This window comes from Carassius auratus, chromosome 29 (assembly GCF_003368295.1).
Source record: "Carassius auratus strain Wakin chromosome 29, ASM336829v1, whole genome shotgun sequence".
In the NCBI taxonomy this organism is placed as follows: Eukaryota; Metazoa; Chordata; class Actinopteri; order Cypriniformes; family Cyprinidae; genus Carassius; species Carassius auratus.
In genome coordinates this window covers 6,374,128-6,518,306 of record NC_039271.1, presented here as the reverse complement: position 1 = coordinate 6,518,306, position 144,179 = coordinate 6,374,128, and the positions used below count along the sequence as shown (strand labels likewise).

The 144,179-nt window shown below is 39.2% G+C and overlaps 7 protein-coding genes, 2 long non-coding RNA genes and 1 pseudogene across 13 annotated transcripts in view; 4 read left to right on the top strand and 6 right to left on the bottom strand.

The window, feature by feature from the left end:
* Positions 1-633, bottom strand: part of LOC113047908 (sodium-coupled neutral amino acid transporter 4-like) — a 24,594-nt gene extending 23,961 nt beyond the window's left edge. The window contains exon 1 of one of the 2 annotated variants that reach the window (XM_026209282.1): positions 508-633. The gene's annotated coding sequence lies outside the window, so the exon portion shown is untranslated. The remainder of the gene's footprint in view (positions 1-507) is intronic. The other variant, XM_026209284.1, reaches the window with a different exon arrangement.
* Positions 634-1,839: 1,206 nt separating this feature from the next.
* Positions 1,840-13,103, top strand: LOC113047907 (uncharacterized). Its single transcript, XR_003276364.1, has 4 exons — positions 1,840-2,812; positions 3,306-3,354; positions 11,950-11,995; positions 13,047-13,103. It is a non-coding gene; the product is annotated as an uncharacterized LOC113047907 (long non-coding RNA).
* On the top strand, positions 5,894-10,470 carry LOC113047906 (putative SCAN domain-containing protein SCAND2P). The gene is made up of 2 exons (XM_026209280.1): positions 5,894-7,100; positions 10,413-10,470. Exons 1-2 carry the CDS (start codon positions 5,979-5,981, stop codon positions 10,413-10,415), a joined length of 1,125 nt encoding a protein of 374 aa, XP_026065065.1. The 5' UTR covers positions 5,894-5,978; the 3' UTR covers positions 10,416-10,470.
* A 2,147-nt stretch (positions 13,104-15,250) lies between the features above and the next one.
* LOC113047905 (tubby-related protein 3-like) lies at positions 15,251-28,545 on the top strand. 4 transcript variants are annotated; one of them, XM_026209275.1, is made up of 12 exons: positions 15,259-15,403; positions 19,656-19,697; positions 20,029-20,080; positions 21,965-22,127; positions 22,956-23,099; positions 23,383-23,504; positions 24,412-24,603; positions 24,690-24,802; positions 25,883-26,000; positions 26,081-26,179; positions 26,271-26,442; positions 27,464-28,545. In XM_026209275.1, exons 1-12 carry the CDS (start codon positions 15,387-15,389, stop codon positions 27,595-27,597), a joined length of 1,368 nt encoding a protein of 455 aa, XP_026065060.1. In that variant the 5' UTR covers positions 15,259-15,386; the 3' UTR covers positions 27,598-28,545. The 4 variants fall into 4 exon arrangements, with proteins under 4 accessions (XP_026065062.1, XP_026065060.1, XP_026065064.1 ...); XM_026209279.1 differs by lacking the exon at positions 15,259-15,403 and adding an exon at positions 16,721-16,894; XM_026209277.1 differs by lacking the exon at positions 22,956-23,099 and having other exon boundaries at positions 15,251-15,403.
* A 2,783-nt stretch (positions 28,546-31,328) lies between these two features.
* Positions 31,329-42,087, bottom strand: LOC113047903 (nuclear factor 7, brain-like; annotated as a pseudogene).
* Positions 39,340-40,757, bottom strand: LOC113047904 (uncharacterized). Its single transcript, XR_003276363.1, has 3 exons — positions 40,631-40,757; positions 40,427-40,543; positions 39,340-40,081 (listed from the first exon to the last, which is right to left on the bottom strand). It is a non-coding gene; the product is annotated as an uncharacterized LOC113047904 (long non-coding RNA).
* A 3,865-nt stretch (positions 42,088-45,952) lies between the features above and the next one.
* LOC113047902 (zinc-binding protein A33-like) lies at positions 45,953-49,716 on the bottom strand. Its single transcript, XM_026209274.1, has 6 exons — positions 48,001-49,716; positions 47,825-47,920; positions 47,440-47,670; positions 47,264-47,286; positions 47,061-47,176; positions 45,953-46,696 (listed from the first exon to the last, which is right to left on the bottom strand). The coding sequence occupies exons 1-6, from the start codon at positions 48,394-48,396 to the stop codon at positions 46,170-46,172; spliced, it is 1,389 nt and encodes a 462-aa protein (XP_026065059.1). The 5' UTR covers positions 48,397-49,716; the 3' UTR covers positions 45,953-46,169.
* Positions 49,717-54,903: 5,187 nt separating this feature from the next.
* On the bottom strand, positions 54,904-62,551 carry LOC113047901 (zinc-binding protein A33-like). Its single transcript, XM_026209273.1, has 6 exons — positions 61,985-62,551; positions 61,809-61,904; positions 61,424-61,654; positions 61,244-61,266; positions 61,041-61,156; positions 54,904-56,830 (listed from the first exon to the last, which is right to left on the bottom strand). The coding sequence occupies exons 1-6, from the start codon at positions 62,378-62,380 to the stop codon at positions 56,307-56,309; spliced, it is 1,386 nt and encodes a 461-aa protein (XP_026065058.1). The 5' UTR covers positions 62,381-62,551; the 3' UTR covers positions 54,904-56,306.
* Positions 62,552-70,616: 8,065 nt separating this feature from the next.
* On the top strand, positions 70,617-93,389 carry LOC113047900 (pleiotrophin-like). Its single transcript, XM_026209272.1, has 5 exons — positions 70,617-70,786; positions 86,984-87,072; positions 88,990-89,163; positions 90,440-90,598; positions 92,865-93,389. Exons 2-5 carry the CDS (start codon positions 86,985-86,987, stop codon positions 92,918-92,920), a joined length of 477 nt encoding a protein of 158 aa, XP_026065057.1. The 5' UTR covers positions 70,617-70,786; position 86,984; the 3' UTR covers positions 92,921-93,389.
* A 3,221-nt stretch (positions 93,390-96,610) lies between these two features.
* On the bottom strand, positions 96,611-140,086 carry LOC113047899 (muscarinic acetylcholine receptor M2). Its single transcript, XM_026209271.1, has 2 exons — positions 139,899-140,086; positions 96,611-99,463 (listed from the first exon to the last, which is right to left on the bottom strand). The coding sequence occupies exon 2, from the start codon at positions 99,415-99,417 to the stop codon at positions 97,939-97,941; it is 1,479 nt and encodes a 492-aa protein (XP_026065056.1). The 5' UTR covers positions 99,418-99,463; positions 139,899-140,086; the 3' UTR covers positions 96,611-97,938.
* Between the last annotated feature and the right edge of the window lie 4,093 nt (positions 140,087-144,179).

Genomic DNA, 144,179 nt, shown 5'->3' with positions numbered 1-144,179 from the left:
TTCCTAACAGCACTTCACCACAAACAAGGATGTGCATCACAAACACGCATTTCTTCCAGACATAGAGCTAAAAAGAATAATACAAATGTTGTTAAACACTTGATATGAGAGTAACTCTGCGCAACGTGTGTGTTTAAAGCCTTAAAAGCTGCAGGTTGAGTTGATTGACTGGTGCAACGAGCTCCGGCGCGCGCCAAACACAATCGCTTTGTGTGCGTGAAACCAACACAATACCGTTCACCAAAACATTACAGATGCACGCTGAAAACACCGTTTCTGGATTATATCGTTCAAATGCGCGTTATAATGTTTCAAACATGTTGCTTTAACGTTTGCACGCGCAAAAGTGTAATAACAGCAATTAGAAGTTTTCTTTTCCGTTCAGTGATGCTTCTGATGCATCGCTTCTGTCTCGCGCCAGCGTCAAACCGTGATGCTGCAGAAGCGCAACATCAATGTTTCACTTTCATTCTCTTATTAAATGAGTGTCTGTGTGTATGAACCCACCTGGATCCTTCTGAGAAGCAGCGCAGAGCTCGCAGGATGAAGAGACACTGGCGTCGCTCCTCCAGAACAGACCCGCTTTTGGGCTGGGAGGAGCGCGTGGAAATTTCCACCATGTGATGATGGCAAACCCTCCACGAGCTTCAAATTACACCAACACACACACACACACACACGGTGATGGTCGGGGGTCTTCATGAGGGGCTGCAGAAGTGTGTGTAAGATCATGTTGGTCCTCGAGGGTGTCTGGCCAGTGTGTGTTCTGTCGAGGCTTTTGCGAATTTTATTTTATTTTATTTTATTTTATTTATTTTATTTTATTTTATTTTATTTTAAACCTTCTTTATTTTAGTTTTATTTTAAACCTTCTTTATTTCATTTTGTTTTATTTTAAACATTCTTTATTTTATTTTATTTTAAACATTCTTTATTTTATTTTATTTAATTTTAAACATTCTTTATTTTATTTTATTTTATTTTATTTTATTTTATTTTATTCCCAGCCTCACATTTCAAGGGTGTTAGGCATGTTTTTATCATGGCTTTTGTTAACCATGGTTTTATTTTATTTTATTTTTATTTATTTTCTATTATGATTATCTTAAATAGCTTTATTCTATTTCATTTGAAACCTTCTTTAATTAATTAATTTTATTTTTAAATGATTTTATATATTATATTTTGCCAAGCCTCACATTTCAAGGGTATTTTATTTTCATTTATTTTTTATTGTGATTATCTTAAATTGCTTTATTTTATTTGACCCTTTTTTTTACTTTACTTTGATATATGTATTATTATTATAATTTTTATTATTTTACATTGTCTTTTTATTTCTTATTTTATTTTATACATAGCCTAACTATAATGCTGTCTTTTTTATTATTTTTATAACAATCTCTGGAAAAATCAATTGTAGAAACAGTTTTTGCTCAGAAATTTCACAAATAATTACAAAGAAATTAACACATTAAATAAAACATTGAATTAAAACTTTAATCTTGGAAGTAGTAAACACACTCCAATATTACTTTTATTAACACCTCTGAAAAATCATTACTGTCTCTGTTTTATTGTTTAGATGCTTTAGCAATATATGTAAAACTATCATGCCAATAATGAAATTGTTTGATTGGTTATTTCTTCTTCTTCTTTTAATTTTTGTGCTTTTATTTATTGAGTTTAAAATTGCACTATTGGTATTTCTTCAGGAAAACAGAAGTGCTGCATCTGGTTATAAATACTAACTTAATTCTGTTCTGTTCTGTACTTTTGTCAACCAGCTGTGAATCAGCATCAGGCCAGAATGCACTAATCCAATTTATCAATCTCCAGTCTCATCAATGTGTCATAAATCACAAGGTTTTTGCAATCTCCTTTTAATTGTTGAGCAGTGATCATGTTTAGTCTTTTAACAGAAGGACATTTACACACTGCCAAGTGGATTCAGATGACTTTGCATTTCTGTGAGTGAACCGATCTCTCCGCCAGCTTCACTCATGTGAATACATGTGCGTGTCCTTGAGCGAAATCAAGCACACTCCTCCAGACTGAAGTCCATGCGACGCTTCTGCACCCGAAACGATTGCAGAATTCAAATCATGCTGAATAGATTTCTCCGGGTGTTTTTGGAAATGCATGGTGAGACTGAGTGAGATACATATGTTTAATTCATTTTCAATGCAAGAATACGTACTGCATGAATACTAGCATGCTATTCCACAAGTAGCAGATTGCAGACTTGTGTTTCCATAGGTCTAAGAGTAAGAGTGAGCGGAAGGTCAGGAAGCGGACGCAGGTATTTTTGGATGGACGTTACATTAGTGAGTGACCCACAAAGCAGAAATAGATCTTTGTTCATCGTCGAGCACTGACAGCACATGTCTGTTAGAGATCAGATTCAGTGTCCCAAATCACCAGAATATGTTCTACGAACGTTTCCTTAACGTTCTTCCCATGAAGTTCCCATGAGTATTCCATTTCAGCGATTTGGAAACATTATTGGAACGTTACATTTGAATGTTCTCTGAACGTTCTGAAACCAGTGGCAACATTTAAAAAAACATTCCGTGTGTTTGTGCTAACGTTTTGAAGACACTTTGAACGCTAACATTAATAGAATGTTTGTTCAAAGTCATGTTTCTCAACACGATTGCACAAAATCATTAGGTGTTACGTTTCATCCTGGAGATAATGAGCACACTCTCACCATCGCTCTCGGAGTCAGTGTGAAGTTCTGGGACATTCTGTTCTTACTCCGCTGCTTTAACTGTAAAGAGCCATCGATCACGCCGCTGACAGGCTTTATGTGAGTATATACGAGTGTGAATGATCTCACCGCACAGGTATGAGCTCGCCAGACCGTCTCAACACACACGCTGCACATTTTTCTCAAGTTCTAGCAGAAAATGAGGTCTAAGCTTTGAGGGTCATTTTAGAATGGTTCTCTTATATAATAAAATCAACCTTCAACTGGAGTCCTGATGTTATTTACTGAAACTAACAGCAGACTAATGATTTACCCTTTAGATAATACATATGTCCGAGTCAAAGCAGACGCATTTGAGGAAAGCATTTCAGCACTGTTTTTTTTAAAAAACCTTTATAAATAAGCTTTCCAATGATGCACGGTTTGTTATGTCTAGCCGAGATACAACTATTTGAATATCTTGAATCTAAATATGGAGAAAATCACCTTTAAAGTTGTCCAGATTAAGTTCTTAGCAATGCATATTATTACGTTTGCAAGTTATGCAAGTTTGCAGCTGCAAGTGTTTTTTTCCTGCTTCTTGTTTTATTAGGACACTGGATAACAAGTGTGTAAAAACATCCTCCCTGTCCCGCTCACGGGTGGGTGTTGACACAGATGGATGCAAAACATGGATGTTCTGTAGCACAACATGAAGACAATCACAGATCCTGGAGCAGAACACATGCTCTTCACCTGCAGGAACATGCATGCAACTATACTGACAATATCATTTATTAACAAATGCATGCAAAAAAATGAATGTTGCAAAGATTATTAGAGCATGTTTTACAAGGTTCTACTTCAAAATGTCATTGTTAATTCATTGTGTTCCTTGCTGTTTCTTTAGTAATAATTTTTTACATTTATTAAAGCAGAAAGTAAATCCTACATCTTTTTTTTCAGTACCTCTGATAGCAGCTAGTTAACTAAAACTAAAACCATAAAAATACATTTATTAAAAATGTTATAAAAAAATACAGAATTAAAATAAACTTACAAATAAAAAATAAATAAAATAGATGCTTGAAAAATATTAAAAGAATAGTTGCCAATGCAACATCTATAAGGCAAAACTAAAATAAAATGAATAAAAAACACATAGACATATTTAAAAAAAATAAAATTAAAAAAAAACAACAAAATTACAATTTTTTTTAAACATGAATAAAAACTATACATTTATCTAAAATAACACTATGCATTTTATACAGCAATAGTTATTTTGATGTGTAATATTATAAATATAACAGACTTATCAAAAACTCATACAGAAGCGGCTAATGAAATAATGCACATGATGTGGAATGCTGTGAAAATGCAGACTTTTCTTTTCCCAGAAATCACGTGCGTGTTTGATCAGCGTTGAACTTCCCGTCAGGATTTGTTTGTCCATTTGTGAACTATCTCTCACTCAGGTGAGACGCGGTGTGTTTGTGCATCACGAGACCTGTGGCCGCTTGTATAAACTGCTGAGACTAGTCTTAAAAGTCAGACATTGATCAAATCTAAAAAAGTACTGATAAGCACTTGGTTAACTGGTTTGTAAGTCATACTCTTAACACGGGGATTATGCAACTGCAACTGAGCTTCAATGAAAATACATTCCAATTTTAATCAGATAATTACATTTTTAATTCCCAGCAACAGGAATCAGTGTAATGAAGGTCATGGATCAGATTTTCCCATATTTATGGACCATATGAAAGCGTCTCATTTTGTCTCATGATTCTTCTGCTCCACTGATGTCTTTATAGTCATTGCGTAACGGCTTATGTAACATGTTTAGGGTGTTTGATGGTGTCTTCTGAGGGGTGTTTTGGTCTGATGGTCATTAACAGAACCTCATTAACTGTCTGTGTGAAGACGCTGGCATGGGAAGCTCGTTAAGAGCACTGACGAAGCAGCTTCAGAACCGTGAACCCAACACAGGTCACGGACAACTGCAGATAACACAAAGACAATACATCATCCATGGAACGTTTTTCCTGACATGTTTTAGTTGGATGTTGGTTTGATATCAGTGAATCAGGTCTGGGATAATCAGGGATGCTGATGGATGTGTGGATGACTGAATGTCCAGTAATAATTACACTGGACAGTAAAAACAGCCGTCCCATCAGGCTCTGCACAGGGGGAATGTTGCTGTTCACATTCCATGCTGTACACACAATGGTGACGGGCACCAGAGAGAAAATAAATGTTTTCATGTTTAATGTAACAGGAGCTCATTCAAATACTGAGGAGCTAAACCATTCAGGGCTTTATAAGTAATAAGCAATATTTTAAAATCTATACGATGTTTGATAGGGAGCCAGTGTAGCGATGACAGGACCGGGCTAATATGGTCATACTTCCTGGTTCTAGTAAGAACTCTTGCTGCTGCATTTTGGACTAGCTGTAGTTTGTTTACTAAGCGTGCAGAACAACCACCCAATAAAGCATTACAGTAGTCTAACCTTGAGGTCATAAATGCATGGATTAGCATTCCTGCATTTGACAATGAGAGCATAGGCCGTAATTTAGATATATTTTTGAGATGGAAAAATGCAGTTTTACAAATGCTAGAAACGTGCTTTCTAAGGAAAGATTGCGATCAAGTAGCACACCTAGGTTCCTAACTGATGACGAAGAATTGACAGAGCAACCATCAAGTCTTAGACAATGTTCTAGGTTATTACAAGTGGAGTTTTTAGGCCCTATGATTAACACCTCTGATTTTTCTGAATTTAGCAGTAAGAAATTACTCGTCATCAAATTTTTTATATCGACTATGCATTCCATTAGTTTTTCAAATTTGTGTGTGTGGCGAGGGGGGCGTGGTTTAGCGGAATCCGCAACGGGAGAGAGACGGAGGGAGCAGAGCGAGGCGTAAGTAGGTCAAATGCAATTAACGAACACGTGTGTTTGATTGCAGTAATTGGCGTGGAGAGACCGGATATAAGCCGAGTCACCGCAGAGAGAAGGAGAGAGAGACACGCTGGGACCTTGTTCTGCACTAGGGAAGCTACAACAGTGCTTTAAAGTTATTGAAGTTATTGACCGTGTTTAAGCAATCGTTTGCTGTCTACGCCCAGAGGGCATCGTGTTTTTCTTATTTTGTATTACTGAATAAACGAGTGTCCCAGCAACAAGCCGACCCCTGCCTTCTTCCTTCCTATTGAGACTGTGTTGAACCTTGTTACAGTGGTGCCGAAACCCGGGAAGGAAGAAGAGCATCGCCGCCATGCAATCTCCGTCAGGTACGCCATTTGCGGACATCATCCAGTCGCTCGCCGGTCTTCATCAGGAACAACATCAACACATGCTGGCGATCAAGGAGGAGCAGGACAAACGCTTCGAGGCGCTCCTCCGGGCCCAGCATGAAGACCGCGAGCTATTCCGGAGCTGGGTAGACCGGGAGGCCCGGGCCACCCCTTCGTTTAAAGACCAGACATCTCCTCTGCCGCTCAACAAGATGGGGCCTCAGGATGACCCGGAGGCCTTCCTGGACCTGTTTGAAAAATCGGCAGAGGCTCGAGGGTGGCCCCCTGCGGACTGGCCCCTGCGGCTCATTCCCCTGCTGTCCGGGGAAGCGCAGGTGGCCGCTCACCAACTGCCAGTCCAAAACCTCCTGGCCTACCAGGACCTCAAGCGTGCCATCCTCCAGCGGGTCGGTCGGACTCCGGAGCAACATCGCCAGAGGTTCAGGACTCTAACCCTGGAAGAGTCTGGCCGGCCCTTCGTGATGGCACAGCAGCTCCGGGATTCCTGCCGCAAGTGGTTGATGGCCGACAGTAGCGACGTCGAGGACGTGATCGATCGTGTGGTACTGGAGCAGTTCGTGGCCAAGCTGCCAAGGAAGACAGCGCAGTGGGTCCAGTGCCACCGCCCGACGTCGCTGAACCAGGCCATCCAGCTGGCGGAAGACCAAATGGTGGCGTGTCCAGGGGTCGGCGACCCCTTACCATCTGCTTCTCTCTCTTCTTCTCTCTCCTCCCCTCCCCTCTCTCTCCCTAAATCTGTCCCTCTCCCCAGGTCCCGTGGGGGGCTTCCGTCGAAGCTAGCCCCGAGGTGGAGGACGAATTACGGGGCTGAGTCACCAGCAGGTCCCAGGGCTCCTCCCAGGGGTGGGACCTCGCCCATGGGATCCGTTCCCCAGGCCCCGGCCTCTCCGCTCTCTCCTCGCCAATCGCTTGACCTACTTCCTGCCGCCAGGGTGGCGGTAAAGTCTGGGCCGGCCTGTTGGCGTTGCGGGGACCCAGGGCATTTTATCGATAGGTGTCCGGTGATGGAAGTGGGGACGTTGATCCGGGTCCCCGACGCGCCAAAGGCTGCCCTCGATCAGGCTGGCTTATACCAAATACCAGTGAGTATCAGGGGGGGTACATATCAGGCTTTGGTGGATTCGGGATGTAACCAATCCTCCATCCATCAAAGCCTGATTCATCCGAAGGCATTGGATAATAGCCGCATGGTTAGGGTTCGGTGTGTACACGGGGAAGTGGTGAATTACCCTATTTTGCCTGTGGATATTAAATTTAGGGGAGAAAAACATAGAGTAGAGGTGGCCGTTAACCCGCACCTCAGGCATCCGATAATTTTGGGTACGAATTGGCCCGCGTTTAATGAATTATTGGGGTATTTATGTTCGGATGGCTCTTGGGGGAAACAAGGGAGGGATGGAGTAGCGGTTGCGCAGGTGGGAGAGGCTGAACCGGAACCACCGGAACCTGTTGCAGGGGAACCGAGTGCTCCCGAGCGGAACATCCTCCCGGAGCGCGATGATTTTCCCCTGGAACAGTCCCGCGATGAGACGCTAAAAAATGCTTTTGACCAGGTTCGCTCGATCGACGGACAGCTTCTCCTCCCTGACCAACCGCTCTCTTATCCTTACTTTTCAATTTTAAAAGATAGGTTGTATCGGGTGACCCAAGACGCCCAGACAAAGCAAGATACAACCCAGTTGTTGATACCTAAAAGCCGCCGGGAAATGCTTTTCCAGGCGGCTCATTGTAATCCAATGGCCGGGCATTTAGGGCAAGCGGCTACACTAAACCGTCTCATGGCCCGCTTCTTCTGGCCGGGCATTCACGAGAATGTGCGCAGATGGTGCGCGGCTTGTCGTGAATGTCAGCTGGTGAATCCACCGGCCACCCCAAAAGCACCATTGTGCCCCCTTCCATTAATGCAGGTCCCCTTCGAACGAATTGGCATGGACCTCATCGGGCCATTAGAGCGGTCAGCACGAGGACACCGCTTTGCATTAGTTCTGGTGGACTATGCAACGCGATATCCTGAGGCAGTGCCTCTCCGCTCTATTTCCGCGAAGAGTGTGGCGAGTGCACTGTTTCAATTAATCCCCCGGGTGGGGATCCCAAAGGAGATCCTCACCGATCAGGGCACGGCGTTTATGTCACGTACTATTCGCGAGCTTTATGAATTATTGGGCATTAGATCGATTCGAACAAGCGTCTATCACCCACAAACAGACGGGCTGGTCGAGCGATTTAATCGCACATTAAAATCCATGATTCGTAAGTTCGTTCAGGAAGACGCCAAAAATTGGGATAGGTGGCTAGAACCCCTCTTGTTCGCTGTACGGGAGGTCCCGCAAGCCTCCACGGGGTTTTCCCCCTTCGAGTTTCTTTATGGGCGCCAGCCCCGCGGGGTCCTTGACGTCCTTAAAGAAACTTGGGAGGACGGACCTTCTGCTAGTAAAAACGAAATTCAATATGTCATGGACCTGAGAACAAAACTCCACACGTTGGGGCGGCTATCCATGGAGAATTTGTTGCAGGCTCAAGACAAACAGAGTCGGTTGTACAACAGGGGGGCTAGGCTACGTCAATTTGCACCGGGGGATAAAGTGCTTGTATTACTCCCTACCTCTAGTTCAAAGTTACTCGCGAAGTGGCAAGGACCCTTTGAGGTCACACGGCGGGTTGGGGATCTTAACTATGAGGTAGCTCGAACGGATAGGGGCGGGGCACATCAAATATACCACCTCAACCTATTAAAAAAATGGTCTGAGGCGGAATCAGTGTTGCTGGCGACGGTAGTGAGTGGGGAGGAGGATCTCGGTCCAGAAGCGAGTTCAAAATCCCAATCTCTCGCTCTGGCCCCTGGAGGAGACCACCTCTCACCATCGCAGCTCACTGATATCAAGTCCATTCAAGCAGCCTTTGCTGATGTGTTCTCGCCCCTGCCTGGTCGAACGAATCTCATTCAGCACCATGTTGAGACCGAGCCGGGCGTGGTAGTTCGCAGCCGGCCGTATAGATTACCTGAACATAAAAAAAAGGTAGTTCAGGGGGAGTTAGAGGCAATGCTAGAGATGGGAGTAATAGAAGAATCCAACAGTGACTGGGCGAGCCCGATCGTCTTAGTACCTAAAACAGACGGCTCCGTGCGGTTCTGTGTGGATTATAGAAAGGTGAATGCTGTGTCAAAATTTGACGCATATCCAATGCCCCGGGTGGACGAATTGCTTGATCGGCTAGGCTCGGCTCGCTTTTACTCGACGCTGGATTTAACTAAAGGTTATTGGCAGATCCCCTTGTCTCCCATGACCAAAGAAAAAACAGCTTTCACCACGCCGTTCGGGTTACACCAATTTGTCACTCTTCCGTTCGGGCTATTCGGGGCTCCAGCCACGTTTCAGCGTCTCATGGACAAAATTCTCCGTCCGCATGCTGCATATGCCGCCGCCTACCTGGATGACATCATCATCTACAGTGGGGATTGGCGGCGACATATGCAGCATTTGCGAGCGGTCCTGAAGACGCTGAGGAGGGCTGGGCTCACGGCTAATCCGAGGAAGTGTGCAATTGGGCGGGTGGAAGTAAGATATCTGGGTTTCCACTTGGGTCATGGACAGGTGCGTCCCCAAATTGATAAGACGGCAGCAGTTGCAACTTGTCCAAGGCCTAAGACCAAAAAGGAGGTTAGACAGTTCCTGGGGCTGGCAGGGTATTATAGAAGGTTTGTACTTAATTTTTCGGATACTGCTAGCCCGCTGACTGATTTAACTAAAAAGGAGGCACCAGATACGGTCCAGTGGACGGAGCAGTGCCAGCAGGCTTTCACCCAGTTAAAAGCTGCCCTGTGTGGCGGACCGCTCCTGAATGCACCTAACTTTTCTCTCCCCTTTATCTTGCAGACAGACGCGTCGAGCAGAGGGTTGGGCGCAGTCCTGTCCCAGGAGGTGGAGGGGGAAGAACGGCCGGTGCTGTACATCAGTCGGAAGCTCTCTAAGAGAGAGACGATGTACAGCACCATAGAAAAAGAATGTCTAGCGATCAGGTGGGCTGTTCTTACCCTCCGCTATTACCTCCTGGGGCGGGAGTTCACCCTCTGTTCGGACCACGCTCCTCTGCAGTGGCTCCACCGCATGAAAGATACCAACGCGCGGATCACCCGGTGGTATCTGGCTTTACAACCATTCAAATTTCAGGTGATCCACAGGCCGGGTGTACAGATGGCTGTGGCTGACTTCCTCTCCAGGAGGGGGGGGGGGGAGGCTGCAGGCCGGACGGCTCCCCGGCCTGAGTCGGGCGGTGGGGGTATGTGGCGAGGGGGGCGTGGTTTAGCGGAATCCGCAACGGGAGAGAGACGGAGGGAGCAGAGCGAGGCGTAAGTAGGTCAAATGCAATTAACGAACACGTGTGTTTGATTGCAGTAATTGGCGTGGAGAGACCGGATATAAGCCGAGTCACCGCAGAGAGAAGGAGAGAGAGACACGCTGGGACCTTGTTCTGCACTAGGGAAGCTACAACAGTGCTTTAAAGTTATTGAAGTTATTGACCGTGTTTAAGCAATCGTTTGCTGTCTACGCCCAGAGGGCATCGTGTTTTTCTTATTTTGTATTACTGAATAAACGAGTGTCCCAGCAACAAGCCGACCCCTGCCTTCTTCCTTCCTATTGAGACTGTGTTGAACCTTGTTACAGTGTGTTTCACCAGGCTGCGAGGAAATATAGAGCTGCGTATCATCAGCATAACAGTGAAAGCTAACACCATGTTTCCTGATGATATCTCCCAAGGGTAACATATAAAGCGTGAAGAGTAGCGGCCGTAGTACTTAGCCTTGAGGTACTCCATACTGCACTTGTGATCGATAAGATACATCTTCATTCTTCATTCATATAAGTACGATTTAAACCATGCTAATGCACTTCCACTGATGCCAACAAAGTGTTCAAGTCTATGCAAAAGAATGTTATGTTTAATTGTGTCAAACGCAGCACTAAGATCCAATAAAACTAATAGAGAGATTCACCCACGATCAGATGATAAGAGCAGATCATTTGTAACTCTAAGGAGAGCAGTCTCGGTGGACTGGAAATCCTCACATATACCATTTTTCTTTAAGAAGGAACATAATTAGAATATAAAGAGGCACTTAAAAATATCTGAATCTCAAAATACCAAAGTAAGAAGCATTTACTATAAAGAAAACACAAACATTGTGCTTTACTCATTAGAAACTTCCTCAATTTGAACTGTATCTGAAATTGGCACACACATAAAGAAATATGTATGTTCTCATAATGCTGAGAGAAAACATCCTTATTCTCAAAACATCCTTATGATGTTATTGTTTTAAGAAATGTTTTTGTAACCTTTAAATAACGTTCTAATCACCACAAGAAAACAAGAATTTTCAAATGTTGAGAATATTAAAAATAAACGATAAAATAACATCATATTTTGGGTGAAAATAAAGTTAGTAGAATGCTGAAGAAGCATACTTGTAACTTTAAATATGGTTCTAATAAAAAAATCTGATCTGTTTATGAATGTTTCGAAGGGTTTTGGATGAATAGAGCCAAGAAGAGACTTGATTTGATGAAAAATATGTTAATTTGTGTTTATCTGTAGTGCTTTGATACATATTGTGTCAAAGTAATATATTTATATGGCAGAAATTTACATTTCTAAGATAACCATGCAGTAAGTTAACGTTAATCTGATTGTTAATCTGAAACACGTTAAATCAATATTTACATGTTGTGATAATAATAATAATAATATAAGGAAACTTTGGCAGTTTTGTCTGTTGTTTTCGAGTAGGCATCATTTTAAGTCCTCACAAGGGTTGGTCTTATCTGAAATGAGATCGTTCTCTGATAAATCTAAAAATAAACATCTTAGAATGGTCTTAAATGCAATTCATCTTGATTTACCAAGCCTAATATCTCATATTTCTCGTTTTAGGCGTTTCATTGGATTGAACCCTAAGAGAGGAACAAAGGACATTCAGGTGAAGGAGATCGCCAAGAAAACAGGGAAACTTGTCTATAAAAATGCTTCAACTGTGAATCCTCATGTAGCCACCTTCACAAAAAAAAAAATAATAATTTTTGGACTTTGAGCGGGGCTTTGTTTAGTAATGCAAAGTCAGAGCATTGTGTTCTGCAACTACACAGACGTTCATATGAAGTCACAGCATTCTGTTCTCAGTCCAGATGTTCATGTGAAGTCAGCACAGTGTTCTGCAAATTAATGTTTATGTGAAATCACAGCACTTCTGCATCTTTCTGTAAACTTTCTGCATTCTGTTCTGTAACCACATCCTCGTGTGAAATCAGAGCATTGTGTCCCGTTCAACTGCAATGGTGCATTCCAGATATAATTGGCTTTAATGTTTCAAAAACATCTATTTTCTGTGGTTTTCATTTTAGAATGTACATTTTAAAAACATAAAAATCACATTCTACTGTATTTTAATACATTTTACAGTAATAGCGTTTATGAGATTACAGTAGATATAATAAAACAGTATAAAAGCAACCAAAAACCTACAGTGTTATACTGTACATTTTATATTTTTTTTACAACACAGTACTGTAATATTTTTTACGGTAATAAACTGTTGTTGCATATTACTGTAGAATCACAGCATTATGCAGTGAAATCTAGCTGCCAGTTGTTTACTGTAAATTAATGGTATTTTTTTTTTTTTTTTTTTTTTTACAGTGAATCCACAAAATGCATTAATATTTAAGAAAAAAAAACTGAAAGGAAGGGGTTTACTACTTATTATCAACCATGAAAAACTCCTTGCTTTTTGATGAAAGATTCTGAAGAGTAACTGTTGAATCCATCACTATAACACCATGAGCAGCATAGGGTCAGTTTGATGTAATGTTGAGATAACCGCACAGTAATGAAGTGATTTAAAGCACCGCAGAAACACTAAATCACTCGGGATTCAGATTGCAGCCATCATGTGCCAGTCATTTTCCAGACGGTTCCTGATGCACAAGCCACACTCATTTGCTGTTGTTTGTGTTCCCTGTATTTTTCCACAGAGCAGCGGAGACTTCACACACCGTCCACCCACAGTGATGTCAAAAACAACTTCTGGCTCGCAGGCCGAGAATTCACTGCTTTATTTCCAGCGTATCAATCCACACTGCCCTGAATCAACAGCGGCGAGAATCAGAGCCTGATGCAAACCCACAGATCAGACGTGAGACTGAGGGACGTTTTCATTTTAAAAAACTCATGCAATATTTTTTTACAATTCTTTCTTCATTTTTTTTTTCCTATTGAAATATGCAGCTAATTAGATGCACAGTCAAAAAAGTCATTTTGCAGGGCCAGAAATTATGTTTCTGCATTTGACAAAAAAAGTTCAATCAGTGCCTTGTGCTTTGAAAAGGGTTTCTTAGTTTCTTTCTTCTGTTGTGCACAAAAGAAGATATGCTGAAGTCGCTGGTTATCAGCGTTCTTTAAAATATCTTCTTTCGTGCACAACAGAAGAAAGAAAACAAAAAGTTGTTTGGAACAACTTGAGGGTGAGTAAATGATGACAGAATTATTATTTTTGAGTGAACTATCCCTTTAAATATAAGGATGTCAGATTGACTTTAACTGAATTTAGTCAAACCTCATTTGATTAAAAAAATTAAGGGGTTAAATTATTTAATTTGAATAGTTAAAGTAATGGAAAAACATACAGTATGACTTAAATCATATCATTTTTACAGTGTGTTCAGAGCTAGACACGTCTCCTAAATGTCCAGCCATAGCACACTTGGGTTATATTTGTTTCACCATCAGAGCTATTTTTGTACTAATTATGTTTATGCATCTACAAATGTGCAATGCAAGCATTATAATGTTCCCAAAGGTTTAATTCATCTTGTTTTGTCACACACTTCCCGTCCAGAGTCAGATTGTGTTTTTCGTGTTTCATGGAGAGGATCTGTATAAATAATCTCATGTATGTAGGATGAGCAGCTGCATGTGTTTTTCTCTTGTCTTCCTTCATGTCGTCTCTCATGTTATTGTGGCAGATGAAGAACGAAGGGTTCAGAAAACACCTACGCCGTAGACTCCCAGTGTGCCACTATTTTGGGCTATTTTGCAAGCAAAATGTATACACAGGTGCAACACAGAAAATACATTTTATACAAATCGGGACTGCTTGTTAAATGCTGAACAACCACCTGACAGATTCTCACATTCACTCTTTCTCATCACTTGTTTAACAAGATTCAAAACCATCAGAACTTTGTTACAAACCTTATGAAAGCAAGTGTAGTTAATAGTTGAGATGAACAGGAAAAATACTCTACACTGCCATCTAGTAGAGATTTTAAGATATAAATTCATTAATCTGTCGTTTAAATTATCCAAAAAGTATTTTTTCGCTTCATTCACACGTATAATACGCCATGCATTTGTTAATGTGGATCTTTCTTTTCCCCGAACTAATTATTTTAACCTAATCAATAAAACTACCTCAACCAGCCCCACCAAAGGTTTTGCTGGAGACCTGCACAAGCCCAAAAATCAGTTCTAAGAATGTTTTGCTTCAAGTTATTTTTTAAATGTTTAAAAATAAAAATAAATCTAGGCTGGATGATTGTTAATGGAACATTCCATTTGATCATTTGACAAACATTATTTTAGTTTTGAGTGTTCTCTGAACGTTCTAAAACAAGAAGTAACAATTTAAAAACGTTAGAGGAACGTCCAGATAAACGTTTCAGAGAAAAACGTTCCATGATAAATTATGTTTTTGTGCTAACATTTTGAGAACATGATTAAAAAACGGATTCCTTTGAACGAATGTTCTATTAACGTTACTGGAATAATATTTGTTGATCATTTAGAACGTTTGCTGAAGTTCTGAGAACGTGATCGAAGCTCAGCAGCAAACCAAAACCACAGCAGCTGCATTAAAACCAGTCACCGATAGAGGGCGACACTTCCCACAATAATACTTGAAGAACAGGAAGAGTTTTATTTTATTATGTTCTCTTTTTTTATTAACATTTTGCTGGTAACATTTGATATCAGATTTTAAATTAAGATTATTGAGTCATCTTTAAAAAGAGATTCGAGGTTTAAATCATTTTTCCCTATCCACCAACTTGAGTCAAAACGAAATGTATTTATTTATTTATTTATTTATTTATTTAATGTTTTCTTTGTTTATATTACTCACTGTAAAATCGGCATATTGTTCATCATTAAATAAAAAAAAGAGGGTGATTTCCATTTGTATTCAAGCTCTTGCTTTTGACCGAAGGATTCGTAACCGTGTGCGCATGCGCGTTCTCGTCACTGCCGCTGCGGGTTCAGCGCACGGGGACGCGGCGCGGCAGCAGCAGAGGAATCCATAGCAACGGCGGATAAACATGAGTTACTACAGCAGGTAAGCCACCGATGGAAACACAGTTCTTAGAAATGATCAAAAAGCGACGTGCGTTTGGGGAGTGCGGTGTGCGCGTGCATGTGTGTATCTTTCCTAACTTTGCTTTGTTTTTTTCGGTGGGTCCTGTTGCGTTCCGGGCGTGGTGTAACACTCGAAACACACACACAGATCCCCGTCAGACAGCTGAATTAAGACCAGAAGAGCGGGCAAAATAAAGATTCGCGGTGATGTAATTCGTACGTAATGACTGCGTGTGCGTGACGTCATAGCGTAGCCGCAGAAAACTGGACTTTTACAAATATTTTTCAGTTTATAGTCACATCCATTTGACATTGTTTTTTTTATAACAAGCCCCCGTTCTAATTGTTGCAATGCCACAATAATAATTGATTGTTTTAATTGTGAAATATTTCTGCATTAATCAGGCATTTGTGGTAGCTAGCTACTTCTTGTACATTTTCACTGATTTAAAAACAATGATAAAATGTTAGAATAAAATTATTTTTATTCAGTATATTGGGTTTCCTTTTGATTATTTAGGTGAAATCACCAATTCGCATGTTTGTGCAAGTAGAAATAAATTTCTATGAATAAATAATACTATTAAATATGTTAGCATGAACTGATAATCTAATATAATCGTAACTTATTTATATTACATTTAAAAATTATTGCTTAAATATGTATTATTTTAAGATGATAATGTATTATTTCTAAGAGTGCATTTATTTTGTTATAATAGAAAAATTCTCTACACCTTAAAAAAACATTTGTGTGTGTGTGTGTTCTGCTGTTAATAATGTTCATATGGAGTGAGTAATTAGAGACAATCTCTCTTTGCATTGCTTCATTGGAGTGGGCGATCATTGCACAACGTTTTTCCTGTTTTCTATGGTTACAGTGACTTCTGTAATTGGTGCATTTGCTTTAAGATTAGAGGAATAGTTCATCCAAAATTGAAACATTTGCTAAAAATGTACTCATCCTCATGCCATCAAAGATTAGGGTGAGTTTGTTTCTTCCTCAGATTTGTAGATCATCAGCATCAGTGTCTCATCGGTGGATGCTCTGCAGTGGATGGGTGCCGTCAGAATGAGAGCTGATAAAAACATCACGAGTCCATCAGTTAATGTCTTGAGAAGAGAAAAGCTGTGTTTGTAAGAAATTAATCCTTAACCTGATTTTTTATTTTATTTTATGGATTATGGATTTAGCCAGAAGTGTTAGTTTAAAGTTAAAACGTCTTAATGATGGATTTGTTACAAACATGAATCTTTTGTCTTCTCCAGATGTTCACTGATGGACTGGAGTGCTGTGGATTATTGTGGTGTTTTTATCAACTTTCATTCTGACGGCACCCATTCACTGCTGAGACACTGATGCAATGCTACATTTCTCAAAACCTGATGAATCTGGGATTGCTGTTGAATAAGTATTTTAAAAATGAAGTGATCCTAAAGCGTTTATCATCATAGAACCTCAAAGCTCAAGGTAGATCTGTCTTGAATGCTTTAATTTTAGGTAAAAATAACTGGTTTTACTTCTGGACCCTGACAGTTGTGGTCTATTATAACCAACAGCACCGAGACACAGAATGCATTAGGCTTGCTGTGTATTAGCATGCATGTTAGCGTGTTTACTTGTCTATTAGCACGTGTGTCTCCTAGATCTCTTTTGATGAATGCAGCTGGCCTGGCTTCACCAATCGCAGCGTGCATTTTCAAGGAGTTCATTCACAAAGCCTGAAAACGGTCCATCCACTCGCAGACCTGAGTCTGACTTTCTAAACGTTCCTTCTTGTTAAAATAAAAGTTCAGAAACTTCCTCAAAACTTCCTCCTCGGTTCATAAAATCTTGTTTACACTGACATGTTACACATTTATTATTCACAATATGGAAAGAGGAAATGAGTCATAGCTCGGAGCATGACTCAAACATTCCATTAATGGGCTTGATTAATTTATTTTTGTTATTTTTATTCATTCCTCATCTCCCACATGTGTGTTTTAGCAAAGACGTCTGAACCCTGCCAAAGAGTTTACATTATTCTTGTCACCAATGTCAAGATCACCAAAAACTGATAAAAACAAAAACAAAACTCAAGTTCACTGAATACAGCGGTTCAGTAAGAATAAGAAACTTATTTTAAGAAACAGGACAAATATCTACAGTAGAAAAACTAAAAAAAATGCATTGTAAAAAGTAAACAAACGTATAAAAACACTGCATATTCTTCACTGTGTAAATTAAATATATATTTCTTCTTATTAAAGTTGCAAAATGGCTCACATGGTGAAATTTGTTTTTAAAATTTTGCACTGAGAATTTTGCACTCATCAGTTTTGATCAACAGGTCATTTGCATTTATGCAAAAAGAAGACAAATGCACTTTTAGGCCCAAAACAAATGCAGTCTGCTTAAATGCATAAGAAGTTTAACGCTAGCAGGAACAAGAAACGAATCGTTCAGAAATCTGAGCGTGTTGTTTCGAGAAACAATAAAATATTAGTTGAGCCAAAGCGAGGAAAACTGAGAAAACCTGTGAATGTTACTATGTATACATGCATAGATGTCCCAAATCACAGTTCAGAGAAGGTTAGGACAGTTAAAGATTGATTGAGGAATACTATAATACCAAATTACAGTTAAAAAGTTTTAGATCATGCTCTATTGCAAATGTCAAACATGCATTAATGCAGTCGTAGGCTGGTGTGTTTCATGTGAGAAGCGTTCACACTTCAGAGTGACACCAAACGCTCGACAGCGTCACCATCATCAAAGGGCGTCTCTGGGGTGTTGTCGCCATAGTAACCATCAGCCGCCCTGAGGCTCACCTGTGGCTGTCATGAGTGTGTTCCCTCATGATCTGCACAGGTAGAGAAACCCAGACACACACACACACACTCGACATGGAGACGGTGAAGAGCTCTTCTCAGACCGCTTACAGCCGCTGGTCATACAGGTACACACACACACACACACACACACACACACACACGAGATGGCTTCGTACTCAAAGCTTGTGTTTTATATAGCGGGTGTGTGGGGTTTGTTCACTCTTGTGTGTTTGCACGCATTCATTTAATTTCCTGAAAGACGCTGCTGTTGTTTCCCAATGTGGACATTACTTCCTCTATAATGAACGAAAGAACGTAGTGAATCAGAATAAATGATCGGATCAACGGATGCAGGGTTTAGTGACATTTATTGACATCATAAACATTGACGGGAAAACACGTTTAAAAAATATTACATGATAGTTGGATGGAAGGATGGATGATGGATGGATGGATGGATGGATGGATGGATGGATGATAGTTGGATGGATGATAGATGGATGGATGGATGGATGGATGATGGATGGATGGATGATGGATGGATGGATGATAGATGGATGGATGGATGGATGGATGGATGGATGGATGGATGGATGGATGGATGGATGGATGGATGGATGATGGAAGGATGATAGATGGATGATGGATGGATGATGGATGGATGGATGGATGGAATGATGGATGATGAATGATGGATGAATGATGGATGGATGATAGATGGATGGATGATAGATGGATGGATGGATGGATGATAGATGAATAGATGGATGGATGATGGAAGGATGATAGATGGATGATGGATGGATGATAGATGAATAGATGGATGGATGATGGATGGATGATAGATGGATGATGGATGGATGATAGATGGATGATGGATGGATGATGGATGGATGGATGGATGCATGGATAGATAGATGGATAGATGAAAAGAGAACACACATTCCTCACACAACACTGCATATTTACTGCTTAATTTCATCCATTTGATCTTTCTTTCTGTTTTCTTCCTGGAAAGATGTAGACAGATACAATATATTGAAGGATAGATGGATGGAGTGTGTGAGATGATGCTCAGGTTTGTGTTGGTTGATGTGTTGCTCCTCTGAGATCTTCAGATCCACTGAGAGCCGAAGTTTCCACTCAAAACATCCTCTCACGGCACTTCTTTCTTTTCTTTCTTTCTTTCTTAAGAGCATCTATCAGAGAGAGTGTGTGTGTGTGTGTGGGGGGGGGGGGGTCCCTCCGGTCTTCATGATGACACAGATATCACATCAGACAGCTTGTGTGTCACTTTACCTCCGTCAGCACGAAACATTCGTTCAGGTGTGTGTTCCTCATCTTCATCATCACTGACTCTTCCTCTCTCGTGTTTCTCTCCTCCGCATCCGTCTGCCATCGCCATGGAAACAAAGACCCTCCAGTTCCTCCAGCTTCGGGTCCATCATCACGACCAGGTACAACAAACTCTCTGCTCCACACTCTAATGTTTCTCCGGTCTGTGCGGTGTGGGTGTGTGTTTCTAGACCCGCAGTCATGTGTAGATGTGTGTACGTGAGGATGTTTGTGAGACATTGATTTCCTCTCGTTTGTCTGCCTAGCAACACAATGACTGATGGATGAGTGATGCCGGTGAAATCACTCACAGTGCATCCTTCATCTGTTCAGTCTCTCAACATGTCAAATGATGTGTTTCAGATTCAGCCATTAGTGAAAATTATGAACTTATCTACTGAATGAAATGATGTGTGTGTGTGTGTGTGTTTATTGTTGTTTGTTGTGTTTCAGCACACTGGAGGATGAAAGTCTGAACCTCAGACAGCAGAAACTGGAGAAACAGGTGAGACACATTTACACGACAAAACCATCCTGAACGCAAATACTGACATCAAAACACAAAACACATCAAAACAATAACATGCATCAAAACACAATGACACACTTCAACACAAAACACATCAAAACAATAACATGCATCAAAACACACACAAAAAAACAACAACAAAATAACACAATACATAGTAATGCATTTCAAATACATATCACAATGTGCATCAAATCACAATAACACAATAATACGCTTTAATGCACAATAACATGCTTTAAAACACAATACACAATAATAAATACCAAAAATCTTTTACTGTAAAACACAGCAATACACAAAAATGCATCATAACGATGCATATTAATGCACAAAACACAATAACATGCTTCAAAACACAATAAATACAGTACACAAAAACACACAATTGGCAATAATATACATGAAAACACATAACGCACTTTAAAACACAGTAACACAAAATAACATGTTTCAAACACAATAAAGCACAAAAGTAATAAATAAATCATAATACGACAACAAATATCGAAACACCAAAATACACACAATAACATGCGTCATAAAACACAAAAGCGCGCATCCAAACACAATACAGAATAACACACAATAAATCACATGAAAGCACTGTCTAGGTGTTACTTCCGCTGTGAAATGATTGGCTGGTTTTGTTTCCTGTGACTCCGCCCCTCGGCTCTGTCTGTCATAAGTGAAACCTTTCTTCGCTCAAACTCTCATTGTGTCATCAGCCTCTCATTTCTCTTCCTGTCTGTCGTCTGCTGATATTTCACACCACTTCTTCCTCTCTCACACACACACACACACACACACACACTGTTGGGTTCTGCTGTTGTAAGGATGATTCTAGCGACTGTGCGTCAACTTCTTTCTGTGAGTGTTACACTTATTGTAAGGTTTGTGTGTGTTTTCTGCTCATCCTCCTGACGCTTGACTGTTATCGTTCACTTCCTGTGCCGTACTGAGCTCTCGCTGTTCTTTATCTCAGATGTAGAAGGTTATCTTTGTATTACAATAGCTGCCAAATATTGGCATGCTCCTGCTTACGCTTTCGTATGACAGTTTTTCACATTTTATAATCATCAAAATAATGAAAAAACACAAATGGAAGTAAGATTTCGTAGCTTAAATTACTAATATTGTATAATAGAAAAGTGTTATTTTAGTACTATTTATGCAGTAATATGTATTAATGTTTTAGCTTTTATTTGAATGTTGTTATTATTATTTTTATGTTTCGCTTTAATTTATTTTGCTTTTAGTTTTAGTAATTTTTTACTTTTTTTATTTCAGCGAGTTGCCAGGATATTATTTGAAGTTTTTATATAATTATCTATTTATTTTAGAGTGCATTTAATTAATTTTATTTTAGAGTCCATTTATTTTATTTATTTGGTTTTATTTCAATAAAAATAAACATAAACCACATTTTTTTTTAATAGTTTAAGTTGACAATATTAACACTCTGAAAAATTTTCTTTTTTAAGTTTATGTAAATAATATTTATATTTTACTTCAGCTTCATTTTCAATTAGTGACAAATTATATTTAATATTTATTTTTAAGAATAACAACATTATTATTTTTCATTATATATTTTATTGTATATTACTTTTAGTTTTTGTTTTTCAAGACTATATACGTTTTTATATTTAATATTTAGATTTATTATATATTTAGATGGATATATAATTCTCTCAATGCATCTCATGATCTGATTGCATGTTCTCTATAAAGCCACATTAACCCATTAACTCCCTTCTTTTATATTTGCTCTAATGGTCTGATCCTCTGTTAAATGCACTGCATGCATCTAGTAAACGCTGAATAATCAACAGTGTGTTAATGGTGTTGTGTCTGTAGAGGGCGCTCCTGGAGCAGAAGCAGCGGCGAAAGCGTCAGGAACCGCTGATGGTCCAGCCGAACTCAGAGGGACGTCCCCGGCGCTCGCGTCCCCGCCGAAGTGAAGAACAAGCCCCGCTCGTGGAGACACACCTCAGCACTGCCAGCGACATCATCCTGGACGGTGAGGCTTTATTAAAGAGATACTTCACTTAAAAAAAAGATTCGTTTATCCTCGGGACATCTGAGATGCACATGACTCTTCTCTCCTTCAGTACAAATGTAAACAACCGTGGTCCTTTGTGATCGAATCAAAGACACAGAATTAATATCCGTCTTAATATCAAGGTCTTATGAAGCCAAATCATCAGTCTGTGCAAGAAACTGAATTTTATTTACATGCATTATTTACAGACAATCAAGAAAACGATCCGGAGTGATGCTCGGTTCACGAACAAATGATTCCTTTGAACCGGTTCTTTTTTGGCGAACAAGGGAACCTAAAATTAGACTGAAGCGTCTGAAACCGTTTGCGGCTGGAGCAAGTTACTCAATCAGAACTCCCTTTCAGACGCCTGACCCTCTTACTCAAAATGAGTTAAAATAGAGGTGAATCTGATCTTGTGATGAGTGAATCATTCGGCGCTTCACTTGCTGCAACAGTCACTGAACTGAGGAAACCCAAGAGCAATAAGCTTGAATGAAGAGGCCGGATTAAAGTTTTTATCGTTTCTCATTAATTATGTAAAAAGGTGAGCTGATGGAGACTAGTCCATTCACTTTATATGCTTTAGATACATAAACATCAAGTTAATCAACATCAACAAGACACGTTTCACACCAATATCAGGTGCTTTTATAAAATAATCGCGTGTATGTATATTGAAACTCTTCACTGAAACGAACCAGCTCATGGGAAAAGATTTGAATTTCCGTGTTGGCCTGGATTACAGGTAATAATATTGTAAGTGATGTGTGTGTGTGTGTGTGTGTGTGTGTGTGTGTGTGTCAGGCATCGACGGCCCCGCGGCTCTGCTGGGGTCAGAAGCTCCAGATCTGTGCTGTAAGATCCAGGTTCAGTCGGTCAGTCGACCGCAGCAGACCTCACTGCCCTCCGCAGAAGAACCAGACACACACACACTGCTGGAGACACGCGGTAAGACACACACACACACACACACACACACACACACACACACTGTAGAACTATACAGAGTTTATTACTATAAGTCATATTTCCGAATAAATGCTGGGGACATTTAAAAAATGTCAAGAATAGCACACACAGTCTGAGTGTGTGTGTGTGTCTGTAAGTGAGTGTGTCTGCGTCTGTGTCTCTGTGTGTGTGTGTGTGTGTGTGTGTCTCAGGGGTGTGTGTGTAAATGACAGTCCTCGTCTGTTGTTTCTCATCTCATCTCTTTAAACTCTGTTTCTCTCAGGACTGTCTTGCAGCATGAACTACGACGAGGCCAGTGATGATGAAGATGATGATGATGAGGATGAAGAGCCGAACACAGAGAGCACTCGTCCTGCGTCGACCTCCAGCACCAAATCCACCACGGTCAGACACACACACACACACACACACACACACACACACACACACACACACACTGCTCCATGAGAATATACTACAGTGTGTCCTACAGCAAACTCTTTCTGTCTTATTGTATAACTGTCATCTTACAAATATAGTGTATTATATATTATAGTAACTATAACAGGCGTAACATTTGAGTGTATTATATTCAACTGCAATGATTCAGTAAATTACAGAAGCTTTAAATATAAATATAAATATTAAAAAAAACATATATAAAAATGTAGGTAAATATATAAAATAAATTGATTAAAATAAATAAATAATTATAAAGTAGCTTAAAATAAATAAATAATCAAAGTAGATTAAAAATAAACAAATAATGAAAAATATCAAAATAATAAAATATTGAAAATTAAAAGAAATTACAAATAAAAATGATTTTAGATTAAGAAATATATACAGTTTAATTAATTGATTAGTAAATTATACAAATTTGTTTAAAATAATAAAACATATGAAAAAATATTTGAAAACAATTGAAATAAATAATAAATAAAAAATATAATAATATACTATTAAATTATCTCTTTTTTGAAAAATATAAATTAATTAATTTAAGTAATAAAAAAGAGATTAAGATAAATGAATAATAATTTAAATTTGGAATAAATTGAATAATAATGGCGGATCATATCAATATTGTTTTATCCTGTTGTGTAACACTGCCTCAAGGTTTAATCTTGTGCTTAATTTTCATAAACTGCTCTGCTTTGGAAGTTGCAGTGGCCTAAAAGCGGAAGAGATCGTTCATTAAACTCTGAACATTAAACTGGGATACAGAAAAGTGTTTCATTCAGTTCGTGAACCTTCCTCATGCTCGCAGAGACAGAGATGAAAATCACGTTAAATGTGTGTGTCCCGTCAGGAGTGTGTCCCGCTGGGTTCCCCGTCGCCCGAGGGCTCCTCCATAGAGGTGGATAATCTGGAGGAGTTTGTGCTCCGTCCGGCTCCGAGGGGGGTCACCGTCAAGTGTCGCATCTCACGGGACAAGAAGGGCATGGACCGCGGTCTCTATCCCACGTACTTCATGCACCTGGAGAGAGAAGACGGCAAGAAGGTGTGATCTGATCCTTCACAATCACTTCTGCTCACGGTTAAACCTCTCTCGCTCACTCCCTCTCTCTCTCTCTCTCTCTCTCTCAGGTGTTCTTACTGGCCGGACGCAAGAGGAAAAAGAGCAAAACCTCCAACTATCTGATCTCTGTGGACGCCACAGATCTGTCCCGAGAGGCGGAGAGCTTCATAGGAAAACTGAGGTTGTGCTCTCTTGTGTGTTTCGTCTCATCTCGACTCGGGAAACGATCGGATCATATTAAACGCTCCTCTGTCTATTTTAGTGTAAACTGTTGTTGCAGTACTGCATTTGCAATGGAAGCACATGAGGATGACACTTAATAAAAGGGATGTTGGGGGCGGTGAAAAAGATAGGAAAAAAAAAAAAAAAAGAAGATATTATTTACATTTAAAAAAAAAAAAAAAAAATCGAAATTAGATTAAGAAACATATTGAAAATAATTAAAAATTGTAAAAATAATTTTATTAAAATTGAGCATGAGTGTTGGGGGGCCATGAAAAAGTAAAAAAAAAAAAAATTATTTACATAAAAAAAAATTAAATTAAGATACATAAATAAAAATAGTTGAAAATAATTTAAAATTTAAAAAATACAAAATAATTTTATTAAAATTGACCATGAGTGTTGGGGGGCCTTGAAAAATTGGTGAATAAAAACAGTAAAAATATTTTAAAAATATTATATATATAAATAATAAAAAATAAAAATTTAAATACATAAATAAAAATAGTTAAAAATAATTAAAATGTTATAAATAAATAAAAAAATAATTAATATTCAAAATTGTAGAATTAGAAAAAAATTATGTAAAAATATTTATAATTAAATAAAAATAAAAATGTAACAAATAATACAAAATGTTAAAGTAAATGATAAAAAAACTTTTAAATAAAAAGCTAATAAATTATGAAAGATAGATTTCAATAAATAAAAATAAATAGGTTCAAATAAAAATGTCAGTAATACAGCTAAGTATAAAATCGGTAGTAATTTCATATAAAAGTTTTAAATAACATTTCTAATATGATTTTTTTCACAGTATAAATAATGAAAATACACAGGTGCCTTTTTATTTTTTAGGATGGCATCTAAAACATTGTGCATATATTTTTTACTGAGTAATTAATGTGTTTTATTAAAAACACAGGCTTTAGGTTTGTGCTGTTAACCCTTCGCTGCCCAGCTCCTCACATTGAGCAGATGTTGTGCCTCAGATGCTGTCCGTAGATCCTGAGCTGATGGTGTTCGGTGTTCCCCGCAGGTCGAATCTGATGGGAACCAGGTTTACGGTGTACGATAACGGCACGAACCCCTCGAAAACCCCCGGAGCGCTGCTGGAGGAGACCAACACTCGGCAGGAGCTCGCCACCATCTGCTACGTCAGTGTCTCTGTCCCTCTCTGTTTCTGACTGGTTCGTCCTCTTCTTATTATCGTGTGTGTGTGTGTGTGTGTGTTTAGGAGACCAATGTTCTGGGCTTCAAAGGGCCGCGGAAGATGACCGTCATCATTCCTGGGATGAACATGAACTTCGAGCGTGTTCCGGTTCGTCCGGCGTGTGTGAGTGTCTCCGCTCGCAGCTGTCAATCAAATCATCACCATGAGCGCAGCAGCTGATGTGTGTGTGTGTGTGTGTGTGTGTGTGTTTCAGGAGCAGGAGTCTCTGCTGAGTAAATGGCAGAATCTCTCGCTGGAGAATCTGATCGAGCTGCACAATAAAGCGCCGGTGTGGAACGACGACACACAGTCTTACGTGCTCAACTTCCACGGCAGAGTCACGCAGGCCTCCGTCAAGAACTTCCAGATCGTGCACGAGAACGACCGTAAGTCACCTCACATCTGTCACACATCAACACACATATACATATATACATACACACATACATATATATATATATATATATATATATACACCGTATTTTTCGGACTATAAGTCGCACCTAAGTATAAGTCTAAGAACTGAGCAGCATAGAGCGCCCTCTGGTGGCTGGAGACGGTAATGTTTTCTCTTGGTTCATTTCTCTTGGTTCATGTCAAATTAATTTTGATAAATAAGTTGCACCTGACTGTAAGTCGCAGGACCAGCCAAACTATGAAAAAAAGTGTGACTTATGTCCGGAAAATACGGTAATTATATATGTGTGTGTGTGTATTCTTCATGAGAAATATTTGGGTATCATATTCAAAATATAGATTTAGCTTTTTATATTTTTTATGTTTATTTTAAATTTAGTTGAAGTGTTAGTGATTTTTAATTTATTGTAGTCATTTTTTAATTGTATTTTTTAAATGTATATAATTTGTATTACTTTTTATTTTCTATTTTGTATTACATTTAGATAATATTTTGAATTGATGTTAGTCATTTTTTCATTTCCTTATATTTCAGTTTTAGTTAGTTATTTTCATAAATCACATTAAACTAAATGAAAATGAGAAATATTGCATCATTGAATATTTTATTTTCTATTTTAATTTTTATTGTCATATATTCTTTATTGATTATTTTAGTTGAAATATCTGTAATTTTAAAGTTGTATTAGAAATGTTTATTTTTTTATATACGTCTTATTTATAGTATAGTTATAGTTATTTTTGAACACATAATCTAAATAAAAATGAGAAATGTTGGTAATAAGATGAAATAAAATTAATTAATAATTAAAAAAAATATGTATTATAAGAAGTTTGTACCAAATTACATTTAAAAAGCAAAAATATTATTTATATATATATATAAATCAAATTAGATCATATATTGCACATATTATTCATGTAATGGACTTTTCCAGGTAGGTTTCTCATGCTCAGTCTCTGGGTGTTGTTGTGATCGTGTGTTTTCAGCTGAATACATCGTGATGCAGTTTGGTCGTGTGGCGGAGGACATCTTCACTCTGGACTTTAACTACCCCATGTGTGCCCTGCAGGCCTTTGCTATCGGCCTGTCCAGCTTCGACAGCAAACTGGCCTGCGAGTGACCATGAGACACACACACACACACACAGACACACACACACACACTCAGGACACTAGAGCACGATCCTCCTCACCGTGTCTCCAGTGTGTCCGAGGATTTGTGCTATATCACAATAATCAGAAATAAAAGGACCAAAGAAATTATTTTTGTAGAGGAAACACATCAAATCATTTAACTTTTTACTACATGAAATAACTGACAAGATGATCCCACGACTTATTTTCCTTATGTTTCTTTTTCACTGGATTTATGTTTTAATAGACCACTAGAAAACTAAACTGAGGGGTTTATTCTGAAATGCAGAGAGAGAGATTTTATTTAGGCTTTTTGTGATGTTTTCTGTGATGTTTAGTAAGTGTCTGATGGATATGAAGAGTATGATGTCATGGAGAATCTCACACAAACTGTTCAGATTTTTATTGAAACTTGTTTGTATTTTTAGAGTTAACTTTTTCCCCCGCACAATTGTGAGTTTTTATATCACAATTTCAGCATTCATGTTTCTGCAATTATATCGTGCAATTCTGTTTATATCTCACTATTCTCTGTTTATATCACAATTCTTAATATTTTGCACAATGCTGAGTTTATATCTTGAAATTCTGATTATTATTATTTTTTTATCCAGAGGAGGAAACAAGCTTCCTTAGAGTTCACCACTGAAATTAAAAGAAAAAAATAAGAAATTATATTTTGCATTCAGAAAATTAATCGGAAAAATCATGTAATAGAGCAACTGGGAATTACAGTAAATTATATAGATGCATTACGGAAGTGAACGTTTTCATATCTTAAAATATGCTGGTCATCCTAGATGTTTCTTTATGAGATTTTATTTTTTTATTTGGATGATGCTGATGTACTTTTTTGCATTTTGCATGTTCATGAATATGACATTTTTAACACTTTATGTTTTTATTTGTCTTTTCACTTGTCTTTGCTCACCAAAGCCCCCTGAGGAAACACATTGCATGTTAATCCGGTTCTTACAGCTGCTGCATGGATGGAAAAGTTGCATTAACACGTGGCTGCAATGTAAATAGTCACAGAAGAGCGTTTACATCCTGAGAAACTGTAGAAAAAAAGGGGGAGCTCAAGCACCTTTGTTCCTGTTCAGTGTGTTTCCTGTTGATATGATTGATGTGTGTTGATATTCCTCACATGTTGTGAGTGTGTCAGCCAAGAGTGTACTGATATATATACAAAAGCTAAATTATCTAGTTTTTATGTTTGCAAATATTGTATTTTATGATGATACTGTTGGTAGAAATACAGTTATTAAAACTCATAAATATGCATTACTGTGGATCCTGATCAAATGACACATAGGCTTGAAACTACATGAGGTAGATAGAGCATAGACCAAAAAAGAAAGGATTGTATAGTCTATAGATAGTCTTTGAAGCTGCACTGAAAATGCAAATTGAACCTTCTGCCCATTGGTCCCTATTGAAATCCATTATATGGAGAAAAATCCTGGAATGTTTTTCTTCAAAATCATAATTTCTTTGTGCATTTTTGTGCAAGATGTAAATGTATTTGCTGGCTTCAGTGCACAATGAGATCACTCACGTTCTGCGCGCCGAAGTGGAAAATCTGCTGGTGAAATGAGCTATAGAAGTCATTCCCCCAGCTCATACTTCCTAGTTCCCAAGAAGGATGGCGGGCTGTGCCCCATCCTCGATCTAAGACATCTGAACCCTCCGGGTTGTCTTCGGCTCCTAGCACGTTCACAAAGTGCATGGATGCGGCTCTCTCCCCTCTCAGGCAGAAGGGAATCCGCATTCTCACTTACCTCGATGACTGGCTAGTTGTAGCTCAGTCAGAAGGGGAGGCATTGAGTTACAGAACCCTCCTCCTCAGCCACTTGGAATGACTCGGGCTCCGGGTGAATTTTGGCAAGAGTTTGCTGTCTTCCAGCCAATGGATAACGTATCTGGGAACAGTGCTCGACTTGGTGACAATGAGGGCAATGATGGTGAAGGAGTGCCCCGCGGCTCTACAGTGACTCGCGGCCTCTTTCAAAATAGGTGATTCTCGCCCCCTAAAATGTTCCAGAAGCTGCTGGGCCTTATGGCAGGAGCATCGCCAGTGCTGGAGCTCGGGCTGTTACACAAGCGCCCCCTCCAATATAGGCAGCATGACGGTGGTGTCATACATAAATCACCAAGGCGGGCTGTCATCGACGCAACTCTTCAAGCTAACGGGCAAACTGAACAGGGGCGCGGACATGCTGTCAAGATAAAGAGTCCCCTCAGAGGAGTGGAGGCACCTGCAGAAAGATATGTGACATCTTTGGAGAGGTGGAAATTTACCTCTTCTCCTCAAGAGACAACTCTCATTGTCCAACATATTTTTCCAAGACCGAGGACGCATTGGCCCAGGACAGGCCCAACTGCCTTCTTTACGTTTTTCCTCCGATTCCTCTGATTCCCCAAGTAATTAAGCGGGTCAGGGATCAGATGCAGAGGTCTTTATTGTGGCCCCTCTCTGGGAAAACCATCTTTGGATAGCCAACCTGTCACAGATGCTGACTGCAGCACCATTGTCCGTCCCTCTGAGACGGGATCTCCTTTCTCAAGCGGGTGGGACGATTTGGCACCCACACCCAGAGCTGTGGGCTCTGGACCTTTGGCCGCTCAACAGGAACCCACAGGACTCCCTGAGCGCGTGCTAGACACTATTTCACAGGCTAGAGCTCCATCTACAAGACACCTCTACGCATCCAAGTGATCAGTGTTCATGGCGAAAACCTGGCCTCCTGTGACGTATCAGTGATACTGTCATTCTTACAAGGGCTCTTGGAGAAGAGGCAATCCCCCTCCACGCTCAAGGTCTAATTGTGGGCGATTTACAAGCACTCTCGGTAAGCCCTAATTGCAGAGAATTCAGGCCTAACGACTCGAAGCTCGTCCTGAAACCAAGGCATGGCTATATACCAAAGATGCTCTCCACACCCTTCAGACCAGAAGTGGTAACTCTCTTTGCGTTACAAAACACAGATGAAGATCGAGAGCTGAATCTACTGTGTCCTGTTAGGGCACTGAAATTCTACATGGAGCACTCTGCGCCGATAAGGCAATCAGAAGAGCTTTTTGTATGCTTTGGAAACCGAACCAAAGTGCTGCCGGTCTCAAAACAGAGTCTTTCTTAGAGGATTGTTGATGCAATTCAGCTAGCCTACTCTTCCTTGAGCCTGCAATGGCCAATTGGAGTGAGAGCCCATTCGACGAGAGCAGTGACTTCGTCCTGGGCATGGTCTAGTGGTGTGACTATCAAAGAAATTTGTGCAGTGGCTGGTTGGATCTCGCCGTCCACATTTGCTAGATTTTATAATCTAGTCGTCCTGGCACTTCATGCTAGGGTACTTTCTGTCTAAAGTGCATCGTTTGTTCCTCATTCTCATGCTCTTGGCCATTTTTGCCCAAGACTCAAACTCTGCTCGTGTGCACTTGGTCCTTTAGGTACCGAGGCGATACGAGCATGGGATGATCAAGCTAGGCCAGATATAACCTAATTTAGCTTATTCTGCTCATAGTTGCTGTTGTCTTATCTTGGTATCATAAATAAAGTATGATTGCGTTGGTCGTTCCCCTCTTCTTAGCACGGCGTGATTGAACTGGGTTCATCACTTCAGTCAAAGTAACCTGTGGCGAATCGGCCAATATATAGCCAGAGGCTCCACCAATTCTGACGGGCTTTGGTGGGCTTCACCTCCATAGGTTCGTGCAGCACCACTGCCAAGCCATTTCTATAACACTACACGAACAAATTCCCATAGCGTCTTCGACGCAGTGCTTATGAAAAATGAGTGATAGCAGAAATTTCTTAACATATGCTGTAATTTTATGAAAAGATTTCCTAGAGTCATTGGATAAATAAAACTGGACTGTATGAAGTGGATTACATTGACAACAACCTCTCTCAGGTAGGCTATTTATTACATTTTATGGTTTACTTGTATTCACAGCCTGAGAGTTTCACCATTGCAGATGTTGCAGGAATATGTCATCCTCCACAATACAATTACGAGGAATTCCACTAGAACACCAACACCACCCAACAATTATCTGCCAGAGGTGACAGCACCACACTGCATTTTACTTACAAGTCAATAATATCACATTAGTACACCAAAAAGCCTTTATTTTTTTGTTCATTGATAATCACATTAAATAATTTGTTATAGTTATAATGCTTCACCCTGTACATTTAAACATTACTTGATTAAATGATCACTTAGCTTGGTATACAGTGGCCCTAAAAACACTCGTTACGTTGCATTTGAGGATTATCTTGTCACGTGCACAAAACACAACATATGTACAAGAAATGTTGTGTTAGTTGTGGTTTACAATTTTTGTTTATTTGAAAAGAAAATGTTAAGTGGCCTTAACGTATCTTCAGTACAGAAATATGGGAACACTTTCTCTGGAAATCCACCGGTGTAGGTGCACAGAATCCTGTTTCTAGAAGGGTCGATGAATCTCAGCTCTCCTTCATCAAAGTCCAGCTGCAGTCGGATGATATTTGGCCTCCCAAAAAGCAATTAATATTGCTGACAGAATCATTTCCTTGCTTGTATGTAGAATTCATGAAACGGAAACACCAGAAATGCCTCTTCGGATACGTTTTGTAATTTTTTTTGCGGTCTACTGTTTCCGACACCACTCCCAGCGTCCAGTGACTGTTGTTTTCTACCTGCACGTCCCAGCAGTGCACACCTGAGCTGAAGCCCTGTGAGCCCAGCACTCCTACATACATTCTCTCTGGGTTATCAAACACACTCATTTTATTTTCCACATACTGAACACTGAGGCAATCCTGAGACACCTGCAGTTTACTGGATGCTGTGACTGGGTCCAGAGTGACAGGAGCTGTAAAAACACAGATGACCGTAAACTACAGAGCTCTTCATCTGTCAACCTTCTTTGGGCAAAATACATTGGGTATTTTCAATAATAGCTGCGATCAGATCATATACATTCATGGTGCTTAATAGAACAATCCAGAATCACCCCCAAGCTCTTAACATCATATGACATCCGTCGCTATATATAAACACCTTATATAGGTTTACAACTTGTTGATCATCATGAAAATAGCCAAGGAAGCGACGTTAAAACACCAGCCAATCATCAGTTAGTATCAGTGGACTACTACCAATGAAAAAATTTAAATTAAAAACTACCAAAAACTTTGCGTAGATAAATTATGTTCAGAATCTAAGCAGACGTACTTACGGTCTTCATTGAGGTTCTGCATTTTGACCCATGTGGTGAAGATTATTGTCTGAATGGGATAGTGTTGATATTCCTGTAGTTCAGGGACTGTGTTTGCTACTGATGGGTTTTGGAGTCTGTGTAGATAAGCAGTAAGATATTTGGTGTTATCTGGGTATAATAGGAGTGCAGCTATAACCAAATGCTAACTGGGAAAGACTCACCTTTGTAGGGTGTTGCAGTAATTCTGAATGAGAAATAAAAAAGCAATTAACGCTCAGTCGTGTGGTTGAGGAAATTTCAGTAACATTGATTATAAAATACGCTTGCTTCAGATTACAGCTCTCTGATTGACTGTTGTCCTTGGCTTTATGTGTATCGTTGAGTATTTGATCTGTACCTGGAGAAATGTGATGTTTTCAGTTTCTATTTCCTGCCAGACGGCTGCCATCCTCTCAGACAGATCTGATATCTGTGCGGAGAGCTCCTTCATTCTGGCCTGGAGTTTCTCATCTTGAGGTTTCTTTTCTTTATGCAAAGATCTGATCTGTTTCTCTTCCTCATCTCTCAGAAACTGATGGAATTTCTCAAATTCCTCCTTTATCTGGTTTTCATCCATACTGGTGCATTCCTGAAATGGTTTAAGCGCTTCTGTTAACAATGTAAAGGTTCACTACTGATTACAAAACTATTGGTGTGTTCAAGTCATGCTGGAATGATTGTACACTTCCTAATTCGTAAATATAAACTTTCTGGGAGCACTTGAACATGCCATAACCTCTTACCTTAATGAGCTCAACCTTTTTGACACAGCTCTCATGGGCTTTCTTGAGGTCACCGAGTGTCATTCTTACAAGGGCTCTTGGAGAAGGGGCGATCCCCCTCCATGCTCAAGGTCTAACTGTGGGCGATTTAGAAGCACTCTCGATAAGCCCTAATTGCCGAGAATTCAGGCCTAACGACTCGAAGCTTGACCTGAAATCAAGGCATGGCTATATACCAAAGATGCTCTCCACACCCTTCAGACCACAAGTATTAACTATTTTTGCTCTTTTCACAAAGGAAGATCGAGAGCTGAATCTACTGTGTCATGTTAGGGCACTGAAATTCTACATGGAGCACTCTGCGCCGATAAGGCGATCAGAACAGCTCTTTGTATGCTTTTGAAACTGAATCTAAGTGCTGCCGGTCTCAAAGCAGAGTCTTTCTTAGAGGATTGTAGATGCAATTCAGCTAGCCTACACTTCCTTGGGCCTGCAATGCCCAATTGGAGTGAGAGCCCATTCAACGAGAGCAGTCCTACAATTTTTCCTGGGCATGGTCTAGCGGTGTGACTATCAAAGAAATTTGTGCAGTGGCTGGTTGGAACTCGCCATCCGCATTTGCTAGATTTGATAATCTAGTCGTCCTGGCACTTCATGCTAGGGTACTTTCATCTTTTGTTCCTCATTCTCATACTCTTGGCCATTGTTTGCCCAAGACTCAAACTCTGCTCGTGTGCACTTGGTCCTTTAGGTACCGAGGCGATACGAGCATGGGACGATCAAGCTAGGCCAGATATAACCTCATTGAGCTTATTCTGCTCCTAGTTGCTATTGTCATGTCTTGGTATCATAAATCAAGTATGACTGCATTGGTCGTTTCCCTTTTCTTAGCACAGCATGATTCAATTGGGTTCCCATTGCTTCTTAGATGCAGTACGAGTGAAGTATTGAAAGTGAACGTACTAACTAACGTAACTTTGGTTCCCTGAAATGTGGGAATGAGTCGTGCAGCACCAAGCTGGGCCGTTGGTTTGTTTCTATAACACTGCATGAACCAATGGATGTGCAGTTTCACTGCGTGATTGAATAAGGCTTCAGTTCAGGAAAAAAAGGAGGTTCCTCTTCAGGAACTCGAGCTGCGTCGAAATGCTTTGGGGAACACGTTTAGCGTTGGCGACTCTGGATATATCATATCTAATCTGTCTTATAGAAGAGCGTGACGTCACGGGCAGGGTGACGTAAGCGACCAGGAAGCTATAAAGGCACGAGCCACCCAGCCGGCATCAGCTTTGCGTTTTTCAGCAAGCGCTCTGTGTGTACATGTCATTCTGTCTTGTCAATCTTATTTATTGTTGTTTGTCACTATAAGCTCCTCAAAGAGTAAGCAATAGCCAAAGAGCAAAGCTAAGACGAGACATCTGAAAGGCGAATCCAGATCGCATTTCAGATTGTTTGTTCCTCGCTACATCACGAGTGGGGATACACACAGTCTTTTCGCGGTCTGCCTGGGATCGAGGCACGCTGCCTGCACTGGTACAAGCCAGTGTGGACACTTCGATCCCGGAGGATTCTTTCTCGAGAGGGATTCTTCTGCGAGGCGGAACGGCGCCTGCACTCGCTGGGTTCACAGATAGATCTGCTGGAGGGTATGGAGATGGGCGCATCCCTATCTCCTACCGCACCCGCCAGATCTGCACGATCTCTGGGTTCGGAAGCCCGAGTGTTGCAGGGGCTGACTGTGCTTCTCGCATATCTGGGGACGGGTCGAAGATGGCTCTGCCTATCTTCACCCGTGTTCCCTAGATCTAGAGTTTGCTCTCGAGGTTCGGAAGCACGTGCAGCAGTTCCTTCCCCCTCTGTGAACTCGCGGCTGCAGCTACTTATCTCGGAGGAGATTAATAATGTTTGTGTGACTAAGCAGCTCGCGTGCTGCCGAGGCAACTCGTGTATTACATCATTTTCAGTTTTGATGTGAATCTTACCAAAACCAGACCGTCTTTACTGATCTGATTGGTTAACTGCATTAATTCTGAGGAATATAATGACATTTATTATATATACTGGAGGGGCTGCTGGGCGGGAACAGCCCTCTCAGTCTATCATCAGAGCGTTGACGCCCACGCTCCCCCGCTTCGGGACCGGAGGCTGAAGCAACACTCTGAAACAAGGTTTTCCCAGTCTAAGGGCGGATCTGAGGGCCATACTTCAGGCTGGGATGTCCTCAGCTAAAAAGTCCTGACACGTTTCGGTCATGACTGCAGAGGGCAGCCCCTACTAGGGTAGAGCGGCATACACCGCATTACACGGTGCCCGTCTCGCCTCAGCGCCCTCTGGGGGCCGGTCTGCCAACCCTGCCAGAGTTCCAGGGTGCAGCGGCCTCTAGCGAGCAATGTCCTCGGTATTTACCGCCCACGTGCACAGCGGAGGTGAGATGCTTGCCGCCCCTTTGAGGGCCTCTTACACCAGAGGTCAGTCTCAAGAGACTGATTCCCTTAGTAGATTATTTAGCAGTGTGGAAACTACTGCCAAATGTATCTCCATGGGTCCTGCGTACAGTAGAAAAATGCTATACAATATTCAGTTCGGCTGTCTACCGCCGAGATTCAGCGATGTTACTCCGCTGTTAGTTGGCCCCGAGCAGACTGTGGTAATGGAACAAGGAGTGAAAACCCTATTAGAGGAGGAGGCAATTGAGGTGGTCCCTCCTCAAGACAGGGAGTCCGGGTTCTACAGCCGGTATTTCATAGTATTTCATAGACTGGTTTGTCACAATAGATCTCAAAGATGCATACTTCCACATATCCATCCTTCCACAACACAGGAAGTTTCTGAGGTTCGCTTTCGGGGGCGAAGCTTACCAATATCAGGCACGATTGTCTCCTGCTCGTATCGAGTCAATCCTCATCTCAGTCGAGAAAGTCAAAGAAGGCCAGTCACTCACTGTCAAACAATTTCAGAGATTGTTGGGTCTGATGGTAGCTGTGTCCAACGTCATACCTCTTGGCCTGCTGTACATGAGACCACTACAGTGGTGGCTCAAGACCAAGGGATTTTCCCAGAGGGGAAATCCACTTCGAACTATCAAGGTCACGCAGCATTGCCTCCGTGTCTTGGAAATGTGGAAGAAACCTTGGTTCCTGAATCAGGGCCCGGTGCTGGGAGCTCCTTTTCACCGTGTAATACTAGCGATGGATGCATCCCTCACTGGTTGGGTTGCGGTCATGAGTGGCCACCCTGCCCGTGGTCTGTGGAGCGGACATACTGTCGAGGCAGGGGCCGAGGCCCGGGGAATGGAAGCTTCACCCCGAGGTGGTGAAGCAGATATGGACAGTTTTTGACAGAGCTCAAGTAGACCTCTTTGCGACTCAAGAGACATCACAATGTCCCCTTCAGTTCTCTCTAGTTCATCCAGCTCCTCTGGGACTGGAGGCTATGGTACAGACCTGGCCGAGGCTTCGTCTGTACGCCTTTCCCCCTATTGCTCTGCTCCCGGGAGTTCTGGTGAGAGTATGCCGGGACGGTGTCCGTCTGTTGCTAGTAGCCCCGTTCTGGCCAGGGCGAGTATGGTTCGCAGATCTGGTCTCCATGGGAGATACCGATCAGGACAGACCTACTCTCACAGGTGCAGGGCACGGTAATTCACCTTCGCTCGGAGTTGTGGAAGCTGTGGGTGTGGCCCCTGAGGAGGCACAACTCATAGCATCCGGTCTCTCAACTGAGGTTGTTGAGACCATCCTCCAAGCCAGAGCTCCCTGAACGAGGAAACTGTACGCCCTGAGGTGGAAACTCTTCACCTCATGCTGCAGAGACCACCAGCCTGACCCAGCAAACTGCCCAGTTGGTACAGTTCTGGAGTTTCTACAGGCCAGGCTCTCTGCAGGGTTGACCCACTCCATGTTGAAGGTTTACGTGGTGGCCATTGTGGCCTACCATGCCCTTCTCGATGGTCAGTCTTTGTGAAGACACCCCTTAGTTACACGTTTCCTCCGAGGTGCGCTGAGGCTGAGACCTCCAGTACAGTCCCGTATTCCCCCATTGGACTTGGTTGTGGTGTTAGAGGCTCTTTGCACATCTCCATTCGAGCCGATTCAAGATATCTCAGGCAGACATCTGACTCTTAAAACCGCCTTTCTGTTGGCTATTACCTCTCTGAGGAGAGTAGGAGATTTACAGGCCCTCTCAGTGCCCCCTACCTATCTTGATTTTGCTCCTGGCATGACCAAAGTGTTCACATACCCTCGAGCGGGATATGTTCCTAAGTTGCCCTTTATCCCACCACAACCTGTAGTGCTGCAGGCCTTCTGTCCTCCTCCCTTTCGGGAGTCCGACCAAGAGAAGCTAAATTGTATGTGTCCAGTTCGAGCGCTGGATGCATATGTCCACATAGCTGCCCTGTGGAGAAAAACAGACCAATTGCTTGTATGCTACGGTCCCCCCAAGAGGGGTTTTTCCTGCTTCTAAGCAGACTATTAGTCATTGGATAGTTGAGACTATCAACGCCACCTATGAGTCCTCTGGCCGTCCCCCGCTGTCGGGAGCCAAGACTCACTCTACACGGGGTATGGCAGCCTCCAAGGCCTTTCTAGTAGGTGTGTCCATGCTGGACATCTGCAATGCTGCGGGGTGGTCCACACCTTCTATTTTTGCACGATTCTGTGGCTTAGACATGCCAGTCACTCCAGGCACTTCAGTCCTCTCGTCCTAAGCTGTGCTTTTCGGATACACACACTAGCTAGGGGTTTGGTAATCTGGCAGCGTTGGTACTCGTTCCCCAAAGAGTTTTGACGCAGCTCGAGTTCCTGAAGAGGAACGTCTCTAGGTTACGTATGTAACCCTTGCTGATGCTCAAAGCTGATGCCGGCTGCGCGGCTCGTGCCTTTATAGCTTCCTGATTGCTTACGTCACCCCGCCTGTGGACGTCACGCTCTTCTATAAGACATGTAGATATGATATTCATAGTTGCTCATGATAAACACATTCCCCATAGCGTTTCGACGCAGCGTCTCGTTCCCTCGAGGAACTAGGGTTACATACGTAACCTAGATTTGTTTTCCCATAGGGTCTTTGATGCAGTACTCGTTCCCGTATTTCAGGGAACCGAGGTTATGTTAGTAACCGAGTACATTTTCTGGAGGAATCTACTATAGACCCATGCAGTCTTAATTCTTTACAGTGTTGTTAGCCAAGCACAGTTAGCCAAACATCAGTTATTTTACTTACAGACCTGTTTTTTTTTGTGATACATTTATGATATTTACATATAATAAAGTGATAAATTATCACAGTGTTTAGGTATTGTTTATATTCCGTTAAATAATGAAGGAAAACTGCTGGCGTTGCTGTGGTTACCTCTTCAGGGCTAACGATTTCAGTACACAAGTTAGTATTTACCATCAGTTAACTTACTAGCTAAATTGATTAACACTCTACATTATGAAAAATGAGTGATAGCAGAAATTTCTTAACATATGCTGTAATTTTATGAAACGATTTACTCATTGCATAAATAAAACTGGACTGTATGAAGCGGATTACATTGACAACAACCTCTCTCAGGTAGGCTATTTATTACAGTTTATGGTTTACTTTTACTCACAGCCTGAGAGTTTCACCATTGCAGATGTTGCAGGAATATGTCATCCTCCACAATACAATTACGAGGAATTCCACTAGAACACCAACACCACCCAACAATTATCTGCCAGAGGTGACAGCACCACACTGTATTTTACTTACAAGTCAATAATATCACATTAGTACACCAAAAAGCCTTTATTTTTTGTTCATTGATAACCACATTAAATAATTTGTTATATTTATAATGCTTCACCCTATACACTTAAACATTACTTGATTAAATGATCACTTAACTTGATATACAGTGTCCCTAAAACACTCGTTACGTTGCATTTGAGGATTATCTTGGCACGTGTCGTGCACAAATCACAACATATATAAAAGAAATCTTGTGCTTTACAATTTTTGTTTATTTAAAAAGAAAATGTTAAGTGGGCTGATCGTATCTTCAGTACAGAAATATGGGAACACTTTATCTGGAAATCTACCCGTGTAGGTGCACAGAATCCTGTTTCTAAAAGGGTCGATGAATCTCAGCTCTCCTTCATCAAAGTCCAGCTGCAGTCGGATGATATTTGGCCTCTCATTGCTATCAATATCGCTGACAGGATCATTTCCTTGCATGTATGTAGAATTCATGTAATGAAAAACACCAAAAATGTTTCTTCGGATACAATTTGTAATTTTTTTTGCGGTCTACTTTTTCTGACACCACTCCCAGCGTCCAGTGACTGTTGTTTTCTACCTGCACGTCCCAGCAGTGAACACCTGAGCTGAAGCCCTGTGAGCCCAGCACTCCCACATACATCCTCTCTGGGTTTATAAGACACACTCATTTTATTTTCCACGCAATGAACACTGAGGCAATCCTGAGACACCTGCAGTTTACTGGATGCTGTGACTGGGTCCAGAGTCACAGGAGCTGAAACACAGATGACCGTAAACTACAGAGCTCTTCATCTGTCAACCTTCTTTGGGTAAAATACATTGGGCATTTTCAATAATAGCTGCGATCAGATCATATACATTCATGGTGCTTAATAGAACAATCCAGAATCACACCCAAGCTCTTGATATCATATGACATCCGTTGCTATATATAAACACCTTATATAGGGTTTACAACTTGTTGATCATCATGAAAATAGCCAAGAAAGCAACGTTAAAACACCATCCAATCATCAGTCAATATCGGTGTACTACTACCAATGAAAGACATTTCCATACATAAACTATATTCAGAATCTAAGCAGACGTTATTACTTACGCTGTTCCACAATGTTCTGCATTTTGACCCATGTGGTGAAGATCATTGTCTGAATGGGATAGTGCTGATATTCCTGTAGTTCAGGGACTATGTTTACCTACTGATGGGTGTTGGAGTCTGTGTAGATAAACAGTAAGATATTTGGTGTTCACTGGATATAATAGGAGTGCAGCTATAACCAAATGCTAACTGAGAAAGACTCACCTTTGTAGGGTGTTTGCTGTAATCTGAATGAGAAATAAAAAAGGATTAATTCGTTTTCACTCATGAGGTTGAGCAATCATTTATCATGAACACTAATTATAAGATACGCTTGCTTCAGATTTACAGTTCTCTGATTGACCTTTGTCGTTGGCTTTATGACTATGATCTGATCTGTACCTGGAGAAATGTGATGTTTTCAGTTTCTATTTCCTGCCAGACGGCAGCCATCCTCTCAGACAGATCTGATATCTGTGCGGTGAGCTCCTTCATTCTGGCCTGGAGTTTCTCATCTTGAAGTTTTTGTTTTTTTATGCAAGGATCTGATCCATTTCTCCTCTTCGTCTTTAAGGAACTGACGGAGCTTCTCCAAATTCCTCCTTTATCTGGGTTTCATCCGTACTGATGCATTCCTGAAATGGTTTAAGCGCTTCTGTTAACAATGTAAAGGTTCACTACTAATCACAAAACTAATGGTGTGTTTCAAGTCATGTTGGAATGATTGTACACTTCCGAATTTGGTAAATATAAACTTCCCAGGAGCACTTGAACATGCCATAACCTCTTACCTTACTGATCTCAACCTGTTTAACACAGCTCTCATGGGCTTTCTTGAGGTCACCGAGTGTCACCTGTAATCTGTCCATTTGTGTCTTGAGATCCTCCTAGAATCATAGGACAAACTCTTAATAATGAGCTTGACGTTGCCAAAAGTCAGTCAGATCCGATTCCAAACTCCAAGTACCTTTAAATTCCCAGCAGCCTCGTTGACAGGTGAACACTTGTGGTCTTCGTGCTTCTTTGATGTGTAACAGACCACACAGATTGCTCCTTGTCCACAAAAGCAGAAGAGTTTGAACTTTTCTTCATGTTCTGGACAAACGTCTGCTGAAAACAGTGGAGGGTTTCCTCTTCTTGAAGGACTCACAGAGTGCTCTGAAACGCCAGGCTCTTGGTGGGTTCGTCGTCGAGAGCATTCCTTCCGACAGACCGGACACCGCGGCACATCTTGAGTCGTCCAGAAACGCTGGAGACATTTTCTCACACAAACTGTGGCTACACTTCAATGTGACTGGATCGGTGAAGACATCACAACAGATGAGACATGTAAAATCCTCTTCCAGGAAGGACAAAGGATCCGCCATTGCTGAAGTCAGTTCTCAGGTCTCAGCTAATAGAAGTTCCAGCTGAAACTGCCTTAGTAATAGCTGCTTTGATTACCAAGTCCAATAAATATACTTCTCTTACTTGAGATACTGTGAGACCTGCTTTACCTGTCACCACACCCAATCCTTTATATTTCTTTACTTGACTTTCGTTTATGTAGAAGATCTATCAACTCCACCCTCCAGAATATAATTTTACAAAGAATAACAACAAGGAAATGATCACATAATGTGGCTGCACCTGCACACTCATAATCTCAGAATGCCTAAGCAATGATGTCGTGACAACTTTGGACCAATTACAAATGTTTAAGTTTAATAGTGCAGTGTATCAATATTTTAGTAATTATTTACTGTCCATGTATGACTAGAACTAGGCATATGTCTTAAATTGTAACAACTCTTTCAAACAGTTTAGCGAAAGCCACAATGAAACTATGGGATACCAATCCATTGAGTTTTTGATACTGATATATTAAAGTGACATAGTGTATACAAGCAAGCGACCTCCCCACATACAACAACCATTTCACCCCTTCGCCAATAATATGTTCAAATCAGTTCCTTCAAAACAGTCCATGCAATATGTTCTACACAAACCTGTGTTTCCAGCATTGTTGGCCGTTGCAACAGTTTTGTACAGAGCGTTGCAATACCAGCAATGGCACATTGAAATCAGTCCATGAATAATACACAGACTGTCTGTATATAATCCAAATGGCATTTCCCACATGCATTTTTCGGTTGAACTTATCATAGTCTAATAGCGCAACTTGACTCAAGACCATGTGTAACATACACTTAATTTAACACAAGGCTCAGGATTCAGTAGAAAAAACATTTTCCCATCTCTGGCCTAACAGAGGATGAAGACAATGAGGCTATATACTGGAGGGGCTGCTGGGCGGGAACAGCCCTCTCAGTCTATCATCAGAGCGTTGACGCCCACGCTCCCCCGCTTCGGGACCGGAGGCTGAAGCAACGCTCTGAAACAGGTTTTCCCAGTCTAAGGGCGGATCTGAGGGCCATACTTTCAGGCTGGGATGTCCTCAGCTAAAAAGTCCTGACACGTTTCGGTCACGACTGCAGAGGGCAGCCCCTACTAGGGTAGAGCGCCATACACCGCATTACACGGTGCCCGTCTCGCCTCAGCGCCCTCTGGGGGCCGGTCTGCAACCCTGCCAGAGTTCCAGGGTGCAGCGGCCTCTAGCGAGCAATGTCCTCAGTATTTACCGCCCACGTGCCACAGGCGGAGGTGAGATGCTTGCCGCCCCTTTGAGGGCCTCTTACACCAGAGGTCAGTCTCAAGAGACTGATTCCCTTAGTAGATTATTTAGCAGTGTGGAAACTACTGCCAAATGTATCTCCATGGGGCCTGCGATACAGTAGGAAAAATGCTATACCAATATTCAGTTCGGCTGTCTACCGCCGAGATTCAACGATGTTTACTCCGCTGTTAGTTGGCCCCGAGCAGACTCTGGTAATGGAACAAGGAGTGAAAACCCTAATTAGAGGAGGAGGCAATTGAGGTGGTCCCTCCTCAAGGACAGGGAGTCCGGGTTCTTACAAGCCGGTATTTCATAGTATTTCATAGACTGGTTTGTCACAATAGATCTCAAAGATGCATACTTCCACATATCCATCCTTCCACAACACAGGAAGTTTCTTGAGGTTCGCTTTCCGGGGGCGAAGCTTACCAATATCAGGCACGATTGTCTCCTGCTCGTATCGAGTCAATCCTCATCTCAGTCGAGAAGTCAAAGAAGGCCAGTCACTCACTGTCAAACAATTTCAGAGATTGTTGGGTCTGATGGTAGCTGTGTCCAACGTCATACCTCTTGGCCTGCTGTACATGAGACCACTACAGTGGTGGCTCAAGACCAAGGGATTTTCCCAGAGGGGAAATCCACTTCGAACTATCAAGGTCACGCAGCATTGCCTCCGTGTCTTGGAAATGTGGAAGAAACCTTGGTTCCTGAATCAGGGCCCGGTGCTGGGAGCTCCTTTTCACCGTGTAATACTAGCGATGGATGCATCCCTCACTGGTTGGGTTGCGGTCATGAGTGGCCACCCTGCCCGTGGTCTGTGGAGCGGACATACTGTCGAGGCAGGGGCCGAGGCCCGGGGAATGGAAGCTTCACCCCGAGGTGGTGAAGCAGATATGGACAGTTTTTGACAGAGCTCAAGTAGACCTCTTTGCGACTCAAGAGACATCACAATGTCCCCTACAGTTCTCTCTAGTTCATCCAGCTCCTCTGGGACTGGAGGCTATGGTACAGACCTGGCCGAGGCTTCGTCTGTACGCCCTTTCCCCCCTATTGCTCTGCTCCCGGGGAGTTCTGGCGAGGAGTATGCTAGGACGGGGTCCGTCTGTTGCTAGTGGGCCCATTCTGGCCAGGCCGAGTATGGTTCGCAGATCTGGTCTCCATGGAGATATCGATCAGGACAGACCTACTCTCACAGGTGCAGGGCACGGTAATTCACCTTCGCTCGGAGTTGTGGAAGCTGTGGGTGTGGCCCCTGAGGAGGCACAACTCATAGCATCCGGTCTCTCAAACTGAGGTTGTTGAGACCATCCTCCAAGCCAGAGCTCCCTGAACGAGGAAACTGTACGCCCTGAGGTGGAAACTCTTCACCTCATGCTGCAGAGACCACCAGCCTGACCCAGCAAACTGCCCAGTTGGTACAGTTCTGGAGTTTCTACAGGCCAGGCTCTCTGCAGGGTTGACCCACTCCATGCTGAAGGTTTACGTGGTGGCCATTGTGGCCTACCATGCCCTTCTCGATGGTCAGTCTTTGTGAAGACACCCCTTAGTTACACGTTTCCTCCGAGGTGCGCTGAGGCTGAGACCTCCAGTACGGTCCCGGTATTCCCCCATTGGACTTGGTTGTGGTGTTAGAGGCTCTTTGCACATCTCCATTCGAGCCGATTCAAGATATCTCAGGCAGACATCTGACTCTTAAAACCGCCTTTCTGTTGGCTATTACCTCTCTGAGGAGAGTAGGAGATTTACAGGCCCTCTCAGTGCCCCCTACCTATTTTGATTTTGCTCCTGGCATGACCAAAGTGTTCACATACCCTCGAGCGGGATGATGTTCCTAAGTTGCCCTTTATCCCACCACAACCTGTAGTGCTGCAGGCCTTCTGTCCTCCTCCCTTTCGGGAGCCCAACCAAGAATAGCTAAATTGTATGTGTCCAGTTCGAGCGCTGGACGTATATGTCCACAGAGCTGCCCTGTGGAGAAAAACAGTCCAATTGCTTGTATGCTACGGTCCCCCCAAGAGGGGTTTTCCTGCTTCTAAGCAGACTATTAGTCATTGGATAGTTGAGGCTATCAACGCCACCTATGAGTCCTCTGGCCGTCCCCCGCTGTCGGGAGCCAAGGCCTCACTCTACACGGGGTATGGCAGTCTCCAAAGCCTTTCTAGTAGGTGTGTCCATGCTGGACATCTGCAATACTGCGGGGTGGTCTACGCCTTCTACTTTTGGACGATTCTATGGCTTAGACATGCCAGTCACTCCAGGGCACTTCAGTCCTCTCGTCCTAAGCTGTGCTCTTCGGATACACACTAGGCAGGGATTTGGTAATCTGGCAGCATTGGTACTCGTTCCCCAAAGCTTTTCAACACAGCTCAAGTTCCTGAAGAGGAACGTCTCTAGGTTACGTATGTAACCCTAGTTAGGTATTGTTTATATTCCGTTAAATTATGAAGGAAAACTGCTTGGGATGCTATGGTTACATCTTCAGGCTAACGATTTCAGTACACAAGTTAGTATTTACCATCAGTTAACTTACTAGCTAAATTGATTAACACTCTACATTATGAAAAATTAGTGATAGCAGAAATTTCTTAACATATGCTGTAATTTTATGAAAAGATTTCCTAGAGTCATTGCATAAATAAAACTGGACTGTATGAAGCGGATTACATTGACAACAACCTCTCTCAGGTTGGCTATTTATTACAGTTTATGGTTTACTTGTATTCACAGCCTGAGAGTTTCACCATTGCAGATGTTGCAGGAATATGTCATCCTCCACAATACAATTACGAGGAATTCCACTAGAACACCAACACCACCCAACAATTATCTGCCAGAGGTGACAGCACCAAACTGCATTTTACTTACAAGTCAATAATATCACATTAGTACACCAAAAAGCCTTTATTTTTTTGTTCATTGATAATCACATTAAATAATTTGTTATAGTTATAATGCTTCACCCTATACATTTAAACATTACTTGATTAAATGATCACTTAGCTTGGTATACAGTGGCCCTAAAAACACTCGTTAGGTTGCATTTGAGGATTATCTTGTCACGTGCACAAAACACAACATATGTACAAGAAATGTTGTGTTAGTTGTGGTTTACAATTTTTGTTTATTTGAAAAGAAAATGTTAAGTGGCCTTAACGTATCTTCAGTACAGAAATATGGGAACACTTTCTCTGGAAATCCACCGGTGTAGGTGCACAGAATCCTGTTTCTAGAAGGGTCGATGAATCTCAGCTCTCCTTCATCAAAGTCCAGCTGCAGTCGGATGATATTTGGCCTCCCAAAAAAGCAATTAATATTGCTGACAGAATCATTTCCTTGCTTGTATGTAGAATTCATGTAATGAAAACACCAGAAATGCCTCTTCGGATACGTTTTGTAATTTTTTTTGCGGTCTACTGTTTCCGACACCACTCCCAGCGTCCAGTGACTGTTGTTTTCTACCTGCACGTCCCAGCAGTGCACACCTGAGCTGAAGCCCTGTGAGCCCAGCACTCCTACATACATTCTCTCTGGGTTATCAAACACACTCATTTTATTTTCCACACAATGAACACTGGTGCAATCCTCTGACACCAGCAGTTTACTGGATGCTGTGTCTGGGTCCAGAGTGACAGGAGCTGAAACACAGATGATCGTAAACTACAGAGCTCTTCATCTGTCAACCTTCTTTGGGCAAAATACATTGGGTATTTTCAATAATAGCTGCGATCAGATCATATACATTCATGGTGCTTAATAGAACAATCCAGAATCACCCCCAAGCTCTTAACATCATATGACATCCGTCGCTATATATAAACACCTTATATAGGTTTACAACTTGTTTGATCATCATGAAAATAGCCAAGGAAGCGGCGTTAAAACACCAGCCAATCATCAGTCAGTATCAGTGGACTACTACCAATGAAAAAATGTAAATTAAAAACTACCAAAAACTTTGCGTAGATAAATTATATTCAGAATCTAAGCAGACGTACTTACGGTGTTCATTGAGGTTCTGCATTTTGATCCATGTGGTGAAGATTATTGTCTGAATGGGATAGTGCTGATATTCCTGTAGTTCAGGGACTGTGTTTGCTACTGATGGGTTTTGGAGTCTGTGTAGATAAGCAGTAAGATATTTGGTGTTATCTGGGTATAATAGGAGTGCAGCTATAACCAAATGCTAACTGGGAAAGACTCACCTTTGTAGGGTGTTGCAGTAATTCTGAATGAGAAATAAAAAAGCAATTAGCGCTCAGTCGTGTGGTTGAGGAAATTTCAGTAACATTGATTATAAAATACGCTTGCTTCAGATTACAGCTCTCTGATTGACTGTTGTCCTTGGCTTTATGTGTATCGTTGAGTATTTGATCTGTACCTGGAGAAATGTGATGTTTTCAGTTTCTATTTCCTGCCAGACGGCTGCCATCCTCTCAGACAGATCTGATATCTGTGCGGAGAGCTCCTTCATTCTTGCCTGGAGTTTCTCATCTTGAGGTTTCTTTTCTTTATGCAAAGATCTGATCTGTTTCTCTTCCTCATCTCTCAGAAACTGATGGAATTTCTCAAATTCCTCCTTTATCTGGTTTTCATCCATACTGATGCATTCCTGAAATGGTTTAAGCGCTTCTGTTAACAATGTAAAGGTTCACTACTGATTACAAAACTATTGGTGTGTTCAAGTCATGTTGGAATGATTGTACACTTCCTAATTCGTAAATATAAACTTTCTGGGAGCACTTGAACATGCCATAACCTCTTACCTTAATGAGCTCAACCTTTTTAACACAGCTCTCATGGGCTTTCTTGAGGCCACCGAGTGTCACCTGTAATCTGTCCATTTGTGTCTTGAGATCCTCCTAGAATCACAGGACAAACTCTTAATAATGAGCTTGACGTTGCCAAAAGTCAGTCAGATCCGATTCCAAACTCCACGTACCTTTAAATTCCCAGCTGCCTCGTTGACAGGTGAACACTTGTGATCTTCGTGCTTCTTTGATGTGTAACAGACCACACAGATTGGCTGCTTGTCCACAAAGCAGAAGAGTTTGAACTTTTCTTCATGTTCTGGACAAACGTCTGCTGAAACAGCGGAGGGTTTCCTCTTCTTGAAGGACTCACAGAGTGCTCTGAACGCCAGGCTCTTGGTGGGTTCGTCGTGAGAGCATTCCTTCCGACAGACCGGACACCGCGGCACATCTTGAGTCGTCCAGAAATGCTGGAGACATTTCTCACACAAACTGTGGCTACACTTCAATGTGACTGGATCGGTGAAGACATCACAACAGATGAGACATGTCAAATCCTCTTCCAGGAAGGACAAAGGATCCGCCATTGCTGAAGTCAGTTCTCAGGTCTCAGCTAATAGAAGTTCCAGCTGAAACTGCCTTAATAGTAATAGCTGCTTTGCTTCCCAAGTCCAATAAATATACTTTCTTACTGGAGATACTGTGAGACCTGCTTTACCTGTCACCACACCCAATCCTTTTATTTCTTTACTTAACTTTTGTTTATGTAGAAGATCGATCAAACACCCTCCAGAATATAATTTTACAAAGAATAACAACAAGGAAATGATCACATAATGTGGCTGCACCTGCACACTCATAATCTCAGAATGCTTAAGCAATGATGTCGTGACAACTTTGGACCAATTACAAACGTTTAAGTTTAATAATGCAGTGTATCAATATTTAGTAATTATTTACTGTCCATGTATGATAGAACTAGGCACATGTCTTAAATTGTAACAAACTCTTTCAAACAGTTTAGCAAAAACCAACATGAAAATATGGGATACAATCCATTGAGTTGTTGATACTGATGATATATTAAAGTGACATAGTTTATACAAACAAGCAACCTCCCCACATAAACAACCATTTCACCCCTTTGCCTTAATACGTCCAAATCAGTTCCTTCAAAACATTCCATGAAATATGTTCTACAAAAACCTGTGTTTCCAGCATTGTTTGGCGTTGCCAACAGTTTTATACAGAGCATTCCAATACCAGCGATGGCACGTTGAATCAGTCCATGAATAATACACAGACTGTCTGTATATAATCCAATGGCATTTCCCACATGCATTTTTCGGTTGAACTTATCATAGTCTAATAGCGCAACTTGACTCAAGACCATGTGTAACATACACTTAATTTAACACAAGGCTCAGGGATTCAGTAGAAAAACATTTTCCCATCTCTGGCCTAACAAAGGATGAAGACAATGAGCTATCACTCAAACATCCTGCCTTTCCATTAAAACCAACCACCCCACAACTTTACTTACTCTCTCTGCTTTATATTGGAGTCCTCTCCCTTATACTGGAGGACATAGTCCCCTAGTGTTGAGGAGAAGAAACACAGTAACAATAAATATAATGTAAACTGTTACACACCCTCCCCTTTAGGAAAAGACTGAACAGCCCCAAAGAAGGGTTTAAATTTTTCAATATAATATGGGTCAATGCCATCCTGATTATCTAGCATTTTTACTTTGTAATTAAACCTGTTAACCTGTGACACTACTTCAGCAGGACCTTGCCAATTAGCTGCTAACTTTGCCATAAAAGCATCACCTGCACGAGACGAGTGGGGCGGGGCCGAGAGATGTGGGAACAGGAGCGAGGCCGGTGCAGTGATTGGAACTGAGCGACACCTGCTCGACCAACCGGTCTCGAGTCCCATGGAGGAGATGGAAGGATATAAGACAGGAGCGACGACAGTGACGGATGAGAGCGGACCAGGCCTGGGTTTTAGTTTGTGTTTTGATTGTCTTATTGTTTGATTGTCCGCCAGTTCCCGCCTCCTTCTTCCCGATGATTATGAAGTTTGTACATTGTTACAGTGGTGCCGAAGCCCGGGAGAAGGAGGGACACGCTGCTGAAGATCCCTCGCTGCTGTGGTGAATCTGCGGTGCCATCGAGCAGGCGAGGAAGTGTGCCGCCATGGATGCTGCCTCCTGTGACGTATCAGTGATACTGTCATTCTTACAAGGGCTCTTGGAGAAGGGGCGATCCCCCTCCATGCTCAAGGTCTAACTGTGGGCGATTTAGAAGCACTCTCGATAAGCCCTAATTGCCGAGAATTCAGGCCTAACGACTCGAAGCTTGTCCTGAAATCAAGGCATGGCTATATACCAAAGATGCTCTCCACACCCTTCAGACCACAAGTATTAACTATTTTTGCTCTTTTCACAGAGGAAGATCGAGAGCTGAATCTACTGTGTCCTGTTAGGGCACTGAAATTCTACATGGAGCACTCTGCGCCGATAAGGCGATCAGAACAGCTCTTTGTATGCTTTTGAAACTGAATCTAAGTGCTGCCGGTCTCAAAGCAGAGTCTTTCTTAGAGGATTGTAGATGCAATTCAGCTAGCCTACTCTTCCTTGGGCCTGCAATGCCCAATTGGAGTGAGAGCCCATTCGACGAGAGCAGTGACTTCGTCCTGGGCATGGTTTAGTGGTGTGACTATGGCAGAAATTTGTGCAGTGGTCGGTTGGATCTCGCCGTCCACACTTGCTAGATTTTATAATCTAGTCGTCCTGGCACTTCATGCTAGGGTACTTTCTGTCTAAAGTTCATCGTTTTTCCTCATTCTCATGCTCTTGGCCATTCTTTGGATTGTTGATGCAATTCAGCTAGCCTACACTTCCTTGGGCCTGCAATGCCCAATTGGAGTGAGAGCCCATTCAATGAGAGCAGTCCTACAATTTTTCCTGGGCATGGTCTAGCGGTGTAACTATCAAAGAAATTTGTGCAGTGGCTGGTTGGAACTCGCCATCCGCATTTGCTAGATTTGATAATCTAGTTGTCCTGGCACTTCATGCTAGGGTACTTTCATCTTTTGTTCCTCATTCTCATACTCTTTGCCATTGTTTGCCCAAGACTCAAACTCTGCTCGTGTGCACTTGGTCCTTTAGGTACCGAGGCGATACGAGCATGGGACGATCAAGCTAGGCCAGATATAACCTCATTGAGCTTATTCTGATCCTAGTTGCTATTGTCATGTCTTGGTATCATAAATCAAGTATGACTGCATTGGTCGTTTCCCTTTTCTTAGCACAGCATGATTGAACTGGGTTCCCATAGCTTCTTAGATGCAGTATGAGTGAAGTATTGAAAGTGAACGTACTAACTAACGTAACTTTGGTTCCCTGAAATGTGGGAATGAGTCGTGCAGCACCATTGTTGGGCCATTGGTTTGTTTCTATAACACTGCATGAACCAATGGATTTGCAGTTTCACTGCGTGATTGAATAAGGCTTCAGTTCAGGAAAAAAAAGGAGGTTCCTCTTCAGGAACTCGAGCTGCGTCGAAATGCTTTGGGGAACACGTTTAGCGTTGGCGACTCTGGATATATCATATCTAATCTGTCTTATAGAAGAGCGTGACGTCACGGGCAGGGTGACGTAAGCGACCAGGAAGCTATAAAGGCACGAGCCACCCAGCCGGCATCAGCTTTGCGTTTTTCAGCAAGCGCTCTGTGTGTACATGTCGTTCTGTCTTGTCAGTCTTATTTATTGTTGTTTGTCACTATTAGCTCCTCAAAGAGTAAGCAATAGTCAAAGAGCAAAGCTAAGACGAGACATCTGAAAGGCGAATCCAGATTGTTTGTTCCTCGCTACATCACGAGTGGGGATACACACAGTCTTTTCGCGGTCTGCCTGGGATCGAGGCACGCTGCCTGCACTGGTACAAGCCAGTGTGGACACTTCGATCCCGGAGGATTCTTTCTCGAGAGGGATTCTTCGGTGAGGCGGAGCGGCGCCTGCACTTGCTGGGTTCACAGATAGATCTGCTGGAGGGTATGGAGATGGGCGTGTCCCTATCTCCTACCACACCCGCCAGATCTGCACGATCTCTGGGTTCGGAAGCCCGAGTGTTGCAGGGGCTGACTGTGCTTCTCGCATATCTGGGGACGGGTCGAAGATGGCTCTGCCTATCTTCACCCGTGTTCCCTAGATCTAGAGTTCGCTCTCGAGGTTCGGAAGCACGTGCAGCAGTTCCTTCCCCCTCTGTGAACTCGCGGCTGCAGCTACTTATCTCGGAGGAGATTAATACTGTTTGTGTGACTAAGCAGCTCGCGTGCTGCCGAGGCAACTCGTGTATTACATCATTTTCAGTTTTGATGTGAATCTTACCAAAACCAGACCGTCTTTACTGATCTGATTGGTTAACTGCATTCATTCTGAAGAATATAATGACATTTATTATATATACTGGAGGGGCTGCTGGGCGGGAACAGCCCTCTCAGTCTATCATCAGAGCGTTGACGCCCGCGCTCCCCGCTTCGGGACCGGAGGCTGAAGCAACGCTCTGAAACAAGGTTTTCCCAGTCTAAGGGCGGATCTGAGGGCCATACTTCAGGCTGGGATGTCCTCAGCTAAAAAGTCCTGACACGTTTCGGTCACGACCACAGAGGGCAGCCCCTACTAGGGTAGAGCGGCATACACCGCATTACACGGTGCCCGTCTCGCCTCAGCGCCCTCTGGGGGCCGGTCTGCCAACCCTGCCAGAGTTCCAGGGTGCAGCGGCCTCTAGCGAGCAATGTCCTCGGTATTTACCGCCCACGTGCACAGCGGAGGTGAGATGCTTGCCGCCCCTTTGAGGGCCTCTTACACCAGAGGTCAGTCTCAAGAGACTGATTCCCTTAGTAGATTATTTAGCAGTGTGGAAACTACTGCCAAATGTATCTCCATGGGTCCTGCGCACAGTAGAAAAATGCTATACAATATTCAGTTCGGCTGTCTACCGCCGAGATTCAATGATGTTACTTCCCGCTGTTAGTTGGCCCCGAGCAGACTCTGGTAATGGAACAAGGAGTGAAAACCCTATTGGAGGAGGAGGCAATCGAGGTGGTCCCTCCTCAAGACAGGGAGTCCGGGTTCTACAGCCGGTATTTCATAGTTCCAAAGAAGGATGGGGGGTTGCATCCGATCATAGATCTGCGGGTCTTAAATCGATCAGTTATGAAACTGAAGTTCAAAATGCTCACGATCACGCATGTTGTAGCTTAGATCAGGCCCTAGGACTGGTTTGTCACAATAGATCTCAAAGATGCATACTTCCACATATCCATCCTTCCACAACACAGGAAGTTTCTGAGGTTCGCTTTCGGGGCGAAGCTTACCAATATCAGGCACGATTGTCCCCTGCTCGTATCGAGTCAATCCTCATCTCAGTCGAGAGAGTCAAAGAAGGCCAGTCACTCACTGTCAAACAATTTCAGAGATTGTTGGGTCTGATGGTAGCTGTGTCCAACGTCATACCTCTTGGCCTGCTGTACATGAGACCCCTACAGTGGTGGCTCAAGACCAAGGGATTTTCCCAGAGGGGCAATCCACTACGAACTATCAAGGTCACGCAGCATTGCCTCCATGCCTTGGAAATGTGGAAGAAACCTTGGTCCCTGAATCAGGGCCCGGTGCTGGGAGCTCCTTTTCACCGTGTAATACTAGCGATGGATGCATCCCTCACTGGTTGGGTTGCTGTCATGAGTGGCCACCCTGCCCGTGGTCTGTGGAGCGGACATACTGTCGAGGCAGGGACCGAGGCCCGGGGAATGGAAGCTTCACCCCGAGGTGGTGAAGCAGATATGGACAGTTTTTGACAGAGCTCAAGTAGACCTCTTTGCGACTCAAGAGACATCACAATGTCCCCTTCAGTTCTCTCTAGTTCATCCAGCTCCTCTGGGACTGGAGGCTATGGTACAGACCTGGCCGAGGCTTCGTCTGTACGCCTTTCCCCCTATTGCTCTGCTCCCGGGAGTTCTGGCGAGAGTATGCCGGGACGGGGTCCGTCTGTTGCTAGTAGCCCCGTTCTGGCCAGGCCGAGTATGGTTCGCAGATCTGGTCTCCATGGGAGATATCGATCAGGACAGACCTACTCTCACAGGTGCAGGGGACGGTAATTCACCTTCGCTCAGAGTTGTGGAAGCTGTGGGTGTGGCCCCTGAGGAGGCACAACTCATAGCATCCGGTCTCTCAACTGAGGTTGTTGAGACCATCCTCCAAGCCAGAGCTCCCTGAACGAGGAAACTGTACGCCCTGAGGTGGAAACTCTTCACCTCATGCTGCAGAGACCACCAGCCTGACCCAGCAAACTGCCCAGTTGGTACAGTTCTGGAGTTTCTACAGGCCAGGCTCTCTGCAGGGTTGACCCACTCCATGCTGAAGGTTTACGTGGTGGCCATTGTGGCCTACCATGCCCTTCTCGATGGTCAGTCTTTGTGAAGACACCCCTTAGTTACACGTTTCCTCCGAGGTGCGCTGAGGCTGAGACCTCCAGTACGGTCCCGTATTCCCCCATTGGACTTGGTTGTGGTGTTAGAGGCTCTTTGCACATCTCCATTCGAGCCGATTCAAGATATCTCAGGCAGACATCTGACTCTTAAACCGCCTTTCTGTTGGCTATTACCTCTCTGAGGAGAGTAGGAGATTTACAGGCCCTCTCAGTGCCCCCTACCTATCTTGATTTTGCTCCTGGCATGACCAAAGTGTTCACATACCCTCGAGCGGGATATGTTCCTAAGTTGCCCTTTATCCCACCACAACCTGTAGTGCTGCAGGCCTTCTGTCCTCCTCCCTTTTTCGGGAGTCCGACCAAGAGAAGCTAAATTGTATGTGTCCAGTTCGAGCGCTGGATGCATATGTCCACATAGCTGCCCTGTGGAGAAAAACAGAACAATTGCTTGTATGCTACGGTCCCCCCAAGAGGGGTTTTTCCTGCTTCTAAGCAGACTATTAGTCATTGGATAGTTGAGACTATCAACGCCACCTATGAGTCCTCTGGTCGTCCCCCGCTGTCGGGAGCCAAGGCTCACTCTACACGGGGTATGGCAGCCTCCAAGGCCTTTCTAGTAGGTGTGTCCATGCTGGACATCTGCAATGCTGCGGGGTGGTCCACACCTTCTATTTTTGCACGATTCTATGGCTTAGACATGCCAGTCACTCTAGGCACTTCAGTCCTCTCGTCCTAAGCTGTGCTTTTCGGATACACACTAGGTAGGGGTTTGGTAATCTGGCAGCGTTGGTACTCGTTCCCCAAAGAGTTTTGACGCAGCTCGAGTTCCTGAAGAGGAACGTCTCTAGGTTACGTATGTAACCCTTGCTGATACTCAAAGCTGATGCCGGCTGCGCGGCTCGTGCCTTTATAGCTTCCTGATTGCTTACGTCACCCCGCCTGTGACGTCACGCTCTTCTATAAGACATGTAGATATGATATTCATAGTCGCTCATGATAAACACATTCCCCATAGCGTTTCGACGCAGCGTCTCGTTCCCTCGAGGAACTAGGGTTACATACGTAACCTAGATTTGTTTTCCCATAGGGTCTTTGATGCAGTACTCGTTCCCGTATTTCAGGGAACCGAGGTTATGTTAGTAACCGAGTACATTTTCTGGAGGAATCTACTATAGACCTATGCAGTCTTAATTCTTTACAGTGTTGTTAGCCAAGCACAGTTAGCCAAAAATCAGTTATTTTAATTACAGACCTGTTTTTTTTGGTGATACATTTATGATATTTACATATAATAAAGTGATAAATTATCACAGTGTTTAGGTATTGTTTATATTCCGTTAAATAATGAAGGAAAACTGCTGGGGTTGGTATGGTTACCTCTTCAGGCTAACAATTTCAGTACACAAGTTAGTATTTACCATCAGTTAACTTACTAGCTAAATTCTACATTATGAAAAATTAGTGATAGCAGAAATTTCTTAACATATGCTGTAATTTTATGAAACGATTTACTAGAGTCATTGCATAAATAAAACTGGACTGTATGAAGCGGATTACATTGACAACACCCTCTCTCAGGTAGGCTATTTATTACAGTTTATGGTTTACTTGTATTCACAGCCTGAGAACTTCACCATTGCAGATGTTGCAGGAATATGTCATCCTCCACAATACAATTACGAGGAATTCCACTAGAACACCAACACCACCCAACAATTATCTGCCAGAGGTGACAGCACCACACTGTATTTTACTTACAAGTCAATAATATCACATTAGTACACCAAAAAGCCTTTATTTATTTTTTTGATTGATAATCACATTAAATCATTTGTTATATTTATAATGTTTCACCCTGTACACTTAAACATTACATGATTAAATAATCACTTAGCCTGATATACAGTGGCCCTAAAAACACTCAAGTCATGTTGCATTTGAGTATTATCTTGGCACGTGTCGTGCACAAATCACAACATATATAAAAGAAATGTTGTGGTTTACAATTTTGGTTTATTTGAAAAGAAAATGTTAAGTGGGCTGATCGTATCTTCAGTACAGAAATATGGGAAAACTTTATCTGGAAATCTACCAGTGTAGGTGCACAAAATCCTATTTCTGGAAGGGTCGATGAATCTGAGCTCTCCTTCATCAAAGTCCAGCTGCAGTCGGATGATATTTGGCCTCTCATTGCTATCAATATTGCTGACAGGATCATTTCCTTGCTTGTATGTAGAATTCATGTAATGAAAACACCAAAAATGTTTCTTCGGATACAATGTGTAATTTTTTTTGCGGTCTACTTTTTCTGACACCACTCCCAGCGTCCAGTGACTGTTGTTTTCTACCTGCACGTCCCAGCAGTGCACACCTGAGCTGAAGCCCTGTGAGCCCAGCACTCCCACATTCATTCTCTCTGGGTTATCAAACACACTCATTTTATTTTCCACGTAGTGAACACTGGTGCAATCCTCTGACACCAGCAGTTTACTGGATGCTGTGTCTGGGTCCAGAGTCACAGGAGCTGTAAAAACACAGATGACCGTAAACTACAGAGCTTTTCATCGGTTAACCTTTCTTTGGGTAAAATACATTGGGTATTTTCAATAATCGCTGGGATCAGATCATATACATTCATGATGCTGAATAGAACGTTTCAGAATCACACCCAAGTTCTTAATATCATATGACATCCATCGCTATGCAGGTGCTGGTCATATAATTGGAATATCATCAAAAAGTTTATTTCACTAATTCCATTCAAAAGGTGAAACTTACATTATATTTATTCATTAAACACAGACTGATATATTTCAAATGTTTATTTCTTTTAATTTTGATGATTATAACTGACAACTAAATTACTGCAGCAATGCTATATGGCATAGAGTCGATCAGTCTGTGGCACTGCTCAGGTGTTATGAGAGCCCAGGTTGCTCTGATAGTGGCCTTTAGCTCTTCTGCATTCTTGGGTCTGGCATATCACATCTTCCTCTTCACAATACCTCATAGATTTTCTATTGGGTTAAGGTCAGGTGAGTTTGCCGGCCAGTTAAGAACAGGGATACCATGGTCCTTAAACCAGGTACTGGTAGCTTTGGCACTGTGTGCACGTGCCAAGACTTGTTGGAAAATGAAATCTGCATCTCCATAAAGTTGGTCAGCAGCAGGAAGCATGAAGTGCTCTAAAACTTCCTGGTATACGGCTGTGTTGACCTTGGACCTCAGAAAACACAGTGGACCAACACCAGCAGATGACATGGACCTCAAACCATCACTGACTGTGGAAACTTTACACTGGACCTCAAGCAATGTGGATTGTGTGCCTCTCCTCTCTTCCTCCAGACTCTGGGACCCTGATTTCCAAAGGAAATGCAAAATAACTGTGGACCACTCAGCAGCAGTCCAGTCCTTTTTGAAGCGAGATGCTTCTGATGCTGTCTGTTGTTCAAGAGTGGATTGACACAAGGAATGCGACAGCTGAAACCCACGTCTTACATACGTTCTTGAAGCACTGACTCCAGCTGCAGTCCACTTTTTGTGAATCTCCCCCACATTTATGAATGGGTTGTGTTTCACAATCCTCTCCAGTGTGCGGTTATGCCTATTGCTTGTACACTTTTGTACTACTTCCTTCCCTTCGCCTCTCTATTAATGTGTTTGGACACAGAGCTCTGTGAACAGCCAGCCTCTTTTGCAATGACCTTTTGTGTCTTGCCCTCCTCGTGTCACGTCCCCGAGCTGATCTGTCTGTTTTTCCCTATAGTGTGTGGTTGTTTACACTTACCATGTGCTTCTGTGTCACCGTGGTGCCCGCCTCCGCCCTCTTGTTTCATTAATATCTTGTTATTGGTCACCATCACCTGCTCTGCATCATGATAATCATTCCTCCTCAATTTAGTCTCCTCATGTGTGCTGTCTGTTGTCAGATCGTCGTGTGATTCTCGTCCATGTCTCCGCTTTGTTCACACCTCTTGTTTAGCCTGTTTTGTTTTATCTCTAGTTTAGTTTTTTCCCCACTTCCTCCTGCTTTCAGGCAGCGCTACTTTCCAGCCTTCCGTGCTAGAGTGATCACCGATCGCTGTCACTCCTCTTCTTCGCCGCGCCGCAGCGCGTCACCAGTTCCCTGCCTCAACAGCGCCCCCGCCTCCCTGTCAGTTTATCCGGGGATTGCATCAGTGGATTTCCAAGTGGAATTCGTCCAGGAGGCTCTTTTGGATCTGCTGCAGACTGCCCTGTTCCTGGATAGTTTTTGTTTGTTAATTTTAATTTTTATTTTTTCTGTCCTTTTGAAATTAAAGGTCATCTAATAAACTGACCTTTTGAGCACCTGCAACCTTTTGAGTCCCAGTCTCGCTTTGACAGAACGATCTGACCACCATGGAAGCAGGTGCAGATCCCCTCAGATCAGCCGTCACCCAGCAGGGCATTCTCTTGGGCCAGCATGCCTCCCAGCTAACATCTACGTCCCGGGAGGTGGAGTTCCTTAATGCCAAGTTGTCGGAGGTGACTGCCCAGCTCCAGGAACTTCGAAGACAGACATCTGCCAGATCGGAGGACCCCACTAGCCTTTCCTCTACCCGTCATGACCCTGAGCCTCATGCCAACAATCCACCTCCCTATTATGGGAACCCTAACTCCTGCAGAGCCTTCCTGTCTCATTGCCCCCTATTCTTCGCCCTCCAGCCCCGCCGGTATGCCCAGGAAGAGACTAAGTTGGCTTATGTTCTAACCCTCCTCACAGGCAGGGCCCATGACTGGGGAACTTCAGTATGGGAGGCCCGTGCTCCCTTTTGTGCCTCTTTTGAGTCTTTTCAACAGGAGATGGTCAAATTATTCGATCGTTCTGCTCGGGGTGATGAGGCAGCAGCCCAACTGGCACGGCTACGGCAAGGAGGTCGTTCTGTGACTGAGTTTGCCATCGAGTTCAAGACCTTAGCAGTGGCCTGTTACTGGAATGTGGTTCTGGGACACCCGTGGTTGGTGCAGCACGGCCCTCATGTGGATTGGGCCAGAAACTCAGTTTTGTCTTGGAAGCAGTCTTGTCTTGAGTCTTGTTTGGGTTCTGCCTCTTTTCCTGGTGCTCTGTTTCCTGTTGTGTAGGTGGATGATGCTGATCTGTCCAGGGTGCCGGAGGAGTACTGCGATCTGTGGCAGGTCTTCAGCAAGTCCCGGGCTGTGTCCCTGCCTCCTCAACGGCCTTATGATTGTGCCATCAACCTCCTCCCAGGCACTTCTCCGCCCAGGGGTCAGTTATATTCCCTGTCTGGTCCAGAAAGAGAGGCAATGGACAAATATATTCGTGAGTCCCTTGATGCCGGTCTCATCCGTCCCTCCTCGTCTCCTGCTGGCGCAGGGTTTTTCTTTGTTAAGAAAAAGTATGGCTCCTTGCGCCCTTGTATTGATTACAGAGGTTTGAATGACATTACCATTAAGAATAGTTACCCCCTGCCCTTAATGTCATCTGCCTTTGAACTTTCGCAGGGAGCCAAGGTCTGAGGAAACCTTGGCCCGGGTTTCCAGACGAACCAAAGCAGCGGCTGACGTCACCGTATTCCTGCTCCCCGCTACGTATGTGGTCAGAGAGTATGGCTGTCAACCAAGGACCTTCCTCTCCGGGTGGCTTCTCGCAAGTTAGCCCCCAGGTTCATGGGGCCATATCAGATCACCAAGGTATTGAGTCCGGTGGCGGTAAAGCTCAAGTTACCTCCCATACTTGGTCGGGTACACCCAGTCTTTCATGTTTCTCGGGTCAAGCCTGTGTTTCATTCTCGCCTTAACCCATCTGCTACTGCTACTACCTCCGCCCTCTTGTTTCATTATTATCTTGTTATTGGTCACCATCACCTGCTCTGCATCATGATAATCACTCCTTCTCTATTTAGTCTCCTCATGTGTGCTGTCTGTTGTCAGATCGTTGTGTGATTCTCGTCCATGTCTCCGCTTTGTTCACACCTCTTGTTTAGCCTGCACAGAGATCGTGCTCGTTTTGTTTTCATTCTCTAGTTTTGTTTTTTCCCCACTTCCTCCTGCTTTCAGGCAGCGCTACTTTCCAGCCTTCCGTGCTAGAGTGATCACCGATCGCTGTCACTCCTCTTCTTCGCCGCGCCGCAGCGCGTCACCAGTTCCCTGCCTCAACAGCGCCCCCGCCTCCCTGTCAGTTTATCCGGGGATTGCATCAGTGGATTTCCAAGTGGAATTCGTCCAGGAGGCTCTTTTGGATCTGCTCCAGACTGCCCTGTTCCTGGATAGTTTTTGTTTGTTAATTTTTATTTTTATTTTTTCTGTCCTTTTGAAATTAAAGGCCATCTAATAAACTGACCTTTTGAGCACCTGCAACTGAGTCCCAGTCTCGCTTTGACACCTTGTGCAAGGTGTCAATGGTCGTCTTTTGGACAACTGTCAAGTCAGCAGGCTTCCCCATGATTGTGTAGCCTACAGAACTAGACTGAGAGACCATTTAAAGGCTTTGCAGGTGTTTTGAGTAAATTAGTTGATTAGAGTGTGGCACTAGGCGACTTCAATATTGAACCTTTTCACAATATTCTAATTTTCAGAGATTCTGAATTTGGGATTTTCCTTAGTTGTCAGTTATAATCATCAAAATGAAAAGAAATTAACATTTGGAATATATCAGTCTGTGTGTAATGAATTAATATAATATACAAGTTTCACTTTTTGAATTGAATTAGTGATAAATTATGTACACAATCTAAGCAGACGTTATTACTTACGCTGTTCCACAATGTTCTGCATTTTGACCCATGTGGTGAAGATCATTGTCTGAATGGGATAGTGCTGATATTCCTGTAGTTCAGGGACTGTGTTTGCTACTGATGGGTGTTGGAGTCTGTGTAGATAAACAGTAAGATATTTGGGGTTCTCTGTGTAAAATAGGAGTGCAGCTATAATCAAATGCTAATTGGGAAAGACTCACCTTTTTAAAGTATTGCTGTAATTCTGAATGAGAAATAAAAAATGTATTTGTTTTCACTCATGAGGTTTAGCAATCATTGATCATGAACACTGATTATAAGATACGCTTGCTTCAGATTACAGCTCTCTGATTGACCTTTGTCCTTGGCTTTATGACTATCATTAAGTATTTGATCTGTACCTGGAGAAATGTGATGTTTTCAGTTTCTATTTCCTGCCAGACGGCAGCCATCCTCTCAGACAGATCTGATATCTGTGCGGTGAGCTCCTTCATTCTCGCCTGGAGTTTCTCATCTTGAAGTTTTGTTTTTTTATGCAAGGATCTGATCCATTTCTCCTCTTCGTCTTTAAGGAACTGACGGAGCTTCTCAAATTCCTCCTTTATCTGGGTTTCATCCATACTGATGCATTCCTGAAATGGTTTAAGCGCTTCTGTTAACAATGTGAAGGTTCACTACTGATTACAAAACTATTGGTGTGTTCAAGTCATGTTGGAATGATTGTACACTTCCTAATTCGTAAATATAAACTTTCTGGGAGGACTTGAACTTGCCATAACCTCTTACCTTATTGATCTCAACCTTTTTAACACAGCTCTCGTGGGCTTTCTTGAGGTCACCGAGTATCGTCTGTAATCTGCTCATTTGTGTCTTGAGATCCTCCTAGAATCACAGGATAAACTCTTAATAATGAGCTTGACGTTGCCAAAAGTCAGTCAGATCCGATTCCAAACCCCACGTACCTTTAAATTCCCAGCAGCCTCGTTGACAGGTGAACACTTGTGATCTTCGTGCTTCTTTGATGTGTAACAGACCACACAGATTGGCTCCTTGTCCACAAAGCAGAAGAGTTTGAACTTTTCTTCATGTTCTGGACAAACGTCTGCTGAAACAGCGGAGGGTTTCCTCTTCTTGAAGGACTCACAGAGTGCTCTGAACGCCAGGCTCTTGGTGGGTTCGTCGTGAGAACATTCCTTCCGACAGACCGGACACCGCGGCACATCTTGAGTCGTCCAGAAACGCTGGAGACATTTCTCACACAAACTGTGGCTACACTTCAGAGTGACCGGATCGGTGAAGACCTCACAACAGATGAGACATGTCAAATCCTCTTCCAGGAAGGACAAAGCATCCGCCATGACTGAAGTCAGTTCCCAGTACACACACTTGACCAGTATACCTTCTGATTTTAGAGAAGCAGACACTAGCTCTACTTATAAACCCAGTGAACTGTTCTTTGAACTGCTGTTGGAGATATTATGTAACATGCTTTATCTGTCCCTCACACCCCACCCTTTCATTTCAGTCTGTTAACTTTCATTTAACTAGAAGTGTTATGTCAACAACTCCTCCCTCCCTCACATTATAGCCAATAACAGTCACATGGAGCAGCTGCACCTGTTCGGCTTAAAGTCTTCCTTAAAGTGGGGTGTACATTTTGCATAAAGTCATTAGAAGCTACAAGTTACTTTTTTCTCAATTTAGTTAACTATATTTCATAAGACAAGATTTCTATGAAGTAATGCATTTATGTTTAAACTAACTTTAATAGTGCAGTGCACCAATGCTTAGTAATTCATTAGTGTCCAGTAAATGAGTAAATAATGACAGGATTTCATTTCTGAGTGAAATAATATCATCGAATAATATCACTAGAGTCACTAGATGGCAGTATGCATCCATGATATTTGAATTACAGGGCATTTTCTAAATCATTTCACATTAGGTTTTCTTCAAAAAAGAAAACCAAAAACCCATAAGAGGTTCCCAAACAACAGCACTTTTATTATTATTATAATTTTTGTCCTGGTGTGCAAAAAGAGGTTGATTGTAGCTGAACTCTCTGGGTCCATGTGTGCGTTTCCTTTGATTTCATTAGCTTGTTTTCCTCCAGCATATGGTGTCTAAGAATCCTACAGCTAAACAAAGATCAGCTCCTTGCACGGCATTATTAATCACAGTGGGGTCCTGCAGCGGCTGCTTCTACACTGTTATAGGATTAAAACTTGCTCTCCTTCATATCCTTGACTGTGATCTGTTGTTGCATGTAAAATAACCATGCATCCTCGTTTTCCTCAGGAGAAGAAGAAAAAAAAAACAGCACACGGGTTTGGAATGACAAGGGTGGATAGATAACGACATCATTTCCTTTATGATGTCAACTTTTCCTTTAATAAACAGAAAAACGAGAGCTGTAGAGAGATCTATGGCACAGACAGCCAGATCGGAGGCGGGAGCTGTGATATTTGAGGGGCACAGGTGTTTTTATGTGCGCTCATCTCCCAGGGCTCTCATGCACTGTCTGCAGCGCTTTGTTTTTTCCACTAACATTTTGTGGAAAGATGCCATAATTGTTGAAGCCTCTTAATTAATTTTTAAGAGCGCTCTTCTTATTTTTATCTCACTGTCATGTGGTTCCAAATGCATACAAAGTTGCATAAAGATTGTGTTATGCTTCATAGTTAAAAAGTGCATGGGTTTAACACGACAGTGTGTGTGTGTGCATGGGTTAAATGCATTGGCTACACTTCTAAAATGTAATCTTTGATAGAATATAAATAATCATTAATTATACAATGTCTAAAGGCTTCTTTGCATGTCTTCCACATCTGTAGTGGCGAACCTTGGTGTATGCGTCTCATTTCAGCGTTCACACATGAATTCAGACCATCGCAGAAATTGGATTAAATGCACAATTTCACCAGATGAAATCACCAGAGCTGCTTACAGAGTCACCTTTTCAGCCCATGTCTCATCTCTGCGTCGAAACAGTGGGATATAAAGACAAACAGACGCCAAGAGCAAAGATGCAAAGTTTTCTTAAAAGGGCTCTTGATATGCAGGTGCATCTGTCCTGGTTCTTGTGTGTAATAACAGGCACACATTCATATTAAATTCTGCGCATGTCTCACATTAAAAAACACCTGAGATGAGAAAATGTTCTCAGCCTGAAGCCATCCAAGATGTAGATGAGATGAGATTTAGAGAAATGTAGCATTGCATCACTTGCTCAGCAGTGAATGGGTGCCGTCAGACTCCAAAACAGCTGATAATAAATAAAGAATCAGGAATAAATACATTGCGACTTGAGCATGTTATATGGAATTGACCAAACCCTGAGACGGGAAAGTGTTCACCAGCAAATAAAGCTCAAGACTCGTGCTTTTTTTAGACTAACATCAATTCAGGAGAACGGAGATGACAGGAGTGCAATTGAGCCGAAACGCTCACCTCCGCAATCTTACCTGTCTTTCAAAAAATACGCTTAGAGGTTGTGTTCGGGAGATTAGTTTGTGCCTACAAATGTCTCACATTGTTGTTCTTTTCCTTCCAGGGCAATAGAGAAACTGTTGTTCTGCGCTGGCTGGATGGAGAAGGGAACAGGATCTCCGGGAGCACGTGGAGATTGGGTTTCAGAGCTCACGCTCGCTCCGTCTGGAGACAGGACACACGCACACAATCAGCTACAGAGTGATGAATTTCAACATCAAAGCGGACACAAAAACACACACGTACACATGCAATTATACTTAAAGCTGCTCTAAGCAATTCCTGTGCCACTGGTGGAAATAACTTGGTTCTTATGTTTTTACAGGCACAAGTAGAAAGGCTCTATACAGTAGATATGGCTCGGTGTACTCAAGTATCTTTTTCACTTATAATAGGAAATGTTTAGATTCATCTTTTAAGAAAAATAATAACACGCCATGTGATATTCATGCCTAAATGGTGCAACAAAAGTTGTGTGTTTAATAATAACGATCAGACGTGTTTATTGAGCGGCAAATCAGAATATTAGAATGATTCCTGAAGGATCATGTGACTGAAAATACATCTTTGATCGCAGGAATAAATTACATTTTAAAAGATATTCACATAGAAGACATATTTTAGAATTGTAAAAATATTTCTTTTACAATTCTAGCTCAGACTCTTTCTCTCTTCAGATCAAATACATCTTAAAACCAGCAATTAAAAAACTTCCAGACCTATTTACTCCTCTCTGTGAGTCATTAAAGGCATTGGTTGAGTCTCTTAAAGAAATACTTTAACACACTCGCAAAAGAAAACGGCAAAAAAAGAGTTTCTAAGAAGATACAATTCGCTGAAAGAAAATAAGGCCGCATCCCAACCCTAAATTTTTATTATAGCATGGACGGTCACGAAATTAAAATACATTATTTTTAATTATATGAATTCACAAAAATTACGACTACATACATATATATATATATATATATATATATATATATATATATATATATATATATGTATATATATATGGTGTATATGTATATATATGGTGTAGAAATATAATATATATTGTTATTTGGAAATATATGTGTGTGTGTGTGTATATATATATATATATATATATATATATATATATATATATATATATATATAATTTATTATTCCTTACATAATTTAATGTAATAATTGCTAATAAATTTAATATATTAATTTTATATATATAATAAATGATAATTATATTTAATACAATTCATATATAATTAAATAAATATTAAATAAAATAAAATATTTTTCTTATTATAATTAGAATTATATATATATATATATATATATATATATATATATATATATATATATATATATATATATATATATATATATATATATATATATAAACACATATATAAACATAATGTAATTTCTTAGATCAAAATACTTTAATTTCTTATTTTACAATATTTGTTTATACTGAGTGGAGAAATATCATGACAGATAATTTTCAGCAAATAGAAGACGCAGCGATTACATGATGTGTTTATAATCCACTTTAACATGGTTTTATTATTCAGGAGATTAGAAAGCGAGTAAGAAGTGTTATTTAATACCGTCCCCTGGCTGTCATGACTGATGTGTCTTTATTCGTCTTCATAGATCTGACAGGAAGCAGATCATCCCTGAGATCCTCTTCCTAATAGATGAGAGAAAGAGGAAGGGGAAACCTTATATAATGCATGTTTGGATTGCATCAATGCATTTAAAATAAATAAATAAATGAATGATGCTTGCATATGCATGTCATTGCATGCATCTTCCTCTTTTTAAATCCAGCGTTTCACATCCAGTTTTGTGTTTCTGAACACAGAGCTGAATCTCTGATGATGAACAGACTCCAGCTACAGTATAATATTCTTACAGCTTTATTGAAATTAAAAGAGCAACTTCATGTTGACTTTGCTAATATATAACCGGATTTAACTCCTCGTTTAATAACTCATTTGGGAGGAAGGATCGTGTTATTGAGTTCAAATGTCAGGTTCGGGATTGCCATGGAAATTAATGCACAATCCGTGTGCGTCTAAGTATTTAAATTTATAAGAGCTAATATATTGTGATTAATAATGCATGTGATTCATCTTGAGCTGTGAGAAGTGTGCTCAAAGTTTAAAGCAGTGTTTAAAGAGACGGAGGTTTTTATTGTCTGTAATGCGGAGGATTATGTGGGCAGCGCTGAGGTTAGATTAGAGATTACAGCTGGGTTTAATAACACTTCATACTCTCAGTAATGGGATATTAGGATCTCTTCCACATCTCTCTCTCTCTCTGTGCATCTAGTTTTGCTTCTGCACAATTTACAGTATTTTTAAGTTTTATTGCATTTAATGTCGTCTGTTCTGATTTGTTCATGGTTTATTAGGATGTGGATGTCACACAACCTGTACATGTTTAAAAAAATACTAGTACAAACTTAATAGTGGAAATGTTTTCTTTCCTCTAGAAGTTGATGCATTAAATCTGTATAAGTTAAAAGAATAGTTCTTCCAAAAAATGTGCTAAAAACAAACTCCTCCTGATGCCATCCAAGATTAGGATGAGTTTGTTTCTTCATCAGGTTTGGATAAATGTAGCATTGCATCAGTGTCTCAGCAGCGGATGCTCTGAAGTGGATGGGTGCCGTCAGAATGATTACATCAGCAGAACTTCATCCACCTAAAACTGAAGCAGCACCTCAAAACAATGCTTTAGATAAGTTTTTTTAAATTTAATATTTGATGCAAGTGCTTTAAAAAAGATGCAAGCTTCACCTTTCTGCTCTTTTAGCCTCTGGTACTCTTGCATTACTGCACCGTAAGATTTTAATCCAGTTTTTATACGAGTCAGAATGATTGGACACTATGTCACTGATGCGGTTTATGGGACGTCCTTTAATACAGCTGTGTGTGTGTGTGTGTGTGTGTGAGTGTGTGTGTGTGTGTGTGTCTACAGTGTTTTAAACTCTCAGTTTGACTTGATTTTTCTGGATCAGTGGAAAACAGCAGATTTCTGAGCACATGCAGTGAAATATGCAAAGCAACAGTCGCCTTGTGATTTTAATATTTGAACCGTTTTTCAATCACCACACACACACACACACACACACTTCTTTCCAAAAGTCCCAATTATTCCGAATCAGGCATCACATGGATGCGTCCGTCGGCCTACAGATTGTTTTTTGGCTGAATGAAGATGCAAAGTTTGGAGGAGGATTTTGGCATAAATCATTGTGAAGGTTTTACCCGTCCTTTCATTATCCGACTTTTAACAACAAGAGAAATCAAAGCGGTGTGTGTGTGTGTGTGTGTGTTAGCTTGGAGTTTAATTTGATTTCCTCTGACTTGTTTCCTTTAGTCGCTCTTTGTAAGAAGCACACGGCGGATCGTGATCAACCAGGTGCCACATACATGTTTACAAGGAAAGCAAATGACGCTAGACAGCGAGAAAATGAAGCTATTTATTTGAATTATGCAAAACTATTAGCTCATGTTCCTGCCGTTTCTGAGCCCCAACCATCGTGTAGTACATTAATGAGATTTTGAGCTCAAAAAGACAAACATGGACTCATGAAAACACACGAGAGAGAGAGAGACAGAAAGACATGCATTGGTGAAGAGAGAGAGAGAGAGAGAGAGAGAGTAGATTGATTGACTTTACAAGACTCTGATTTGATTAGTCGTATTTGAAGTGATGTCATGAAATTATGATGAACTGTCACGCACGAACCAGAATAATCTACAGTCAGACTAATGCATTACATCACTTAATTCAGATTTATTCTGAATCTCGTGAATGAATATTTATTGAACATTGTAAACACATTGCAAACTAATAAAGATGCTCTTTTATGAGTGTTGCTGATGTAAAGCCACTTCATTAGTGATCTGGTTAAGATCACTTACCCGCCGTAATACACACATGGCCTCAAGTGGATTATTGTGTTCGTTTGAAGAGAGATTGGTCCTCTGTGTGTGTGTTGCATTGTGGGTAAACTCCGCTGTTGTGACTTGCTTTGTTTGGACAGATTTAAAATATGCAATTTATTCATTTTTTTTTATAAAATGTAAACCATATATATTTTTTAAAAAGTATATAATAAGGAATATTTTATTTATTTATAGTTCAGTATTTTTTTATAATTTATATTATGTAATATTTTATTTCAGATGTTTTCCTCTTCCTTCTGCCTTACTTTTTCTCTATTTTTCTCTTCCTTCACCATTTTGTTTGGATCTATTTAAATTTTTAAAGATAAAAAAAATCTTTCCTTTATATTATTTTCATCTTAAACAAAAAAATAAACAACAACAGTAACAACAAAAAATAAAATAAAATTTTCTATTCTTAAGAGATATTCATTAATGTATTTGTGTGTGTGTGTGTGTGTCTATATATATATATATATATATATATATATATATATATATATATATATATATATATATATATATATATATGTAGTCAAAAACAGTAATTAATATTACTTAAAAATATCATAATATTTGACTTTTTAAGACATGGCAGGGGTATTTCAAACTATATGACCAATGAAATATTTTGAAAACATTTTTAAAATGTTTTGAACACTCACTTTAAGCAATATGGACAACATATTATTATTTTTACTTGTTTCTAGTCACTAAATGAAAACTTTTTTCAAAACCTCATGAAACCGAGGATTTGATTTTTAACCAAAACTATGGCTTTTAAACGAGTTATTACAGTTTTTTTCTTTTCATCCTTCTGCAGTGACCCTTAATTTTTTTCCATTCCCCTCTAGAACATCAAGAACAGTAATTAGTAATTATTTAATATGCATTAAAAGTCATTCAATTAATCGTGTGTAAATCTCCAAAACCATGAAACCAAGCATTCGATTTCTAAGAAAAACACTAAAAAAGTACTTTTCGTTCTATGCTTTCTTCTGCATTGACTTTTCATGAACGTAAACCAACAGAAACTCATATAAAGGATGCAGATGCGATGGATCTTCTCAGTTATTGATCACACTATCAGACAAGCTCTGAATACGTCTGAAGTGTGTGCAGTGATGCAATGAGTTTGTGTTGATGCGTGTGAATGTGTGCAGACAGGAAGTGTTTCTATAGTGTTTTCCGTCTGACGTAGGAGCGTGAACTGGAGATTTCATTCGGTTTCATCATTTTTGGTTTCATCAGACGCACTCAAAGGCTGCTGAGGGCCCACGGATGGACGGCTCGGATGTAAATAACAGCGTCCGTATTCAGATCACAGGATCGTGTGAGGCGACCTGATGCGCTCTGCGCTTTCCTCAAAAAGAAGGGAAGTAGTAGGGAGAGATAGAAAGATGGAGGGATGCAGATGGAAGTGTATAATTCATGAACAGGGAATGAGAGGATGATGGAGAGACGTGCTTCTGCAGGTGTCCCTCACTGACTCTATTAATATTTCACACTCTAGTGATTGTCTTCATGCGCCGTGTGTGTGTGTGTGTGTGTGTGTAGCATCACAGATGGATTCTCCAGCTGGACCGATGACTTTATTACAGATGTTTCGTGTAGCGCTCCTTTCTTTGAGATTTAGCCGAGTCATTTAACTTTTGTGTTTTAACCTTTACAGCTTTCGTATGTTCATATGGCATCTGTGTTTGTGTGTACAGGATCTGTTTGCATCCAGCTGGAGCTTCTGGTGTCAAATCTTAGTAAAGTAAAGGTCAGAATAAGGTCAGTAACATCTCCAGATGAACTGAAGCAGCTCAGCTTTACCTGATTCTCCATCAATCATGTTTCAGAGTCTCAAATCTGTACGAGCCATAAAAGAATGATACAAAACAATGCAGATTTATTTTCTAGATTTTGTCTGAAAGTCTTAGCATCGCTTTAGTGACTTTACTAGTGTGTGTGGAGGGAAACTTCATTTCAAGTGTGCTTTCAGACTTTTATCTGCGCTGTGACTGACAGACAGCTCTCTCTCTCAGCATCTCTCTTTCTTTCTCCTCTCGTCTGGAATGACCTTGTATTAATGAGTGTGTGATCACGAATCAATTGGGCTTTCAGCTCGCGGCAAATACACAAACAATCCCTCCCTCCACACACACACACACACACACACACACACACAAACACACACACACACACACACACATGCATTCAGTCCGCCGCTCTCACAGACACCATTAGCACGGCTCTGTGGTGGAAATAGAAAGCTAGAGCTAAAGAGAGAGAGATAGGAGAATTAAAGGAATCAGGAAGAGAACCAGCAAACTATTCCTCAGACTACAGGTACGTAGCTTTAACCCTCCGTCCTGAAGCGCTCGTTTAAAGCCAGACAAGGTCTCAGAAAGAGATGTTTGTGTTTTCTTGGAGAAAGCTTGAGCAGATGTCTCCTGCTTTCTGTCTTCTTAAGCGTGTCAGAGAAATCTCTTTCTCTTTCAGCTCTGAGGTCAGCGGGGGTTTGTGACCTCTGGCTGGTGAAATATAAAATAATGCAAGTTAAAGTTAAGAAAGAAAGTGTTACAGGTGTTTCTGCTCGGGTTGGAGAGCATGCATAATGATTATAAGCTCGGTGTTCGAGCTTCTACACAAAAATCTGTCCACAGGTGACATTTCACCTCAAAAACAAAACAATTATGCATTGCATTAAGAAAATAAATGCCTATTTAAATGTTTTATGGTATTAGATTTAGCACATCATTAAACTGAATCTTGATTTTAATTCGATTCTAATTACCGTATTTTAATTTATTACAGTACAAGTACTGTATTGTTTATTTTTAAATATATATTTCAACATTAAATGTTACTTGTTTTAGCGTATTTTATTCTATTACAGTAATTATTTGGAAATATGTTTCATTTTCAAGAAAATAATGTCAATGCAAAACAACTTATTGACTCTAAAAGGCATTTTTTCTTAATTTTTACATTTATCGATATTTTGAATTGTTGATTTTTGTTTGATTTTAATTGTTTTTATTTTACAGTAATAAATAATATACAGTGTTTTAAAATGACATTTTATTTATAATTTATTTTTACATTTAAAACAAAAAATTTAAACATTTAATATAACATTTGTTTTTAATATATGCTATATTTTGTACATTATTTTGCATTACAATAAATACAGATTATGTAAAATGATCAAATAAAATAATTTCGAAATGCAAGAAAATTTCCTTATTTTTAAGTTTATATCGTTATTCTGAATGGTGACTCTTATTAAATTCCTGCATTTTCTTTTATATTACAGTAACACATATTACATAATATTTTACATTTTAATTTTGTTTTAAAAATTAAATATTTAATACTATACATTGTTTTAAATATATTTTTTGATATTAGATTTTTTTATTTTTATTTTATTTTAATTGTTGTATTTTTTTTTGTTACAGTGATAAATATAAATATAGATATAAAAATTTAAATATAAGTAAAAAATATTAAATATTAAATATAGGTAAAAATTGATAGCCTGAATGTACTGTAAGTCGCTTTGGATAAAAGCGTCTGCTAAATGCATACATTTAATTTTTAATTTTAATTTAAATAATACACAGTGTTTTAAATTGACATTTTATTTATAAATTAAAATATTTTATAATTTTAACATTTAATATAACATTGTTTTTAATATTTGCTATATGTTATACATTATTTTTCATTACAGTAAAACATTTAAATTAAAATAATTTCGTAATGCAAAAACTCTTGTGGATTTTCGTTATTTTTAAGTTTATTTTGCTATTCTGAATGTTGATTCTTATGAAAATCTAATCACTGTAATCTTGTATTTTCTTTTATATTACAGTAATACACATTACATAATGTTTTACATTTCAATTTTGTTTTTAAACTTAAATATTTAATATTATATATTGGTTTAAATATATGATTTGATATATATTTTTTTGCATCAAAGGAAGGATAATTTGGGAAGATCTGAAAATGATGTCATAATGGAAAAAATTCTATTCTATTACTGCAGAATATAATTTCTTATTTCTTATTAATTGATTTTGGAGTGTTTTGTGGGATTCACCCACCGATATTCTCATGTGTTTTTTTTTTTACGTCCCCGAAGGGATGATGTAAATGACATTGTTATGCAGGAAAGCAAGCATGTCCTGTATAAACTTCAAAGCGTTTCCTTAGAAAAGCATTTAAATGGGTTTGCCGTGGTCCACCTTTTATCTGTGCGGCCCACATCTGTGCGGGAACATCCCCTCTGGGACGAGAGAGAGACAGAGAGAGATCAAGCCAAAGCAGCTAAACCAAGAGTGTTTTACCTTCTTCCTTATCAACACACATCTCATGCTCCTCTTCAGCTCACAGTGACAGGTGAAACCTCTGCAAATCTCAGCGGCTTACATCTGCTGTTTTCTCTCTGTTTCCTCCTTTTGAGAACAGCTCGTGCGTGTCTGCATTCAGGCTTACACGTACAGGGCATGTGTGTGTGTTTAGAGAGGCCGTTTTTCCCAGGGTGGTGTGTGAAGTGGGTCGTTCCTGACTGGAATGAGAATAAGCGGGTGCCGTGTCACTTTGTGAGCTCCGAGCTTTGGGCCTCAATGCCGCTGCTGTTGCCAGAAGTATTCCTGCTCAACTGAACAGCCACCAGCCAACCGTCTCTCGCCGTCCTTCTCTCACTTCCAGGCTAAGTTATGACTCAATTATAAGGAAACGTGAGGCTAATAATTATTTAGTTATATAATGGAGTCTATGCTGTTGATGGACGTTAATCTGGATCACTTCCTATCATTTCTAATGAAAATAATAAAGGTTCTTTACTGGCTTGGATGTTTACATAAAGAACCTTTAACATCCATGAAAAAACTTACATTCCACAAAGGGTTCTTTATAGTGGAACAAGGTTATTTAGGTATAAGAAGCTTATTTCCGCCACAAAAAAAAAGTTGTTGTGACTAAATCTCACATTTTACGCCTTTAACCTTCAGAATTGCATGTTTGTATTTCACAATTTCGACTTATTTCCTCCGAATTGAGTTTATACACTTTATAAACAAAAGTATTGGGACACCCCCTTCTTTAGAACAGAAAAAGCCACTTCCAAAACTGTGTCAACAAAAATTGAAACATATTTTTTTCTCCTGTTTATGAGCTTATTTATCTCCATTCAGACTTTTTTCTCATGTTTCTGAGTTTTTTTTCTCGCAATTCAGACTTTTTTTTCTCATTCGCAAGTTTCTCGCAATTCAGACTTTTTTTTCACATCGCAAGTTTCTCGCAATTCAGACTTTTCTCACGTTTGCGAGTTTCTCTCAATTCAGACTTTTTCTCATTTTTACGAGTTTCTCACAATTCAGACTTTTTTCACGTTTGCGAGTTTCTCTCAATTCAGACTTTTTCTCATTTTTACGAGTTTCTCACAATTCAGACTTTTCTCAAGTTTGCGAGTTTCTTTCTCACAATTCAGACTTTTTTTTCTCATTCGCAAGTTTCTCGCAATTCAGACTTTTTTTTCACATTCGCAAGTTTCTCGCAATTCAGACTTTTCTCACGTTTGCGAGTTTCTCTCAATTCAGACTTTTTCTCATTTTTACGAGTTTCTCACAATTCAGACTTTTTTCACGTTTGCGAGTTTCTCTCAATTCAGACTTTTTCTCATTTTTACGAGTTTCTCACAATTCAGACTTTTCTCAAGTTTGCGAGTTTCTTTCTCACAATTCAGACTTTTTTTTCTCATTCGCAAGTTTCTCGCAATTCAGACTTTTTTTTCACATTCGCAAGTTTCTCGCAATTCAGACTTTTCTCACGTTTGCGAGTTTCTCTCAATTCAGACTTTTTCTCATTTTTACGAGTTTCTCACAATTCAGACTTTTTTCACGTTTGCGAGTTTCTCTCAATTCAGACTTTTTCTCATTTTTACGAGTTTCTCACAATTCAGACTTTTCTCAAGTTTGCGAGTTTCTTTCTCGCAATTCAGACTTTTTTTTCTCATTCGCAAGTTTCTCGCAATTCAGACTTTTTTTTCACATTCGCAAGTTTCTCGCAATTCAGACTTTTTTCACGTTTGCGAGTTTCTCTCAATTCAGACTTTTTCTCATTTTTACGAGTTTCTCACAATTCAGACTTTTCTCAAGTTTGCGAGTTTCTTTCTCACAATTCAGACTTTTCTCACGTTTACGAGTTTCTAAAGATTCAGACTTTTTTCATGTTTGCGAGTTTCTTTCTCACAATTCAGACTTTTCTCACGTTTGCGAGTTCTTTTTAATAAGAACTGATTACTGAAATGTTCTTAGGGGGTTAACCAGAAATGTTTTTTCAGTGGCGTCGCTGTGAAAGCTCCCTTCTGAACCTTTATTTCAAGAGTGTGAGATCAGCTGACGTTGTCAGTGGAGATTAATCTCCCGTGGGTCTAGTTGACTATGTGGGAAATGGTGGTTTTATACACATCCACACACAAAAGCATGCTGGGTAGAGGTGCAGGGGGGTTGTTGCATTTCTCTGTCTGTTCAGTTCGATTCCCTCTTTTCATTCAAGCAGTTTGAGGCCGCTTTCTCATAGATTGGGTCGGTAAGGTGCAGGAGGTCAACGGAGAATAACAGCCCTGCTTGTGTAGGGAACACAAACACACACAGAGTTTGGATACTCAGAAAGATGTTCCATGGAAACACACACACACATGTTGTTTTCTTTCCACCGGATTGATCCTGGAGCTGGTGATTCGGTGGGGAAAACGCAGACCTCGGTCTGAACTGACACACGACTCCATTGACTTGACTGACGATGGTGATGATGTAACGGATGGTGTTACGAAACAAACTTGGTGGTCTGTGGTTACACAAGTTTTATTCTTAGCTTTGGAAGAAACACTACTGAAGTTTGGAATTGAAGTTAGATTTTAAATGTTTTTGAAAAAAGTCTCTTCTGCTCACCAACCTGATTTATTTGATCGGAAATACAGTAAAAATGTTGTCAAATGATTATAGTTTAAAATAACTGTTTTCAGTGTGAATATATAGTATATAGAATATCCCAGCATGCACTGCTCCGTTGGCTCACCCTGCTGTAAAGTGTCTCACAGGTGATTATTGATCTCCTGCACATTCGTCTCACCTGGATCTCCCCGTCTGTCTCTCGCTCGCTCTCTGTCTGTCTTTCTGTTTGTGTCCCTGCGGGAATGCTGGGTTGTTTGTGTTTGTCTAATGAAGTGAGATGATTGTCTCTCAGTATGAAGTCACCCGAGACTGAGAGAAAAGAAGCAGTGGAGTAAGTGGAGTGATTGACAGACTGAGCCACTCAATGACTGTTAATGAACACATTAGTTCTGTTTAAAACTGATTTCAGGAGAGAATTGTCTCACTAGAATTTTTTCAAAGATGCACGTTTTATGTTAAAATTCTTTCTCAAATCACATAAGATACAATAAATGTAATCTGCTGTATGACCAGGGTTATTACAGATAACTAAAACCAAACCTTAGTCACCACCATAACTGAAATAAAATATAAAAAAGCGTAGAATATTATTTCAGCGATTTATAATTTTCATTTAGTTAAGTTTAAGTAGTCAAATAACTACACTGTAAAACCTTTTTTTTCCCCCAAAAAAATTATTACAGTATGTTTTACAAGAAAATACCATTTGAATATTTCCCTTTTAATTCAATGTTTTGTTCTTTGTAATTATTTGAGAAATGTATTAGCAATTATAATTGCTTTAAAGTATATATAAAAAAATGTTTCAGTGTAAAATCCAAATAAAAATGTATATAGACATAAATATCCATATTATTATTCACTATATAAAAAATAAATGAATAAAAAAAAAAAAAAAATCGGAATGAAAGCAAAACATAAAAAATGAAACAAATTCAAAAATATTAATAACAAACAAACAATATCTCAAAAACTAAAATAGTGTCTAATACTAAAAGTAGGATGTTCAGAGATTAATAAATAAATAAGTAGAGCCCTTTTATCCACCAGTGACTGATTGGATCATGAAAAGTGGGCGTTACACGTGGAGGGGCGGGGCTTAAATGAGGAATGAGGAAAAAGTGTTTTTTTTTTTTACAAATAAATCAATAAAAAAGGAAAATATTTACAATTAAATAAATAATAAAAAATGTGCTCAAATAAATAAAGATTAAAACTACATTTAAATAAACAAATAAATTGAAATATAAAAAAATGAAATAAAACAAACAAATTATAACATTTTATTATAGTTAAATTAGAGTCCGTGAAAACAAAGAGAAAGAAATACAGAAAAAAATAAAGTATATATATAGATTTTAAAAACATATTTAAATATAAAATATAAATATACAAACTTTTTAAATAAATCTATATTGATTTAAATCTATCAAGAAATATAGATAAAATTAAAACAAATAAGTGAGTAAAAAAATAAATAAAATGTTATTAAATAAATACTACAGATTAGATATTAATAAATAATATTTTGAGCATTACATCACTATATGAGTAGAAAAAAGTGTAGAAAGAAAGCAAAATATTGAGTGATCAAAGCAAAAAGTAGAGCAGTTTTATCCAATAGTGATTGACTGGAATATAAAAAGTGGGTGTGGCTTAAATGGGGGATTGATGATGTCAGCCAAAAAAAGATTTTAAATATTTTTTATGAATCATCCACAATAAGATTGATTAGGAAAGTAAACACCGTCATTCTGTTGTAATGTTGATGTTGGAGTAGAAATCTACATCTGTATATGAGAAACAGATGATGAGGAGAAGAGATCTTTTAAAACAGATCAATTAAAGACGCCCTGAGACTCGAAGCCCTTTGATTATTTTCTGCTGTTTCAGCTTCAGCTCAGAGACAAACAGCACTAACTAATAACACACAGATCGGTCTGTTAACAGCTGGAGAGAGATGGAAAGTTTGTTGCAAACTGAATTATTAAAGATGATGTGCATGATGTTGTTAATCACAGAGATGGATTGTTCTTTTCCCCTTGACACTCTGCTGAGCGACTGGATGTCAGCCGAGGGGAAACTTTCACTTCTTTAGATGTTGGATGTGTTTTGCTGGTGTTCGAGAGCAACATTTCTCAGTGTAAGCCAGATTTCCAGTGGCTTTTGGCTCAAGCTGACGTTCAGTGCTCAAAATTCGACGCCTGATTCATTTCTGTTGCTAGTAGTTCAGTTCAGATTTTTTTTTTTTTTATGTGAAAAACATTTTAATAATCTAAAAACATTTTGTCACTCTTAAAAAAAAAAAAAAATATATATATATATATATATATATATATATATATATATATATATATATATATATATATATATATATTTTTTTTTTTTTTTTTTACAAGTGGTTCTCTGAAAAACTCTAGAGAGAAAAAAAACATTGCATTTTTTTTTTTTTAAGAATCAAAAATTAGATTAAAATGTTAAAAATAGATTTAAATAAAATAAAAAATAGATTAAATTAAATAATACCCATAAAAATACCCATACAACTTTTGTCCTAGTTAGAAGTGACTAGAAAAACATATGTAATATAAAAAAATACATAAAAATTATTAAAATAAATGATGAAACTTTTGATTAAATAAATACTAGAAAACATAAATTTATAGATTTAAAATAAATTAAATATGCGTTGCATTCTAGTTCAAGGTTTTTTTGCTTGAGGGTCCATGGAAAAATAATAAAAAAATAATAATGAACATTTTGATTAAAATTATAAAAAAAATAGTTAGATGATTAAAATTTATATAAATAAATAAATTAATAATTGATTCTAAAAAATATACAATACAAAATAATTTAAATAAATAATACTGCTAGCAGAACAAATAGTGTAATGTAATAGAAGAAGTCTTTATACACGAATACATATAACTGCTCTGATTTCTACACGCTTAAAAACAAAAACCTTTAAAAAGAGGATTTTCTGAGTGATGCTTGCATCAAGAACCTTTTCCCTGAAGATGCGATGGAAAGATTCCATGTGTGCTGGAGGCTCTTAATGGAAACATTGTTTCTAATAAAGATCTGTATTTTTAAGAGTGTGTAGGTGGAGCAAAAAAAAAAAAAAAAAAGTTTTCTGAAAGCTGCTGACAGTGTGTGTGTGTGTGTGTGTGCATGAGATCATTATGCAGAGGGAATGCTGTCTATATGGGGGGTGGACAGAGCGTCTGTAATCTCAGCTAATAGGCTTCTGTACACTAATGGCAGACGCAGTGGGCCAGAATAAGCGTTTAATAGCAGTGACTGACACACACACACACACACACACACACTCGGGTGGGAGCGTAAAGCACATCTAATCTTAAGAGCTTCTGTAGTGAACACAGATAATAAAAGAGATGCTGCTCTAATGCTACGGCCCACATTTATTTTTTATTGTCTCTGTCTTTTTGCACAAACCTCTCCGAGGCCCTGGAGTCATTACGGCTGACACCCAATTACAGAAGTCCAGCCGATGCTCCGGGGAAATTATGGATTATACCCAATCAGTCTGTTTGTTGACTTCATGGGCTTTTATAGCATTAGTACCTGGAGCACGCAAACGGTTAATGACTGATGGTTTGTGACTAAAGGAAGAGGTCAGACAAACTTATGCAGAGGATTCTGGGAAGGAATCTGGAGTTCACAGTTCAAAGTGAGCATCAAGCTGGAAAAAATAAAAATAATTCAGTTTAACTTGTGTTCTAGATCAGGGGTTTTTGATAGGAAAAATTAATTAACACTGAAAATAAATAAATAAATAAATAAAATAAATAAATCATGAAAAAATAGATTAAAATAAAGAATAGTAATTAAAGTAATTAAAAATAAAAAAAAATGTTCATTTATGTATATAAACATTTGAGAAAAACTGTAAAATGAAATAAAATAAATAGTGAAAACATTATTCATAAAAACAGTTAAATAAAGAAATTATTTATTTTTATTAGAATTAATATATAATTGTTCTAAATATATATAAATAGTCCTTATAACTTCTATTCTAGATTTAAAAATAATAATAATAATAAATAATAAATATTAAATTAAATTAAATAAATAATTAATGAATAATAAAATCAAAACAAATAAATAATACAAACGTGATTTAAATAAACACAAAAAATAGATAGCACACGAATAAACTGAAAATACATTAAAATATATGAATAAATTATGCAAAATAGATTTTGACAAACAAAAATAAAAGTAAAAGTACTATAGTGAGTAGAAAATAAACATTAAATAAAATTTTACACAAGACAATATCTAGATTCATTCTTCAGTTTTGGTGGATGGGATGATTGTATTTGGGGGTCCATGGGATCTAAAAGATTAAAAACCCTTGTTCTGGCTAATCTTCTGAAGTCATTCGAGATTTAAGTGTAGTATTTTAGCTTCTAATCACTTCTAACGAGCGATTATAACAGAGGCATGCATGTAACGTCTTGTCTTCCATTTTATTGTAAATGATCATCTGGGAGCGTTCGTTTTCGGGTAAACGGTGTTTCGGATGTTAGCTTGTGTGGCTAATCTGAGCGATTAGAAGATCTCATCCTCTCTTGGGGATTAAAGTGGAGCTGTGTTGGCTGATATCTCCACAAACAGACGGCGAGGAAGAGGAGGGCTCTTGGAAAGCTTGATCGGGGACGAGTCCACCTACTAAACTCAGGTCTCCAAATAAAGCTGGCGGTCAGGAGTTGGGGTCAGCGCCGCCGCCCACAGTTACGCCCGCTCTCTGCGCACACCTCTCTCTGTGTTTAAAGAAGCTGACGACCTCGGCCTCACCGTGTGCATGTTAGCGTGTGCGTTCAAAGCAGAGCCACCCACTGCTTCTCTCGCTTTATGTCGCTTGCTTTCTTCTACTTCACAGTCTCCGAGTGCTGAGCAAAAAATAACACAACTCCTCCGTTGATGTGTGGCTGACTGTGAAAGTGCAGCATCCAAACAACAGCGGGGTGGAAAACTAGCAGAGAAAACTCATACAAACCATCATCTCCTAACCTTAAAAGCTGTTAACTGTTACCTAAAGGTTTCCAGTTTGGGCTACGTTACTCTAGAAGAGAAATTCACTAGAAGCTACTAATTCAGTCTTGTACCGTGCAGTTAGACTCTCTCTGAAAAGTCTTGCATTGCTTATTACAGTATCACGAAGAACTTTCCGAACCCTGAAAGTACAGACATATAAACAGCTCTTTTAATTCTTTCACATAAAAATGAGACGTGTGCATGAATTATTCGTGAAGTTTAGATTAAAACATGCGTTTTAACTTTCAGATGATAAATCAACTGTTGTTTCATGCATCGTTCTGCAGTTTATACAGATTTAAATCAAGAGAAATTGTTTATTATCTGAAGGTTACTTTTGAATGTTTTTGCAATGAATGTGTGTGTGTGTGTGTGTCTATGTATGTGTGTGAGTAAGTGTGTGTGTGTGTGTCTATGTATGTGTGTGAGTAAGTGTGTGTGTGTGTGTGTGTCTGTGTGTCTATGTATGTGTGTGAATGTGTGTGAGTAAGTGTGTGTCTGTGTGTCTATTAATGTGTGTGAGTGTGTGTGAGTTTGTGTGTGTGTGTCTATGTATGTGTTTGAGTGTGTGTGAGTTTGAGTGTGTGTGAGTTTGTGTGTGTGTGTGTGTGTGTGTGTGTGTGTGTATTGCAGACGCTGAGATTGTTGAATTGCTAACTGAGCTAAATAAAAAACACCAAAGTTGTTGAGAAAAACTCTTCTGACGTTTCTGAGTGCAATCAAGCATAAAAATACTGGTGAGCCGAGCTCTTACTGGAGATGTGTGTGTGTGTGTGTGTGTGTGTGTGTGTGTGTGTGAAGGCTAGAAGCTAGAATCAGAGCTGTCAGAAACAGCCGTAGAAAGCCTGTCAAGCTCAATAAACTCTAAGAGATGCATTTCTCTGAATTTCAGGAATTGGCTTTCGTTCGCTCTCTGTCTTTCGTAGATTGTGTGTTTGTGATGAAGGCTGGTCTTACACCGACGGTCTCTGCTTGATTTTAGCAAACTGTCTGAGAGGCATCTGCTATGAATATAGTGTGTTAAAAACAGACCACTATTTCTCCTGCCTTAGGGATTTTATTACGCCTGAAGAGGGAGCTGTGCCATTAAAACCTACACACACACACACACACACACACACACACACACGTGTATATATATACAGTACAGGCCAAAAGTTTGGAAACATTACTATTTTTAATGTTTTTGAAAGAAGTTTCTTCTGTTCATCAAGCCTGCATTTATTTGATCAAAAATACAGAAAAAACTGTAATATTGTGAAATATTATTACAACTTAAAAGAATAGTTTTCTATTTGAATATACTTTAAAAAAAGTATTTATTCCTGTGATGCAGCGCTGAATTTTCCGCATCATTCCTCCAGCTTCAGTGTCACATGTAACATCAGTCGATCACATGATCATTTAGAAATCATTCTGATATTCTGATTTATTATGAGTGTTGGAAACAGTTCTGCTGTCTAATATATTTGATCAATAAAAGGTTAAAAAGAACTGCATTTATTCAACAACAAAAAATCCTAATAATATATATTCTAATAATATATAATTTTTTATCAATTTAACACATCCTTGCTGAATAAAAGTATTGATTTTATTTAAAAAAAAAGAAAGAAAAAAAATTCTGACCCCAAGTTATTGACCTGTAGTGTATATTGTTATTACAAAATATTTATATATATATATAAAAAATAAAAATTATTTTACTTTTTATTCATCAAAGTATCCTAAAAAAGTATCACATGTTCTGAAACAATATTAAGCAGCAGAACTGTTTCCAACTTTGATAATGAATCATCATATTAGAATGATTTCTAAAGGATCACGTGATAATGATCCTAAAAATTCAGCTTTGCATCACAGAAATAAATGATCATTTAAAGTATAATACATTTAAAAACAATTATTTTAAGTTGTAATAATATATCACAATATTACTGTTTTTTCTGTATTTTTGATCAAATAAATGCAGGCTTGATGAGCAGAAGAAAATTCTTTCAAGAACATTAAAAATAGTAATGTTTCCAAACTTTTGGTCTGTACTGTGTGTGTGTGTGTGTGTGTGTGTGTGTGTGTGTGTGTGTGTGTGTGTGTGTGTGTATATACTGATCTACTGCAGGTGTGAGCGGCTCTCGGCCTCGTGTTTAGAAGTTTACTTCTCCTTACTTCTCTATTAACTGATGAATACTACAGGGAAGGGCAGGAATGATTTCACACAACCAGGATAACACTTTCAGAAGCCCTGGACGCTGGCCGTGTTTTAAAGATGTGTGTGGGGGGTTGCTCTATTTTGGATGTAATTGCTTTATTCACGCACCTGCTTCCAAACGCACCATCTGTCATCAGCCCGAGAAACACTCACAAGACAATCCAACATCTAACGTCTAAATAATATTATACAACATGCATATGCATTACACAACAATGAAAAGACATTTATAGTGTGTATTAAAATAAATGCTGTTCTTTTGAACTTTCTACTCATTTGTGAATCCTGAAAAATAAAATGTAAAACAGTTTCCGTTGAAATATGATGCAGCACAACTGTGTTCAACATTGATGATAATCAGAAATGTTTCTCGAGCAGTAAATCATCATATTTTCATGATTTCTGAAGATCATGTGACTCTGAAGACTGGAGGAATGATGCTGGAAATACAGCGGAGCATCACAGAAATACATTACAGTTATTCAAATATGATATTTATATATTATATTTATTATATTTAACTTTTTTATTCACAAAGAAGAGACTTCTTTTAAAACCACAGAAATCCTGGTGTGTTTCAGGGTCGAGTGAGGATGAAATATCCTGAACGATGTTTTCTCTGTCTGTCTGTGTGTGTGTGTGTGTGTCTGTCTGTGTGTGTGTGTGTGTGTGTGTGTGTGTGTGTCTGTATGTGTGTGTATCAATAATCTGTCCCTCAGGCTGAACTTTTCTGTGGAGTGAAATTCATGGAAAGACACGAATGTCAAAAAGTCGATTTGAAACACACACATCCCATCTATTTTCCATTTGAGATGGGTTTTTCCTGCTATGAGCTGTGTGTGTGTGTGTGTAACTGTGTGAAAGTGATTTGGGATTACAGGTGTCTGGCAGGTTTATCAGAGACCCTGGGCTTTATCCATCTGTCTGAGTGTGTGTAAGTCTGCAGGCTTAGTGTTGTCTGCACAGGGTTTCTCTCTCATGAATCCGATTGTTTGATTTGTGTCTTATGGCTTGTGTTTACTGAGAGCAGAGCTCTGACCCGTAGCATTAGCGTCTGGATTTATTAGTACTGACTCCTCGCTGCATACAGCTCATGGATTTAAAGTGTTAAAGCTGTTCATGTGTGTGTCGCCCGACAGACATCAGTTGATCCTCAAATCATGTGCGTTACCAACCGTTGTAGTCTGTTACTCATTCCAAATTACATTACAAAAACCGTAGTTAATAATGTAATCCATTACAGCATAGATTACATCTAGATTACAGTGTGACCGAGTGATCAGATGCACAATTGTCTGTGATTCATGTCAAAGCAGCTTTCCTGTCTTTCTCACTGTTTGTCAGTCTGAATATTTATATTGTGTTTATAGATTCACAGCTTGCAGCACGTCTCTGATTCATAGACTATAAATGTGTCTAAATAAAGCAGCTCAGTGCGAAACAGAGATTCACACATAGCGCTTTCAGGTTTATTGTTCTCTAAAAGCGAACCTGTTGATCGTTTGGTGTGTTAACAGCAGAAGGAATTCTGTGTAGAGAAAGTGTTAACGATTCACATATAGCAAACGCTGCCTTCAAGTCATTTTGAGGCAATGATGAGCATGTATTAAAAGTACATTGTCATAATTTCCAGATGTTTTTTCTTTGAGCTCAGATCCAGCAAACAAAAATATTTTCCTCTTATCAAGTTACATTGTTTCGGAATGTTGTTTTTTTTAAATGTTCTAAAACTTTTTAGGGGGTTACATGAATGTTAACATTCCATTTTTATGATTTTGCAAAGATGAGAACGTTACTTTTGAATGTTGTCGGAATGTTTTAAAACAGTAACATTTTAAAAAAGATGACATTTAAAGGAACACTCCACTTAAAAAAATAAAAATAAAATAGCCTTGTTTTCCAACCCCCCTAGAGTTAAACAGTTGAGTTTTACCATTTATGAATCCATTCAGCCAATCTCCGGGTCTGGCGGTAGCACTTTTAGCTTAGCTTAGCATAATTGAGTCTGATCAAAAATGACCAAAGAGTTTCTAAAACTTTTCAAATTTTTTTTTTTCCTTCGGTCTTAGTACACGATGGAACTACAGAAGAGTCAAGTTTTAAGTAAAACAAATATCGAAACTCTTTGGTCATTTTTGAGCCTGATGCTAACGGTCTAATCAGATTCAATTATCTATGCTAAGCTAAGCTAAAAAAGTGCTACCACCAGACCCGGAGATCGTCTGAAGTGAAACGTTGCATGGTTGATGTATAAATAAGAGTTTCTAGGACAGATAACTAACATGAATACTCTTTTAGCTTAACTGGGACAACATTTGTTCATAACTTTGAGAGAACATTTCAAGAACCTTCTGACAATGTTCCGAGTAGGAGTCATGTATAAACTGAATAATGGCAGAAGCAGGTTTGTGCGTTAAAGCAATAGAGTGAATACTGACTCTGCTTTTTCAGTCTCATTCCTCTAAGGATTACATTTTATCCTCTCTAGGTTTGTCTTTTATCCAGCTTCTCTAGATCATCTCGTTGCATTTCTGCATTCTAACAGGTTCTGATTAAGCTCCGCCCCCCGATCGCTAAAAACAACAAATCCAAGTCAGAGTAGCTGGATCAAGCATGAAGATTTCCTCTCAAAGCCAGACTCAGCGCGGATAAAAATCTGTCAGTCAAAGCGCTTTTGAAAACATGCCTTCCTACAGAGAAGAGCATCTGTGAGATATGACAGCTTTATGTGAGGAATAGGCCTACATTTTAATGCCGCTTTTTGGCTGACCATCCACTTCCGTTTTATGAAAACAAAACAAAAAAACAAAAAAACGCGTCTGTTTTACCGAAGCAAATCAGAGAGGTTTGTGTGACATGAAGGTGAGTAGATGAGAACAGTAGTTGCTGTCTGGGTGCACTGTCCCTTTAAGAGTCAATGCACCAGGCTTACAGAAATCTGTCAATTGTGAATGACGAGTACAGCTTTCTTCTGTGTGTGTGTGTGTGTGTTTCACTCTGGATCACGTTGTCACTCTCTCACTCCTGCTTTTACACTGATCAATGATCTAATGGAGTGTTTGAGCTGGATAACCGCTTTAACTCAGTGCGCACACACACACACACTCACACACACACACTCACACACACACACATGGCTGCCCCCCCCCCATGTCTTCATTCGGTGAGGTTTTGTAAGAAAGCATGAGTCATTTGTCTTGTGACAATAGTGGACTTCCTTTAGCGTCTGTGGAGGTTAAACGAGAAGATATTCATGATATCTGTCTTGTAGGATTGGGAAAATATCAGACTCCAGTCAACACATGAGCTGAAATTAAATTTTACATGTCAATTACAGTTCTGCATCTTGTTTGATAAATCATTTTTATTGACGTTTGAGCATTGATTGTGACTGACTCTAGTCCTCAAATCTCAGTGCTCCTGTCACATCACTTCAGGCTAATCCCAGTCACTTGCAGTGTTGCTAATCAGGGTTTGGAGGGCAGATTATATTTTAACGATCCAAAACGCGTTATATGTCATGACTCATTAGTCTTTGATTGGCAGGTTTAGGCCATCTGACTGAAATACATTTTGGTTATATTTTGACCTTATTTTCATGACATTTCAGCACATTTTGTCCCAGAATGCTTGTTACTGTAATGCATCTGGGTGTTTTTTCCTTTTGCTGTAATTCTCAGTGGTGACTCTTATTGCATTCTCATTACCGTAATACAAGTGTTTTAATTAAAATCTGCATTAATAACAAGCAGTACAACAGATATTAGCATGATGTATAAATACATTCCAGTTCATCACAGCAATGATGTCAGATTATGAAAAATTGGAGTAAATGTGTTTAACTGTATACATCTTTCTAAATATAGTCTTCATTTTATTTCAGTTAGACCTGGACATGTAATTTACAGATCTTGTGAAATGTACCCCATGAGAGAAAATGGCTGAGCATCTTTAACATGAGCCAGAATTAGGAAAAAAAGTCCAGCAAACCAATGCTTATGGGCACAGCAGGAAACCAGCCAACCAGAAATAGGAAGAGAAAAGAAAAGAGGGAAGCTGAGTAATTGAAATGGAGGTGATGTCGCCGATGGGCTGCATTGCTACTGTAACTGAAATGCAGCCAGGCGTTTTGGATAAAATTGCTTTCTAATTATTCAATCCACCTTTACTTTTCCTCTTGAGAGACAGAGAGAGAATGACTGAAAGGAAGAGAGAGAAGGTATTCACAGAATGATTTTTGCATGCGGTTTGTTTTGTTGTATTATGAGCCACGCACTTAATGTGCCTTCATTTTTTTCCCAGCATGCAGCAGCAGTGGGTGTGTCTGGCTTTACTGGCCCTCCTGACTGTCACAGTGACGCTGGCAGATGGTGGAAAAACAGAGAGACAAGGTATCAGAACATGACCACACACTGCTTTGTTATCTCATAGTTTTCTAGATCACCCTTACTGCTCTGTATTGTCGCATATTGCTATATTTTACCCTACACTACTCTGCATAACCCCTTAATTGTCTATGTTACCCAATGCTGCTCAGTACTACCCCATTAGCCCACATTGCTCTCTATTACCTCTCAATGAACTGCAATATCCCACACTGCTTGATATCACCACTTATGACTTGATATTTCCCTGTATTACTTTATATCACCCTCATTCAGATCTAAATTTCCTCTTGCTCTTCTATATTATCCCACAGTACGCTATATTACCCCATAATCTATTATTTCTAATACTGCTCTCTGTATCATCCTTATTGCTCTGTATCACCTATACAGCTTTACATTACGCTATATTAGTCTATTTCATCTTTATCAAATTAATGAATTATGTCACCATGCTGCTCTATATTACTCAATTCTGCTTTGTATTACCAGGCTGCTCTATATTATCCCAGGCAGCTCAATATAATCCACAACGCTCTATATTACTCCACACTGCTCTTTATAATCCACACCGCTCTATACTACTCTGTACTGGTTTTTGTAATCCACACCTGCTCTTTGTAATCCACACTGATTAATATTACTCCGTACTGCTCTTTGTAATCTACACTGGTCTATATTACTCCTTACTGCTCTTCGCAATCCACAGCGTTTAATATTACTCCGTACTGCTCTTCATAATCCACACCTGTTCTTCGTAATCCACACCGCTCTATATTACTCCGTACTGTTCTTTGTAATCCGAACCGGCTCTTCGTAATACACAAAAATTAATATTACTCCGTACTGCTCTTCGTAATCCACATCTGCTCTTCGTAATCCACACCGCTCAATATTATTCCTTACAGCTCTTCGTAATCCACACCTGCTCTTCGTAATCCACACCTCTCTATATTACTCCGTACTGTTCTTATTAATCCACACCGCTCTATATTACTCTGTACTGTTCTTATTAATCCACACCGCTCTATATTACGCCGTACTGTTCTTCGTAATCCGCACCGCTCTATATTACTCCGTACTATTCTTCGTAATCTACACCGCTCTATATTACTCCGTACTGTTCTTCGTAATCTACACCGCTCTACATTACTCCGTACTGTTCTTCGTAATCTACACCGCTCTACATTACTCCGTACTGTTCTTCGTAATCCACACTGCTCTATATTTCCCAGTACTGATCCATATAACTCATACTGTTCTGTACTATCGTATACTGCTCTATATTACCTATGCAATTATAGATTAACCTATGCTCCACTGTCAATTACCAGTGCCGCTCTATTTCCTCACACTGCTCTGAATACTTCTTAGCACAATATTTTCCCACTGTAAGAATTTATAGTCTGCCTGGACCCAGCTTTCACTTCACAATATGTTTGATCACGCTTATTTCCCAAAATGGGTTAATTATTATAGAGAAGAAAGTCAACAGTTATTTTGTTTGAAGATCATTTGGGATGATCACATCCTCAGCAAGTGGTGACCAATTGGTAATAGTGTGGGACACTGAGAACCACCTCAGACAAAGGGGTGTCAGAACTTCAGCTGTTACAATAGGAGCAACTTCATTTACACGAAGGGTAGTAAACCGAAAATGTATAAAAGGTTTGAATTTAGGATGTTCTGGGTTCATTCTGACTCCATTGAACCCAAGGTACTACATGTACACTGCTTTGTTGCAATAAACATCTTTATCAAGATCTTCAACATCTTTATTACTTTTTCTTACACCACAGTGCTCTATATATCCACATACACACTGTTCAGTCACTTCTCACTGCTCTAGATCAACCCACACACTCTCTCTGTCTCACAATTTTGAGGTGCAATCTGAAACTGTGTGTGCTCTCACTTTGACAGGTAAGAAAGAGCGTAAATCAGACTGTGGCGAGTGGCAGTGGAGCGTGTGTGTGGCTCACGAGGGTGACTGCGGCCTGGGCACCAGAGAGGGCACACGCACCGGCACCGACTGTAAACAGACCATCAAAACCCAGCGCTGTAAAATCCCCTGCAACTGGAAAAAGCAGTTTGGAGGTGAGAAGCCACACAAACACAGGTTGCATACAAACACACACACACACACAAAAAGCTCAAGGTAAATAAGTCTGCACTGTGGAGTAACAAGATGGAGATTCTCACAGAATTCTGTCCTCAGAAATGACACGAGTGCAGTGAGATCCAGAAACAAGCTGGCAGAATATACCACTCTGTGTGTGTGTGTGTGTGTGTGTGTGTGTGTGTGTGTGAGTGAGAGAGCATATGCCACCTTCCCTGTGGATTTGTAGGTATGCACATAAACTATCAACAAACACTGAAACGGTGTTGTGTTTTCTCTTAGTCTCTTTCTGGGAATGTCCAAGACCATCTCACTCTGAAAGAACATCAGAAATCACAGACTTAATAAAACATGATCACACTAAACGTTGAGTGATGAATCCTCTGTGTATTTCTGTGTAGTTCAGCAGTCGTGTCAGAATAGTTTAGTGTCGAAATGCTGAAGTCTGGTGCAGAATTGTTCCTCTCGAGTTATAAGGGCTCTATTTCACCCCGGCCTAATTTTTGAGGGTCTCTGTTCAGCGGTCATTCAGCCGGAGGGCTGCTGCATGTAATTGCATTCTCCCTGCCTTTTAAATATGTCATTAGAGACAATTTTGTGCTTGATTGAAGCAGTTTAACCCCCATCCATTCCGGCAGAGACCGAGAGAAATCGCTCCAACTCATGAACAGAAAGAATGAAAGATGAGATGAGACGAGAGATAAAGGAACGAAAGCATAGATCAGTTGGTTTTGCTTCAGGATCCTGGTTTTACATTAGCCACCGAGTTCCAACCCAACACAGTTCCTAAATTGTTTATCGTGTAAAATTGCATTTTGAAGGTCTCATGCTCTCGGCAGCCAATAATTCACCTCGCAAAACAAACTCTGGAAGTGAACCTGTATTTAATGTAGTCTGGGTTGTGTTTTCGTCGCTTGTGTAGCCCACAACCTGTTTTACTTCCATAATCTGATGTTTTTCCAAGTGAAACTGGATATTCTATAAACTTTGGGAGATATATTGAGTGGTAAAAAAGTTTCTCCGTATGACAGATGGTTGAAAAGGGATTGGAGACGGCAGCTGAAAACTACTCCAAGATTATGAAGACAAACACATTTTTTTTCAGAATAACATGTATTGGTGAATCCTTCACAATAACACCAGATCTATTAAGACATTCATGTCGACTTTCAACCTGTTTATGCATGTAGTTTTGAATAACTGTGTTGCATTTGAACTCCTCAAAATCAAGCTGTGGGTTTTTGTGTCTTGCAGGTGAGTGTAAGTATGATTTCGAAGCGTGGGGAGAGTGTGACTCGACCATGGGAATGAAGACGCGCACCGGTGTGCTGAAGCGAGCGCTGATGGACGCTGAGTGCCAGAACACCGTCAGCATCACCAAACCTTGCGGCAAACCCAAGACAAAGCTACAAGGTACAAGAATACAGCCTTAAAGACATGCACTCAAATAAATCAACTGATTTAACTGGAGTGCTAAAAACATTTTCACATTAAAGTACGACACCACAGGTGAATAGGGTGAAAATGATAATTACTATAATTTCCTAGTTTAATCACTGCTTTGTATTACGAGCTTCCTGCATTGTTGTGTTGAAATATGCAATGCATTATCTAATTAACCATGCATTCATTTGCATACATTTACAGAGATCTGAACATTGATTCAAACTTCTTGTTTCATTTTGTTGACTTGATTTTGGATTTCTCTTTTTATTACTCTATAAATCAGAATATACTGTCAACATAAAATGCCATATTAACCATGCAAATGTTCTATGATATATAAACCCCTCATTAAAAACTCAATTTTATGGAGGGGACTTTGGATTTCTTTTTTTCTCACTCCATAAATCATAAAAATGCTATCAGCAAACAGGAAAACATAATTTTTCACCATGTTTTTAGGAATAAAATGTTGTATAAAACCCCGAACAACAAACTGAACCCTCTTTAATACCCTTCAGAATATAAAGAGGAATAAAACCGGTGTACAATTAAAGTTTTGTGTGTGTGTGTGTGAAGTAAAAAAACTTATTTTGAGAAAAAGCCTTTAAAAGGTATTGGAATTAAATCAGAAAAACCTTAAATGTGCTTTTTGATATTTTACTCCCCCATCTTGTCTGAAATAAGACATAAAAGTAAAGTTATAAAAGCTATAAAAGTAAATTAGCCCAAAAACTGGCCAGTGCATGAAAAAAAAAACAGTTTTGACCGTTTTTATTTTTGGACGTATCTTCACATTAGCATGCAGCAATGTGCTAATGTTTGCCATTATTGTACAGTATACTGCAGATATTCTTGTGTTATTTTTATACACAGTACACAGGTCTGTGTTTTGAACCGCAGGACTCGTAAAGTTACTCTGAAATATTGATCTTTTAGCTCTTTCTCTCTTTCTCGAGCTCCAGGAGATTCTAAAGTCTCTGTTAAAGTTTAATACATGTGAGGGTTTCACAGTGTTGTTGTCCTCGTCTGTGCTTCTTATTATTATGAAGTGTTTCTACTGCTACTGTCTCCCGCTGATGAATCCCTCGTGCCTTTTATATTCCGCTTTGGATAAAAGCATCTGCTAAATGAATAAATGTTGGCAACAATTCAGCCTAATCAAAAGAAATTTGTCTTAATCTCCCCAAGAGCATCAGTTTTAAATCTGAAAGTCTCAATTACATTTTCCACCTCAAAAGAAAGCACACACACAAACAGATATATATACACACACACACACACACACACACACACACACACACACACACACACATATGCGCACACACACACACATATACGCACACACACACACATATACGCACACACACACACACACACACACACATATACGCACACACACACAATTGCTGTAATGGAAAATAAAATAATTAAATTGAATGGTAAATTATTTATAGATCACAGTAGCATTTTATACTGATATAAATAAAAGTATTTTCTATTTAAAACAATTGAAAATTCTAAGCACCTAATTTTTTATTCAAATTATAATGCAAAAAACAAAAAACATAAATAATGGAACAAATTATTCTGTTGAATGATATAAAATATTTACAGATCACCGCAGCATTTAAAGCCATTTTAATAAAAATTTTAATTTTAAATGTATTTTTGATTAATTCATTTTGAATAATAAATTAATTTTATTTTACATTTTTGAATCTTAATTCTAACTTTCATAAAAAAAACTGTTAAATGGTAAAATAATGTATTCTTAGATTACAGTAGCATTTCATATAGTTTAAATACAAAATAAAGCTATTTTAATTCTAAAAAAATTAAATATGTTGTAATATAAAATAAAATACTGTAAAATGGTAAAAATCATAATGAAAATTATTTAAAAAAAAGAAAACGGAAAAGTTTTAAATATTTGAAAATATTTAAATGTATCTTCCATAATTAATGGAACAGAGATTACAGGGTTAAATGTCTTCAAATGCCATTCAAATAATGTCACAATGCAAAACTGTCTCAATGTGCATGAAACAGGCTTCATTTTCTTTAAGCAAAAGGTTATTTCTCTTTTTTTTGTCCCTAAATTTTGGGTTGATGTGTTTTCAAGAGATTTGTGTGTGCATGTGTGTGTGTGTGTGTGTGTGTGTGTGTGTGTGTGTGTGTGTGTGTGTGTGAGAGAGAGAGAGAGAGAGACTGATGTCTGTTGTTCTCCCCACAGATTCACAGAAACCAAAACGTGAAGGAAAGAAGAAGGAGCGAAAGCCGACAGACTAGAGGAGAAGCTCTTCTGCTCCTCTGAGACGATGCTGCTCCTTATTTACTCCACAGTCCTTTTAGATCGTTTGTAGCTTTCATTTACAGCTCACAGAATAATTCAGAAATGATCAAAGAAACAGACGAATGACTAAAATCTTCTGCTGAAACTTCTAATGTTGTACCAGCAATTTCAGATCACTGAAGGAAATGAAACGTCCCTCCACTAAAAGAAAAGAAAAATTCAGAATGATGTATTAATATCATCTGATGTTACTGTAACATCTTTTACAAACAGGAAGTGAGAAATAAAGAAATGTATCATTTAAAAGTTCTAATTAGAATTCCGCTTCCTGTTCAGAACAACAATTCAAATTCAGACAGTTGAAGTTCTCAATTCAGCCCTGATGGAGAACGTAATAAAAACATACTAATGCTTGAAATAAATGTAACACAATTTCCAGACAATAAAGATGTTGATTATATTTCTCGTGTCATTTGTTCCCCAAATGCTGAAATGAGCACAACAGCCGAGTTATTCATCATAACAGCTTTATTTGCTAGAACTCGTCTCCAAAAGTATATCTCACGATACAGAAAATCTTAAATACACCTCATGTTTCATCAGCGTTCGTCACCATTGCCCTAATAAAGTTTGATAACATTCATATTCATTAATAAACACGTGTATGTACATGTCTCCAGTGCTACACATATAGACTATAGAGTATAATACAAACGCTAAGCTGATAACAAAGCACACATCTACGGATGGAAGCCACGACTCAGAACAGAAGCACGTGACGCACGGCAGCAATGAAGAGAAACCAAACCCAGTATTTACACGTCATCTTAACACAGCCTTTTTTTTGGTATAGAGGTGCATCCAGGAGGGTCCAGCGTCACACACACACACACACACACACACACACACACACACACACACACACACACACACACACACACACACACACACACGTTACACGAGAGACTTATGTTCTGTTCAAGTCCACTGTGCTCTGCCTTCGACCAGAAACATACTTGACACAAGCACATATTTGAAAGAAGTCTCTTCTGTGCACCAAAGCTGCGTTTTTGATGAAAAATACAGTTAAAAATGTGAAATATTATTAATATTTGAAATAACCTTTTTTTATGTGAACATACTTTGAAGTGTAATTTATTCCTGTGATCAAAGCTGTATTTTCAGCATCATTCCTCCAGTCTTCAGTGTCACATGATCTTCAGAAATCAGAAACATTTCTGATTATCAAACATTAATATATATATATATATATTTCAGGATTCTTTGATGAACAGAAAGTTCAAAAGAACAGCTTTTCTCTGAAAGAGAAAACCTATAACATTATAGATCTGTTTGCTGTCACTTTTGAGAAGTTTAATGTGTCCTTGATGAATAAAAGTATTGTTTTTAAACAATGAATTCTATTACAATGGAGTAATAGAATATATAATATTTTAGAATATTAGCGTTTATACTGTATTTTTGATCAGATAAACACAGCCTTGGTGAGCAGAAGAGACGTTTTAATAAATCCTTACGATTCTCCAGTGAACAATGTTTCGCTAATATTCCCTTTAGGTTATGAGAACGTTATTTCTGAACGTAAGACTGTTCAAAACTGTTTAAAAAATGTTTCCTGGTTTAATAAATGTTAAGGAAATGTTCCAATGTATCAATCTGCAAACAGTTACTTTTGAATGTTCTAAAATAGTAACACTTGAAAATGAACATTCCAAATGAAACATTTCTGAACAAAGTTCCATGAATGATGTATACTTAATGTTTTGAGCATATAATTAAAGACTAGATAATAATTTGAATAAATGTTTTATAACCATTAGTGTACCATGTGTGAAATATATTCGCTGCTTCACAGTTCTTAGATGTCTTCTTTTTAAACTTGCCATAATCAAACCACGAGAAGAACGTTTGCCAGTGTACAGTCTTCCATAAGTCTGGAGTCTCTGTTGGTTAATGTTCACGTGTGGCTTGATTCTTCCACGCTTGAATCCACCGGACTGAACAACTCTACATCTTTTATACAGAATCTTTACATATTGATTTAAAAAATGTTATAGAAAAGCATTAGCGTGCTGATAAAGTTTGCGTCTCAGTATTTCTTTATATGTTTTTTGTTTGTCTCGATAATTGTGTGTCTTTGGCAGCCGCTCACCTTTGACCACCATCAACACGCGATAGATTTGGGTTCTCTCTCTCACACACACACACACACACACACACACAATAATGTAACATACAATGTTAGAAAACACACGCAAGTGGCTCGAGGTGCTCCAGGGGTCTACCTTAGAAAACACACACCATCACACACACCTCAAGGTCACTCGCGCGCACACACACACACACACATTAGTGATTTGTCTTTCACAAAACTAACAACAAACAATAACATGCACACAATTTCTTTTAACAAAATATTAATAAACAACAGCCACATTACACACTAGTATAGAGATTTCAATACATTTTATAAACTTAAACAGATTAGAAAACACATTTAAGCCCTTTGATATTAATTGTGCTGTCATTAACGATGATGATGATGATGATGATGATAAAAGATGAACCTCTGAACACAGATGTATGATTAAAACAATGTAGGCTGTGTGTATCGGATGGCTGTAGCTGGCCTGACAATCTGATTGGCCAGTCCAGGTGTCACTCCAGAACTCTAAACTGTGATTGGCTCTCTCCACAATCAGAGGAAGGGCCTTCAGTAAACCAGGCAGAACCTGCTTCCCTAGCGAAAAGAGTCCTGGAATTAGTCAGTTAAGTGGATTAAATGGATTTTAGCCATCCAAAGGTAAGAATATAAGTATATTTTTGTTGATGTAACAAGTGGCATCACTGACCCCGGGGATGGCGTGGCTTTTTTCCAGGATGTGACTGACTGTGCTTCTTCTTATCTGGCGTCACACACTCTCAGGGCTTATCCCTCGCTGGAGGACACTGAGTGTGTGTCACACCAGCACCGGTCCATTTACGGCTGGGGTTACAGGACGGGACGCACCGAACTCTCACTGACACCTGTGCTATCTGTCCCGCTCGCAACTAATAACACACAGCTCCAGCGCGCATCTCTCACGACCTCTGACCTCCAGCACACACACACACACACACACACACACACACACACACCACTCTGTACTTCAATATACTTGCTGCATACTGTATTTTGTAATTAAGTCAATTACATCAAAGTAATGTCACGAAGGAGGGATTGTGCTAAAAATAAATCCATGCATTATTTGGAAACAGATGAAATATGTTATGAGATATGAACAAAACAGATGTGTATGTGTGAATCAGATGATTAATGTTCATATGCATTGCAGTATAATTCTCTGCGACCTTCTGTAACCAGAGTTTTCTAATATCCCAGGGATACAACGATGATATCCGAAGGAAAAATGCCAAATGAGATCCTCTGGAGAGTTTGAATGAGATTCGTGTTACATTACAACAGTGACTGTGGTATTTTGATTGAAACTTCATTACCACGGTACATTTAATCGCTACAGTTTCTGTCTGATGCACTGCACACACAAGCTTTATTCCCCCAGCATGCATCACTGTCAAATTTATGAGCTGCTGCTGTCATTGATTGACTGACATTTCCCATGATCCTCTGCTCTGAGCAGGGATGCTGTTAATCTGTTTTAATGAATCAAAAAACAACTAATGTTGATTTGGCGTTTGGTAATGAGGCGATGAAGCTTATGTACTTTAGCCCTTTAAGTTCACAAGGCAAGAACCTGTGAGTCATATCAAACCTCCTGACGAGGTGATCAAACACACACACACACACACACACACATGGACGTGCACGTGTCAGGCATGTCATTTACAATGAGGCGATAAGAAAGCATTTCGGCCTTTTAATCTTTTTTTTATCAGCTGCACAAGCCAGTTTTGGAGTGTCTGCTAAATTAGCGCTCACGTAGCTGGTGTTTTCCTTTTTTCTTTGCCCAAGCGTGAGTGAACTGTTTTGTGTAAATGCAAAGCAGAGGTGAGGTGGATGCTAATGTCTGCGTGTCTGTGAGAGCCTCTTCATCCTGCGTGTCTCTTCACTTTAAAAGGTTTAGATTTGCATCCCTGGAGACCCCGAGCACTCAAAGCTCATCCACTTTAACATACGGGCACACCGGAGAGCCTCTTCAACCCTCTTATTGCTCAGGGAGAGCACACACACACACACACACACACAACAACCTGCAGCCAGCAGTCTGTCGTACTGTCATCGTAGATGCTTGCATTTATTGAAGCTTTAAAGTCAACACGAGCCGTTTGCTTCCTTAATGCATGTTTCTGGTCTTATTTTGCACGATTCATTGGTGCACATTATTAAAACACTCTTTGCGATCGAAATAAAATCAAGATATGAATTTCACTCGGGTTACAGAAGTATACAGGCTTCATGTTGACTTTAGCTACAAACTCACATGTGCACAGTCATGCAACCACACACACACACACACACACACACGACACGGATACAGTACATGATTATATACACATATATACAGGTGTGATTTTATACTGAAGCTCTAACACGTTTGGTTTGGATCTTCAGTCAGCCCTGTTGTCCCCATATTTGTGTAGTATTGAATAGTTCAGACACCATCTATTCGCTTGTATTGGTTAGTTTTTTAACTTTTTAGTTCATAAATCAAATATTTAAGCATTTCTTTTCCTTCTTTTGTGACATGCATCACCTCTATGCGTATGTAAAGTGCTATATATATATATATATAAAAACAACAAATGCAATCACATAAAAGCCCAGATGCACCTTTTTACAACATAGTGAAAAGTGTTATAGCTCACCGAGTCAAATTGGCCAAACTATAAAGGATGGAGGATTCTTATGGTCTAATCTCCATTTATGATTGCTGTTTTACTGCATCTTTCCACACATACAAACACATCCACACATGTATCTTTGTGACCAGAACACACATGTGAAATATAACGCATGCACACACGTTACTGCTCATCGGGCCGAGCGTATGTTCTTGTACTGGCAGAGCAGCAGGTGTTTGAAGGTCTTTTTGAAGGTGATGTTGCAGAGGGCGTAGCAAGCGGGGTTGATGGTGCTGTTGATGTAGCAGAGCCAGTATCCGATGGTCCACACCGTGTTGGGAATGCAGCTGGAGCAGAAGGTGTTGATGAGGACCATCACGTTGTAAGGCGTCCAAGTAGCCACGAATGCCACCAGGATGGCCATGATGGTGCGCGTCACCTTCTTTTCCCGAGAGGGCGGGGCTTTTTTCTTCTTGGGCGGCTGCTTGGTCATCTTCACGATCTTCCTCGCCACTTGGTTCTGCCTCTCGGTGGACGGGACGATCTCCACTGTTGCGTTCGAAGGTGCGTAACAGTCACCCTTTGGCGATTTGGTGATGATCTTGATGCATGTCAGTTTGGAGCCTCCAGCTTTGGCGCGGTGTCGCGCGGGAGCCTGGTTATCAACGGGGTTAGATGGCGCTGCTTCATCCTTTTGATTGGCTGCTGCGCCGCTGCCAGAGGAGGAGTCATTAGAGGTTTCTTTCTCCTCCGTGAGAGCGCAGTTTCCTCGTCCTCCGTCTTCCGCTTCTCCGCTTGCTGTGGATGGCGCTTTGCCGTTCTGGATTTTGGCATCGTGTTGGTTGGCGGCGTCATCTGTTAGCTGGGTCTGTCCTCGGTCTGTTTCTTCAGCTGTTAGGTTGTTGTTGGTGGGATTGTTGGCTGTGTTTGCGCGGATCTGATTGGAGGGGGCTACATCGAGGTTGCCTGCCGATGGCTTGCGGTTGTCCTTCTTGACGCGGCTCTTGCTGGCGCGGGATATCTGCCAGTACAGCACCATCATGATAATGACGGGCAGGTAGAAAGCAGCAATAGCCGTGCCGAAAGTGACCGCGGCGTTGGAGAAGAACTGAATGTAGCACTCCTTCTCTGGCACCGTGCGCCCGCCAACGATAAACTGCCAGAACAGGATAGCTGGAGCCCAGAGGATGAAGGACAAAACCCAAGCCGCCGCGATCATCATCCCTGCCATTTTGGTCGTCCTCTTCACTGGGTAGCTGAGCGGCTTGGTGACGCAAAAGTATCGATCAAAGCTGATGATTAGCAGGTTCATGACGGAGGCGTTGCTGACCACGTAATCCAGCGCCAACCACAAGTCGCACACGACCGGGCCTAGCGGCCAGTATCCAATCACAATGTAGACTGTGTACAGGTTCATAGAGCAAAGGCCAATGATGAGGTCAGCGCACGCCAGGCTGAACAGGAAGTAGTTGTTGACCGTCTGCAGGCTCCTGTTAACCTTGATGGAGAGCATGACCAAGATGTTCCCGATAACGGTCACCAAGCTTAGTGAGCCGGCCACCAGTACAATGAACACCACCTCCACGGTCTTATACGCGCTCTCGTCCACCGTCTCCAGGGTCTCGTTGCCCTCAGAGGTGTTCCAGGAGGTGAAGTTTATTGTGTCCATGGCGTCCACACTGTTCACTATGTCCAGGATGTATGACCTCTGACACCTACATAGAAGAGAGACGAGATTTAGTATGTTGCAAGTTATGAATTATGAATGAGTCCAAACCAAAAAAGGGACAAACAATGCAATTTAGTAGTTTACATTAATTTATCTTAGTATTGGCAGTAGCATGGTGCAATCCCCCATGAACATAGTTTATGTGGTTCTGAATTTGGTTTGCATGATTCCATAAGCTAACCACAGTTTATTTCAATAAAACCATCATAGTACTTTTCTGAAGTTTTGAATCTGCTGCAGTCAGAAGGGTATTTATAATTTTGATTACTACATTTGATTTTAATGTTAAGTGCTGCAGACTTAATGCTTCTTTAGAGATTAGATTTGTCATTACATGTTTTTCAATTCAGCATATTTGATTCTTGGGTTATTTTCAGCACCAGAACCGAATGAATCTCTTGTAAACACGTCCAGGTTCACTTTCAGCCAAAACTTGAAAGAATTAGGAAATATATTTTGCACCAAGAAGAAAATGTTGGACCATTAAGATTTTTTTTTTCATTAATACAGTATTTTACAATAGTTAAAAACTCCTCTATAATGTAAAACTGTTTTTTATTTAAATCATAAATGTAATGCATGCATTCAATTTAAATGTAATGCATGTATTTTCTTTATAACTTAATGTATAAAAACATCATATATAATAGAAAAAAAATTCAATGAAAAACAAAAATAGATTTAGTTGTAAACAGAGTTTATGTGGGTCTTAAGAGTCTTAAATTGAACTTCCACAAATTAACAAGTCTTAAAAATGTATGGCCGTGGCATTAAATGTTGCATGCACTTTAAAAATTCTTCCTCTTCAGTATTTTTGTCTTTTTTTCCGGAGCAAATATCGAAACACCGTTAAATTAATATTTATTTACTTAAGATGCAAAATAAAAAAATTAAGTCATGTTTTCTGAGAAACTGAACAAAATGAAGTGACTATGCTTAAAAGAAGAATTGATATCTATCAAAGGCGTGTGAAAACTAGTTTTAATCATAAACTTACTTAATTTTGATCAGTTTTTTTGGAAAACCAGACTTCCTATGCCATCTTGCATCTCAAATAAGCCAGTGTAACTTGTTTTAAACAGGTCATGAAATCAGTATTCAAATACAAAATAAAAAACAAAAGGCAGTTCATGACACCCTTTAATAATCTTTAGACATGCACATTGATAAAACAAGATAATGCATTTAGGTAAGCCTTAAATATACTTTTTATAAAACCTGCAGAAACCTTGAGGACCCTTCAGTTGTCATGAAAATAAAATAAAACTTAACGGTCCTAAGAAAATAGTACCTGCTGAATCATGGATGACTGCACACAACAGTTTGTCTGAATTCAGAGCTGGTTCTGTAACCTTACAGATGTTTGATCCTTTAGACTGAAGATGTAAGGAAAAACGACAAATTGGGACTGCCAGCTTAATCTCCCGCGTGTGGCTCAGTCGTGCCTTCCGTCTTTGTATTAAAAATCAGGATTAGAGCAAAGGAACAGTTCCCATATGAGCACCGGGGGGCAAAATTAACCTAACGCCTGTCTCTCTCTCTCTCTCTCTGTGAATGTGAATAGATACGAGTCCAGTAATGGTGATTAGAGGGAAGAAGTTATCAGTCTTATGGAGCGACAGTTCGCTCTGTTTTTCTCCATTAAAACGCTGCGTTATTTGCTGCTTTTCCCCTGAATAACCAGAAAGAATTGACTTATCTCCAGTGCCAGAAAGCCCTAATCATGGTACTAAGCCAAACTAATCTAATCCCTATTAAAACGCTCATGACCAGCAATCTGTGTTTTTAGAAGAGGCGAAGGGCAACAATGCAGACGGAGTCAGTGACCACAACACATCACATCACTGCCAACTACAGGCGATCTGCACTCAAACAAGCTCAGTTATGTGTACACAATGGCTCCGTTCCAAAGCCTAGCTGTCTATATAGTCAGCTGCCTTCTAGTTAGGGTTGAGTGATACAGCAAAAGTATCACATCATGATCTTTTTACAGGAAAATTAAACAAACAGTGCTTTATTTTTCAGGTACAGTAGTGTCATGATCATTAGCTAGAGTGCCCACGAACTTCAGTAGAGAGCACTCCATTCCACCCATCAACCACCAGAGGTCACCATATCACTTGGACACTAGCACCTCTCATCTGTTGCACCACACCCAAACTACATCTCCCATGAGCCTCTGCATCACTATCACCTTGTCACACCTGCACCTCATTCATCAGCTAATCTCCTTGCCACACCTGCACCTCATTCATCAGCTAATCTCCTTGCCACACCTGCACCTCATTTACACATGCATATAAGCAGCACTCACACACAGTCACATTGTGAAGTCTTGTTTTGCCAGTCAGACGATTCCAAGCGGTTTTCCTTGTGTTTGTTCGTTCATTCTGTACCTGACTTTTGGATTGTTTATACCGACTTTGATTCTCTGCTGCCTGTCCCGACACCGACTTGTTTCTGTTATTGATTCTGGTTATCCCTAACATACCTGACACCGTTACTGATCATTGCCTGTCTGACCATTCTCATAATTAAAGTTCTGCATACATCTCGGTCTCATCATTACAGGTAGGTGTATTTAGCAGTAGCATTTAAGAAACCGATAATAAAATAAAAAACGGTATAAATTGTCCTACATTGATTCTTATTAAAGCAATTGTATGATCAGTCAAGAGCTTAGCGTTTTGTTTTAGTAACATTAAAGGGATAGTTGACCCACAAATTAAAATTCTGTTATCGTGTGACCACTCTCAAGTTGTTTTAAACCTGAATGAGTTTTTCTTCTTTTGAACTTAAAAGTTGTTTTGAAGAATGTGGGCAACCAAACAATTTGCTGGTCCCCAGTGACTTGTATAGTATTTGTTTTCCTGCTGTCGAAGTCAGGGGGGATCAGCAACTGTTTGGTTGCGCGTATTCAAAATTTCTTCTGAAAAGGTTTGGGACAACATGTGAGTGAGTAAATAATGACATAAATTACATTTTTGTTTCGTACTGTCGCTTTAAGACCTACACACGCATCTGTTTTTCTCTCAAGTGTTGACTTTCACTTTTTATTGTACTTTATGTTTATAAAAATGCACAGCACACACTAATGCATTTCTAATTTTTAAATTAAGTATAGTTTGTTGCTGTGCATTCTGGGACACTTACGATGCTTCACATGAATTGAACACAATTCATGTCCGGTATCTTTTGCATCTACACTGTAAAAAAAAAAAAAAGTTTTTTTTTTTTTAAATAAAATATTATAGTAGGATGCTATATTATTTAGTTCGATCTGCTTTAAAATGTCATTTTATTCCATACCATTCACAATTATTTGTGAAAATTGTAGCAAAGAGGGAGTTTTAGAATGTAAATAACAAATGTACAAATGTAATCGAACAATTGTGAAGGCCCTAAATTATTGCATACAACAAATTGAAGCTTTTGTTATTTAAATATTTTTAGCATTGAGTTTACCATGAACATAGTCTTAGATGCATATATAGTGTAAAATTATACATTTTTTGAAGTGTAGAAACTGCAAAACATATTTTGCAAGGGATCTTTTATGTTTTAGTAAGCGTCCTTTCTTCTGTCTTTTATCCACTTTTGAGCTCTCCTCTCTCCATTCTGTGTTTTCAGGGCTTGTTTGGTTTAGCATACGTGTGATATTCTGCTTTTGGAGTCATAAAAGCTTGGACCTGCTTGACTAATCAGGTGTAATGGAATGCATTTGAGTCATTAAGGGTCCCTATATTCGGTTCTTCTGAGGCCGGCTGTTTGTTTTATAATGACAAACTGCCCTCATTTCCAGTCTGAATTATTCCGCTCGATACTGCATTCATATCCCAGCGCTGCTTACTAATGGACTGCTCTGATCTCTGGTCCAAATTTGAGTCGGATGGAGCCTCGTGACTTGAATGACAGAATGGAGGAGTTTGCTGTTATGAATAAGTTTTGTCAGCCTTTCGGACTCGAGTTGTGGAACTGGTTCAGTAGAGCTGAAAATTGTCTTTGCCCTTTGGGATGCACCGAGGACTGATCTCCAACTTTTACCCCTTTTCTGTGCTTTGCTTACTTTTCCTCTGCTATTCAGAGAGGGTTGTGTCCTGTGATAAATCTCAGCGTCTCACCACAGATGCATATATTTACATAAACAGACTAAGCACAATGGCCATCTCGACCTGTATAATAGATCAGCTCCAGTGATTGTCTGGAATAATACTCTCTTAACTCTTTTAATTCTTGGACATAATAGCTGAAACTTTTAGCTTATAAGACGCATAATTATTTGAGCTTTAATGTTGACTGTTTTCTGTATAAACTAGGATAGAGCTAAGCACTTTCTTAATGTCCAAGTCAAAATAGTTAAAATTTATGTTTGTGGGATTATTTTCACAAGCATTAGTCCAGTTGTCCATTTACAGCAAACCTGTTTATCTTCATCTATTAAAATATACAGTATAATATCATCTTTCCTTAATCCTCTGTGGCTTCGGTCTGGATGATGTTGTTGTGGTCAGTGTGGTAACAGTGTAATTGAACCTTTAGCCTCGTCTTGTCTCTGCTGTAGTGACCACAGCGCTCTCTGATTAGATAGTGGCATGAGATTTCAGTCTAAATGGATGAATGGCTCCTCAATGCGATTTTAATGATGTAGTTCTTCTGGTGCAGAGATTCTATTTCCTGTGCAGCTGTAGCAGTGTGGACATGGAGAGAGAGAGGTTTTGATGGTTTATTTTATTTTTTATTTTTTAAATTAAATTGCATTTCTTATAAATGTATAATATACAAATAATAACACTCAAAAAAAGAAAAAAAAAGAAATTATAGTTTTTGAAAGACGGTCATTATGTCCACCAAAGCTGCACTCATTTGATTTAGAAATGCAATAAAAACAGTAATATTATAAAATATTATTACAAATTAAAATGGCTGTTTTCAATTTGAATATCTGTTAAACTTTAATTTATTCCTATGATGCAAAACTGATTTTCAACATCATTCCTCCAGTCTTCAGTGTCACATGATCTTCAGAAATCATGCTGATTTGCTGCTCAAGAAACATTTCTGATTATTATTATCAATATTTAAAACAGGTGTGTGTGTTAGGGGCTGAGGACAGCCTCTTTGAACTCAAAACCTACAAAAACAGACTATGCACGAGTTTATTAGAAACATTTGGTGATATTAAGTGAGTATGCAAGTGTTTATCGTCAGAAGTGAGTGTTTGTTCCCTGATACAGACGCTTGATTGTGTTTGACAGGCAGCAGTAGTGTTTGTGACGTCTTCCATCTGCTGCTGTCACTCTGGACTTTTAGTGTATGACAGCACACTGACAAACACACTTAACGTCTCTGAATCATCCTGGAAGAAGTTTACTGGAGTGGACGGCTCTCAAACGTCTCATTCGGACACCTGAAGTCATCAAGTTTGACCCGAGAGCATCAGTCGTGCTGAGTGAGTATGCAGATGCTCGTACTGTATATATGTGTAGATCGTGTGCATGTGTGTTACAATGTCTTGGACCGGTTAACTCAGTGCTAGGCCTCAGCTGTGAGTGTTGGCAGATAGAGATGGTGCTCTGTGGATGCTGGCACTGCCCCTGAAACAACCCATTACAGACACACGGAAACATCTGGCGGACTGGTTATCTGATGCAATATTAGCACACATGCACATATGCTTGTTTCATTAGACAAAATGCTTTTGGCTTTCAGTCAGTCCTTATTTAAAGTTGTGCATGTTTGTTTGCTATTTAGTGCATTAGTGCTCGTTCACATTCTTTCAGCGGCGTTATATTTTCCATTTAGTCTTCCCTAAAGAGTTATACAGTGTGAACCAAGTCAAGGCTAATCACCTCTTTATAAACTGATTTGAAGCTAAAAAAAGTGTTTTAAAATTGGACGAAATGACAAAGGTACTAGATTGTGAACTTAACGGCTTTAATGGGGGAAGAAAAACTAAATCACATGATGCATTGTGTCAATTTGACAATCAAATTAAAACTTTGGAGAAATATACAACTATTCCGTTAAAATAGTTAATTATATCTACTGAATGCTAGCAGTCATTTGCAGTGCTTAATGGAAATTGATATACTAAAACAAAATATATAGACATATAAAATAAGTCAAATGTTTTAAATGTTTTTTTTTATAAAGTTTGAGTTCCGCTAATATAGTAAAAACTGTAATATTGTGAAATATTACAACTTAAATTAATTTTAACTGCTCTTGGTGTTGTTTGCTGAATATTCTCTATTGCATTATGGGTATTGTAGTTTTTCACAGCAAAAAAAGTATAAAATAAGTAAAAAATGAAAATAATGCAGATGTCTTACAAAAAAAACAAAAAAAAAACATATTTCATCGATTAACAATCTTTGAACTCACAGTAGGTCCATCTATAAACGTTTATACTTATAAATCAATTTCCTTATGGAGAAAATGATTTACTTCCGGACCCAAATGTTGCACTCTATTAAATTTTTCCTCTGAGGTGCACTTAAAAGGGTTTTTTATTTTTTGTATTTTTATTTTTTTATTTTATTTTCATTTGATGAGGTTAGACGCCATTTACCTGTCTTTTTTTTTTTCTAGATAACAGCCTAGATAAGATGCATTTCAGTGTGAAGAAGGTGAGTTGTTATTCATTTGATCATGTAGATCTGGTCTATTGTAATAACCTCACTCTGCAATCTATGTAGAAGCACATCACATCAGCGGTTGTGTGTCTGTTTGTCTCGAGGGGTAATGCTCTAGTTTGAGCTATTAAAGCCTGACAGCATGCTGGTTAGTAGTGGGATTCGCTTCTGCTGCAGTCTGGCTGCACATAATGCATGGCAATGAGGTCCACAGACCCGAGCGCGTGTGTGTTTGTGTCCACAGGCTCTAATCGTTTCTCCGACTGCCCACGACCTGTGATAAAGAGTCCAGTCTGAAATGGGAAACACAATCTGATAAAATAGCCCTGTTTGTCTTGTTCTACTCCATTAATATATATTATACCCACCACCTATAACTTTACCAACTCATTAGCTACCTCTATAAGCACATCATCGGTGTTAATTAGCACTCCTATTACTGTAACCAGTGTTCAAGTGGTTTGTTAGGCCAGAAATCTAATCTTTGCAAACAAGCAAAAGCAGCCCATGTTATCTTAATAGAACAAAACTGACAAATGTGTAAATGGAACAAAACAACGTTTAAATATCTTAATAGAACAAAACGGATGAATATTTGAATCTCTTAATGGAACGGAAACAACGTTTAAATCTCATAATAGAACAAAACGGACAAATATTTGTCTCTTAATGGAAAAAAACAACGTTAAAATCTCTTAATAGAACAAAACGGACGAATATTTGAATCTCTTAATGGAACGGAAACAACGTTTAAATCTCATAATAGAACAAAACGGACAAATATTTGTCTCTTAATGGAACAAAACAACGTTTAAATCTCGTAATAAAACAAAACGGACGAATATTTGAATCTCTTAACGAAACAACGTTTAAATCCCATAATAGAACAAAACCGACAAATATTTGAATCTCTTAATGGAACAAAACAACGTTTAAATATCGTAATAGAACAAAACGGACGAATATTTGAATCTCTTAACGAAACAACGTTTAAATCTCATAAAACAAATGGACGAATATTTGAATCTCTTAACGAAACAACGTTTAAATCCCATAATGGAACAAAACGGACGAATATTTGAATCTCTTAATGGAACTAAACAACGTTTAAATCCCATAATAGAACAAAACGGACGAATATTTGAATCTCTTAACGAAACAACGTTTAAATCTCATAAAACAAAACGGACGAATATTTGAATCTCTTAACGAAACAACGTTTAAATCCCATAATGGAACAAAACGGACGAATATTTGAATCTCTTAATGGAACAAAATAACGTTTAAATCTTGTAATAGAACAAAACGGACGAATATTTGAATCTCTTAACGAAACAACGTTTAAATCTCATAAAACAAAACGGACGAATATTTGAATCTCTTAACGAAACAACGTTTAAATCCCATAATGGAACAAAACGGACGAATATTTGAATCTCTTAATGGAACTAAACAACGTTTAAATCCCATAATAGAACAAAACGGACGAATATTTGAATCTCTTAACGAAACAACGTTTAAATCTCATAAAACAAAACGAACGAATATTTGAATCTCTTAACGAAACAACGTTTAAATCTCGTAATGGAACAAAACAGACGAATATTTGAATCTCTTAATGGAACAAAATAACGTTTAAATCTTGTAATAGAACAAAACGGACAAATATTTGAATCTCTTAATGGAACAAAATAACGTTTAAATCTTGTAATAGAACAAAACGGACGAATATTTGAATCTCTTAACGAAACAACGTTTAAATCTCATAATGGAACAAAACAGACGAATATTTGAATCTCTTAATGGAACAAAATAACGTTTAAATCTTGTAATAGAACAAAACGGACGAATATTTGAATCTCTTAACGAAACAACGTTTAAATCTCATAAAACAAAACGGACGAATATTTGAATCTCTTAACGAAACAACGTTTAAATCCCATAATGGAACAAAACGGACGAATATTTGAATCTCTTAATGGAACAAAACAACGTTTAAATCTCGTAATAGAACAAAACCGACAAATATTTGAATCTCTTAATGGAACAAAACAACGTTTAAATCTCGTAATAGAACAAAACCGACAAATATTTGAATCTCTTAATGGAACAAAACAACGTTTAAATCTCGTAATAGAATAAAACCGACAAATATTTGAATCTCTTAATGGAACAAAACCGAACAACATTTCAACGTTTATTTGCCCGAGTTTCTAGACAACACTATTAAATACAATATAGCTTGATCTAAATCTGGAGGATCACTTGTATCATCATTTTTATTTTGTTATATCGCCAGCACTTGCTCTATGGTAAATCACTAAGGCATTATAGACACAACAGTATGACTTTAAAATGATGTGTATAGTGAAAGTGCAATATAAATAAATCTGACTTGACTATAAACGTGTTGGCGCTTTAATTGTTGCTCTGACTATAACGTATGTTGTGGCTGCTGCTGTGAGACACCGATGATGAATATTTGGCTTCTGCTTCTGTGTTTGATAAGGTCAGATGTGTGGTGTTGCGAGCCAAATACAAACACATGGAAAATACAAATCTGTGTGTTTGAGAAGCACTGCAGACCGTTACTGTCTAGACGGCATACATACAGTATATAACACACATCACAATGCACGAGTCAGACGTTTGAAAAATAGAGGAAGAAACCATTTTTTCTAGGTTAAATGTCTCGGTTTCTTAAACATGCATGAGATTATGAAGGTGTTTTCTTATGCAACATCTGAGAAACAGGACGCTTGAGTACAAGTCTTGTAGAATAAAGTGAGATGGTAAAGAGAAATCATTTGTGATTTTCTTTTCCTGAGGGTGTTCTCATGCTTTTTTTTTGCACAGCATCAGGTCAGTAGAAGGATAGAAACGCAGTGAGTTTCTTCTAACCGTGCCCTTGAGAAAGAGCCGCATAGAGCTGAGAGTAAGTGTGTGTTTGTGGACTCGTCTAGTCATTGTTGCTGAGTTGTGTTTTCTGTGTCCCGTCCTCGTGAAATGGTAACGTACGGCCCGTGTGCCGCTGTACGATGGACGACCGTGGTACTCATTAAGATCGGGACCGATAGAGAAAATGGGAAAAGAGACAGAGCAGAAAGGAGATAAAGCGTTTGCTGTTTGGAGTTGTTCCTCTTCATTATTTTCACTGACCTCTTATTCTCTTTCTCTCATCTGACAGTGTAAACATAGAGCTGAACGGATCCAGTGCCAAACTAGATTTAAAGAGAAAACTCTCGCCATTGCATTGTTAGTTCATGCCGACATTTAATAATATTACGAACTCGTTTAGCTGACAGTTTTATTTTAATCGAAAGCAACTTGAGGCATCTTCATAATGCATAATATATAACTTTTTCATCTCTCGACATTTCATAATTCTTAGTAAATGTATAACATACATATTTGTATTTATACAGTAAATAATGCACAGATTTGTACATGAATCTTGTTTCAAATATATACCTCATTATTATTATTATTATTATTTATTCAATATCTACGCGCCATACTTGTATTTATTTCTTGTACTTGTATTTATGTATTTGTTTTATTTCTCAAGATGATTTCACTCCGCTATACAGCACAATATGGAAGAAAAATCGGTTATTGTTTTGTAATGACTTTAATATTTTTATTTTTATTTTATTTAAGCATTTTGTGACATTTTATGTTTTTTATTGCATCCTTTTTTTTCACACATATTTGGAGGTTGCACAAATTTGCCTCAACGGAACATTCTGTGTTCCGTACAAGTTAGGCTTAATCAAAAGGAAAAGGTTTATTAGCTTAATAAATACATTTTCCTTATTTTCTTTAAAAATAGCAAAAATCTGGATTAGTATGGGGCGTTTACAATGGAAGTGAATGGGACAAATCCATAAACCCTTTCAGATCCCTTAGAAATTGGCCCAAGTTGCTTTCACTGTAAGTGGCTCACTGTGTGACCTTGTTCATCAGAGCTGGAAGTGCACAGCAGCTCGTACCGCACAGATGCATTGGTTTGGAGAAAAACCCTGCAACGTCGCAAAACCTGGCGAAAAGAGGGACCTGCGCGGCCTGATGACCGTTAATCTCTGGTGTAGATTTGGGCTTGTCATAGTATGCATGACCTGCGCCAGTCATAACACACCACACTCGATCCACTATTAACCTGGAACTTTATCTACGTAGCTCATCTCACCAGTCCTCCTCAAACACGTTCTTACAGGACTCCTCACATTTTGAGTGGCTTAACCTTTACCACCAGCCCGTGTCTTACACAGCGGAGCGGACAGGTCAGTAATGAGTCAGCCGTAATGAATTAATACCCTGCTTTGGCTCAGTGTCCCTCTACTGCGCGTGCGTCTCTCTCTGTATGAAAATCAGCCTTAAAAATCGTATTGTTCATCAGACGCCGAACAGAGAAGTTCTCAGCTATTCACAAACCGCACCTCAATTATCCTTTCTCTCCTCCTCTGCCCTCGTCAATTATGCATACTGTATATTTAATACCTCACATTTGCACATCCACTCATTTACATAATATCCCAGTGGGCAGAAAAAGCAGAAACCGGGTGAGAGCGTGAAGCCGCTGAACTCTGTTCTCTCTTTCACCTCTTCCTAGTCTTAAAGGGATATGTCTTTGTACAGCATCTTCCTGTGCTGTAGACAACGATCCCTTTGTGCATATAAACCAACACATTAATAATAGAAGCCTAGACATTTGGGATATGCAACTATCACAGTGTTTTGAATATATAATCGTGACATGCTACAAGTGTTGGCTCTGAAAATGTAGCTTCCCTAGCCATTTATAGTATTTAAACTGTGAGACTATCATTTCAAAGCAAATCTGCATTTTCAACTATTTTACCTCCATAACGCATTGTATAAGTGAAACCGGTTATTCAGTGTAGGCCAGGGCTTGATATTATCAATCAGGAATTGGAAGTCAAACATGCAAACGCACGAAGTCGTTCATGGTAACACCGGGAATATATTTTAAGAATTGTTTTCCATTCCATGTTAACTTGAACTTTTATGCTGATGTTGTGTATGATAGTGAATTCAGTGGCTGTCGTTTTATGTCTGGAGAGAGGTTTGGTATTACATTACTCCGTATAAACTCTTGACATGAGGACAGTGTTGTGTGTGAATGACAGTATTGTGCTGCATCGAGAGTGATTTATTGGTTAGATAAAGAGGACACAAGAGAGGCTGAGCTGACTGAAGTCTGTAATGTGCTCAAGGGTGATTGGTTTTCATTTTCTCTGCTCCCAGCGAAAGTGTGGAGGAGTAATGGCTTAAAAAAATCGGTGTGTGTTTGAGCCAATGAGTTCTGTGCAGCCTGGAGCCTTTCTGGATTTTTCCTCCGTCCGTCCATCCGTCCATCCACCCAAGAACAGGTCTGGATTTTTCCTCCGTCCATCCATCCATCCAAGAACAGGTCTGGATTTTTCCTCCGTCCATTCATCCATCCATCCATCCACCCAAGAACAGGTCTGGATTTTTCCTCCATCCACCCATCCATCCATCCGAGAACCGGTCTGGATTTTTCCTCCATCCATCCGAGAACAGGTCTGGATTTTTCCTCCATCCATTTGTTCATCCATCTATCTATCCACCCATCCATCCATCCATCTGAGAACCGGTCTGGATTTTTCCTCCATCTATCCATCCATCCTAGAACAGATCTGGATTTTTCCTCCATCCATCTATCCACCCATCCATCTGGGAACAGGTCTGGATTATTCCCCCATTCATCCATCTATCCACCCATCCATCCGAGAACCGGCCTGGATTTTTCCTCCATCCATTTATCCACCCATCCATCCATCTGAGAACAGGTCTGGATTTTTCCTCCATCCACCCATCCATCCATCCGAGAACCGGTCTGGATTTTTCCTCCATCCACCCATCCATCCATCCGAGAACCGGTCTGGATTTTTCCTCCATCCATCCGAGAACAGGTCTGGATTTTTCCTCCATCCATTTGTTCATCCATCTATCTATCCACCCATCCATCTGAGAACCGGTCTGGATTTTTCCTCCATCTATCCATCCATCCTAGAACAGGTCTGGATTTTTCCTCCATCCATCTATTCACCCATCCATCTGGGAACAGGTCTGGATTATTCCCCCGTTCATCCATCTATCCACCCATCCATCCGAGAACAGGTCTGGATTTTTCCTCCATCCATTTGTTCATCCATCCATCTATCCACCCATCCATCCATCCATCCATCTGAGAACAGGTCTGGATTTTTCCTCCATCCATCTGTCCTTCTGTTCATCCATCTATCCATCCACCCATCTGAGAACCGGTCTGGATTTTCCCTCCATCCATCCATCCTAGAACAGGTCTGGATTATTCCTCCGTTCATCCATCCATCCACCTATCCATCCGAGAACCGGCCTGGATTTTTCCTCCATCCATTTATCCACCCATCCATCCATCTGAGAACCGGTCTGGATTTTTCCTCCATCCATCCATCCATCCGAGAACAGGTCTGGATTTTTCCTCCGTTCATCCATCCATCCACCTATCCATCCGAGAACCGGCCTGGATTTTTCCTCCATCCATTTATCCACCCATCCATCCATCCGAGAACCGGTCTGGATTTTTCCTCCATCCATCCGAGAACAGGTTTGGATTTTTCCTCCATCCATTTGTTCATCCATCCATCTATCCATCCACCCATGTGAGAACCGGTCTGGATTTTTCCTCCATCTATCCATCCATCCTAGAACAGGTATGGATTTTTCCTCCATCCATCTATCCACCCATCCATCTGGGAACAGGTCTGGATTATTCCTCCATTCATCCATCTATCCACCCATCCATCCATCCGAGAACAGGTCTGGATTTTTCCTCCATCCATCCATTTGTTCATCCATCTATCCACCCATCCATCCACTCATCCGAGAACAGGTCTGGATTTTTCCTCCATCCATTTGTTCATCCATCCATCTATCCACCCATCCATCCATCCATTCTAGAACAGGTCTGGATTTTTCCTCCATCCGTCCGAGAACAGAGGTACTGGGGAACACTTGGGATGCTCAAACACACTGAACATGACACATGTGCTATCCACCATAAATTGTTTAAATGCTGAGCAAAGCAACAAGATCACAGCCAATTTGCACATATTTAGTGGTGTATTCTAAGTTAAGCATCATTAAAATACCCAGAGTAAAGGTTTAAACAAACCTCTAACCTTTAGTGTTAACACATCATTTATGTCAAATCACTACTTTACTAAGTGACCAAACAGATTTTCCCCTGATGAAGAATAAAACGGGGAAACAACACCCTAAAAATGCTTTCTACACTAATCCCATATGTTTACAAGAAATTAAAACTAGTCTCCAAAATCCCCTGTAATGAACAGATTGATGTGGAATCATTTTTTCTTTATTATCACTCCCGATTAGGACACGGTGTACCAGAGCCTTTAACGGTGTTGATTTTATATCAGCTACTGACAGGGATGAAGCATTACAGAGCTAGCATGCTGGTTTGCTAATGCCAGTATTAGCATGCAGCGATTTTAGCATCCCTGAGACGTGACCGAGGCAGACACAGAAAACAAGCGAGCGATAATGTTTGAGAAGAGGACTGGCGGCTGCCCAGCAAATAAAGTCATTTCTCAAAGCTGCTGCCAAAATAAACCCACTAATACAACCTCATTAGGAACCATGCAAATACACCAGGACGACAAAACTCCAGGGCTTCTGGGAATCAGGCGGCGTTTTCATCAGATCTGCCTCACAACATATTACAAGTAAAACAGTTACAGTTTAAGTTAACGGTTTAGTGGTTTCACAATATACACCTGTATTTCCAAAGGTACCCAATTTCCATGTTGGAAGGTAATCCAGTAATAATAGTATGTTTCAGCTGGTTATGGCATTCGGGACACAGCCCGTGTGGTAACGTACATCTGAAGTGCACTCGGGGAGGGACTGAGTGTGAATGATTTGTATAAAGCTGTTAGTGTAAACTGCGTATAGCGGGACCCTCAGGAGGCGTGCGCTCACTCTGACAGCAGGAACGCTTGCCAAGCGAGACGGGAAATCTCTTCTGGAAGGGAAAATGATATTGTGTGCTGCTGTGATTATCATATATATTAGTGCACGGTGGGTTATGGTTTAATGTGCAGACGTAACACTACAACACCAGGTTTGCAGGAACAGACCTCACTTACTAGAGGTGTAGACCTACGAGGTCATATCTGCACTGCTGTCACTCGCTGGTCTCTAGTGAGCTGCCTAGGTAGGGAGCATTTTAAGATCAGGTGATGCACTGGAGAAACAGTCATTGTTCCAAAAGATGTGTTGGAAGAAGGTTTCTGGGGTTTCTTCTACTGTGTTCCCAGTAGAGCTAGCACACACTCACATACTGTACATACTTATATGTTAGATCTTAGCAAATCCACCATCTATTGCATCATGGCTTATTTTTTCTTCAGCATTTTGTCCTATGAAATCGCATTTTTTTTATAGCATTCTCCTCTATTTATCTCCATTTTGTGTCATCATCTTTTGTGTTTTGCAGTATACGTAGGGTTTGAATCAACACGAGGGCGAGTAAATCGTGACAGTCATTTTGGATGAAGCATCCATTTAATGCGTACGGATGTGAAGATCATAAACCAGCCTGCATCAGTGTCTCTGATTGCATGTCCAAGGATAAAACCCAGATCTCAGTTCTTAAATCCCATTCATTCCCACTGATTGAGTCATTTTGGGGGAAAGCTGTTATATGGCCTTGCAATGTCCCTGTATGAGTTATAATCATAGCACCGCACAATGTCCGTCTTCATCCGAACCGTCTGCTGCTCTTCTTTGCTCTGTTTTATTGTGCAGATGCATGGTTGATCTCATTCACTGTGCTAAAAGATGAAGTTGAAGAGGACTTTGAATCACGACGTTTCTAGCGTTTCTTCGCCTCTCACAGTTTTGAGTCTGCCTTCTGCTCGCGTTTAGTTTTCGTCTGTGATGGAGCGACGTCAAACGTGTGCAGATGAGAGGGAAACACCGGCCGTGAATCACAAAGTGGCATGATTACAAATGTAGAAGAGGCCAAAACAAAAAGAATTTAAAGAGCTACGGAGTCACGTGTGCAATCGTTTTAATTCATCAGGAATTTTGGTGCATGAGTTTTATGAAATGTGACCGAATCCAGGACTTTTCTGTCTGACATGCATCGTGTTTTCTCGTTCAGATCTCCGTTCCCTGCCTTACGCCAGGAGGCCGATAACAAACTGCTAACGTTTGATTGAATTATCCCTCAACATGATGTGGCAGTAAACTGTTATTCCTCCGTCTCACCAGCCCTGTGCCGTCTCGGCCCTGAGCGACGGCTTTCATCCGCTCTCGTTTCTCTGCTGTCAGACAGATACTGGCACTCGTCTGCCTTTTACTAATTTACTCGTATCCCCGAGCGGCCGTCTGATTCCTGAGGGGAGGCCTGTGGAGGACGCTCTGGTGAATTGACGGCCGTATAGAAATATATATGAGCGTGCAGAGCGTGCATATACCTGCGACGCTCAAAGTTCATTCCAGGGGTAATGCTGTTTTTCCTTTGCATCTCGTCAGCGCTTTCAAAGAACGCATCTATTTTAAGGCACGAGAAAATATATGGAGAGGAGCAGGGTAAATATTTGAGAGTATCGCAGGCTTCGCTTCTTGGTTTTCTTCAGGCTGCTTGAGGAGAGGATGCTTTTTGGCTCATGTTTATGTTGCAGATGCATTTTCTCGAGTTGCAAGGAGAAATACATTATCGGGAAACTGGCAGATTATTGTCAAGAGCAGTTCACTTGCACAAATCAAGCCAAGATGCTAGATTTAAACCATGCTGACCCTATTAACCGGATTAACAGAAGCGTTGCCTCCCCCTTGTGTTTGATCCAAAATATACTCGCACTCACGACAATGAAGAATGAACAACTGGTTTCCGTTTCTCAAGTGTTTGAACTTGAAGTAAATATCATGCAAAAAGTGAGCATTATCTAACCACACTTCATCTAACTTGACATGTGTTGTTCAGTCAGATCTATAGCATGCATGTGCAAAATCGACTCGATTCGATTATAATTGCTATAAGATATATGCAACACAATTTGAGCCAGTGCTTTGTGACCTATATGCACTTAAAAAAATTGCACTTATTATTAGCTTAGCTGTGTTTTATCTATTATTCCAGTAGATTTAGTTTAGTCCCTACATCATGTAAACCAGTAAACACACACACACACACACACACACGCCGCCAGATCCTAACGACACATGCATGCGTTGAATCCAGATCTCTCTGTGGTTTCTGTTCAGAGGTGTGCATCATCACTGACGGCTGTAGAGATGAATTCTGGATGTGTGTGATGAGCAGCCTGTGGGAGATGTGTGTTATTCCAGCGTGGAGGAGATGGAGTGGGTGGACGGGACTCTGATTAGAGCCGGAGCTAAGATAGAGAGACAGATCTATGGTTTCTATATCCGTCCCTGAACAGAGAGAGATGAGAGACAGACTCTTGTACACTGGACTCGGTCCGTATCAGTCGGCTGAGGACCGCACAAACACACACACGTGTGGAGATGGCACGCAGTTATCAAGTGCTGACAGCTCGCACTTTCTCTGTATTTTGGTCCGAACTAAGTCTCTATCGTGTCGTAGTCAAAGCGTAAGAGCCCTGATCCATCGGTTTTGTGAAAAACTGTGGCAAGTTACATAATGCATAAAAAGGAGACGGGCTTTTTTTTCGTTCTCAATTTTCCGGCGCTTGATTTAACTCACTGCAGGATCAATCCAGCGCCGAATCTCGAAGCAATTTTGACAGCGTCTGGAAAAAAAAAGGGAGGGTGATTTGTGTTACTGCTAAACCATCTCTCGGTACTTTAACCTGGTTTCTGACGAGTCTGTACGGATTTGGTTGTTGGAAGTGTTTGGAAAGGCATTAAGACAAAATGGGAATAAATCATCAAAAAAATTTAATTTGGTGAAAACGTGCTCAGTCTCAGGCTATGCAGGGTTAGGATGAGTTTGTTTCTTCACCAGGTTTGGAGAAATGTAGCATTGCATCAGTGTCTCAGGAATAGATGCTTTGCAGTGAATGGGTGCCGTCAGAACGAGAGTCCAAACAGCTGATAAAAACATATAAACCTTATCACTCCAGTCCATCAGTTAATGTCCTGTGAAGATAAAAGCTGCGTGTTTGTAAAAAAAAAAAAAAAAAAAAATTATATTTCTATTTCCGGTAGATAATCTAGTCTCATCTGAATCAGGAGAGAAATGTGCACAGGTCAAGGACTTTTTAACTGGAGGAATCATTATTAATGGATATGAACCGATATTTTGGCTAGAATTGATGAGCAAAGTTAAAATGATTACTGTGATGTTTATCATCTCATTCTGACGGCACCCATTCACTGCAGAGCATCCAGTGGTGAACAAGTGATGCAGAGCTACTGTAACTCGCGCTCTTCTTAAATCACATTAAACACAAGCAAGCCTAAATACAGTACAGAAATCCCCTAAACAGTAAGGTTATGCCATACTATGAGACATTGCTCTGATTTTGTTATTATGAACTATAGACGGCACCAGCTTGATTCAATCCTTCACATCACATCAGCTCAGAAACCACTGACCACCTTCATCAGACTGATTCACAGAACCAGGATGCTCCAAATCATTTCAACAGACCCCCGGGCAATGTACCGCAGAGAGGATGGTGTAATAAATAAGGATTTCTACGAGGAATGCATATATTATACAGTATAAAGGTGTTTACAGTTCTTTATTATACGACACATCATACATTGAAAATAATGTTCGCTACAGTTATGATCCGAGCCTATTCATATGTATTTGTTTCAGATATTATAATCTATTAAAATACATAATGTCATGGTTTATACGCTGTAATGCATTAAACTGAAACCGTTTCTAACCTCAGGGTTTGTGTGATGCAATCTATAAGTGAGGTGAAGCTCCTGGAAATCATGGATTCTGCATGAACAGATCTCCAAGAGACTTTCAGGAAGTCGGGGCTTGATGCTTTAGGATTTTTTTAGGTTTGGGTTTGGGTTTTTTTCTTGCCTTTTTACTGTGGTGACGAAGAGCACTCTCAAGTGCACACCTAGTGAGCCTAAACAAGTATCACCCTTCTTAGGCAGCATCATTACCGAAGCGATACTCTAACCGAGGTTAAAGAACTAAAACCTTAAAAATATTTTCAATACTTGAAATTAGTGAATAAATTGAAACAAAATATAATATAAAAAAGTAATATTTATTTTTAGCTATTTGTCAAAACAACATTTCTCATTTTCATTTAGTGTCAGTTGATGTACTAAAATTAAAGCTGAAGAATAAATTAAAACCATATTGATATATTTACAAAAAAATAAAATAGCTAATAAATAACAAAAATCCAGAAGTAAAATAATAATAATAATAATAATAAATATATATATACATTTACTAGACATATAATTTAAAAAAACTTAAAATGACACAAAACTACTAAATCCTAAACTAAAATTAAACTGATTTAAAAAAATAATAATTTTAAGTATTAAATAAAACTATAATATTATGTAAATGATACTAAAATACTAAATGATATTAAAATGAATAAAAACGAAACATTTATTAAATAAAATAATTAGAAATAAAAAACAATATATAAAAATAAAAATTACAAATCTAAAATATATAAACAAGAATATTTTGCTTAACAATAAAACTATAATCATTTATAAAAAAACATTAACGGAAATGGAATTTAAAAAAAAGCAAACTGATTTGAAACATTTCTCATTTTTATTTTATTTATCTAAAACTTAAATAAAAATTAATTAAATGTATATTTGTTTACTAGACATTACTGGACACATCTACTTAAAAAAAAAAAGTAATAAAAGTGACTAGCACACAAATAACTAATGCTTAAATATATAAAAAAATGAATTAAAACTATAATAGTATCTTAATGATAATAAAACAAAAACACTGAATCCTAACTAAATATTTTTTAAAAACTACTGCATGCAGCTAATATTTTAGATTTTTCAAGCACCTTCATATAGTGACACTTGTATAAACGTGTTTGTATTCATGTTGATTTTAAACTGTGTGTGTGTGTGTGTGTGTGTGTGTTTGACTGTATATAGGACTCTGTAAACTAACTTAAACACTAGCGACTCGTGACTGGATCCTCTTTAGTCTTCAGTACACTACACTAACATTTACAGAAACGTCCGTGACACCTTAATGAGACGTTGCTGGGATGCAAAAGATGTTGATTAATTAAGACGACAGAAGCACAGAGCTCATAATGTCTTGAAGGATCTTGTCTTTTCTCTGTCTGTTCACATTAAACTTCGCTCGACTGAGCATCGGTTACACTCACAGAAAGAAGTTTCTTCTTGACATTTCCGACTTAATTAAAGGAGGACGTGATCCAAGAGAGGTCAGCTGCTCATTACAGTCACACACATGCACATGTTTGTATTTCTGCCTCTTCTTCGTCTGCAAGCTATATATACACTAACGGTCAAGAGTTTAAAATAATTGTAATGATTTTAAAAGAAGTCTCTTCTGCTCACCAAGGCTGCAATTTTAGTGAAAAATAGGGTAAAATTGTGAAATATTATTACTAACTTAAATATCTGTTTTCTGTGTGAATATCTATTAAACTGTAATTTATTTCTGTGATCAAAGCTGTATTTTCAGCATCACGTGATCTTCAGAAATCAGAATAATATGATGATTTGCTGCTCAAGAATTGTATCAATGTTGAAAAGAGTGTTTTTCTGCTATTCAAATTTAATAGAGGTAGTCGAAAAAATAAACAATGCTTTATTTAATTAAAAGATGCAGTGAAGACATTTATACCATTAATTTCTGAAGACCATGTGACTCTGAAGACTGGATTTATGATGCTGGAAATACAGCTTTAATCACAGGAATAAATTAGAGTTTACAATATATTCAAATAGAAAACCGTTATATTAAATTATAATAATATTTCATAATATTTCTGTAATATAACTAGTCAAATATATGTAGCTTGGGTGAGCAGTATTAAAAAAACATCAAAAAATCATAATTATTCCAATCTTTTGAGCAGTAGTGTAAGTAAAGGTCGGTTCACACCAAGGACTAATGATAACTATAACTATAAAGAAAAAAATGTCACAATTGATTAAATGAAGACTGAGTTCTTGTAAAACATGCTCTGAAAACCTTATAAATGAGGAAGAATGCCATTTCAGATACAGCGTAAGTGTGCTTTTTCAGAGAATATCAGAGAAGTGTGTTACGAACTTGTAGAAATGTGAAGCCGAATGCATGGAAAGCTAGATGAAAGCAATAAAGTAGTGAATAAAGATAGATGCAAATTCTTACTACTAACCTATAATCAGCGTAGAGGATAGTGGAAATTATGCAGATTAGCATGCATAACTTTTTCATGATAATTGCATTCGATAATTCGTTCTGTGGTCAAGGATTCAGAATATTTTTCATTAAATATCCAAACCTTTGTGTATGTTTATGCACTGTCTGTCAAATAATAAATGATGCAGTGTAATGTAGAATTAAACTCTTGTTTACAGTATGTTCCCAACGTGTGTGTGTGTGTGTGTGTGTGTGTGTGTGTGTGTGTGTGTGATATGACAGTCATGTCTTCAGGAAAATTATCCTACCTCACTTTTACACACAGCTGATTTCCTCTTGTTAATAAGAGGTGTTTATGACATGCACAGTTTATAATATCTCAAGAGTTAACCGTTGAGCACATTTGTGTGTGTGTGTGTGTGTGTGTGTGTGTGATTCTAACACAATGATGTGCAGACAGTGACATTGTGAAGGGCACAGTGAGGTTTGTGTAACATCCAGTTTTTATAATATTCAGTCCCTTTGGGTTTATTAAACACACACACACACACACACACACACTCACTCACACACGAATCTCTCGCTCTCAAACCTCTCACAAGAGATGCATTATAACATTCACACAATGCACTTTTGTAGAGAGAGTCCAATTATTGGCTACACATTTTTTTTCCACTTTCTTATTTAATTGTCTGCATGGTTTTGTTTCTATATTATATACTGTTTCTTTTTATTCCATGTGCCATCTGGATAAAATACACTTCATGTAACAGCCACTTATTTTAAATCCCATATCTGGCATTTTATATTCTCTAACATGTTTTAATAAAGCCATGTTCTAGATCCAATGCAACTCAAGCCGATTTCTGAAAAGCACTAAAAAGATGATTCACGCACTTCTGCATGTAACCGAGCTTTTAAACATCTTGCATTAATCAACACGCATTTGTTCGGTGCTTTTCCAAACACGCTGAAGGCATTTGCTCTGGTAATCAACAGATTGTGGGGTTTTCTGAACCCTGGTGCAGTGTTTGTGTGTTTGGATGAATCTGGATGGAATATTAAAGCGCAGTTTATATTTCTGCACATTAATCTCTCTTTCAGCGCTGATGTAAGCCGCCGCGCTGCGGGGATAAATATAATCTAATAACGCAGTGGCTTTTACACTCATTCAGATGAAACCAATTAAAACCCCTGCGTCTGCGCAGACCGCGTCCCTGGAGTTTACACGAGGTTCAGATCCGACGACTGACAGATCACCACCGTCTGTTTCTCTCTGAGACTGAGACATGGAGAAGCGTTTGAGAAGGTTTCTGGACCTTGAAACGGAGATGTGTGGCTATATCTGTTACGATGCACGCACAAACTGCACAAATGCATTATCATAGAAGACAACCAGGCTTTTATAGTGCATCATTCTTAATACTAATAATAAATCACTTTTAATATCAATCTCCTTGTTGATCATTTTAGTTGTTTTCTGCATGCTCCCCTAAAAAAAATGCATTTTTCAAAACAAATGCATCATTTATTTTATGTATGCATGGTTTTTCCTGTAAAGGACGGTATATTTGTCAGATTTCGAGGACAGATTTGTCTTAAAAAGCACGCACAGACGTGTGAGCGTAATGGTTTGTGTTGCTCACATTAATGCAGTGTGTGTCCTGTGAGAAGGTTTGTTTTGTCTTTAAGTGTGTGTGTGTGTGTGTGTGTCTCAAGTCTCCTGGAGAGTGTGTGTCATGCGCTTGTCGACAGCCGCTCAATGTTTGGTAAATCCCAAACCAAATCTCTCATGCTCAGATCGTGCTGCGTGTCACCATTACATGTGAATTCTTCCTCTAAACTGCTTCTGATAAATCAATCAATCAATACTGGACCCTTTCATGATGTTTGGTTGCAACAATGTTTCTCCTAAACCAGTTTGTGAACAAATGATTCTTTTGAGTCTGATTCACTGTAATGAATCTTTCAGAAACACTCAAGTTCACAGACTGAATCAATGCAGTGACTCACTGAATCACAACAAAAGAATCGTTTGTGGAATCAGAAATGATAAATTACTAATAGTCTTTATATTTCAGATACAGATAATTCCCATTTTATCATTTAATTAAAGCTGCCCTCCTCGACCTTCCTCATTTATTTTACAGTAAAACATACTACAATCTAATTTTTATTTATTTTATTTTTTTTACAGTGCACGAATTAAAGGGATAGTTCGCCAAAAAATGTAAAGTTTAAGAGTTAAATTCTTCTGCTCGACACAAAATAAGATATTCTGAAGAACATTTTGTAACCAAACAGCTGACGGTAGCCATTGACTTACATTGTATTTTAATTTTTTTGTTCCATTCTATGAAACTCAATGGCTACCGTCAACCGTCTGTTCACCAAAACTCTTCCAAATATCTTCTTTTGTGACTTAACTCAGACTAAACTTTGGTTTGGGTGAGTAAATGATGAGCACATTCCCCTGTAATTAAATACGCTACTGTACCTTTAACAGTTCCATATGCAAATACGCCGTTTATTAATCTCTAACCTGTTTCAGCATTGTTCTCGATATGCAAATGTGGGCATCATATGCTAATGAGCTGTAGGTAGGTGTTCTGGATGGATGCCAGTTTTATAATAAAAATATAAAATACTATATTACATTTGAATGTTTCTTTTATAAAAACAGATGATTGATGCATTAGTGGCTTGCTACATTTGCGGGTTCATGAGGTGACTTTGGGCTTCATTAGCATGCTTCATTAGCATGTTGCGTGTCACAACAGTGGCGCATCTGCTCAGGGCCGGGGTTATGGGACGCGGTGTAATGGTTAAAGCTCAGTGCTGGTAACCAGAAGGCTGATGGTTTGAGCCTTCGAGGGGCGAGCGATAGAAACCTCAGAGACCCTCTGGATGGGGATATTATCTCATGCTGCTCGATGAAAACATTGCCTGAGCGAGTGGAGATAAATAAAGATGGAAACTCATCACTTGACCATGAAACCCGTTTAGACAGATATTAGTCTAAATGATGGGCTGAAGTCCTTGACATCTGTCCGTGACAGAGCTAGTGCTTCACGTTTGTGCGTCTGATTGAGTTCGGAGAGATTCGGCTTCACTGATGTCAAGAGTGAGAACGGAGAGCTCAGAAAGATTGTTGCTGAACGCGTTATTCTCAGTTTTCCGCATGAACATCATTGTTTTTATATAATTAAAGAGCTTTTAATGTTGTGGACAGACGTCTGCATTTATTTGATCAAAAGACAGTAATATTGTGGAATATTATTGCGATTTAAAAATGCATTTTTTTATTTAAACATTATTAAGAATCAGATGATCCTTGAGCAGGAAATCAACATTTATTGTTTGTTAGGATCGGATAATATTTGGATGAGTTGTAACTATTTGAAAATATGGAAAACATTTTTTTTTTTTGGCATTTTTATTAATTATTTTTAATTATGCCAATATAGTTTTTTTTTAGCACATCAAGTTTCTCTTGATAAAAATGAGAAATTACTATTTCGAAATAGTCTTTATTTCAGTTAACATTTATTTTATTTCAAGTTACAGAAACGTGTTCTATATATATCGTTTTGCTTTAGTTAACTACAGCCGTCGCAGATTTCTATTTGTGCTATTTCAGAGTTAATATTTTAACGCTCAACATGAAACTGAAGAACAGCGCTCACCTGATCCTCAGAGAGCATGCTGGTCTATCTGTTGGTCTGCTGTGGGTTAAACAGAGGGTCATTTCCTCGCACTAACCTCTGGTTAACCCACATCTCTGTCTATCTGGGATCTTCCCTGCTGCGGAAAGAAGTCTTGCAGAAGAAAATTCAATTTTAAAGGGCTGCTCCCTGCAAATCTTTCATTGCTGATTTAATTATGTCTCGCAGAGCAATCCCTCGACCCTGACCTCACACACACACACACACACACACACACACACACACACACACACACACACACACACACAGTTTTAAGTCTCCGGGAGATATTTGTAGCAATAGCCAAAAAACATTGTGTGGGTCAAAATTATCGATTTTCCTTTTATGCCAAAAATGATTAGGATATTAAGTAAAGATCATGTTCCATTGAGATATTTAGTAAATTTCCTATCATAAATATATTAAAATAAAAATTATGCATTACCTTAAAAAAATATATTTGAAATTAAATGGATGAATGCATAAAAAAAACTGTAAAAATAAAAAGCAAATTCAAAACATGAATAAAAACTATAATATTTTCTCTATGATGAGATATGACTTGTGTGGGAGTGATGCAGTGATTGAAATATTGCACATATTTTTATTGTCATATTTCTGAGCACAGATGCAGATGTTTACGTCACAATCCAGCATTAACGCTTGTTTTGATGAGAATGTAGGCAGAAGCTTTGAGATCAGAAGATTTTTCAGTCATGAACCAAGTGTGAGCAAACGGTTTCATGTGTTTTCAGAGCATTAATGAGATTCTAATGTTCTGCTACATTACCCTAAAATGAAAAGTCAATGCACGACCCTGCACACTAACAGCCGGAGGAGAGATTATTGTGCTGAGTTATTTGGGAGGTTTATTGTGTCTGGGATTCAAAGTTAAATACAGTACAGATCTGGCTATTAATGTGACCTTTGACCTTTTACTGTATATGCACATTTCATTATCTAATGCAACCTTAACATTTACATACATTTTTAATTTTTTTGTTTTTTTGTTGTGTTTTTTTCTTTCAAATCAGACATGAAAAAAGCATCTTGCTGAGTAAGTTAAAGTTAGTTAAGCTGCTCTCCAATGCTGCATTTATTAATCTAAAACACATAAAAATAGTGAAATATTATTACAATTTGAAATAACGGTTTTCTGTGTGAATATATATTAAACTATAATTTATTTCTGTGATGCAGCGCTGTATTTTCCTCCAGTCTTCAGTGTCACATGATCTTCAGAAATCATGAAAATATGATGATTTACTGCTCGAGAAACATTTCTGATTACTATCAATGTTGAAAACAGTCGTGCTGTTGAATGTTTTTGTGTAAAGTGTCATTAACTTCCATTTTTCATAAAAAAAAAATTAGATAAAAAAGAAAATAAATAATCGTTTTCATGAAGGATGGTTCAAATTGACAGTAAAAGCGTTTAAAATGCTAAGATTTATGTTTATATGCTAATAAACGCTGTTCTTTTGAACTTTCTATTCCTCAAAGAATTCTGAAACAATGTTTCCACAGAAATATTACATTTGCAAAAAAAAAAAAAAAAAAAAAATTGAGAAAATCATGTTTAAAGTTGTCCAAATTAATTCTTAGCAATGCATATTACTAATATAAAAATTACATTTGTATATATTTACGGTAGGAAATTTACTAAATATCTTCATGGAACATGATCTTTACTTAATATCCTAATGATTTTTGACATAATAGAAAAATTGATAATTTTGACCCATGCAATGTTTTTTTTTTTTTTTGGGAATGCAGATTGATTTGGGAAACTGAGGACTTCTGACCGGAACGTGGTGCTCAAATACAAGTGCACTCTTAATATAAGCACCAACACTTTAGAGACCATTGTGTGCTGATGCATGCTGGAGTGTGTGTGTGTGTGTGTGTGTGTGTGTGTGTGTGAGAAAGCTGATCTCACTGTATCTCATGAAAGTTTCGGCCGCGTTCAGCACTTTCTAAGGTGCGCTGATAGAGTAAAGCCCGTGGAGGAACACGGACAGACAGAGCTCGGTGGGTGTTCAGGTACAGTGCACCCAGAAATATTTGGGCACGTTCTGCCGTCATCTTCTCCTGACTGACCTTCCTCTGTGCAGAGAGGAGATATTGCACAAAGTACAGACTGAAGGATTTGTCCACAGGGCTGTCAAGATGAAAGTATGATTCAGAAGTCTTCACTTACACCTAAATTCAAGTCTGCTGTTGTCAAATCCCATTTGGGTCAGATATGGTGCTTCAGGTCTGATATTGATACGTAAAATAATTGCAAAAACAGCTGTTTCATATGAAATCTAGAGCATCTTCTGTAGTTTTCTGAAGCATGCACTTTAACATGATGCAATGCTTTTATATTTTTACATTTAGTCATTTTACAGACGCATTTAATCCAAAGTGACTTACAATTTGGTGATACATATACAAATATACACTACTAATCGATTTAATTATATATATATATATATTTTTTTTTTTTTTCGAAGCACAGGGTCCTTCATTGTTTTCGTTTGTTTGTCTTAATTTGAATGGGTTTCATGCATTTGTATTTAATATAAATAGTTTTATATCAAATCATCATATTTTCATGATTTCTGAAGATCATGTGACACTGAAGACTGGAGGAATGATGCTGAGAATACAGCGGAGCATCACAGAAATAAATTACACTTTAACACAGATTCACACAGAAAACAGCTGTTTGAAATAATAATAATATTTGTAAAAAATTTGATATTTTTTTATTTTTGATCGAATAAATGTAGCTTTGGTGCGCATAAAAAATGTATTTTCTAAAAAATTATATATATATACTTTTAGATGGTTCTATATGTAATTGGCTTGGTACCAATTTAATGTACAATGAAATGGTTTCTGTAGTCCTCAGAAGAGAGGAAGTGTAACCGAATGAGTCTAAACTGCTTTAGGGGTGTTACCTGTCTCAGGTGATTAGACGGAGAACAGGACGGGAGCTTGTCCTCATCAGAGTCTGTATTTTGGCGCTCTCGCCACACGTTGGCAGGATAATAGCGGCCACAAATCATCCCCTAGGCTTCACTGGGCAGGAAATTGATGTTCTTTCATTTCAAAACAATGGAGAGCCTTATGAGGGGCCTGATGATGTCATAACTCCAGCGGCTGACAGGCGCAGGGACAGCTCAATCAATCCCAGCATGCACTGGGGCTGCCATCCGAACGCAGGGCAGACATTCTCAATCAGACGCCACAGCTGAAGCATTGTCTCGCACACACACACACACACACACACGCGCGATGTAAACCGCTGCAGGTCTGTAAAGTCAGTCGAAGAGTGTTGTAAAGTTTTCTTCATTCTAGCTGATCATTTCAAGTCAACATGACATTTATATTGGCCCTATTCACCTTCCTGGTCTTGCTTAACCTTTTTTCACTCTTTTAAACTGAAAAATTAAATGTCTTTTATATTAGTTACCTTTTCTTCTCTTGGTGATAATAATGATAAGCAGCAGTCAAATAACTGATTGGGTGACATTTCACTCTAAAATCAAAAGGAAAGAAATAAGATTTTTTTTTTTTTACTTTAATTCCATGCAGAAAATGAAGTCTTTTTTGTGCTGAGAGTTTAGTGACATTTAAGCAAATTTCCCACAAATTCTCATTATTGAAATGCATCTGGATATTTTACTTTTTTTTTTTTTTACATTTTCTTTTCTTAATTCCAGTTATTCATATATATATATATATATATATATATATATATATATATATATATATATATATTTTTTTTTTTTACAAAATGTATGAATTTTAATTTATTTATAAAACTAGCGTTCAATTTAAATAACTTTCAATTTCTACAATTTCTAATAAATACAATTCATTATTCTTAATGGTGACTAATCAATTTTTTTACATTTATTATTTATTTATTTATAATAAATGTATTTTTTTTTTTTTTGTAATACCAGTGTTCAGTTTAAACTTTTTTTTTTTTTTGCTTCTTAAAATAATTATTTAATTTCATACAGGAAATGAATAAGCATTACTTTTTTGTATTGTGAGTTTACTTTAATGCATTATGCATTATTGTAATGTATCTGCACATTTTACTTCTACGAAATACTTCCAAGATGTTTAAATAGTGTTCAATTTAAATAAAAATTTTTACTTAGTTGTTATAAGAATAATAATTTCACAATGCAAAATATAGACTTACATATTTCCACTAGTTGCATGAGATTCATAGTTTCAGCAGACATTCGTTAATTTCCACATAAAACATGGATAACATTATACTAACCTTTGCTGGTTTCCTCAGTTTCGCTTCTATCGACCTCATTTGTACAGAAAGTGGCTTTGTATAAAAGCATCTGCTAAATAACTTAATGAAAAGTCCTGCCCTACTTTTTAATCTCACTGAATTTGCAGTTTTAATATGATATAAGTCACAGAACCGAAGTAAAATAGGTTGCTGATGCCATTTCATGTTGACTTTCTATTAAAAATGTCTGATTGAAGTCTCGTAGCAGTACAGATGTTATGAGTTCATTACGGCACATAAAAAGCACTTAAATATCAGCAAATACACCACGATTAGAATCCGATGCTCGGAAAACCACAGCCCTCGTGACCACTAACACGGCAGAAACACTTCAAAGCGTCCGGACACATGTGTGACCGATGTCCTTTTCCTGCCCGTCAGAGATGAGAGAGAGAGAAGCAGCGGGGATATCTCACACGTGCTCCAAAACATGCTTCCAGAGCCTCCAACACGCTCCAGAACGATACGCTGATTGTTGAGTGATCACACACACACACACACACATCAATGTCACATCACGATCCACAGACAAGGTCATCATCAGCATAACACAGAAGCAAAGCAGAATGCTCATAATATTTCTGTATTACAAACACTATATGATGCAATTTTTCAACATGCATAGAATATATATTTGACCTCAAAGCTCAAGTTTGATGTGAAACATGCATATGTTCATACACACACACACACACACACATATATATATATATATGCATGCAGCAGTGTGTTCCAGTGCATGTCAGATCTCAGCGACACAAAGAGAAAAGAACAAGAGAGAGAGAGAGAGAGAGAGAGAGAGAGCTGGAAATGAGGTTATGATATTGAAGCAGAAGTTATTTCTAGTTTTATATTTATAATGAAATGTTTTGACAGGTTCTTTCCTCTGAAGTGAATCCAGCTGCTGAAATGTCCAAATATCTGCGATGTTAAATACGCTTTTTTTTACTGATTCTCTCATTTGAATTTTTTTATAGTAAATAGAGAAGTAGGTTATGCATGAGATTTTATTTGTGTGTGTGTGTGTGTGTGTGTGTGTGTGCATTTAAAACCATTTAAGCACATTGTGCCCAAAGTTTTCACTGCTGAAATGCATCCAAATGTATTATTTTTAGTTCTCCCTTTTAATCGTTATTTTTATTGTCAACGGTGATTTAAATTAATGTAATATATTATTTCCTTATTTATAATATTGTTTTCATATGACAGTTATATGACTTTTGGGGTAAATGTGTTTAATTGTCATGAAAATAATGTCCAGTTAGTTACTGTAATTCATACAAAATTATTTTAAAGTTATTATCAGATTTTAATTAATATAACACATATTATTTTTCTCTATGTTACAAAAATACAGCAATAAAATGTTTTAATATTTTGTTTTGATATTTAAATTAGCATAGTAAAACAAATAAATAATTGATCATTTAAAAACATTGTTTTTACATATGATATATGCTTATTGTTCTTTGTATAAAATATTAATTCTTATTTCATTTTTTTTTTTTTTTTTTTGTGATATGACACTTTCATAGGCTTCATAAGATTCACCTGTAGACATTTGGAATATGAAATAATCGTAAATAATACAGTAAGACAACATACTGAAATGACTATAAGATTGATCTTAATTTCAGTGACGGAAACCACAGGAGAAGTTTTGTTAACATTCACAAAGACTGCAGTGTTCGGAGAAAGCCTTTTAGAAACAGTGCAGTGTTTCCAGCTGTTTGTGATGTCAATTTTCCCGTTTCTTTGGCTCGAAGGCTTTCATTTCCCTTTTAGAGCAACACTAATGGTGTAATTACAAGTCCCACAAAATGCTGCCATATATGAAGAACTCGAGCAAAAACGGTGAAATCCTTTCAAAATGAAAAAATGTTACGATAAACAGATGCTATCCGGCGAGCGAAAACATAACCGATGTTACAAAGTGCTGAAGTGAGACGCGAGTGCAAATCTTTAAACATGGCAAAGTGGCTATTAAAAAACTGAGACGTGTTAAAACTACAAAAAGATGTCCTATCAAGTAATCTTTTATTCCTACGTGTGCTCATCCAAAGCTTTACAAACTTAAAACTAACCACAGAAGGCAAGCCGTGATATTTCATTGTGTCTGAGCAACACACACACACACACACACCTGATACCATCAGAGCTTTCCCAAGCTTTTTCCTTCTTCAGCTGCTGATGTCTGTGATCTAGAACAGAGCGCTGATCTCTCAGAGTCACAGGAGTGAAGCGGCGTTCAGAGGCCAATAACCCCGCAGTCGTCAGCCGTGAGCCTCTGGGGGGCTTTTAAGTGCTTTGTACAAGCCCTCCACGCTCACTCAGATTAGTCCTCTACTAAAGCATCGCCTAAAGACCTAACAACAACAAAAATGAAGAATCGCACAGCCTTTTATTTCAACTAATCTAGATTCTCTGATGTAAAAAAAAAACCCCACCCTCTTTACAAAAGCACAATTTCTCAACTATGAGATTCTTCTCAGATTTTTCTCCTGAGAGAAAGACCCCAGAAGTATTTCTCAAAACTGCTCAGATGAACAAATATCTGATAACACTGTTCAATAAGTTTCCATTTGTTAACGTTAGTTTACTAAATTAGTTAATATGAAATATTCAGAAATACTTTAATGAATATTAGTCACATTTTGGTTCAGAATTTTGTCTTTTTTTTCAGAATTTCACATTTACATGAGAAGCAAGTGAGTTTATGCTTGAAACAAGACAATTTTTTTTTCAAATGTTAAGCATAAACATATATATATATATATATATATATATATATATATATATATATATATATATATATATATATATATATATATATATATCTTAGATTTAGTACCTGAGGTCTGTTCAAAGGCAATTGTTTCCTTTTAATGTCCTCATCAAACATAAACTTCAGTTGTTGTATGGCTGATCGTTTTGTCTCCAGGGCGAGTCTTTGCCGTTGCTCTGTATTTGAGGCATGTTTGGTAGTGAAGAATATTGTTTCTAACCAAAGCTAGCTTGCTGTTATCGTTTCATCTGGTCGCTCATGAGTTATTGAGAGGGTCGTGATGTTTGTACAGAAAACATGTAATAAAAGGAAAACCTCTGGGTGCGGGGGCCCTCAGGGTTCGATCCTAGGCCCTTTCCGGTTTTTTTTTTTTTTTTTTTTTTTTTTACAGTAGTTGGGTAACAGGAACAATATTTCACCCCTGGCATCTCCCCAAGCAGTTAAGAGATTTAGTTTTTCTCTGTTGTACTAAAGTCAGGCGACTCGGGTAATGCACTAAAGAGCAAAACATTAAGAAGCTGAGTGCAACTGTCCTGTTGTAAATCCACTTCCAAATACTTCACGTTCACACATACACTAACCTTTTCTACTAATCTTTCTTGTATAATCTCTAAAAGATGCAGTGAATATGCACTTTATTTTCTGATTCTGTGCATAGTTTTTATCTTTTCATGTACAAATAAAAAACTTCAGTTTTTGAAGCATTTGTTGATCATTTTGGTCAGTGTACACTCAAAAACGTACTGTAAGTGCATTTTTCGGACCCCATGGACATATATTTGTTTCTTGTTTAAAACTTACTGTTGATGCAATATAATAATTTTTCTTGGCTTAAGAATGTTTTGCTATTTATACTGGAAAAGACAAAAATGAATGATAAAATTAAGACACAAATACTGATTAGGAATGTTTTACAGTGCTTTCCATACAAATTGTGCACTATATTTCAAGTCTTCCTAAGCCAAGCTTAGCAGCACAAAGGTCACATGACACAAAAAAAACAACAACAATAGTGCTCAATACGACTGACATCAAACTCTGTTCGGTTACTTGCATAAAAGCTTTCATTTGACTTGAAATGTAGTCATTAAGGTGCTTTTCTTCTTAATTTGGGAGCTCAGTTTAATCTAAACCTCTCTTTGTGTTCCACGATAGTCAAGTGGGAATGGAACGACATAAAGTTGTGTAAATTGCTCTTTATATAACCATGTATGTGACAAATCTTGAAAAATCTTGAAATGGCATGTTCCTTTAAAATGTGTTCAGGGACAGTGAACTGAATTGTTTTGAGCTCTGTTCATCGTTACACACATTTGTCGTCATCACCTTTCTTCCAGGTGACATACTAAATTCAATCCTTCAGTGGAAGCGTCAGCAGCTCTCCGAGCTACGAGTAAGTGAGAGAGCAAAGGTGTGGAGGTGTAATAGACGGACGGAGAGATGGAAACAGATGAATCTCTAGTAGATAGATAATTGGAAATCTATATATCTTGGACTTAGATTTAGTACCTGAGGTCTGTTTAGAGTAAAGGAAAGGCAATTTTTCCTTTTAATGTCAAACTTCAGTTGTTGTGGGGCTGATCGTTTTGTCTCCAGGGCGAGTCTTTGCCGTTGCTCTGTATTTGAGGCATGTTTGGTAGTGAAGAATATTGTTTCTAACCAAAGCTAGCTTGCCGTTATCGTTTCATCTGGTCGCTCATGAGTTAATGAGAGGGTCGTGATGTTTGTACAGAAAACATGTAATAAAAGGAAAACCTCTGGGTGCGGGGGCCCTCAGGGTTCGATCCTAGGCCCTTTCCTGTTGTTTTTTTTTTCTTTTCTTTTTTTAACATTAGTTTGGTAACAGGAACAATCTGTCACCCCTGGCATCTCCCCAAGCAGTTAAGAGATTTAGTTTTTCTCTGTTGTACTAAAGTCAGGCGACTCGGGTAATGCACTAAAGAGCAAAACATTAAAAAGCTGAGTGCAACTTTCTTGTTGTAAATCCACTTCCAATTACTTCACGTTCACAAACACACTAACTTTTCTACTAATCTTTCTTGTATAATCTCTAAAAGATGCAGCGAATATGCACTTTATTTTCTGATTCTGTGCATAGTTTTTATCAGTTTTTGAGTAAAAAAAACATTTGTTGATCATTTTGGTCAGTATACACACAAAAACATAAGTGCATTTTTCGAACCCCATGGACATATATTTTTTTCTTGTTTAAAACTCACTTTTGATGCATTATGATAATTTTTCTCGGTTTAAGAATGTTTTGCTATATATACCCTGACACAAAAACAACAACAACAATAGTGCTCAATACCACTGACATCAAACTCTGTTCGGTTCCTTGCATAAAAGCTTTCATTTGACTTGAAATGTAGTCATTAAGGTGCTTTTCTTCTTAATTTGGGAGCTCAGTTTAATCTAAACCTCTCTTTGTGTTCCACGAAAGTCAAGTGGGATTGGAACGACATAAAGTTGTGTAAATTGCTCTTTATATAACCATGTATGTGACAAATCTTGAAAAATCTTGAAATGGCATGTTCCTTTAAAATGTGTTCAGGGACAGTGAACTGAATTGTTTTGAGCTCTGTTCATCGTTACACACATTTGTCGTCATCACCTTTCTTCCAGGTGACATACTAAGTTAAATCCTTCAGTGGAAGCGTCAGCAGCTCTCCGAGCTACGAGTAAGTGAGTGAGCAAAGGTGTGGAGGTGTAATAGACGGACGGAGAGATGGAAACAGATGAATCTCTAGCAGATAGATAATTGGAAAGAGGCTCTCTGGAGACGTGCATCAGAAGGCTGGTGTAATTAGAGCGGAGGAGTGTGTGAGGAATCTAAACGTTTCTGTGCTTATGTCCTGTAGATTTCGAGACTATTGATCATATCTCACCATACTCCACGTAAACACGAGTGCATCTGGAATTAGAAGCTCAATTTTTAGCTTAAATGTTTTTTTTCAAGTAAGTTAAAGTTGTTTTCACAACTTGACAAGTCATTCTACCATTGGTTGTCTTTATGCAGATTTGCAGGACAAGAGTTCACCAAACTTGGACTTTGAACAAAACTTGCAAATGAATGGAAGTCAATTGTAGATATTCCAATTAATAGAGAGTACAATCATCCTTATCAGCTTAGTGTGTCCCTTTAATGCTTTTAATGCAATAGTTTGGAAGATTTATGACCATGTAGCACAAAACAAGTCTTAAGTCTCTGGGGTATATTTGTACTTATAGCCAAAAATACATTGTATGGGTCAAAATTATCATGTTCCATGAAGATATTTTGAGATTTCCTACCGTAAATATAGCCACAAAAAAAAAAAAAAAAAAAATGCTAAGAGCTTAAATCTTGACACAATTTTTTTTTTGCACCCTCAGATTCCAAATGTTAAAATAGTTGTATCTCGGCAAAATATTGTCAGATCCAAACAAACCATGCATCAACTGGAAAACTTATTTATTCAGCTTTCAGATGATGCACAAATCTCAATTTCGAAAAATTGACCCTTATCCCTGGTTTTGTGTTCCAGGGTCATATTTGTCTCCATTCTCATAACCAAAGATTAATCAAATGTTTTGAGAGCATGCATTTGTTGCTGTATATCCCAGGGTTTAAGTCTATTATTGCACTGTACTCCACACAGCGTCTCCTGTTCTTCACTTCACCGTCTGTTTTTGGAAAAGTCTACAGGTCTAAAGAAATCTGAATCTCATTTAGTTTGGAAGATGGACAGTACGTCTGAATATCCAGACTCGAGAATCCTGCCAGAGCCAAAACGATCTACCTACGAGACTGAGAGAGCGAGGAGGAGTGTGTGTGTGTATTGATTGCTTTAAATGCACTGGGAAAACTGGGTTGATGACCTTGCGTTGGGTCGCGTCCAGCGCTGTTAACCCACTTTATGCACTTTAAATGAAAGATGAACGCAGGCCATGAATACTGATGCTTTGGAGGACCGCTTTAGCTTAAAACCTACACTAAACCAACCTTGATCCGGCTCTGACCTAGTCTTAAACCAGTCTCATTGATCAATTTGCTTGTTTTATAGCTAGTGCTTGATCTTCCAGGCTTATCAATAATCCGCTTGAAGAAACTTGAGTTTGATAAGGCCAGTATTTTTGTTTCTAGAGGACAAATGCAGAAATCCAGATGAATAAAAATGTACGGACACACCCCGGCTAGCACACTAGTTAGGGTAGTAATAGAAGTGTGCACGGTGCATTAAATCACATCCTGGCTTCTGCACATTGTAAAAGCGATCTGTGAGTTCAGATTTGATTAGAGTTCATAGGAACTGAGATTTAAAGATCGATTTGTTTAGATGTTTATTACAGGAATGCTGCGGTTGTGGCTAGTTGCATTTGTAATAATCCAGATGTGTTCTAGACATTTGCAATAACAGATTGTTTGATTAATGTCATATGGATTTATTTACGTTTATTGTAGAAATATTGAAGCTATACCAAGTTCTGTCTCAACATCAAGCCTTACAGTGTAAAACTAACAAGAGCGAGAAAGAGCGATCACCAGTGATGCACAATAACCTCCAAGCCCCTTAAACACACACACACACACACACACAGAGTCCCCTCTGTCAGATCAGCTCGTGTCTGACAGTGTTTTGTGCCTCAGGAGTTCTGCACAGAGAATATCAGATGTGAAATGTAGAAAAATCCCTCAAACACGCCGTGTCGCACAAGCAGAGAGATCACCAGAGTGTGTCAACAGACTGACTGCTCACACACACACACACACACACACACACGCCAGGGTCACCACTCTGAATGTCATGAAGTCTGTGTGTGTGTGTGTGTGTGTGTGTGTGTGTGTGCGTGGGAAAATAACTGCATAATCATCCTCCTTATATACAGTATCACTTACTGTAAACTCACGATTTTTCATGCATTTACATACATTCCAAAAATTAATTAATTCAAAATAATATTAAAAACTAGGCACTTAAATAACACTGCTTAAAATACACAATCTCACTAACTATTTTCTCTATCCACAGTTTTGGACGCCTGTTTTAAAGTTTACCAGCTCCACTTAATTTGAGCTCTTCCCGTGATCTATCTGCTTCTCACTGGTTTTAAGGGATTATATTATACATCTTATTAGTGTCTGTTTTTATTTGTCCTGGGGAGAAACATCAGAAGCAGTGTTGGTACATGAAGCGATGGAGAATAGCACTGTGTCTCCAGAGCTGTGCGAGAGCAACAAGACTTTCCTCTGGGCTGTGCTCATCAGGCTCCAGAAAACAGTGAGTACATTTGCATATATTTTTCATTTGTCTCCCTTGGAACGGATGACGGAGGTTTGGCAAACCTGCTGTGAAGCTGATGAGATGCAGAGAGCGTGTGTGGGATCATTAGAGGAGTAGTTCAGCACAAAATGAATGTTGTGTCATCACAGTCACTTCGGTCGGAGGGAAAAGAGCACCTGGGATGTTCTGTTAAATATCTCAGGTTTGGAACCACATGAGGCTGAGTAAATGATGATAGGGTATTTAGTTTTGTGTGAACTGAACTAAAATATACAAAAATATATCGTGAGAAATTTTACATTGAGTTATGTTTTTAAAAAAAAACTTTTTTTTGTTGTTGTTGTTCAAACGTTCATGGAACGTTCCATTTTGTCATTTTGGAACGTCATGGAAATGTTACATTTTTAAATGTTCTGTGAACGTTCCGAAACATACAGTAACTTTTAGAAAAACATCCAAATGAAACATTTCACATCTAAGTCGTCATAGTTGAGTAAACTTTGATAGCAGTGAATGGGAAACAAATGTATATTTTTTTGCATTCCCATTTGCTCAAATAGCAAAACTGTAGACACTGTATATTAGAAACACCCTCGCATTAGCGTTAACTAGTGTTTTGTAAAATTGATGCAAAGGTAATATAATACAAAGTATGGTGTTATAAATCTACATACATTTAAAAAAAAATGGGAATGCAAAATACTTTGGAGGATTTATAATGCTGATGACCGTTGAAACGCATGATCACAGTCTTGTGAAAAGGGTCCATAAGGTTATTTTATTAGCACAGAACGTTTGTTTATAACGTTTGTTTATAACTTTGAGAGAACATTTTCAGAACATTCTAAGAATGTTGAGGACATACCATATATGGACATTCATCAAGCTAATTATGTGTGTGTGTGTGTGTGTGTGTGTGTGTGTGTGTGTGTGTGTGAGAGAGAGAGAGAGAGATGCTGTCAGTCAGTCTGACACGGTCTCTACAGTCCTGTTAGCACTTCTTAATGATTTCAACTGCAACTCCACAGACATTATTCACCTAAACGTGTGCACACAGCCGAGATCATTAGGTCTTTTCTTCACAAGCTCAACACCAGCATCAGCCAAACACAGAAGACTCTTAAAATAGAAGTATAAAATGAAAAGGTGCATGATGACGGACAGGTGAAATGCAGAGCCAGGACTTGACCAGCACAATATCGCTTTCTGTTTACATATTTAACATGTACTTTTAATGGTAAAATTATGTTTATCATGTAAATAAATAGTGTTATAATGCTAGTATATTAATATAAAAAAGTAAAAAAAAAATGTTTATTGTCCATTGTATTGTTTATTTAGAATTGCATTTATCTAAATGTGGTCTGAGTGATCAGATTTTCCTGTTTTGGACCCAGTTTATTTGTATTTATTGCTGACCGCACCGGATGACCTCCAGCTGGACTGAGTCTGAAAGTGTCCCTGAGCTGCCGGACTGAGATCTGTCACGTGACATCAGGGGGCAGGACTTTTTCATATAAGAGAGCATATGATTGGACAAAAAAAATCTACGAGTCATTAATATTTTGGACAGTTTTTAAGGCTCAAACTATCATATATACATTGACTAAAATCCATATATATATATATATAATAGAAGTATACGACATATATTGACTATTCAAATATATATTTTTAGTAAACACTGTACAATTTCACACTGAAATATTGGGTGTAAAAAGAATACTATAAAAATACTATTAAAAAAAAAAAAGAAAAAAAAAGATATGGTAGCGTAATTTTATCACTTTTTTCTCTCTAGTGCGCGTCCATGCGCGCCCCCGTCTGCATCTAACGCGCGCTCTAACGGGCAGAACGCGCCAAACCAAGAGAGCGAGAAACGTTCAACAGTGTGAAGAACAGCTCATGAAACCTCCTTACCGTCAATAAAGCTTAATTTCAACTGCGCACTAGTTCCAGATCAGCACATCTCACCTGTACAGCGTCCACAAGCAGAGTTGATGTCTATTTTCTTTCACCTATGAAATATTTGCCAAAACTTGAAGGTTAAAAAAAAATAGCAGAAGTGACGCGTGACGCGCTTTGATTATCGATTCCGCGCGCGCTTCCTGATCCATGCACAGAGCAGCAGAGGAGATAAATCAGAGATTTAAGCTGAAAACTTCCAGCACAAGTTATTGATTCATAACAGTTAATCCTTGCCCAGACATTATGGGAACGCATTAGAGGCCAGGACCGGTGGTGCGTGACCTTTTCCTTTTCATTTCCGAACACTTTAGAGCTCTGTAAAAATCAGACTGAGCCCGAGAAGCCAAATAATGATGGAGAATAAAACAACTATTAAACGCGCATTAAAGAAATCCTCCATCCAGCACGAATTTGCCTTGCGGATTCTGTTGGACACATTGGTTTATTCGAGTTTGACCAGTGCTGTTTCTATTAAAGAAGGTCTGTAGTTGGAAATTAACGAGGATATATCCGTGCACAGGAGAGAAAACCACGCGCCACGAGCGCAGTCAATCACAACAGATGGAAAATCAGTTCACATGCATTGGGACGGTGCGCAATATCAATAATGTCATGGTAGTATACATAGAGACACTTGACAATAGTCGACCTGTGCATACATTTTTGCAATAGTTAGGGCAGATGCATGACAAGCAACTGACCAACTATAGGTTACATAATTATTCCGTCCAGTGTTTAAATGAAATGTCGCGCGCAAGTGCGCAAAAACCTTTTACGCACAACTCGAACGGCAAGGAATGCAACCAAATCAGTTTCTTTGAACCCTCAAATGTTCGATCTGATACCCAGATGTTATTAAAAAGACTGAAGGCATTTTTTTTTCGGGTTGGTTTGTGCGTAAATTCCGTTTACGGCTTTAGCCTGCGCGCAAACGGAGCCCAATTGAGCCATTTTCTAGCTCATGTCTGTTCTCGGACCTGCCGAAAATGCTCTAAATGGTCTCTGGTGAGTGAAGTCTTAAAGTTGCTTGCGCGCTTGGCTTGAGTGAGTTATGGGGAGGAAAGCGCGTGAAATCGGCGATGCTTACGGAGTCTCCACGGAGCGTCAAGTGCAACAGCTCAATCCAAGAAACAGCTAGTGAGCCGCGTCTCCCGGTGCTTTCCATCGATTTCAAGCTCAGTGGGACTTTAACACGAAAAAAATAAAATAAAATTGGGAACCTTGTGTTTTTTTCATGCGCGCTCCTTGACGCGCGTTTAATGGTTTGCAGGCTTATGAAAGCACAGGCTCGTGCGTGATGTAACAAATCGGCTGAAATATTTTCTAGACAGCTCGCAGTTACAGACAGTTTGTCCTACCTGCTCTCAGTCGCTCCTGGCGCCCGCGGGGTCGCTGCTGTCCGGGTCCGTGCGCTCACGCAGCTGGACGTCTGAGGACATGATGCTGGACGGTCGGAGCTCTTCTCGTGGGTGAACGCCAAGTGAGGAGTGGAAACGAGGAGTAGGAGAGCAGGAGGGAGGGGAGGAGACGCAGCATCACTCTCACATCAGCAACACACTTCAGTTTAACGGCGTCAAAGCTTCATCGGTATCGCTCAGTTGACGGTGTTTACGCGCAAATGTGATGTGGTGCATCAGCCTCGGGCTTTATAGTCGGGGAATGGGCACACTTGTTCGTCTCGTGGGCTTTAACTGGATTAGATGCTTGTGACGTTCAGGTGAATGAACGTCGTGTGATTGATCGCGGCTTCAGATGCTGGCGGATCGATTCTATCGCCGTGATGACGCGCTCCGGCGCGTGAGGACCCTTTTAGCGGGAAATGTAGCACTACGCTGTTCGTGTACGCTCGGCGCATGATCAAAAAACATCTCCAAACCGATGGTTTTACTGTGGTACGAGTACAAAAACAAATTAACAAAACATTTTTTGTAGTATAATGGCGATTTAATATAAATTTCAATTTAGTTACAATTTTTTTTTTTTTTTTTTATTCTGGCAACCCAGTTTTGTATTATTATTATTGGTTATACGAACTTTAAGGGAACATTCCATTGTATCATGTTTGAAACATTGTGGAAACGTTACTTTTGAATGTTCTCCGAACGTTCTGAAACAATTAGTAACGTTTAACAAACATGATTAAAGACCAGACCACTTCGAATGAACGTTCTATTAACATCTATTACATTCTATTAACGTTACGAGAGCGTTCCCTGTTAGCTAATGTATTTATTAAAGCGACAGTTCACCCCAAAATAAAAAAATCTGTCATAAACTCACCCCCGAAACTGTCATATATGAGTTTCATGGTGAACATGAAAGAAGATATTTTTGAAAAATGTTGGTAACCAAAATTTGTTTGGTTCTAATTGACTTCCATAGTATGGGTAAGAAAAAAAAAATTCTATGGTGGTCAATGGGGACCAGAACTGTTTCAGACTGGACCAGAACTATACATGGTGATATTTCCAATATAAGTGATTAAAATGCTGCTGATTGAGCCGGTTCATGTACAAAGCAACCACGATGACCATGGAACTATTAGTGTGAGCATTGAGATCCCACACTAACTCAGACAGACAGATCGAAGCAGCTGATGTTGTGATTGTGTTTATGCAGGTGTCCCCAGAAATGAAGTGCCATGCTATTACCATAAGAATGCAACATTTGAATATAATCGGATGTTTTGGAAACCACGTTCTTCTTTGAAGTGCCTTATTATAGTGCTATTCAAATACTGTGCGTACCTCAGAATATACTGTACAGTGCTTCTGTTTGGAAGGGGTGTGTTTGAGGGTTTTCATGCATGAATGTGTTTGAGGATGTGAAGATTAGACTGACATCTACTGGGGGGAAACTCACTGTCTCAAAGTACCCAGAAGCGCTGTTAAAATGTGTGCTCTGGGCTGTTAATGGTCTGTAGTTGTGCACGTCAGTTGCATCCCTCACTGCGTCGACATGCACGACGATGGTGTTTCTCAGCATTATCAGTTTCTTTTTAACAATGTTGTGTTGTTGTTGTTTTTAATGAGAGTGGAGAGTAAGTGCTGGAGAGTTTGATTAGTAGAAGACAGTGTTGTTAGTGTAATCTGTGTGTTTAATTAGTGTCTTCTGCATTACTTCACATGCCAATTTAGCCCTCACTGTCAAGCTAACGCCATCCACTCGGCATATACATACATCTTCACTGCTACAATCCTCTCAGGGGAGGCAGGATTTTATTGACAGCTGCTATTAGAAGAAGCTGCTCATTTAGAAAAGGAGCAGCACACAATACACGCATACAATCAGCACGGCTTCTCTCGCAGAGATAGCTTTGTCTGCAGCTCCAGAAAAGAGGCAAATGAAGTGAAGGGATGAGAGACAGGCAGAGAGAAAGACAGCCCGGTTTCAGTTTAAATGAACTGTCCATCAGCCGCCTGTCACTCTCACTGGGGGCCAAGGGACCAGCCGGGGATCAGGACAAGTAAAAATCAATGAGAGGAATTTGGGATCTGTTACTAGTGCCTTTTTCTGCCGGTGTGTGACATGTAAGACAGTGTTGCATAACCATACAATACAGTTATTCGCATTTTTGTTATGCTCTGTCAAGCATCACCATTGCAAATGTCGACAGGTTTACCATTATCAGAAAGCATCTTAGAAACTGTACCTAGAAACCTACTTTATATTGTTTGTATATAGTAGAATCCCAGCTTAGAAAATGTTTCAAAACATTTCTGAAGATTCTCTTTGAAGATTCAAAATGTATCGTTTTGGGAACATTCCGTTGTATCATTACTTTTGTTAAATGATACATTTTGAATGTATCATTTTTGAAAGTTCTCTGAATGAACGTAGTAGCATTAAAAAAAATATTAGACAAACATCCAAATTAAAAAAAGGAGAAAAGCAGAAAAAAAAAATCACATTTGTTGATTGTCGTCAGTTGTTTTCCTGAACCCTTTTAGTTGGATTTTTAGCTAACGCTGTTTAATCTCACTGCTCATATTGATCTGACAATGTGCAGAGATCAGACTTAAAGGGATAGTTCACCCAAATTAAAGAAAAAAAAAAAATCAGTAACCAGACTGTTGACGGTAGCCATTGACTTCCACAGTGTGGAAACAAATACTGTAGAGGTCAATGGGTACCGGTAACATTCTTCTTTTGTGTTCAGCAGAAGATATATCTCAAAGTTTGCAACAAGTGAAGTGTGAATAATTGATGAAAGAATTGTTCATGAACTCTCCAGTTACAATGTTCAGCGTTCCATGAACGATGTTTAGATAATGTTTTTGTGTGAACGTTCTGAGAACATATTAAAGACCAGATCACTGTAAACGAACATTCTATTGATGTTACTGGAAGATTGTTAGTTTGTAACGTCGAGGGAACCTTCCTGGGATTAATATTGAGAATATTCACCGCTCTCTCATCTGTTTCAGGGCCATTAATGTCTTCATTCCTCACTAATGTCTTTCTCTCGGTGTGAACAGATCCCCGGGGGGGTGACGTGCAAACCATTTCGGACAATCCTCGCGGTCCGTCAAGGGTCTCTGGGGTCTCTGCGAGTCTCTGATGTGTTTAAGTGCAGGTTCATTCTTGACGTTTAGTGTCAGAAAACAGTGTGTTGAATTAGAGGACAGCCATCGATCTGACCACCGCAAGAGAGAGAGCCTCAACACACACACACACACACACACACACACATTCACACACAGACACACACTCCAGCTAAACTGCTTTGAAATCCCTGTTCAGACATTATAACATCAGCAGACCACTAAATGCCACCAAATGAATGAGTGTTTGTCAGGAAGAATAGAGATGTGTTGTATCTTACACCGTTGTTCAAACTGAATTATTTAAAGGGGAAGCGTGTCATTTATGCACTTCTGATGATACTAAATGTACACATTTCAGATGATAAAATAATTCAAAAATTCAGTGTTTATACATGCACACGCACACGCACACACACACACACACACACACACACACATACATTTCCTTTGGTTATTTTCACACTTAATTATAGCTGTTAAAACAAGGGAACCACTTGTTATACATAAATCTTGTACCATATTTTCTTGAAATATAAGATGCATCTGAAATGTACTGCGACTGATATTACAAAGCGACACTTTTAATGCAAAACACTCATAAAGCCAGCAAACCATGTGCACGCACACATTTTTCCATGGTGTGGAAAGAGATAAGATGCATTTCACACAAGCTGCTAGTTTCACTTTGGCTTTAAATAAAGTCATGCATGCTTGACGTTTAAAATAAATGTTGTTTATAGTGAACTCACGTATAATTTTTGTATGTTTTATATATATACGATTTAGTTTTAATCCAAATGATGCATGTGTGTAGCAATCAAGATCATGCAACAGATGTACTCTCTTTACTGTCAGAATAACTTTAGTAACTTGTTTTACATGCTCTCCAACCAAGCTACAAACCTTTTAAGCTCAATGCTAGTACTAGTATCCATGCATCCCCATTTAAAAAAAAAAATTTAAAAAATAAATTTCTCATGTGAATGTTAAGGGAACATTTAATTTTTGTAATTTTGCAATATAAATAATATACATATAATGCAATATATATAATATTTTTTATGTGATCTCATTTAAAAACGATCAATCCCA

Coding starts and splice junctions, on each gene's coding strand:
- LOC113047906 (XM_026209280.1), top strand. CDS start 5,979: ATGCAATCTCCGTCAGGTACGCCATTTGCGGACATCATCCAGTCGCTC.
- LOC113047905 (XM_026209275.1), top strand. Junction 22,128..22,955: donor CAGCGACATCATCCTGGACG/GTGAGGCTTTAT, acceptor TGTGTGTGTCAG/GCATCGACGGCCCCGCGGCT. Junction 26,180..26,270: donor TTCCGGTTCGTCCGGCGTGT/GTGAGTGTCTCC, acceptor TGTGTGTTTCAG/GAGCAGGAGTCTCTGCTGAG.
- LOC113047902 (XM_026209274.1), bottom strand. CDS start 48,396: ATGGCGGATCCTTTGTCCTTCCTGGAAGAGGATTTGACATGTCTCATC. Junction 47,671..47,824: donor AAAAGGTTGAGCTCATTAAG/GTAAGAGGTTAT, acceptor AAACCATTTCAG/GAATGCATCAGTATGGATGA. Junction 46,697..47,060: donor GCAGAACCTCAATGAACACC/GTAAGTACGTCT, acceptor TCTGTGTTTCAG/CTCCTGTCACTCTGGACCCA.
- LOC113047901 (XM_026209273.1), bottom strand. CDS start 62,380: ATGGCGGATGCTTTGTCCTTCCTGGAAGAGGATTTGACATGTCTCATC. Junction 61,157..61,243: donor TACAGCAATACTTTAAAAAG/GTGAGTCTTTCC, acceptor TTATCTACACAG/ACTCCAACACCCATCAGTAG. Junction 56,831..61,040: donor GCAGAACATTGTGGAACAGC/GTAAGTAATAAC, acceptor GTGTTTTTACAG/CTCCTGTGACTCTGGACCCA.
- LOC113047900 (XM_026209272.1), top strand. CDS start 86,985: ATGCAGCAGCAGTGGGTGTGTCTGGCTTTACTGGCCCTCCTGACTGTC. Junction 87,073..88,989: donor TGGAAAAACAGAGAGACAAG/GTATCAGAACAT, acceptor TCACTTTGACAG/GTAAGAAAGAGCGTAAATCA. Junction 89,164..90,439: donor CTGGAAAAAGCAGTTTGGAG/GTGAGAAGCCAC, acceptor TGTGTCTTGCAG/GTGAGTGTAAGTATGATTTC.
- LOC113047899 (XM_026209271.1), bottom strand. CDS start 99,417: ATGGACACAATAAACTTCACCTCCTGGAACACCTCTGAGGGCAACGAG.